This window comes from Lathamus discolor, unplaced genomic scaffold (genome assembly GCF_037157495.1).
Source record: "Lathamus discolor isolate bLatDis1 unplaced genomic scaffold, bLatDis1.hap1 Scaffold_83, whole genome shotgun sequence".
Taxonomy (NCBI): Eukaryota; Metazoa; Chordata; class Aves; order Psittaciformes; family Psittacidae; genus Lathamus; species Lathamus discolor.
Genome location: NW_027069393.1, coordinates 298,382 through 409,130, shown reverse-complemented (window position 1 = coordinate 409,130; position 110,749 = coordinate 298,382). Strand labels below are relative to the sequence as shown.

Below are 110,749 nucleotides of genomic sequence, written 5' to 3'. Positions count from 1 at the left end.
TGAAACACTAAGGTCTGCATTGAAACACTAAGGTCTGCATTGAAACAAAAAGTTCTGTGTTGAAATGGTAAGTTCTGCATTTAAGCGCTAAGTTCTGCTTTGAAACGATACATTCTGCATTGAAACGGTAAGTTCTGCATTGAAATGCTAATGTATGCATTAAGATGTGAAAGTTGCAGATTAAAAAACTAAGGTCTGCGTTGAAACAAGTTCTGCATTGAAATAATAAGTTCTGCTTTGAAACGCGACGTTCTCCTTAGAAACGGTAAGGATCTGCATTGAAACTCAAAGTTGTGCATTGAAACGCTAAAGTTGTGCATTGAAACGCTAATGTCTGCATTGAAACAATAAGTTCTAAACCGAAACGATAAGTTCTGCATTGAAATGGTAAATTCTGCATTAAAACGGAAATTTCTGCTTTGAATGATCAGAGTTCTTCATTGAAATGCTAAGTTCTGCATTGCAAGAATAAGTTCTCCTCTGAAAAGCTATGTTCTCCATTGAAACGCTAATGTCTGCATTGAAAAGCTAAGCTCTGCATTGAATCGCTAAGTTCTGCATTGAATCGCTAAGTTCTGCATTGAAGCGCTAAGTTCTGCATTGAATCGCTAAGTTCTGCATTGAAACTAAAACTTGTGCATTCAAATGCTAAAGTTCTACATTGAAACACTAAGGTCTGCATTGAAAAAATAAGTAAGTTCTCCTTTGAAATGCTAAGTTCTTCATTGAAACGCTAATGTCTGCATTGAAACAATAAGTTCTAATTCGAAACACTAAGTTATGCACTGAAACAGTAAGTTCTGCATTGCAAGGCTTAGTTCTGCATTGAAATGCTTAATTCTGCTTTGAAACTCAAACTTTTGCATTGAAATAATAAATTTCTACATTGAAATGCTAAGGTCTGCATTGAAAGAATAAGTTCTATTTTGAAACGCTAAGTCCTGCATTGAAACTCTAATATCTGCATTGAAACAATAAGTTCTCATTGAAACCCTAAGTTCTCACTTGAAATGCTAAGCTCTACATTGAAACACTAAGTTCTGCTTTGAAATGATACATTCTGCATTGAAACGCTAAGTTCTGCATTGAAACTCAAAGTTGTGCATTGAAACGCTAAAGTTCTACATTGAAAGGTTAAGATCTGCGTTGAAACAAGTTCTCCTTTGAAACACTAAGTTCTGCATTGAAAAGCTAATGTCTGCATTGAAATAATAAGTTCTAATTTGAAACGCTAAGTTCTGCACTGAAACAGTAAGTACAACATTGAAAGGCTAAGTTTGGCATTGAAACGCTAATTTCTGCCTTGAAACACTTAGTTCTGCTTTTAAAATCAAAGTTGTGCTTTGGAACTATAAAGTTCTACATTGAAACGCTAAGGTCTGCATTGAAACAAAAAGTTCTCCTTTGAAACCCTAAGTTCTTCATTGAAACGCTAAGTTCTGCATTGGAACGCTAAGTTCTGCTTTTAAACGCTAATTTCTGCATTGAAACTCTAATGAATGCTTTGAAACAATAAGTTCTAATTTGATCTATATAGGAACAGCAACTTTCATTGATTATGGAACAAGCCCCTCCTTGTGAAGCCAGTATCATATCTAGAGCCATTTAGTTTCATAACATCACTATCTCTTTTTCTTCCACTTGGATTACATCTATGTTTTTACTTTCAATTTTCTCTATGGTTGCTGAGGTATTTACGATTGCCTTCTTTAATTCACTGTCGTGGTTTAAACCCAACCACAAACCTCTTTTACTCACTCCCCCCTTTCTTGCCCTCCCCCTGCTCCTGGAGGGACGGAGAGGAGAATCAAAAAGAATGCAACTCCCACGGGTTGAGATAAGAACAGTTTAGTAACTAAGGTATAACACAAATCACTACTGCTACCACCAATAATAATAGTGCTAAAGGAAATAACAAGAGGAAAGAATACAACACCTCAACACCAGCCGACCAATAACTCACCCCACTCCCCCCAGCCAAGCACCGACCGATACCTTCTCCAACCCTCCAGTCCCAACCCTTCCGGGTCACTCCAAGTTACATCCCTGGGCATGACGTGCTGTGGTATGGAATACCTCTTTGGTCAGTTTGGGTCAGGTGTCCTGTCTCTGCTTCCTCCCAGCCTCCCCTCCTCCCTGGCAGAGCATGAGGCTCACAAAGTCCTTGGCCAGACCAAACATTCGAGCAGCAACTGAAAACATCCACGTTATCAGCACTGTTCCCAGGCGAAAAGATCAAAACACAGCACTGTACTAGCTCCTAAGAAGGAGAAAACTGACTGCTGCTGCTCAAACCAGGACATTATCCACCCCTTATTCCATACCATTCACGTCATGCTCAGATCCCACATCTTCAATATGCCATCACTCTTACATATATATATACATCTACATATACACAGAGAAAAAGATCATTTCTTAGTGCATGGACCTATAAAGCTGCTGAGTCCATCTGGTCCATGATGTCAGGCTCCATCTCTTGTTACAGTCTCTTAGAGCAGGAGAGTCTGTGTGCAGTGTTCACACTCATGAATAACCTGGGCAATAGTGTCCATTGCTAAGTCCACCCCTCGATCATGAGTCCATCTCTATGTCGCATCTCTGCCCTGATGGCCTGAAGTGTCATGGCCCACCAGGCTCGAAATAATTCACTGTCCCCTTCAGCAGTTTCTGCAGCTTGTTGCTGGGGACTCCATACAGCTGCCTTCCATCTCCAATGCTTCCAAAGCACTGGAGGGGCCCAGTGGACCAGGTACTCGCTCATACTGTCCCACACACCCTGCCACTCACGGCTGTTCAGCCTTGGGGAAGATCTCTTGGTCCTCCCATATTGTTGTCTAACCCCAGACAAGAAGCAAACCTGACTCTGCTTAACTTCTGAGATCAGACAAAATGGCCGTGGGTTGAACACGCTCTGTGTATGTGCCAGCATGCTGATCCCCATCACAATCAGCAGGCAGGTCCCAAGGGTACCCACAGGCCATTCAAACCCTTCAGAACTCTCCAGTGATGCTGCTGTACTTGTCCCTGGGGCTGGTGCAGCTGCTGTGCCTGCCGGCTGTCCCACCACCAGCTTCTCTTTCCCTGGGTGCAGCTCTTCCTCCTCTGCCGTGCTGGGAAATGCTGCCGGGGCTCCTGCATCCTCCTGCGGCTCTGCGGGCGGCTGCCGAGGGACGCTCTCGGCCGCCACGAGGCTCGGCTCCTCCGCTGGGCTCGGCTCCTCCGCGGGGCTCGGCTCCTCCGCGGGGCTCGGCTCCTCGGCCGCCTCCTCCCGCTGCTCAGCAGCCGCCTTCCTCCCGGGCTCGGGCCCCGCTCCCGCTGCCGCCTGGTCCCCGGCGCCGCTCTCCCGGGCCGCTTCGGCCGCCGCCGGCTCCCGGGGCCGCTCCCCCTCGGCTACCCGCAGCCTCACGAAGACGGAGGCGAGGACAAGGGCCAGGGCGGTGAAGAGCAGCGGGACGGCCGGGTACAAGTCCACGGCCACGTCCATCTCTCCCTGCTGCTGGAGCCCAACCGTATTACAAGCCATTGCCATAAAGTACAGTGAAACAAAAACCTTAGCCCAAGCCCCACACTTGATAAACACGAACACAGGGAATACCGGCTCTATATAATGTACTACATTCTGAAGCGCTGAGAGCAAGAGAAACAACTTTGAGAGCCAATAAATCAGCACTGTGACGACTATTAATCTGATCATCTCCGACGTTATCTCAACCCTTCGTGCCCCACGTTGGGCGCCAAAAAGAACTGTCGTGGTTTAAACCCAACCACAAACCTCTTTTACTCACTCCCCCCCTTCTTGCCCTCCCCCTGCTCCTGGAGGGACGGAGAGGAGAATCAAAAAGAATGCAACTCCCACGGGTTGAGATAAGAACAGTTTAGTAACTAAGGTATAACACAAATCACTACTGCTACCACCAATAATAATAGTGCTAAAGGAAATAACAAGAGGAAAGAATACAACACCTCAACACCAGCCGACCAATAACTCACCCCACTCCCCCCAGCCAAGCACCGACCGATACCTTCTCCAACCCTCCAGTCCCAACCCTTCCGGGTCACTCCAAGTTACATCCCTGGGCATGACGTGCTGTGGTATGGAATACCTCTTTGGTCAGTTTGGGTCAGGTGTCCTGTCTCTGCTTCCTCCCAGCCTCCCCTCCTCCCTGGCAGAGCATGAGGCTCACAAAGTCCTTGGCCAGACCAAACATTCGAGCAGCAACTGAAAACATCCACGTTATCAGCACTGTTCCCAGGCGAAAAGATCAAAACACAGCACTGTACTAGCTCCTAAGAAGGAGAAAACTGACTGCTGCTGCTCAAACCAGGACATTCACTTACTCCCAAAAATGGAATTAGCCGTCTTACAAAACTATGAAATGCGGTGTTTCACTCAGCAATAGGGTTAAACCCTCGCTTAATCTGTTTAGCAAAACTTCTAATCCAGGTCCCAGAAGGATACATGTCAATAATAGTAAGATTGGGTGTCAGAGCACCTAAGGTGCATGTCACCTTCCAGTTGCGGGGTAGAGTCTAAGAAACATTTTCTCCACATAACCAATACCATTTTTTTAGGAACAGGCCACCACTGAACTGAACATTATATTGGGGGAGCTACCATGTGCCGAAAACAAGGGGTACCTGTGTCCCAGGGCACCCTGAGTCGCTCTTGGTTGAGCAACTTTCCCTCAGGGTGGAGATGTGTTGAGGAGAAGAGTTTGGGGACTCAGAGGGGATTTGGCCATTGGGTGGGATCCCCAAAGCTCCCCAGGGTGGTGCAGGTATCTGGGGAACACCCAGTGTCCTAAAACCAGGGGTTACATTTGTCCCAGGGTACCCTGACTCTTCAGTGTCCCTGTTGGCCCATGGCAATAAAAAGGGGGGGGGGGATTTGGGGTTCAGAAGAGAACTGGAGGTTTGGGGGTATTTGGAGGTTCATGGGAACGTGCCCAAGCTCTGCAGGGGGCAGAGTAATATGGAGGACCAATGGAGCCCTCAAAAAGGGGCTACAGCCACCAGAGACCACCCCAGAGATAATTGGGGAGGGGAGAACTGGGGGACCTGACAGGTTTTGGGGGTGCAGCTGGGGGGTTCTCCCTAAACCTTACCAGTGAGGATGCTGGCGATGAGATCATCCCTCTGCCCGGGGGGGGTGAAACTAAGGGGGTTTCCTGGGAGCTGGGGTGGCCCTTGCACTCCCACAGGCTCTGACAGGGAGATACAAGTTCTCCTGCCCTGCCACCTTCTCAGCACCTCTGGCACAAGCAGCTCCTGCACACAGAAGTCTCCTACTTTGCCCCCAGCACCTCTGCACGCAGAGGTGAGCTCCAAGCACATGAACAAGCCCAGTGCCTCCTCCTCACCCATCTCCTGCTCCTACAGCTGCGATGGCACCAGCGCATCTCCTGACAGCTTCTCCTCCTTTCACAGCACACACCAAAAATGTGTTTCAAGCCAACGGGAAAACAGCATTGCAAACTCAAAGAACACGTACCGGGATGTGCAGGGCAGCCATGGGAGATGCAGCTTCCCGAGGGAAGGGGGCTCCTCTGCACTGGTTACTGCAGGTCTCTCACTAATTAAGTTGGCCACGCTCATTGTGGGGCCCCGTCACAATGGGCAAATCCACAGCTACCACCACGGCTTTGTGATGGCGGCAGCATCATGCCCATGGCCACTGGGCACCCAGGGATGCTCCGGCAATCTCTGCGGGAGGACCGGCCTCTGCCCAGCTGGCTCAGGGAGGTCCCTCACAGGCTGCTCTTCCTCTGTGCCTTTGGTCCAGAGGTGGAGCATGCGAGGGGTCACAGCTCAACCTGGGCAATGGAACAGGGCGTCACGGCTACCTACAAGAAGTGGGGAGTGACCGACATTCGCACAGCAGAGAATCCTGGAATCGCAGACTGGGCTGCTCATCCAGCTCCAGCCCCTGCCACATGCAGGGACACCTTCCACTAGAGCAGTTTGCTCCAAGCCCTTGTGTCCAACCTGGCCTTGTGCACTGCCGCAGATGGGGCAGCCACAGCTTCTCTGGGCAAAAGTCTACCACTGTCTCACTACCCTCAATGTCAGTCATATTTTCTTAATATTAAATGAAATCAATGAAATTAAATCCTGTTTCTACTTGGAACCATTTTGTGTCCTTAGAAATGATTATAGATCTGAAAAAAACATCTGACATTTCAGGCAAATAACAGGCTCATCATTATTTTGATTAATGGTCAGTGCAGAGATTAAAATGGAATAGCACAGTACGCCATAGGATAGCTCAGCACAGCACAGCATAGCTATGGAGAGCCTATTGCTCTGATAGCACACTATCCGCAGGTGAACTCACCCCCAGCCTGCAGTGCGGATCACTGGGGCACAGGTTCTACAGAGACGCTGGCTCAGGCAGTCGGCAGTGTCCCATCTGCCTTGACAAACTGCCACAAGTGGCCTGTGCCCACTGCGCCCAGAGGCTGGGATGCAAAGCAGAGAATTAAAAGGTTGTCCCAGACACACTGGGGAACCCCAAATGTGGTTTTACACAGGGGTCTCACACCCTTCAAACAATCACGTACCACACACTTGGACCAAGCATTAGCACCCTTACTACCAATTACTAGTCCTAGTCAAACTGCCAGGCGCTCATGCTACTTCTGCTGCAGTCCTGCTCTTGTCTATTGATGCAGATGTCCCTGGAGCCACTCCTGCAAGAGACACTGATTAATGGTGTGTGGGACAGTGAGAGGGTTTCAAAGACATGCTGGAGAGGGGTGGGATTCTGCCATTATTTCTACTGTGCTGCAATACGCCCTCTCCTTCACAGACAGCTTTAAGATGCCCTCAAGAAAAGTCCTAGTTCTAGGGCTGGGCTGAAGCTTCCAGGAAAAATCTACGACCTCATCACATTACAGTGTACATCTAAATATATAGAGACACATATATAAATAAAAGACCTATTAATACTTTACAGACTGGTGGATCTAGTAGCTAGGGGGAAGAGAATTTTCCGAACATGCCTTGTGGGTCCCACCAACCAGGGCCCCAAATGCCAGTGACAGGGTGACGAGAGTCAGCAAAGATGCAGTCCCAGGGGGATGAGTCTCCTGAGACAGGGGAGGAAAAAACAACCCAAAAGTGAAACAGCCTGCAGCAAGCACTGATGTTCCCTCCCTCAGCTGGCAGACACACAACCTTCCTGCAGTGTCATTTCTCTGATGAGAGACAGAGGTAAGGCTAAAAATCAACTTAGAATCACAGAAACATTTCTTTTGAAAAGACCCTTGAGAACATCGACTCCAGCCATTAACCTGTCCCTAACACGTCCACATGCTGACAATGACAACATCCCTGTGGGATACCCTGTCTGGATGGCCACCAACAGCAACTGGAACCAAGTCAAATTTTACATCCTATCATAATTTCACTCATTTCTATTCAATTCTGCTTGCTGTTAAACTTTCTGCTCTACATTGCTGACCAAGTTACGTTATTGCAGAAACCTCCTCGCATAGATCATGGCACTTAAACATATTTTAAAAACTCTTTACAACTGAGTAAACCAGCCAGCCTTTTCCCTCAATTTATAACTGGAATTCAGCACTACTCTGTTTGGAGGCACAGAGACAAGAGGTGACCACACCACTCTGTGAGAAGGATGGATTGAGGGAGACCGTTGTTGCTGTTTCTCTAAGAACAAAGGGCAGTAGAAAATGAAATATTATTTTTAAGAACTAAAATACATTCCAATTACCATTGAAAATATGGAACAAGATGTTAAAGCCCACCAGGTTTTACCAGGAAGAACAATTAACTAAGAAATCCCTCCTGTGCTCTTTCCTTTCCCAGCCCGTGGAGAGTTTCCTCAGTAACTGGCAAGTGCACATGACACAGCAAGTGATGTGTGTGTCTACTGCACATGAAGGTGAACAGTTCCTTTTGGTGTTAGATCTGTAGAGTCAGGTTTATCTCCAAAGCAACTCAACTATGTACCAAGCGAAACAGGCAGGGAATTTTCAGCTGTACCTGCAGTGCCGTTCTAGGAACCGCACAGCTGGGGACTCCAGAAATAGCTGGGATTGGTTCTCCCAAGAAATCCACCAGTGACACGAAGGAAGCACACACTATGTGACACCAGGATTCGCTGATTCAGCTGACCTCTAATCCCTTTTCAGAATCACACTAACCAACTGTGCATTCAGCACACCAGTAGCTTTTACCAAAACCTGACCTCCCTGTAACACTTCGGTTGTAGAGGCACTAAATATTTATGTACAGGGGAGGAAGGGACATTAAAGCTCATCCAGCTCTAACTCCTGCCACAGACAGGGACACCTTCCACTGGAGCAGCTTGCTCCAAGCCCCTGTGTCCGACCTGGCCTTGAGCACTGCCAGGGATGGGGCAGCCACAGCTTCTCTGGGCACCCTGTGCCAGCACCTCAGCACCCTTACAGAGAAGGGCTTCCTCCTGAGATCTCATCTCAGTCTCCCATCTGGCAGGTTAAAGCCATCCCCCTTGTCCTGTCTCTACAGGCTCTTGTAAAAAACCCATCTCTAGATTTCTTGTACGCCCTGTTTAGGTATCGGCATAGTAAGGCCTCCCTGGAGCCTCCTCTTCTCCAGGCTGAACACCCCCAGCTCAAATACAGTGACAGAACCCCACTGACACTAAATCTGTGTGTCAGACAAGGTGGGCAGATACTGGAGGAGCAGGGGATGAAAACTGACATGCCTTTGAAGACAGCAACATCACAAGTGGAAAAAAAACAGACATCATCTCAAATTGAAACAAGAAAACAAATGTAAAGCAGCGAAGACAGACGTGGCCTGTCATGACCTACACTGGGAGCCCTTTGCAGAGGAAAGCAGGCAGTGTATAACTGCTGAAACACAGCCAGTCACCAACTTCCTCAGAGCATCCTTGGGCTCATTGGGGCTCCAGGGGAACCCCATGGGAAACAGCCTGAAGCAAGCACTGATGTTCCCTCCCTCGATTGGCAGACACACTGCCTTCCTGCAGTGTCATTTTTCTGATGAGACAGAGTTTGGTCTGAACAACAAGATTTTGTAGAATCATGGCATCGTTTAGGTTGGAAAAGACCCTTAAGAACATTGAGTCCACCATTAACGGAATACTGGCACGTCAACAATTTAACCATGTCCCTTAGAACTTGTCTTTTATATAACTCCAGTGACAGTGACACAACCCCTTCTTCGGGCAGCGTGTTTCTTGTCCCATCATCAGACAGGTCAGCCAGGGAAGGACAAGATGGGATCTCCTTTACCCCTGCTGAAGGACAGGACTCAGCCTGGTCAGTTGATACATCTCCTCCTGGGATTGCAGCCCTGGGGCTGGAGGGGACTCTGCTCCCTTCCATGAATACCACAAACCCACACGAGGTCTCACTTCCTCCAAAGGTGAAAATGTACCATTATAAAGACGATGTCTCAGTCAGAGGAGATTCCCCTGACAGAGGTAGCGGAAGCAGCACCAGCAGCGTGGGAAGCACTACATGATGTCAAAGTTCCACATGAGCAATGTCAGAAACCAAGTAGAAACCAACAGAACAGGGCAGCCACGGGAGATGCAGCCTCCCGAGGGAGGGGTCTCCCCTGCACTGGTTACTGCAGGGCTCTCGCTCCTTAAACAGCCCACGCTCACCGTGGGGGCCCGGTCACAATGGGCAAATCCACAGAGACCGCCACGGCTTTGTCAGGGCAGCAGCACCGTGCCCATGGCCACTGGGCACCCAGGGGTACTGCAGGAGTCGCCGCGTGGGGAACCAGCCTCTGACCCTGCTGCTAGAGCCCCAGGCAGTCTCAGTGGGAGACGAACCTCCACGACCAGCAGCAGCCGCGCTGTGCTCCCCTCCACCTCACACTCTCGCAGCATCCTTCATCCCGCAACCCCGCAATAAATGTATGGCTCCATTCCATCAAGTGCTTCCTTCTATTTCAGTCCTCATGGAAAACAAAACAGATTCCTGCGCTCCCTACACTGTGCACTATTAACTGTGAGCACAAATCCCACCAACTCATCATGCTGTCCAACGACCAGACCCGACAGCGCAGACCGCCGGGGCCAGCTTCCCCCCCCCGCCCCAGCCCCAGACAAGATAGCCGTGAGGAAAAGAAACCCTCAGCTGTAGACTGAGAATCTGCCCGTGGCAGGGAAACGGCAGCGACCACAACTACGGCAACAGGGAACTGGGGAGCATCAGACGCTCCGCACCCCAGCCAGGCTGCTGACGGGAACGCGACGGACCCGGGGCGTGCACGGGACACACACGGAGAGAAGGACCCACATGGAAAACCTGGCAATCAATACCTGAAGGAGCAAGGCGCGCGTCGGAAACACACAGCAATTATAAAGAGAGAAATCACTCACCCACCAGCCAGAGCTCTTCAAAAAAGCAAGAACTAAGTCATGAAAAGAAGTGAAAAACCAAACCTGGAGCAACAACAGAAAAGGTAATATCTTCTATCACGAAAATCACTCTTAAGAGCTGCACAGCAAACTTTTCTCCTGTAGAACTGTTGTGGTTTAAAAGGGACAGAGTATAGAACTAGACAGGGGAAAGGAAACTGCTAACCAGCAGTGATGACCAATGCGCAGTACCCACAGAGCCATACCGTGCCTGACCCAATGATATCCCTTGAGAGTGACTCCCTGTAGTTTCTGTACTGGACATGATATGCTGTGGGATGGAATACCCCTTTGGCTAGTTTGGGTCAGGTGTCCTGTCTGCTTCCTCCCGGCTTCTTGTGCCCCTCCTCAAATGCAGAGCACTGGAACGGGGACTCCCAGGCAGAGGTTGGAAGCTCCCCACGAACCCTTGGACCATCGTGCTGGATTGATGCACCTGGGTGAAGCTGGCGCTGCAAATGCTGAAGTTCCCTCCTCTTGGGTGCTGCCCCATGATGCTGCAGGTGCTGCCCTGGGAAGTTCTCTGTCATCTCCCCAGAGTGACTGCCGTGGGCACTTGCTGCATGCAATATAAGCGGTGGGAGCACTGATGTCATAGTCCATGGTAGGTGATGTCACTCCCAGTGTGTCACAGCAGCCCCGCTGCCTGGCCAGGCACCCAGATACCGAGACGGGAACCACCAGAGGATCTGCTCTTCCCTCCTCCACCGGTAGCTTGCTTTCCGTGGGGCAGCTGTTGTCTCCCAGTGCCTCCGCTGAAGGGTTCCATGGGATTCCATGGCCTTACACAGCTGAACATGGGGTGTTCCACAATCAGCCACCCCTGTGGTCCCCGGGTCCCCATGGTCATTGTGATATCTGTGTCCCCATGTTTCCCATATGACCCACCATGTCATTATGTTCACCACGTCCCCGTGTCCCCAGCGCGTCCCTGTGGTCACTGTGGTGGAACCTTAAACTAGCAGCAGTGGACCGAGACTGGAGCAGAGCAGAAGCAAGGAAATACCAACTGCTCCACGCTGGGCGCCACTCTGCTGTCTTGAAGGCTGGCATCCTTGCTCTTATTTACTGTCTCCTTAGCTCTTATCAGTCCCATGATGTTCCTTCCCCCATCAGCCAAACGTTCCTTTCTCTCTACACGTTAGTCAGTTAGAACAGTAGCATAACTTTAGCATAGTAGAATAGGCAGGCAGTTCTGGGTCTGGGATTAACTTGGGCTTCGCTTGGGGTTCACTTAGGGGACAGTTGTGGTGTGGGGCTTCAATTGGGCGTCACTTGGGGGGCAGTTCTGGGTCCGGAGAGTCACTTGCGGGTCAGTTGGGGGGCATTTGTGGGTCTGGAGCTTCACTTGTGGGGCAGTTTTTTGTCTAGGAAGTTACTTGGGGGTCACTTGGGAGGCAGTTCTGGGTTTGGGGGTCAGTTGGGGACCACCTGACACTCAGTTGTGGGTCTCGGGTGTCAGTGTGGGTTCACTTGTGGGGCAGTTGTGGGACTGAAGAGTCATTTGGTGGTCACTTGGGGAGCAGTTCTGCATCTGGGGATCACTTGAGGGTCACTTGGAGGGCGATTGTGGGCCTTGGGTCATTTGTGGGGCATCTGTGATTGTGGAGTAACTGGAGAGTAACTTGGGGGGCAGTTTTCGCTCTGTGGAGAACACATTGGCAAGTGTGGGTCTGGGTGGTCACATGAAGGTCACCTGGGGGGGCAGATGTGGGGCTGGGGGTCACTTGGGTGTCACTTGGGGGGTCAGTAATGGGTGTGGGGGTTTCACTTGTGGGCATTTGGGGGCAGTTCTGCTTCCGTTCAGGTCACTTTGGAGGCAGTTCTGGGACTGGGGGTGACTGGGGGGCAGTTGTAGGTGTCCGGTGTCATTTGGGCGGCAGTTCTGTCTCTATGGGTGTCACTTGGGGTGTAGATTTGGGTCACTTTGGGGGCACTTGTGGGTCTGTGGAGTCACTCGGGGGTCATTTGAGGGGGCAGTTGTTGGTCTGGGGTGTCACATGGGGTCACTGTGGGGCAGTTGTGGATTTGCGGAGTCATTGGGGTTGATTCGGAGAAAATTCCAGGAACAAACTCGCCAACAAAGTTGGAATTGGCAAGCAGCTATTCTTTATTGCCGTGCTGGGAGACAGTGCTGCCTGTGGGCATGGAGCCTGTTCAAAGAAGGAAAGGGCAGGGAAAAATTATGACAGGCTCCTCCGAGGATATCCACTGCATTTCTCATAGAAATCCCCCCAGCTGAAATGCATTTCCTTTCTCTGGTTTGTGCTGGCTGAGTGTGCTGTGAAGAGCAGGACCTCTGTCCATGTGCTGCCCTGGCGTCAGCTTTGCTCTGAAGCAGTGCTTTGCCCAGCTCTGATGGTCAGAAGGGACGTCAGATGAAATCCCACTTGATCGTAAAGTTCAGTACTGGCGCTCATGACTCGGATGAGTCTGGGCGGCACAAGACATGCTCAGTATGGCCTCAGAATCATTTTGACTGTGTTATTTATTTACCGGCATAACACTGCTGAGGGTTTTTATTTGGGGTGTAAACAATTCTTTGTATGACCGAAAACCTGAAGAGTATAGAGGCAGGGAGAAGTTCTCAGCTCTTTGTAGCTCAGGGCAGAGCCAGGAGAGCTGCAGCGTCCATCGGTCCTTCCCCATGTGCCCTGTGCTTACCCTTGCGCTTGATATGAACGACCCCCTTTGAAGATTGAGGAATGTGGCATGAGCATGTATAAAGCCTCTCAGACTTTGAGGAGTGTGACCTTTTGTCTTTTGTACATGATCTTCTGGTTGGCTATTTATATGTTTTGCTATTCGGGGATGATGACTTTAGATACATTTGATTAAAGAAAGAAATTAAAATTTAGTAACCTCCTCAGTGTCAGTGCACCTCTGCTGAAGACTCTCTTACATTGCTAGAATTACTGTAAGGCTAAGCTGGCAGTTTTGTTTTACTGTGTTTTGGCTGTGGTTCCTAGCTCTGGAACTGGGCCAAACTACGCTGATTACTGCCTTTTTCTTATCTGTCTAGGTTTCACCCTTCACAGCAGGGAGTATAGATGCTCATTCAGAAAAGCTTATCCAATAGGTGCCAGCATAATTAATAAATCTTTTCTGCTTTTCACTAAGAACTGTAATCATGCTTTCATGCCTTAAAAAGCACCGATGTTCCATCCTTCAGCTAGGAGACACACTGCCTTCCTGCAGCGTCATTTCTCAGCTGAGAGACAGAGTTTGATCTAAAAATCGAGATTTTGTAGAATCATGATGACCTCGAAAGGAGGATTGAAAGGGGACTCTCAGGCTTTCCCAGAGCACACAGAGCATTTCCCAGTCTGGAATATAGGAAACGCTGGACTGAGTCCCTGCAGCAAAAGAGAAGGCAGAGCAGCACTGCTGGGCTGCAGCTAAGGCCTGTCCTAGGCAGAAGTTGGAAAGGAGCAGAGAACAACACAACCTCCTTGGACAGGGGATGCCCTGCTTTGCAAGGACAGCAGTGGCAAAGCCCCAGTCCATGCCCACAGGGTTCCCGGGGGGGAAACCCAAGTCCCAGCGTGACCATGTCACCTCAGTCAGCACAGAGCCTCTTCCCACATCCCTCCTCGCATTCAGCACTCACTGCAGTGACCAAAAAGCCAGGGCAAGAGCCAGGCCAAACACTCACCTGCCAGAGAGCCCACGGCAATGCTTGTCAGCATCATGTGCAGCACCACATTTGCTGCATCTCTGCAGAAAAGAATCCACAGTGTCTGCACCCAGACTGAATTTAACTCCCCCAAACACCCTCCAAGCAAAAAGCTACCTTCACGGAGGAGTTGCACTCAGTTTTTTGGCTTGGAAAGTGGTTCTGGGAGACATGGAGTTCAAAGCGTTCAAAGCTCCCCAGGTGTCAGACCAAGAGCACCTTCAAGCTCTCTGGCTGTGGAGGAGGAAGGTTTCTATCTCATCACTCACCCACAACGTGCATCTTGGTGGCTCCAAGACACCAAGATGGGAACCACCAGAGGATCTGCTCTTGCCTCTTCCACCGGTAGCTTGTGCTCCATGGGACAGCTATCTTCTCCCAGTGCCTCTGCTAAAGGGTTCCATGGGGTTCTGTGGCCATGCACGCCTGAACACGGAGCGTTCCAGAATCAGCCACCCCTGTGGTCCCATGTCTCCAAGGTCATTGTGATGCATGAGCTCTGACTGGGTCCGTCGGGTGCTCTGGAGATGCTGCAGGCTTTTTCTGGGATTCTCTAGGGGTATCCCCAGGATGCTCCGGGGCTCCTAAGGATGTTCTGGGGGTGCTTTAGGGGTCATAGCAGCCAAACTGGGGTTATGCCCCAACAGAAAGCAGGGAGGGTGGTAGAACTGAAAGGAAAAACAGATGGAAAACAGAAAGGCTGGTAGTTGCAAAGCAGAGGAGGATAGGTGGGCAGGCTGACTTACCTTTCCTGGGCGCTAGTCTGCTGGCCCTGGCTTCCCTGTTTTGTCTACTCCAAGGCTGCTTTTGGTTCCACCCTGTACATGGGAGCTCCTTTATTGCATACGTCCAGTTCCACCTTGGGGAATGCAGCAGGACCTGTTGTCTGTAAGAGTCCCAGGGAACTTGCTGGGTACACAAGAGTTCAGCTGACAGGCAGGCTACTCCACAAAATGATCACACATGTGGTTTAAACAAAGTCACCCATAAATCATACAGTCGCTCTCTCACTCCCCCCTCTTCTTGCCCTCCCCCTGCTCCCAGAGGGACAGAGAGGAGAATAGAAAAGAATGCAGCTCCCACGGGTTGAGATAAGAACAGTTTAGTAACTAAGTTATAACACAAATCACTACTGCTACCACCAATAATAATAATGATAAAGGAAATAACAAGAAGAAAGAATACAACACCTCAACAGCAGCCAACCAATAACTCACCCCACTCCCCCCAGCCAAGCACCCACCGATAACTCCTCCAACCCTGCAGTCCAAGCCCTTCCAGGTAACTCCCCGTTACATCCTGGGCATGCCGTGCTGTGGTATGGAATACCTCTTTGGCTAGTTTGGGTAAGGTGTCCTGTCTCTGCTTCCTCCCAGCCTCCCCTCCTCCCTGGCAGAGCATGAGGCTCAGAAAGTCCTTGGCCAGACCAAACATTTGAGCAGCAACTAAAAACATGGGCGTTATCAACAACGTTCCCAGTCCAAAACATCAAAACACAGTGCTTCACTAGCTACTAAGAAGGAGAAAAATGACTGCTACAGCTGAACTCAGGACATTAGGCCATAGTGCTTGCCCATCACAAATCCATGGATATTGGTGCCAATTAATTTTCAACTATGGTACACCTCCCTCAGCAGATCCAGCATCAATACCTGCAGATGCTTCTATAGACTAGCGTCAGTTTGCTTACTCACTGCACTCACACAAAAATGCAAGTCAGGTATCAGCAAGGAAAATGGTTCTCATTGCCCTGAATGTGCCCGAGCACAGTCACTGTAACTCACAAGCGAGATCCCACCACAGCTGAGAATCACGAGTCTGCTCTTTTGATGTTTGCCACCAAATAATTCAGGGCTGCCTTTGCACCAGCTTCAGGAATGCCAGGAAACACCCAGTTCGGGGCAGTGTCTGTAATCTTCCAACTGTGGACATGCAGTGTCAGTTCGCACCTTCTCACACCTCTTCCCCTGATTGGAAGGGTGGAGGACAGCCCCTATGTGATTCCCCATGCCCTTAAGTAGGGAGTATTCTGGAGGGTAGATTTTGGCTACTTAAGCCCACCAGCTCTTTTGGATCGCTGACTAATGCTGTGTTTGAGCATTCTGTGCATCTCCCCACTGCCCCAGTCTTGCCAGCCCATCTATGCGAAGCACGCACAATCAACGGAGGGAAGCAGAGTAATGAGGACCTATTTAATAAACCTATAATGCTCAATAATTGTAAGACCATAATGATAAAATCACAGAATACCTGCATACTGAATACAAGTGCATGTCCTGCCTTTCAGACTGCTACCTCCTGTGATTTTCAAGATGCCTTCCTGAGCTTATGTGGTTTACCTTTAATGCTTATTTCTAGTCAACGTGGTTTGAATTCTACTAACCCTTAAAGCTCTCACAATGTAATCAGAGAAACACAAGCTGGATCAAACTAGTTTTAACGAAGTCACTTTTTAGAAACATGCATGCCAGGAGGTAAACTGCTCTTTTGTTAGATTTATTCTCAATTACCTTTAAGCAGATGTTGGTTTGGGGATGCATCTGTGCAGCTGTTGGTGACTGCATCCACTGCAATGGGTGTATTTACTGGTAGCAGATGTCTGCATTCAAGACATGGTGCCATCTGAAGAAAAAGCCACATCACACCATGTCATTAAGGCTAACAAGAGGTTTTCAGTATTTTCCTGGTTAGAGTCTGCAGCAGCAAAGTCACAAAACTGAGACACAGCAGCTGATAGTTGTAGCTGCTGGTACTGATCCTTACAGCTCAAAGGTCATTGAGAAAATAGGAAAACAACTGGGAAGAGTGACTTTACTGACAACTAAACTAGGCCAGAAAGGTACTAAATTAGTTTTCAGGAAAATGAAAAAGCCAGAGAGAAGACAGTTACAGGCATCACTGGAAAAACTTGGAGCTCTTACATATATGCCCACACCTGTCACCGTGCAAGGTTTGAGGCATGATGGACCTTCTACACCTATGACACAAGCAGTAGCTCCTAACTGCACTAATTAGCACTGGAACAAGATGCGTGCGCAGATCCTAAACATGCAGTGGTTGTTTTTGCAGGTCAAAGAGGGACCTGAATTTGGTCATGTTTCCTGACACTGGAGAAGAAAACACAACTCAGTTTTCCAGTCTTACCCTTACTAACATATATGGCAGCTGAAGGGTTCTTTGGTTCATTTTGCCCATCATTTAAGAATTACATTCAGTGCTAAAGGTATTGAAAAAAATCACAGAATCCCAGACTAGTTTGTGTTGGAAAGGACCTTAAAGCTTATCCAGTTCCAACCCTTGCCACGGGCAGGGACACCTTCCACTAGAGCAGCTTGCTCCAAGCCCCTGTGTCCAAACTGGCTTTCAACACTGCTAGGGATGGGGCAGCCACAGCTTCTCTGGGTTCCCTGTGCCAGCGCCTCAGCATCCTCAAATGGAAGAACTTCTGCCTAAGAGCTCATCTCAATCTCCCCTCTCATAGATTAAAGACATTCCCTTTGTCCTGTCCCTACAGGCCCTTGTCCAAAGACCCTCTCCAGGTTTCTCATCGCATCTCTAGGCCCTGGGAGCTGCTCTAAGCTCTCCCCTTAAGAAGCCTTCTCTTCTCCAGCCTGAACAAGCTCAGCTCGCTCAGCCTCAGATGTTTATCTCCTGGACTGGGGGTGAAGGTCAATGATCCACAGAGGATGTGAATGAGAAATTAATAAAATATACTACACTTACACTGCTTTTTGCAGTCTCGAGGCTTAATATTCCACATGAACACATAAGTGAAGTTTTCACCTGGATTCAATGCTCTTACTCAGACCTGCGTTCATTTCTATAAGAGTATTTGTGGCTGCTTCATGCTTATCCTTGCCTGGAAGAGGGATTCCAAAGGGGATCGATCACCTGAGCAACTGGGACAGAGCCAGCCAACACTTTCTCCACTGTGCTCTGGAAAGAAGAAAAGCAAAAATGTTTCTGAACAGAAGAATGCATTGAGACGTAAGGTCTTTGAATGGTATTCCTGTCTTCATTTGTTTCTCTTACAAGAGAGAACACCAGATTCTTTAAAGTGTTATTCGTCATGGCATGGTTTTCACATTGGAAATGATCAAGATCCTAACAACCATCCCAATTCCAACTTATGCTCCTGTTGCACAACTGTGAACAAAGCTTGAGATGAGCACTGCTGCTTTCATAACACTTTGACCTTCCTCACTTACCTCTGGCTCCCATGTTCTCCACGGAAACAGCTTTAGCATCACACATCAATGCTTCGTGGTACGAGGCAGTCGCAGGAAAGCCTCTCCACCCGAATGGCACATTGGAGCCAGCCTCTTGTTTCATTGCAGCCATCGGAATAGATGCAAGATGTCCTGCAAAGGCCTAAAGCAAGACAGCCATCGCTTAAACTTGACTTTCCATCATTTCCATAGTCATTTTCGTGTCACACAATTCAAGAATGACGACTTGCATTTGGATACAACATTTTACAACGCACAAAGATGTACTCCACAACTCGGGAACGGAACCTCTGGGCCAGGAAACTAGTCTGCACCGCAACTGTTTCCTTCTGTCACCAACCCTTTAATCCTCCACGCACATCTTTTACACTGCTCACCTCCGCAGACAGCCCTGCTCCAGGACGACGGGGGCTCCTTAGCCCAGCCTTGCTGGGACACAATGGGCCCGCCGCCATCCCCAGCATGCGCAGCGTGGGCTCTAGCCCTTCCTGCACTTCCCCTGCTGGGTCAGGCCCCGCTTCCCGTGCGCCCTTGGCACAACCCAGCCCACCTCACCCCACTGCACCCCTGCTGTGCCCCCTGCCCACCCCGCTCCACGCCGCCCCACTGCCCTGACCCCCCCACTGCATTCCTGCTCCCCACCCCCTGCCCCCCGGCTGCAGCCCAGCCCAACCCCTGCCTTTCCCACTCAATCCCTGCCACAGCCCTGCTCGTCCCGCTCACCCCGCTCCATCCCGGCTCCATCCCGGCTCCACCCCGCCCTTTCCTTTTCTCGAAGGCGAAGGTTCCCGCCCCGAAACCCCAAGCGCTGGAGCTCACCCACGTCTACCCCGGGAGCAGGGTCAGGCCCCACAGCTCTGCCCCTGCCAGCGCTGCCGAGCCCTGCACTCACTTGATGGTGCCATCAGAGCGCCCCACAAGCCGCAGCACGGGCTGGGCCATTGCTCTGGCACAAGTGCCTTTGGAAGCTGCCAGCGAAAAACAGGAGCTGAGAAGCGGCTGCAGAAGGGCTCTGCTGTGGGGCTGAAAGCCAAGGGTGGTGCAGGGGAAAGGAGAGACTGCAGAGCCTCAGCCCTTGAAAGATCTCTCTCACCATCTTCAGTAATCTTTGCAAGGGTGACACACACTGCTGTCTCTCCTCACTTTCCTACATCAAAGTGCATTTGAATCCAACATCTCAGGTGCCTGGTCTCGGCTGAGCGCAGCAGAGTAAAGAACGAATGTTTGAACTCTGCTCCCACAGGGAAAGAGCAAGGTTTGAAAGTTGTTGGTGTGTATCTTCAGCACACAGTGAGCTTTGCAAGGGTGACACACACATTGCTGTCTCTCCTCACTTTCCTACCTCAAAGTGCATTTGAATCCAAATATTCCTGTGCCTGCTCTCGGCTGAGCAGAGCAGAGTAAAACACGAACATTTGAATTCTGCTCCTACAGGAAAAGAGCCAGGAGTGAAAGATCTCTCTCGCCATCTTCAGCACAAAGTAATCTTTGCAAAGGTGACAGACACTGCTGTCTCTCCTCACTTTCCTACCTCAAGGTGCATTTCAATCCAACATCTCCGGTGCATCGTGCCGGCTGAGCACAGCAGAGTAAACCACGAGCGTTTGAACTCCGCTCCCAGAGCCAAAGAGACAGGAGTGTGTTGCAGCAGGGAGGAATCAACACGACCATTCTGATCGATAACCACGATTCGTTTATTGGGCTTCTACCTTCGGTTAATATAACACTGAATATGAAAATATTAGGCACTTCATTGGTTCTGGCACAAGTAAGGTATTGCGTATGCTTATTATTTTTACAGTTAAACTGTGTACTCTTATCGTCTGTATTTTTACATGCTTATCTTGTTTAGTATTTAGTGTCCTTGTCTATAATTGGCGCTTCCCTCCAGATGTCCCTCAGTTCTTCATTAATTGGTGCTAGTAAGTCTGCATCATCCTCTAAACAAATGTTCTATTTCAGCTCGTTGATGGGAACGTGACCTTTCTGTGTTAGCCACTTCTCCACAATTCCCCCTTTTTCTTTATGAAGGAATAAGGACTGAGTCAGTAGTCATTGTAAACAAGCAGAACATCATTGCAAAGCACAACAAAGCTACAAGCTCCCTATAATTATGAGCCCTCTAATGGCGAAGAATCTTGTAAAGCAAACGTATATGCAACTCTATGAAGTGAACCTCGATTTTCAAATAACTCGAGTAATTCAAAATCTGTACTTCTAAAATTAGCTAAATATTTCAGAAGCGCTATAAGCGGGTTACATAAAAGTTATTTTGACAGACTATACAAAAAGTCTTTGTTTCAGCCAACTCTGGAGAAGATGCCTTATAGACTGGCAACCACCACAATATAATTCTACTGTAGGGTCACGCTGATGACAAAAACTACAGAGTTACCGAAGCACTTGTTGTATCACCAATCTCAGTTGTACCACTATATGCCTGTGGCCATGGACCGGATCTAGGAGGGCGACCGTGCTCAACGAAATCTCTGTGTTGATTAAGGAGTTAAGTTCTTCTATTAGTGGCTGTAGCGCTCAGCGCAAGCAACGCTCCTCCCGGGCCTGCGAGTCAGGGTCCATACACTAGCTCGGAGACGCCATCACTGGAGTTTCTGCAGCAGCCGTTCTTAGTCACTTGGATGGTAACCACAAGGGTCCTGCGGGAGCAGAAACACAGGCGTAACCACGGCCCAGACATATTATATCTGCCGGTCCGTGCCACAAACCTGTGTCAGGTTCTCGATAGTACGCCTTAAAAGAAGGCTTTATCTTCTGCGCTTCTGTTTGTACAAAGTGCTTAACAACCGCTGGAGTTTGTTCATCACCAAAGATGCATAAATAATTTAACGTAATTTCACCCATATAATCAGCATCGATGACACCTGGAAAAATGAATAGTCCTTTCAACGCAGATGATGATCTCACCAGTAGCAAGGCTCCTATGGGCTTATTATTTAAAGTCAGAGGACCATACATTCCGGTAGAGAGCAATGACACGGTCTTATCATATAAGGTAGTATCTGCTGCGGTTGCCAAGTCCATTCCGAGGCTGCCGGTGGTGGCTGGTTGCAGGGCAATGGAGTTTGATTTGCTGCGTACACACGTTGAGGCGCGGGGGCTGTAGGACCCATACTTGGAATCATCGTGCGACGGGTCTTAGCGCTCCACTGCCTGTTTCCCAACCGGTTCTGTTTGCGTCGACAGGTAGCAGCACAATGGTTATCCATTTGACAATTAGGGCACCAAACCGAGTGGTGGCAATCTTTTCTCATGTGCCCATTTTGACCACATCTAAAACATCGAGGATCCTTGACCATACCGGTGGCTTGCAAAGTTGCCAAGGCCGCTAATACTTGCGACTGACTTTCTTCTTTTTTTTTTTTTGCCTGATGCCCCATAGGTACCCATGTCATATGTTCTAACATCTCTTCTACAGTGGCATTTGCAAGTAACTGAACAAGTATCTGCCTTACAGCATCATTACAGTTCTGTATTGCACACTGACGCAGTAAAATACCATGCATTTATTCTGGAGTACCTAACTTCTTTATAGCATCAGCTACCCTATCCACAAAGGTACTGAAGGGCTCGTCCTTTTTCTGTGTCACTTTCTTGTAGGCAGGAGCTGCAGTAGTATCTTTAATCTGTGATAGAGCTCGCAAGGCTAGTCTCATAGATTCTTTTAACAATTCTGAATCTAGCTGGATTTGAGCCTCCTTAGTGGAGAACTGCCCAATTCCCATCAGGTGTTGTAATTGCACCCCAACCAGGGGATCTCGCTGGCCTCGCTGAACTGCAACTGCCTCTTGACAAGGTACCTACGGATACATGTTCCATAACAACAACTGCGAAGGGGTGAGGATTAATTTCACAATACTTTCAATATCCTCGGTTAACAGCAAATCTGTTCCCCAAATATATGACAACATTTGCCTAGTGGGTTCAGACTGAATGCCTGTAGAAGAAACCGTTTGCCTTAACTGAGATAGCAATTTCCAATTTAAGGGATATATTTCAGCATTTACTGCCTGACCTTGAGGGTTAAACTGGTACTTAACAGGAAAGGGGAGAATCTTTTCCTGCAACGCCTGCAAACAATCAAAATCATTGTTTGACAGAGCCTCTCTCTGAATAGATTTCCAGTCTATCACCTGGATTCACATTTGTCTACCCATGCTCGGCAACTTTACCTTTTTTTTTCTTTTTTTTTCTGTTGTTCACCCTGCTTTGCACGGCTACAAACAGCAGCCTGCTCAGCAGTAGCTACAGCTGCCGGCCTGCTTCAGCAGCAACCATAAATACCTTCCAGCAGCCTCACTTTTGCATTAACCCTTTCTTGCCTGAAATGTTAAACCGCTACCTGTTAAAAACTTCTACATGAACACAATAACAAAAAAAATACATAGAACACCATCTGCCCTCATCTCACACACACACATACGTATGCATACGGGATCCCACAAGCACACTTCACACATCTTTTGGAACAATATTTGAAACACAAAATCCAGACAATCATTACTCGCACTACAAAGTCCCACGTACAGAACGTGGCACAAGGACTCTGTGAAGGTTATCAGCTCCAACAAGCATCATCGCAGTGTGAGGTGGCAGGCTCAGCCCTAGCAAGCGTCCCCGCAGAGTCTCTGCCTCCCTCACATCGCATGAGGCTTGGGCTTTTATACTGATCAAAATGCACACTCATTCTGACACAGGTGGCCAGCCTACGTCAGAAGAAGTGGCCAGCAATATCTACAAAGGTTTCCAAGCATCAATAGAATCATAGACATATTTGCCAACTTCTAGTACATGAGTATCACAGGCAGACTGTATCAAATGAGTTGTATATGGGACCCCAAGTCCACTGTCAGCCACAGTCCCCCCGATACCCCTGATAAGGGCATACGAGAGACCTTCCCACAGCGGGTCTTGATCCAGCACATACATCATAGGGAAAGCACACAATACATCTGCATCCCATACCCATCTCGCTTCTCCCTTTACAGCTGCCCATTTATCATGAGGATCTGGAGGATATAAATTAGGCTTCTTTTCCGGCTCCATGTCAAAAGGATCATCCAGGTCAGCATCAGAATTAACAGGGGTCAGAACGTCAGGAGCAGCAACAGCAGCCTGATGAGCTCACACAGGCTCCTTCTTGGGGTCAATAGGGCCCAGGTCAAAAAGACTGTCTTCATCTCTGTCCTCAGGCTTTGCAGCTGCGGCGGCAACTGACAGAGGCTCAGGGGTGGCCAGGGGTGAGGGGGGACACTGGGTTCTACGATCTCACTTTTTTACTTTAACGTCTCTAAAATAGTTCTCCAAATGACTAACGAATGTTTCACAGTGTCACTGCCTTTTGTGGCTGCATCCCACAACTTAACTCGTGCACCATTCCACAAAGAGACCTCAGATACAGTAGACTCATCAGCCTCTGGATAATGTGTCTTCGACCATTTCAACATTAAATTTAAATCTGTCTCTTTAAAGGTTGCTCCCTTCACCTTAAGAACTGAAAACATCCAAAAAACAAAGACTTGTACCTTAGCGATTTTTCCAAAGTATCAAGCTCAAAGGCTTCTCCAACCCACAGGATTAAGTCCTTCTCCTTAATCCAGAGCAACAATCTTTTCAGCATAGCTTCATCATACGATATCCTTCTTGCAGAGAGGATATGTCGGAAGAGTTGAAGTACTGCATAATTATGTAGGCAATTAATAACTGTCCTCCAGGCTTTAGCACATTTCCCCCCCCCCTTGCTTTTTATCATCAATCACTCTATTCCAAAGCTCATCCCCAAACTTCCTCCTTTCGTTTAGATCAAATACATCGTTAGGATCTCGGAAACAACCTAACTCTCTCGCGTATTCTGTCAGAGCCTTTATTCCCTTTGTTAAGTCCAATTCCTTATTATTCCTTAATTATTCCAATTCCTTTGAGAAGGCTGCGTGGGGACCTCATAGCAGCCTTCCAGTATCTGAAGGGGGCCTATAGGGATGCTGGGGATGGACTCTTCGTCAGGGACTGTAGTGACAGGTCAAGGGGTAACGGGTTAAAACTTAAACGGGGGAAGATTAAATTGGATATAAGGAAGAAAGTCTTTCCTGTTAGGGTGGTGAAACACTGGAATCGGTTGCCCAGGCAGGTTGTGAGTGCTCCATCACTGGCGGTGTTCAAGGCCAGGTTGGATGAAGCCTTGGGTGGGATGGTGTTATGTGAGATGTCCCTGCCCATGGCAGGGGGGTTGGAACTAGATGATCTTGAGGTCCTTTCCAACACTAACTCTTCTATGATTCTATGATTCTATGATTATCCACTCCCTGCTTCTCTAAGAAGCATATAAATAAATCATAGGCTTTCTCTCTACCCATTATTACTGAATTATTACTCAACTTTTTCTCAACTCATAAGACGTTGGCGCCAGTGCAGCTCACCAGGAGGCAGAAGAAATGCGGGCGGCGAGCCAAGTAAAATGTTGCTCAGGCTCTCGAAACCGACGCTGCCAGCAGCGAAGCGTTCTTTGCCTTCCGAAGGCTGCATTCTTTGGAGCTTTCCCAATCCCTGCTGTCTTCCCAGCCTTTAAAGGTACCTGGGTTCCTGTTCCAATCGGTCCACTCCGCTCCTATTCCAGCTGTCTTCTTCGCTCAGTCAAGCAACAGCAAGAGGGTCCCTGTTCGGGCGCCAATTTGTTGCAGCAGGGAGGAATCAACACGACCATTGTGATCAATAAGCACGATTCGTTTATTGGGCTTCTACCTTCTGTTAATATAACAGTGAATATGCAAATACTAGGCACTTGATTAGTTCTGGCACAAATAAGGCATTGCGTATGCTCATTATTTTTACAGTTAAACTGTGTACTCTTATATTCTTTATTTTTATGTGCTTATCTTGTTTATTATTTAGTGTCCTTGTCTGTAATTGGCCAGACCATGGCGCTTCCCTCCAGATGTCCCTCAGTTCCTCATTATCTGGTGCTAGTAAGTCTGCACCATTCTCTAAACAAAGGTTCTATTTCAGCTCCTTGATGGGAACGTGACCTTTAACTGTTAGCCACTTCTCCACAGGAGTGAAAGATGCTGCTGGGCATCCTCAGCAGAGAGTGAGATTTGCAACGGTGACAAACACATTGCTATCTCTCCTCACTTTCCTACCTCAGAGTGCATTTGAATCCAAATTCTCCCGTGCCTGCTCTCGGCTGAGCACAGCAGAGTAAATCACGAACGTCTGAACTCTGCTCCAAGAGCCAAAGAGTCTGGAGTGAAAGATATCTCTCGCAATCTACAGCACCCAGTGAGCTTTGCAAGGGTGATACTCACATTGCTATCTCTCCTCACTTTCCTACAACAAAGTGCATTTGAATCCAACATCTACGGTGCCTGGCGCCGGCTAAGCACAGCAGAGTAAAGCACGAACTTTTGAACTCTGCTCCCAGAGCCAAAGAGGCAGGAGTAAAAGATGCTTCTGGGCATGCTCAGCAGAGAGTGAGATTTGCAACGGTGACACACACATTGCTGTCTCTCCTCACTTTCTTACCTCAATGCGCATTTGAATCCAGAATCTCCGCTGCCTGCTCTCGGCTGAGCACAGCAGAGTAAAGCATGAACATTTGAACTCTGCTCCCACAGGAAAAGAGCCAGGAGTGAAAGATCTCTCTCGCCATCTTCAGCACACAGTGAGCTTTGCAAGGGTGACTCACACAGTGCTGTCGCTCCTCACTTTCCTACCTCAAAGAACATTTTAACCCAACATCTCCGGTGCCTGGTGCTGGCTGAGCACAGCAGAGTAGATCACGAAGGTTTGAACTCTGCTCCCACAGGAAAAGAGACAGGTTTGAAAGTTGTTCCTGGGCATCTTCAGCACCCAGTGAGCTTTGCAAGGGTGACACACACATTGCTGTCTCTCCTCACTTTCCTACCTCAAAGTGCATTAGCATACAACATCTCCGGTGCCTGGTCTCTGCTGAGCGCAGCAGAATAAAGCACGAACGTTTCTGTTCTGCTTCCACAGGAAAAGAGCCAGGAGTGAAAGATATCTCTTGCCCACTTCAACACCCAGTGAACTTTGCAAGGGTGACACACACAGTGCTGTCTCTCCTCACTATCCTACCTCAAAGTACATTTGAATGCAGCATCTCCGGTGCCTGCTCTCGGCTGAGCACAGCAGAGTAAAGCACGAACGTCTGAACTCTGATCCCACAGGCAAAGAGCCAGATTTGAAAGTTGTTGCTGGGCATCTTCAGCACACAGTGAGCTTTGCAAGGGTGACGCACACATTGCTGTCGCTCCTCACTTTCCTACCTCAAAGTGCATTTGAATCCACCATATCCGGTGCCTGGTGCTGGCTGAGAACAGCAGAGTAAAGCACGAACATTTGAACTCTGCTCCCACAGGAAAAGAGCCGGATTTGAAAGTTGATGCTGGTCATCTTCAGCACGCATTGAGCTTTGCAAGGGTGGCACACTCACTGCTGTCTCACTTCACTTTCCTACCTCAAAGTGCATTTGAATCCGACATCTCCGGTGTCTGCTCTCTGCTGAGCACAGCAGAGTAGATTACAAAAGTTTGGACTCTACTCCCAGAGCTGAAGATTCAGGAGTGAATGATGTTCTGTATGTCTTCAGCACACAGTGAGCTTTGCAACCGTGACACACTCAGTGCTTTCCCTCCTCAGTTTCCTACCTCAAAGTGCATTAGAATTCATCATTGCTGGTTCCTGCTCTCGCCTGAGCACAGCAAAGTACGAACGTTTGAACTCTGATCCCACAGGAAAAGAGCCAGGTTTGAATGTTGTTCCTGGGCATGGTGAACACACAGTGAGCTTTGCAAGGGTGACACACACAGTACTGTCTCTCCTCAATTTCCTACCTCAAAATACATTTGAATCCATCATCTCCGGTGCCTGCTCTCTGCTGAGCAGACTTAATTCTGCCATGGTTTCCGCCTTCATAGATGGTGTTTTTGGGGGAGATGATATGCTCCCGTTCGATATAAAACAAAATTGTCGAAAGATTTTTGACGGGGCAGGGATGATTGTTTTTAAAAAAGAATGGGAATATAATTGTATAGGGCAATTAGCTCAAGTAACTTGGGTGGATCATCCGCTACAGGGCTCTAGCCTGCAGCGATTAATGGGTACATATCCAGCAATGATGACCCTTCAGGTGCAGGCCCCGGGCCTGCGGCCTTATGAAGTAATGACAACTACCCGTGCAGCTGGAAAAGCTACTCGTGAAGCTTCTAGAGTCATTGTCAAGCCATTGTCATGGTCTACAATAAAACAAAATGAAAGTGAGTGTTTTACACAATTTGTAGATGGCGTCCAGGCGACAATCGAGTCTTCGTCCCTGCCTGTGGAAGCGAAAGGTGTGGTTGTTGCAGAATGCTTAGGTCAGCAATGTAATTCGACAACCAAAGAAATTTTACGATCATTGCCAGTGGGATCAAGTATTGCGGATATGATTAAGCATGTCACAAAAGAAGAGCAACTTGCCCCGATTCAGGTGGCTGTCAGCACTGCCATAGTTAATATGATGACATGTTTTAAGTGTGGCCAGGTGGGCTACATTGCATCAAGCTGTCCTCAGTTGGAAAAGTCACTAGTAATGCCTCCCCTGCCTCGGAACCAACCCAGAGGACCGTGTTGGACCTGCGGGAATGCAGATCTAAAATCCAGGGAAACGGGGGGGGGGGGGGGAAGAGGACACTTGGGCCGCACACATTCCTCTCCCTTTTGGGAAATGAGGCGGCCCAACTATGCCAACCCCAGATGGGGCGAGGCACTCTTAAACTCACTACCCCCTCGAGAAGCGACAAGTTTTATGGTCCAACCGATGATTCAGTCGAATCTGTCCCTGTCTCAGGGTCAGCAAGGACCAACCCCTGGGGGCGGTACCCCAGGGTGGCCCTGGCCGTGAATTGTGATAACCTGCCAGTGGTGTGGGGGATTTGATCCCTCCATAATGACTTACATGGTATTACCATTATTGTTCCTTTTTTGATCGATACTGGAGCAGATGTTACCGTTAACCTTGAGACGAATTGGCCCCCGTGTTGGAAATTGAAAGATGCCCCTAGGGTGGGTGGAGTGGGGGGATTATCTCGAGCTCGGAAGAGTGTCCAACTGGTAGCAATTACGCTTCATACTGAAAAAGGACCGGAGAAAACAATTACCCTTTTTCCATATGTTATGTCATGAGTCCCACCCCTGCTGGGGAGGGACGCTTTAGCCCTATTAAAAGCTAAGGTGACAAATTTATAGTAAGGGCCACTGCCACACACCCGTTTCCACCAATTAAATTGTCATGGAAATCGTCTGATCCAGTGTGGGTTGAGCAGTGGCCCATATCTAAGCCTCGAATTGATGCTGTTCTTGAGCTAGTTGACCGCGAAATACAACAAGGTCATAATAAACCTTCCACGAGCCTATGGAACACTCCGGTTTTTGTTACACCCAAGCGAAATGGTAAGGGATTTCGTCTTCTCCATGATTTGCGTGAAGTAAATAAGAGAATTGAGCCAATGGGTCCTGTTCAAATGTTGTTGCCTATGAACTCTATGATACCAGAAGGACAACCTTGTGCTGTCCTTGGTATTAAGGACTGTGTCTTTTCAATACCTCTGCATGAGGAAGACAAAGACCGGTTTGCTTTTTCTGTTGTATTTCCAAATAGCCAGCATCCTAACTTACGTTTTCAATGGAAAGTGCTACCTCAAGGAATGATCAACTCACCCACTATTTGCCAGATTACAGTGGATTGGGTGTTGACACCGGTTCGGCGTAGTGACCTGACCGCGACCATCATTTAATATATGGACGACATCCTGATTGCTGCACCATGAGGAAATCAGGTGGACCAGTTAGTATCAATGGTCTCGGAGACTTTGAAAACAAACGGGTTCGAAATTGCGAGCACGAAAATTAAAAGAGGACCATGTGTGAGTTTTTTGGGAGTGGGGATTACAGGTTCTTACATAACCCCTCCCCTAGTAAAAATTCATCGGCATATTAAAACACTCCATGATGTACAACAGTTAGTAGGGTCCTTTCAATGGCTCCGCAATATTTTTTGGTCCCTCCTGAAACCATGGCCCCTTTGCATGGTCTTTTAAAAGGGAAGAATCCATGGGAACCATGCTGGAGAAGTCCGGTACGCTACAAAGCCCCCCTGGACTCAAATGTTGGCACTTGTCGATATTGACCTCCCATGGAAGGTCATGGATCGACCTCAACAGGGACCAACAGTTTTTACAGATGCATCTTTGGTGACTTCAACCGTAGCGGCTGTATGGCAATCGGAAGGAGAATGGCACTGCATTAAAACGACTGACCACACGCTTTCAGTCCAACTGCTGGAAGCGATGGCAGTGGTACTGGCGTGTGGACTGTTCCCAATGGAACATCTTAACTTAGTGACCGATTTGATGTTTGTGGCCAAGCTTTGCTTGGCCATGTCAGGTCTCGGTGTGTCAACATCTGCAGTAGCTTTGATGCTAGAAGAAGCACTATTTTCCCAAAAGGGTACTATATCGGTCATCCATGTTAACAGTTGTGATCCAATCAAAGGTTTCTTCCAAGTTGGCAATAACAAAGCAGACGCTGCCGCAAAAGGACTGTGGACGCTAAGAGATGCCCGTCAGCTACATGAGTCTCTTCACATTGGAGCCAAAGCGCTAGCAAAAAAATTTGGGATTTCAGTTGCTGACACGAAGCATGTAGTTGCCACGTGTCCCCACTGTCAGAAAACACCGTTGTGGTCCAGTGGAGTCAACCCCAGAGGTCTTAAGGCCTCTGAAGTGTGGCAGACGGATTTTACGCTTTGTCAGCTGTTGAAACCTCGAGCGTGGTTGGCGGTGACTGTAGATACATATAGTGGAGTGATTATGGCTACGCCACATCTCAGAATCGATTCTAAAGTGACTATTCAACACTGGCTGACAGCTATGGCATGGCTTGGCGTCCCTAATCAGATTTAAACAGATAACGGTCTGAATTTTGTCTCCAAATCAGTACAGGCATTTGCTTCTAAATGGAGTATTACTCTAACACATGGGATTCCGTATAATAGTACAGGGCAAGCCATAGTTGAACGAGCGAAACAAACTTTGAAATCCAAGTTAGAGGTGTTGGCAAAAGCAGAAGGTTTTGTCAACACCATTCCCTCGGGAGACCAAGCACGCTTGCTAGTGACTGCCTGGTTAGAATTAAATCAATTTCCCAGGGGAGACGAGGTAAATAGTCCCTCACAAAAACATTGGTCCACTCGAGTACTAGATGAGAGCCCATTAGTTATAATTAGAAATGAGTTGGGAGAATGGGAACAAGAATGAAGGCTAGTCCTCACAGGGCGAGGGTATGCTGCAGTTAAAAAAGATGGCAGGGTTAAGTGGTGTCCACTTAAGTCTATTAAACCAGACCTTCAAAATAAAACTAACGAAAACTGTGAGTTTTTATCTGCAGGATCTCATCATCGGTCGTTCCCCTAACCCCTATTCTTTGTTGGCAAGAAAGAATGACAGCTTGACAGAATCCAGAGAAGGGAAATGTGCCAGGATACGGGATGATTTGGGGACCTCTTGGTTGAAACGACTTCAAGGTTCTGGACAGAAAATAAGTACAAACCAGGTTGCCTTGGGAAAGGGAAGGAAGTTGTACCCTTTCCGGTGTATCCTGATTATTTTGTTCTTGGTGCCATCACGAACAGGGGGCGAGTCATCAGGCTCACCAGCCATTTAAAGGGACATTATATCAAGGAGAAAGTGTTAAGGTTGTACAAACTATCATGACTCCAGGGGCTCCCAGTTTTACAGCCACTTTGTGCCAGCTAGCACCTATAGAGCCATGTTTAGACTTAATAGGCTACTATATGTGCCCTGCTTCCAACCCTGGAAAAGGATCTTGCAATCATCCAAATCACTACTATTGTGCTTATTGGGGTTGTGAAACAATTGCCTCCTCATGCTCTCCTTTGATGAAAGATAAGTTCCTAAAAACAAGTTGGGGACCTGATGGATGTAAGCTGCCTAAACATGATTCTTTTGGAGGCGTCCTGAATAGTAATTGTCGGCATATAAGACTGTCGCCATTTTGCAGCCTGAGGATCCAGGATGGTTAATAGGTAGAGTTTGGGGCCTTAGGTATTGGGAACCCGGAGTGGATAGAGGTGGATTATTTCTTATTAAAAAGGAAATGGTTCCAAATGATCCGTTACCAGTAGGCCCCAACCTAGTATTGACTTATGATTTAGTCGAAGAAATATCGGATGATGTAACAATAGTTTCTGAAATGACTGATACCAAAAATATCCCCACCCCCACTCAAAACGAATATCTTGGGGGTAATTCCCTTTGGAAATTGATGCAAGCCAGTTATCTGGTATTGAATAGAACTAACCCAAATTTTACTGAACATTGCTGGTTGTGTCATGGAATAAGACCGCCCTTTTATGAGGCTGTAGGAGTCATTTAAAAACCCAGACTCTCAAATGCCACTAATCCAGCGCAGTGTACATGGGGTTTAGAAAAACAAGGAATTAAATTAACTCAAGTGACAGGAAGAGGTATGTGTGTAGGGAAAGTTCCTGAACACAAAAGACGTTTTGTGTGTCAATAAGGAAAAGAGACCATTGTCATCTAAAAGACCAGCAAGATGGTTATTACCGGCTAGTGATACCAAGTGGGTTTGTTCCACCATAGGAGTCACATCTTGTTATTGAAACTTTTTAATGAATCTTCAAATTATTATGTACAAGTGGCAATAGTTCCTAGAATTTTCTATCATTCTGAAGTTTTTTTACCACTCACAGATTACTTCAGAACATCATTTATCCAAACGAGAACCTTTTGCAGCACTAACAGTAGCTACGTTAATGATCTTAGGAGGTGTGGGAGTAGGTACAGGAGTAACCTCGTTAGTGCAACAGAGCAAAGAATTTAAAGCACTAAGGACAGCTGTAGATGAGGATCTGGTAAGAATTGAGCAATCAGTAACTGCTTTAGAAAAATCCGTCAGATCACTGTCCGAAGTAGTGCTGCAAAACTGGAGAGGATTAGATTTAATGTATTTACAGCAAGGAGGGGTGTGTGTAGCGCTTAGAGAGGAATGTTGCATATATGCAGATCACACTGGATTCATCAGAGATACCATGACTAAACTTAGAGAAGGTCTAGAAAAAAGAAAAAGGGATGGAGAAGCCGAACAAGGGTGGTATGAAACATGGTTTAATCAGTCACCATGGTTGAACACCCTGATATCTACCCTGGAGAGGCTTATTGTAACGATCGTGATGACACTGCTTTTTGGACCCTGTGTCTTGAACAAGCTTATGTCGTTTGTCAAGAGCCGGCTAGAACGAGTCGACATTGTGTTGATAGAACGCCGACAACTGCTTTAAAAGTGTTCTTATTTGAAGGTTTTTTTCATCATCTTCAATTATACCTCACTGATTCTAGTTACCCTCAGGGAACTTTTTGCTCTACGTGCCTTGTTTTATATTTAAGTTTCTCTGTGATACATACCTCAAGATAAGTAGATAATGATATACCTCCTCTAGAACTTATTAGATTTTAGTTAATTTTGTTGTTATTATGAGATTATGGTGCATGCTTTTATACTTTTATATTTTGGCTTATTTAGTTGAGCATAGGGTGGGGGAAAATGTGGTAGTTAGGGTTTGGCAGTCGGAAGATGTCGTGCTGTACGGAAAGATAAGAAGATAAGGCCCTTCTCCCTAGAGCCAATAATACTTGGTTTGTGATGTAAGTAGATGGAAGTGACGTTGTAAATTCAGGGTATATAATGCTGTGTCACCTATCAATAAACACCATTTGCCGTCCACCACATTGGTGTCTGTGAGCAGATGGACAGAGCGGCCTGGGGTTGGTCGCCGTGCCGTTCCTTAGATAGGTTGCTACACCACCCAAAGGCAACACACTGTGTGCTGAAGATGCCCAACAACAGCTTTGAAACCTGGCTCTTTTCCTCTGGGAATCAGAGTTCAAACATTCGTGATCTACTCTGCTGTGCTCAGCCGAGAGCAGGCATCAGAGATGTTGTATTCAAATGCACATTGAGGTAGGAAAGTGAGGAGAGACAGCAATGTGTGTGTCACCCTTGCAAAGCTCACTGGGTGCTGAAGATGCCCAGGAACAACTTTCAAACCTGTCTCTTTTCCTGTGGGAGCAGAGTTCAAACCTTCGTGATCTACTCTGCTGTGCTCAGCCAGCACCAGGCACCGGAGATGTTGGGTTAAAATGTTCTTTGAGGTAGGAAAGTGAGGAGCGACAGCACTGTGTGAGTCACCCTTGCAAAGCTCACTGTGTGCTGAAGATGCCCAGCAACAACTTTCAAACCTGGCTCTTTTCCTGTGGGAGCAGAGTTCAAAAGTTCGTGGTTTACTCTGCTGTGCTCAGCCGAGAGCAGGCATCGGCGATGAATTCAAATGCACTTTGAGGTAGGAAAGTGAGGAGAGACAGCACTGTGTGTGTCCCCCTTGCCCACAGGAAAAGAGCCAGGTTTGAAAGTTGTTCCTGGGCATCTTCAGCACACAGTGAGCTTTGCAAGGGTGACACACACATTGCTGTCTCTCCTCACTTTCCTATCTCAAAGTGCATTTGGATCCAACATCTCTGGTGCCTGGTGCAGGCTCAGCACAGCAGAACAGATCACGAAGGTTTGAACATTGCTCCCACAGGAAAAGAGCCAGGTTTGAAAGTTGTTGCTGGGCATCTTCAGCACACAGTAAGGTTTGAAGTGTGACACACACAGTGCTGTCTCACCTCACTTTCCTACCTCAAATTCCATTCTAATGGACACCTAACGTTGCCCGCCTGTCACCCTCCATTTCTTCCCATTACCCTCCATAACTGCCCTCGATTCGGCATTGCTCAGCACGGCCCGCACAGCTCGGCTCGTCTCGGCAGTGCCCGGCTCAGCAAAGCTCGGCTCTGCCAGGGGGAGAACTGAAGAACTGCAGCACCGAGGGGTCTGAAGCAGCAGGGCAGTGGCAGGGGATTAGTCACGGCCGGGTGGGGCTGCTGTCACGGAGGGAACCGAGCGGAGCCGAAGTAGCCCAAAGGGAGGGAGCCACCCGAAGGGAGCCGAGAGGAGCTGACGCCACCCGAAGGGGGCAGGGCCGCCCGAAGGGACCCGAGTGGCTCCGAGAAGGTCCCAGAGGAGCCGACACCTAACATTGCCCGCCTGTCACCCTCCATTTCCTCCCATTACCATCCATAACTGCGTACAACTCGGCATGACACGGCTCGGCAAGGCAAGGCTTGGTTCCGCAAAGCTCTACTCTGCTAGTGGGAGAACCGAAGAACCGCGGCATCAAGGGGGTCTGAAGCAGCCCGACAGCGGCAGGGGTGTAGTTGCGGCCGAGCGGGGCTGCTGTCACGAAGGGAACCGAATGGAGCCGAAGCCAACCGAAGGTGGCGGTGCCGCACAAGGGACACAAGGGGAGCTGAAGCCCCCCGAAGGGGGCGGAGCCTCCCGTAGGGACCCGAGCGGAGCCGAAGATTTCCGAAGGGACCTGAGTGGAGGCAAAGCCCCTCGAAGGTGGCGGATCCGCCCGAAGGGACCCGAGCGGAGCCAAAGCCTCCCGTAGGGACCCGAGCGGAGCCGAAGCCTTCCGAAGGGTGATAGGTGGGCAATGTTAGGTGTTGGCTCCTCTGGGACCCCCTTGGAGCCATTCGGGTCCCTTTGGGCGCCCCCCCCCCCTTCGGGTGGCGTCGGCTCCGCTCGGTTCCCTTCGGGCGGCTCCCTCCCTTTGGGCTTCTTCGGGTCTGCTTGGTTCTCTTCGTGACAGCATCCCCGCCCGGCCGCGACTACCTACTGCCGCTGCCGGGCTGCCCCAGACCCCTTCGGTGCCACGCTTCTTCTTTTCCCCCTTTGGCAGAGACGAGCCTTGCCGTGCCGAGTTGTACGCAGTTATGGAGGGTAATGGGAGGAAATGGAGGGTGATAGGCGGGCAATGTTAGGTGTCGGCTCCTCTGGGACCTTCTCGGAGCCACTCGGGCCCTTCGGAGGACCCGCCCCCTTCGGCTAGTTTCGGCTCCGCTGAGCTCCATTCCGACTGCACAGCCCCCCTCGGGAGGCTCCGGCTCCGCTCGGGTCCCAGCGGTCGGCTCCGCCCGTTTGGGCTGCTTCGGCTCTGCTCTGTTCCCTTCGTGGCAGCAGCCCCTCCTCGCCGCGACTTCCGCCCCTCCCGCTGCCGGGCTGCTCCAGACCCCCTCGGTGACCCAGTTCCTCGGTTCTCCCCCATGCGCATCCAAGGTTTGCCAAGCCAAGCTGAGTCGTGCCGTGCCGAGCCGAACCGTGCCGAGTTGTGCCCAGTTGTGCAGGGAAATGGGAGGAAATGGAGGGTGATAGGTGGACAATGTTAGGTGTTGGCTCCTCTGGCACCCCCTCGGAGCCACATGGGTCCCTTCGGGCGGCCCCGCCCCCATAGGGTGGCTTCGGCTCCGATCGGCTCCATTCCAGAGACTCTTCCTCCTTTGGGAGGCTTCGGTTCCCCTCAGGTCCCTTCAGAAGGCTTCAGCTCCGCTTGGGTCCCTTTACAAGGCTTCGGCTCTGCTCGGGTCCCTTCGGGAGGCTTCGGCTCCGCACCGGTACCTTCGGGCGCATCAGACCCCTTCGGAAGGCTTCAGCTCCCCTCGGGTTCCTTCGGGAGGCTTCGGCTCCCCTCGGGTTCCTTCGTGTGGCTCCACTCCCTTCGGGAGGCTTCGGCTCCGCTCATGTCCCTTCTGGCGGCTACGCCCTCTTCGGGACGCTTTGGCTCCACTCGGGTCACTTCGGGAGGCTTCAGCTACCCTCCGGTCCCTTCGTGCGGCTCCGCCCCCTTCCGGAGGCTTTGGCTCCCCTCGGATCCGTTCGGAAAGTTTCGGCTCCGCTCGGGTCCTTACGGGAGGCTCCGCCCCCTTCGGGCGGCTTCTGCTCCCCTCGTGTCCTTTCGGGCGGCTCCGCCCTCTTCAGGAGGCTTTGGTTCCACTCGGGTCCCTTCGGGAGGCTTTGGCTCCACTCGGGTCCCTTCGGAAGGCTTCTGCTCCCGTTGGCTCCCTTCAGGAGGCTTTGGTTCCAATCGGGTCCCTTTGGAAGGCTTCGGCTCCGCTCGGGTCCCTACGGGAGGCTCTGCCCCCTTCGGGAGACTTCGGCTCCCCTCGGGTCCCTTCGGAAGGCTTCGGCGCCCCATGGGTCCCTTCGTGCTGCCCCACCACCTTCGGCTGGCTTCGGCTCCGCTCGGTTCCCTTCAGGCAGCTCCCTCCCTTCGGGCTGCTTTGGCTCCGCTCGGTTCCTTTCGTGGCAGCAGCCCCGCCCGGCCGTGACTACCCCCCTGCCGCTGCCGGACTGCCCCAGACCCCTTCGGTGCCACGGTTCTTCTTTTCCCCCTTTGGCAGAGCCGAGCTTTGCCTAGCCGAACTGAGCCTTGCCATGCCGACTTGTGCGCAGTTATGGAGGGTAATGGGAGGAAATGGAAGGTGATAAGCGGGCACTGTTAGGTGTGGGCTCCCCTGGGACCCCCTCGGAGCCACACGGGTCCCTTCGGGGGACCCGCCCCCTTCGGGTGTGTCCTGGGTTCAGCAGTAGCACTTATTTTTCTCCTTTTTAGTAGCTAGTGCAGTGCTATCTTTTCATTTTTTAGCCTGGGAAGAGAGCTGATAACACCGATGTTTTCAGTTGCTGCTCAAATGTTTGGTCTGGCGAAGGACTTTGTGAGTCTTATGCTCTGCCTGGTAGGAGGGGAGGCTGGGAGAAAGCAGAGACAGGACACCTGACCTAGGCTGGCCGGGGAGGTATTCCATGCCACAGCGCGTCGTGCCCAGGATGTAACTGGGAGTTACCCGGAAGGGCTGGTTCACTGCAGGGTTGGACGAGGAGTCGGTCGGTGCTTGGCTGGGGTAGTGGGGTGAGTTATTGGTCGGCTGGTGTTGAGGTGTTGTATTCTCTTCGCTTGTTATTTCCTTTAACATTATTATTATTGGTGGTAGCAGTAGTGATTTGTGTTATACCTTAGTTACTAAACCATTCTTATCTCAACCTGTGGGAGTTGCATTCCTTTCGATTCTCCTCTCCGTCCCTCCAGGAGCAGGGGGTGGGCAAGAAGGGGGGGAGTGAGTGGACGAGCTGTGTGGATCGGTTTAAACCACGACAGGATGGCGTCAGCTCCGCTCAGTTCCCTTCGGGCAGCTCCCTCCATTTTGGGCTGCTTCGGCTCTGCTCGGTTCCCTTCGTGACAGGAGCTCCGCCCGGCCGCGACTCCCCCGTGCTGCTGCCGGGCTGCCCCAGACCCCCTCGGTGACCCGGTTCTTTGGTTCTCCCCCTGGCAGAGCCAAGCTTTGCCGAGCCAAGTCGTGCCAACCTGATGAAGTTCAACCATGCCAAGTGCAAGGTCCTACACCTGGGTCGGAGCAATCCCAGGCACAGCTACAGACTGGGCAAAGAAGAGATTCAGAGCGGCCCTGCAGAGAAGGACTTGGGGGTGCTGGTCGATGAGAAAATGAACATGAGCCGGCAGTGTGCGCTCGCAGCCCAGAAAGCCAACTGTATCCTGGGCTGCATCAAAAGGAGCGTGACCAGCTGGTCGAAGGAGGTGATCCTGCCCCTCTACTCTGCTCTTGTGAGACCTCACCTGGAGCATTGTGTGCAGTTCTGGTGTCCTCAACATAAAAAGGACATGGAACTGCTGGAACAAGTCCAGAGAAGGGCCACGAGGATGATCAGGGGACTGGAGCACCTCCTGTATGAAGACAGGCTGAGGAAGTTGGGGCTGTTCAGCCTGGGGAAGAGAAGACTGCGTGGGGACCTCATAGCAGCCTTCCAGTACCTGAAGGGGGCCTATAGGGCTGCTGGGGAGGGACTCTTTGTCAGGGACTGTAGTGACAGGACAAGGGGTAACGGGTTCAAACTTAAACAGGGGAAGTTTAGATTGGATCTAAGGAGGAAATTCTTTCCTGTTAGGGTGGTGAGGCACTGGAATCGGTTGCCCAGGGAGGTTGTGAGTGCTCCATCCCTGGCAGTGTTCAAGGCCAGGCTGGATGAAGCCTTGGGTGGGATGGTTTAGTGTGAGGTGTCCCTGTCCATGGCAGGGGGGTTGGAACTAGATGATCTTGAGGTCCTTTCCAACCCTAGCTATTCTATGATTCTATGATTGGCTGGCTGATCTTCTCAAGCAACATCTCAGGAGAAACTCTGAGCTTACTGAAATCAGGTACAAGCTTTCTAAATTCTCTGTATGAGTAGAGGAGGCTGTGGAAAAATAGGGAGCTAAATAGTGAAGGTAAAAATACTGAAAACATCTTTTGGGATCTTGCTTTTGCCCATCATTTCTTTCCTTCTGTCTCTCTTGACCCTGTATAGATACGGTTCATTAATTGCTGTGTGTTGTCAGAAATTCCCTTGCAAAGAATTGCAGGTGAACGTGTTGGCAAGTCTGTCCATACAGCTAAAAATACTCTGGTCAAGGTGAAGGGAAGGGGAAAGAGAAACTCCAGTAGAAGGTGCCTCTTCTCCTCAAAGCAACTGCACTTTGAAGGGTCCTGGAAACACTGACAGCACAAGAGCCCATTGATAGTTGCTCCCATTGGTTTATTCTGCTCAGCTGTGTATTTCCCCATCACAAATAGGGGACAGCAAGAAGCTGCTGTGTGTTAGGCTTTTCTCTTAATGTTATGCAAGATTCTGGTACCCAGAAATTATCTTGAACTGCTTCCTGGCAGAAGCATCTTTCTGTTTTCATCCAGAGCACGTTGCTTGGTGTTCACATGAGCTGTTACTAGGGCTGTGATAAGTGAAAAGTGGTAAAAGCTGGCGCTTCTTGAGAAACACAGCTCCTGCTTCAGAATAAGTGGGCAAGTGCTGATGCATTGTGTTGGGAAAGTGATGCCAATGTATCTGGAAACAAAATACAAGTCCCATGTTTTCACCCTGCCTGACAAACCATCCAGATGTATTCTGTTGTCCTGAGACAAGCACAAGTTGTACTTTGCTGGGCTTGCCTTTGTGGTGGTTGGGAAGTGCTGGTCCTGCACTTGGAGGCTTGCCTGTGTGTCTCCTGGGGTTTCAGGCTTGGTGGTTAAAGATAGGTTCTGCTGCAAAATGTTGATAATAGAGACAGACAAGTGGGAAAAAAGAAGAGGAGAGGACACACTCTTAGGTGAGAAAAGAATAAGGCTGTCCTCCTTGGACATCTTCCTGCCACCCAAAAGCAGGTTGATACTTGTTAGGAATAGAAATGGAAGGACCTAGGCAAAGAGATAAGGTTCATATCTCCTGCCTTAGTGAAGTAGTTAAACTGATAATGGATTTCAGGGTTTTAACTGAAGTTCTGCCCAAAGTTCTTGAGCCTTTAGTAAAGGAGTGAATTTAATAATGATTTGTTCCCAGTGTGATTTGATGGCATCATGTGGCACATTGGTGATGAGTTGCTGCAGCATTTTCAAAGGAAGTTCAGGAATAAAAGATAATTTTTTTGTGCTATTTCTTTCTGCAGTAAGAGACAAAGAGTCCTCTTTGTCCACTACTATTAGGAGCAAGGTTTAGACTTCCTGTTGTGGTTCTAACAGCTCTTCCCTGTGAGGCTGCTGAGGCGCTTGCACAGGTTGCCCAGAGAAGCTGTGGCTGCCCCATCCCTGGCACCTTCCACCTGAGCAGGTTGCTCCGAGCCCCTGCGTCCAACCTGGCCTTGAACACTGCCAAGGATGGGGCCCTACAGGCCCTTGTCCCAAGCCCCTCTCCACGTTTCCTGCAGCCCCTTTAGGCACTGGAGCTGCTCTCAGGTCTCCCCTTCAGGAGCCTTCTCTTCTCCAGGCTGACCCAGCCCAGCTCTCTCAGCCTGGCTCCAGAGCAGAGCTGCTCCAGCCCTCGCAGCATCTCCGTGGCCTCTTCTGGACTTGTTACAACAGCTCCATGTCCCTCTTGTGCTGTTGCCCCAGAGCTGGATGCAGGACTGTGGCGAGGGGCGGGGGATGTCTCCCCAGAGTGCAGCAGAGGCTGTGAACACACCGGATCCCCCCACCACAGACCGGAGCCGCACCCGGCCCTGCCAGCGCCGGCCGGCCCTCACGCTGCGCTGCGCTGCGCTGCGCTGCCCCTGCCCCTGCCCCTGCCCAGGGCTTTGCTGCGGTAGCGGCGATCTCGAAGCGCTTCCCCCGCACCACGGCCCCATGCGGGGGGCGGACCCCATGCGGGCGGGCAGGATGGGACGCGGCCGCGGCTGCCCCACGGGCGGGCGGCTGCGCTCCGGCCCGCCCCGCGCCGTTTGCCCATTGGCCGGGGCCGCCCAGCGCTGTGCTGTCATTGGCTGGCTCCGCTTTGCCGTGGTTCCTCTGTGGCCGTCCCTGCGCTTTCCCCGCCTCCCTGTGGCTCCGCAGGCTCTATCCGCGGGGAGAGGGTGCGCGGCGGCCGCAGGCGGGAGCTGTGTGGCGGTGAGGGCCGCGGGAGCGGAGCGGAGCGGAGGGAGGCGGGTGTCCGTGCGAGGGCCGGGCGGGGGCCGGGCGGGGGCCGGGAGGGAGCGGGAATGGCGGAGCCGGGCTTGGCCGTGCCGGAGCTCGGGGGTGTGTGGCAGGGAGCTGCAGCGGGGAGGGTGTTCTGGTGGGGAAGGGCCGGGTGTGGGGTAACAGCCGTGAGGTGGTTTCGGGGCAAGGGGACGAGAGGTCTGCGTGAGGATCTGCCGTGGTGCCCTGTGCTGGGCGAGCTCGGGGCAGGAGGCAATGGTGCGTGCGGAGGGGCAGGTGTGGGGCAGGCAGAGGGGTGAGGGCCGGGGGCACAGCTCCATCGGCGGTGAGGCACGGGGGAGGGGGGGGTGTTCCGTGGGGAGCTGCAGGGGTTGCGCGGGGGGGGAGCGGGGTTCCCGGGGTGCTGCCGGTGCCCGGAGCGCCCCTCGAGGGGTTCGCGGGGGGAGCCGCAGCGCTCCCAGCTCTGCTCCTTGGGAGGTTCAGTGCTGCTGGGGAAGGGCTTCCCGTCAGGGCTGCGGCCTGAATCGAGGTTTTGGGCTGGCCACGAAAGCGCGTCAAAGCTCTCGTAAGCAGCGTGGCACCTCAGGTGTCCGAGCAAGGGTTGTGCTCAGCAGCGAGCACTTGGAAGTGATTTGCCCCTTGCCATGGAGCTTTGTAGCTCGAGACCTGCAGGCGTTGGATCTGTGCAAAACTAAGGCCAGGATGATACCCTGGATGTTTCCCAGGGACTGTTTCCTTTCAGACACTTGCACAGATCAAGTGTTTTCTGCCTTTGCCTGTAGCAAAACTGGTGCTCTCTGAGGAGAAGCCAGAGATTCCCCAGGACAGTGTAAGCAGAGGTGGAGCTCAGCTGGTGCACCTCTGAGGAGGTGAAGGCTCCTTGTAGTGCCTTGCTTTTAGACAAAGGCTGTTTTTTGCAGCGCCTGGCATCAGGCCGCTGGCCTGAGCCTGCAGGTGTGGGATGGCTGGGTTTGTTGTGTTCATTCTCAGTTTGTGCTGGTAGAATCCACTCTTGCTAAATGCGTGATCTGTTTTAGATTTAGATGTCTCAATGGACATGTGGAGCTTCTTCTCTACTTGCCTGGAGTCCTTACGGCTGCACAGGCTTTACGTCTATTCTGCGGTTGCTCTTGGGATCAGCATTTGGATTGTCATTCAGTTCTCCACCTCCAAACCCCAGAAGAAGGTGACAGAGCATGTAAGTGCTTTGAGAAGAGTCAAAAAAATCCGTGTGTGGAAGTGAGCAGTTGCTGGGGAAAGGCACCCCCTGGTGCAGTGAAATGTGCTACTTCACTGTGGGCCCACCTGGGTTGTTGCACGTGCCAGCTGTAGTTCAGTGTGTCTGGTGGTTGTAATCCTCAGTCTGGGTTGTTTTATGTCTGTGGGTAGCTGAACGCCCTCTTTGCTCTGCTGTTACAGCAGAGCTCAGCTGAACGCTTCCCATTTGTTACTGAGGGAGTGTGTCAGCCTGGGTTGCTCTGTCACTTCAGGCAAATCACTCTGCTTCTGCACGGTGTTCTTACTTTGCCTGTGATGTTAATGATAAGGTTGTGCTGGTTTGGGGAGCAGAGTAGGATTAGGCCACTCGGGAATTTAAATCCTTCTCCTTCAGGTGAGTGAAGTTCTGCTGCATGAGTTGGGAAGTTCTTGGCTTCAGCTGGAGCTTGTTATGTCAGCAGTGTGTGAGATGAGCGTGTTGTAGCGTGGCCTAGTTCGGAGATAGCTACTTGTGTGTTTGTGTAGGGTGAGAGACACTCAAATGCTTTGTTCCATTTGCATGGTGCTGAGAGTCTGGTCAGAGGACTGGAATTTTCAATGCTTTTGGGAAAAATGGGGTTGCCATCGCTTTGAAAAGGGATGGAACGCGACACAGTGCTTGTTCCACAGGGTGAAAAACCCACTGGGAATCCTGCTTCTTCTAAAGGGATAGAAGACAAGCTAGTCAATGGGCGTGCCACCCCACAGAGAAAGGAGGTGTATGTTGCGGGGGTAAAGGTTTTCTATGGGTCTCAGACTGGCACGGCAAAGGTATAAGGTGCTTTTTTCCATGTGCGTGATGTTGAGTTGAAATGTTGAGCTTCGAGTATGTTGCTTGCCTTAGAAACACTACAGTGTGTAAAAATCAGAGTTCCTTAGGTCATAAGAAGTTGTTGCCCAACAGGAAAGATAAGTGAAAAGTATATAAAAATAAGAGCTTTACTACTGCCTTCATGTGGGGTATGCATGTGGGGAAGCTTAAAGTTTATTCTTTATTATTTTATTATTTTATTTTATTTATTTTAATTTATTATTTATTTATTTTATTTTTATTTATTTATTTTATTTTTATTTATTATTTATTTATTTTATTTATTATTTATTATTTTATTATTTTAAGAGTATTATAGAAGCCCAGCCTGGTTTGTGTTGAAAGGGACCTGAAAGCTCATCCAGTTCCAACCCCCTGCTACAGGCAGGGACACCTTCCACTAGAGCAAGTTGCTCCAAGCCCCATCCACCCTGGCCTCAAATATACTCTTAATTTGCTAGCTGGTCTCCTTAGAGAGAAGTGCTCTTTCAGGTGCTTCTTCAAAAAGAAATTTCGTTTGTGTGTGTAAATATAAACTCATTAATCATAAAATTCATGTGATTCTCTTCTTCCAGCCAGTATATTCTTGCTGTGCTGGGAGAAGTCTTGTCTCTGGGCACAGCAGGGCTGTTTGACCTTTGAGGTACCTGGGTTGTAGCACTTGGTCACAGTCTCTGTTTCTTTTTTCAGAGATTTGCCAGAGCTCTTGCTGAAGCAGTTATTTCCTTTAATGTGCCAGTGGAAGTCATTAGCATGGGAGACTATGATCCAGACGATTGTTTGTTAGGGGAGGTAGGTATGTTGTAAATGGCAATAATAAATGCAAGCTTTCCCTGGGGTTGTGAAGGCTGTTGTCTTGTATTTCTCTCCAGTTCTCCTGGAAATCCCCAAAGCTGTGTGTTGAAATTTGCTTTCCTTTCATGGAAGCAAGTGCAGTCCATTAGTCCCTGGCAACAAATAGCTAAATGCTGAAAGTAGTGAGGAAAGGCTCGTGTAGGACGTGTTATGCTGAGCATGGCTTTGTACAAGCCAGTTCTGTAACTCAGCTGTGAGTAGTGGACAGTGTCTGCACCAGGGCCCCTGTTCTGTCTGTGACAGTGTCCGCCTGGGAAGGGTTCAAACCTGGAGTAAGTAGATGGTGATTCTTCTGCAGCTTTTAGACTTAGAAACTTCTTGTGAGCAGTATTTGAGCTGGGGAATCCTTGGTGGCTTTTTCTTCTGTCAATATTGATAATTGCTTTTTCAATGTATGGGGGGCGTTATGGTTGCAAGAGCATGTTTTGGAAGCTGTTGATTGGGGTGGTTAAGGTAGGTGTCCCGTTCTGTTTTACCACTCCATTAAGCAGGGGAAAGAGAGCTTGTTTTCTTTTGGTTAATTTAAGATGGCTTTGCAGGGAGGATGGCCATCCACCACTGTTGGGATTATCACCTGCAGCTTCCCGCACCAAAAACTATTCAACCAGTCAGGAAAAATCTCATCTTTTGACTTCTTTCGGGTGCCCGCATGTTCCAGCTCTCTTCCTAAAGTGCTCAGAAAAACGGAGTGATCTTTTCTCTTGTGTTCTGTTTCTGTTCTTAGACAACCAGCCGGAACATCTGTGTGTTCTTGGTGGCTACCTACACAGATGAGCAGCCAACCGAGAGTGCAGCCTGGTTCTGGAGGTGGTTAGAAGAGGCTGCAAGTGACTTTCGCTTAGGGAAAGCCTATCTGAAGGGCCCGAGATATGCTGTGCTTGGCTTGGGAAACTCTGTGTATGTTGATCATTACAACACAGTAAGTATCTCCTGTGCACCATTCTTTGACTTCTGCTCCTCTGAAAGGCTGAGCTATCATAAATGCTACATACCTGCCCGTTACTGGTAGTTTGTGTGAGAATTGGCCCAGAAAGCTAATGGCATTCTGGGCTGCACCAAAAAGAGTGTGGCCAGCAGGTTGAGGGAGGTGGTTCCCCTCATCTACTCTGTTTTGGTGAGACCCTCCCTCTGTTGCATCCAGCTCTGGGGCAACAACACGTGGGATGTGGAGCTGTTGGATCAAGCCACAAAGATGCTGCCTGGGCTGGAGCAGCTCTGCTCTGGAGTCAGGCTGGGAGAGCTGCTCTGGTTCAGGCTGGAGAAGAGAAGGCTCTGCAGAGACATTAGAGCAGCTCCCAGTGCCTAAAGGGTCTGATGAGAAACCTGGAGAGGGGCTTTGCATAACGGGCTGCAGGGATCGGACAAGGGGGAATGGCTTTAACCTGATGGACGGGAGGCTGAGAATGGCCAATAGGGAAAAAAATCTTCCCTGTGATTTTGGTGAGCCGCTGGCACAGGTTGCCCATAGAAGTGGGCATGCAGCAGTATCTGAGCCTTGTAGTGAGTTTCGTCTTGGTCAGAAAAATGGCACGACTTGTCACGTGGTTGTTATGTTTGTGTAACTGGAGCCACAGGAAATGTGTTAGGCATGTGGCCATTTTGACCAAGCATAGCATAACGGAGCTTGTTTCCAGAGCTCACTTCCTACCACATGGGTTTTGATAGCAGAGGTGTTTTCAATCATAGAATGCTTTGGTTTTGAAGTGACCTTAAAGCTCATCCAGTTCCAACCCACAGCCATGGGCAGGGACACCTTCCACTGGAGCAGGTTGGTCCAAGCCCCTGTGTCCAACCTGGCCTTGAACACTGCCAGGGATGGGGCAGCCACAGCTTCTCTGGGCACCCTGTGCCAGCGCCTCGGCACCCTCACAGGGAAGCATTATTTTTGTAATGTCTAATCCAGGTGTGGTGGTGTTCAGACTGTGTGTGCTCTGAGCCGGCAGGTGAGGGAGAGTCCAGAAGTGCCAGTCCTGCAGTCCTGTGCAGCCCTCTTTCCAGGCTTGGTCCTTGCTTTCTTAGTTGCCTGCTTTGTTTAACTTGGCCTTCATTTAATTTCCCTCTAACTTTGATCTTATCCCAGGTTGAAAGAAATACTGACAGGTGGCTGTGGATGCTCAGCGCCAGCCAGATCATGACTCGTGCTGAGGGGGACTGTAACGTGGCCCAGAGCAAGCATGGCACCATTGAGACTGACTTCGAAGCTTGGAAAGCCAAGTTCCTCAGTCAGCTTCAGGCCCTCTGCAGAGGGGAGAAGAAGCCCTGCATTGGGAAGTGCAAGAAAGGGAAGTGCAAATCTCCAGGGAAGCAGAGCAGGGAGAGTTCAGATCATGAACAGGGGGCATCAGAATATGAGAATACCGAGGTAAAGCCCAAATCAGTGGGACCTTATTTCTGGTTTAGTACCCCTTGTAGCACTGTTTCACTTCCCTCCTTTCTCCTACAGTCCAGAGGGTTTCCTTGGGAGCTTGATACCTCTTTTTTCTGGAGCAGAGGGGGAAGAGGGATGAGATCCCATGGCAGATAGCAATTAGAATAAGCCACCCAAGAAGGACCGAAGAATTAATGATGGCTGATGGACCTAGGCTAGATGGCATGTATGGCATGTATGATGAGGGAGTCTTCCTCTTGAGTGGGGGGGGGGGTATATGTTGTGATGCGTGCTGCAGGGAACCAGCCTGGGCTCTTTTCAGAGCATTTGCTTTGTCTCATGGCCAAGTTTACGTTTAGTTCTCTGTGAGCAGTTAACCCACTTCCATTTCAGCTTGGGGAAATTTAGGTGCTTTGCCTGAATCCCAAGGTTTTTCCAAAGGCAGCTGGGGGAGTGTTATCTGAGCAAGTCCTGTATTTGCTCTGAATGTGTGTCTGTAATCATCTGTGTGTCTTCTGGAGTGTTTGTTGATTGCAGGCTTAAATAAGAAATCCTCTTTCTTGCTCTATAATGCAAGACCCAGAAGTGCTGTGGCACTTGAATCCTGCCAGCAAGGCGTTTGCTTCGAGTTGGAAATGACTATGATGGCCATGTTGAATTTTGTAGGAAAACAAGGTCTCTTCTGTCTGAGTGGGTTTGAGGGTGCTGCTTGCTGCAGGAACAAGAGGAATAAGCATTGCTGTTCCACCAGTGCTCTTCTGTTGTACGTTGCCTGCATACAAAAAGGGAGACGATGTTTCTGCTGTGTGAAGAGTTTCACTTGGAAAGCAGATCTTTGACTCCCTGTTCATCAGATGCCAAGGGGCACTTGGGGGAGTTGAAGGGCTTTATCCTTCCGGATGATCACAGTACACAGTGGGAGTCTGACTTCTCCAATTGCCTGTCATGGGATCAGATGGGCGCATGAGGTAAAGGGAATAATCTGGAGGCAAGAAAGCTGGGCTGAGCTTCAGGCAGTCTGTTGCTACTGAACTCTTGCATTTAAACCTGGGGCTTTCTTTGGTGTCTATTCATCTTGTACACATTATACAGGTTATTGGTAGACTGTTCCTTGTTTTTCACTATCTTTTCCGAGTGTGAGAGCTGATTTCACTGTTTAGCATAGATGAAGATCTAATGTTTAACATTCAAATACATTCCATTTGGATTTTTGTCCGATCTCTTACACAGGCAGAAGAGTTGTTTGAAAGCAGTAGTGAGGAGGAGGCTGATGCTGAGGAAGCTGGAGGGGCAAGTTCTGTCCTTGATGTTGAAGATCCTGGCAATATCATGAGGCACATGAAGGGAGCAAAGGTACCGCTGTTACAGCGAGTGTGGAACTATCGGGTCTTTGTCAGTTGAATTGATTAAAATACGCTTGCTGGATTTGAATTGGTTGGATTTAGTTAAAGGGAGAGTAAAGTAGGAGCTGTTGGAGAACCTGTCCCCAGACAAGATTAAACTTGGAGGTGTGTTGGATATACTTCCTGGCTAACTGGGACGTGTTCACTGAGCAAATACTGCAGTGGTAACCATGAGGGTTATGACTTCCACTGTTCAGATCTGAATATCCATCTCTGTTGCTGTGATTCACAGTCCAGTGTCTAAACACAAATCTGCCTGTGGGAGCTTGATGTGACCTGTGCTGAGCCTGGCAGACAACCATAATGCTGCTTTATGCCAGGGTGTTGCTGTCTCCCTTCCTGTGTGGGTCTGTTCATGTTTCATTTTCTGTGTGCAGTCTGCCAACAGAATACATCAGACTCCTTTATCTGGTTAGCACAGAGGAAGGAGTGAGAATACGCATCGGTACTAGGCTAAACCTTCCTGTGTTCCCAGCACTTTTTGCTAGCTGAGCAGCTGGCAGTTGGGATGGGAAGGGTGTGACCAGGAGGGACCTGGGATGACTGTTGCCAGCTGCTGACTATTTCCCCCTTAGCAATCTTTCTGTGGTGGGTCTTTCCCTGTGCATCCTTGAGCTGCTCTCCACCCCTTCCTCAACAAACCTACCTCTGTCTGTAACTGCACCTTCCTTGTCTTGCATTGCTCTACACTGTGGACTTCTCACAGCTTTTTCTGCGAAGTCCAGGCCTTAGATCACAGGAGGCTGCGTGCTCTGGAAGAGAGCACGGGATCTCTGTTCCTGACCTTAGGGAGGGGAAAGGAGGTAAAATCCTCCCCACTGCTTGTAACAAGCTCTGTGAGGAGAGTTGCCCCAGTGATGTGGGGCAAGGCAGGCTGCTGTGTGAGAGCTCCTGCGCCTGAGCTTGTATGGACCTGGTGCACTGCAGCTTGCACAAGAAGATGAACCGATTGGAGGGAGAAGGGCTCAATCTCTCCCTGTGTGGCTGCGCTGTAGTCCTTTCTCCTCTCCTGCCTGTGTGTACTCGTCACCAGCGGTCAGTGACAAGTGCTGCCACGCAAAGACACTCGTGTGCAGCTGGATGCTGCCCTCTTGCTTCTGCAAATGGTGAAATCCTGAGAGTGCAGGTGTTGAGGGACCGGAAGTACACTCTTGTGCATGGAAGTGTCCTGGCCCTTTTGTATATGCCCTGTGATCAGCTGGTGAGACAGGAGGCCCTAAAGCCATGGATCGTCCTTTCTGTGTCACTGATGCCACTGCTCTAGTCATGTCTAGAACTTTGGGTTAGTTTTGAAGCTTTAAAGGATGTATTTCTCATTCCTGGCTCCTCTATTCCTGTTCTGCATGGCTGATGAGCCTAGCTGTAATCTACATTTCTAGTTTCATACTTTTGTAACCAGAGTAAGTAGAGGTGAAAGGGCTTCCAGCAGTGACTTCATGTAAGTCCTCAGTTCTCTTGAGTGGGGCAATGACAGGAGTTAGGTCTGTAGGTATATCCCAAGGAGCCCAAGCTGCCGGCCGTCCTTCATTAGCTGGAGGAGGAATGACCGTGTCTGGGCGTCGAATCTCCCAGGGAATGTGCGTGTTGACCTGCACCAGGTTTATGCAAACACTTGAACTGTAAAATGGCCCCATAGGTGCAGTTATTTACTATAATTAAAATAAATGAAGACTTGACATGAAAGAGCAGGATGATCTGCATTTATGAAAGTAATTTATCATGATCAGGCTCTCGTGCTCCCAGGCAAGGAGATTTAGTTGTTTAAATCTCAGTTTAAGTCACGTCCTCACTTTAGTGGCATGAGTTTGTGCAACAAGAACTTTTCCACATGAGCTGCCCTGTCCCTTCAGCCGTTTTTCCTCCTGCAGAATGCTGAACTATGTAAAATGAGTCTGACACCATCTGTTGTCTTGCAGTAATCCCTCCCAGCACAGGCAATGCTTTGGGTTTTTGTAGCTGAACTATCCACACACAAGCTAACAAGTCTCAAGAGAACCGGTGCACTTCAGGGTTGTATCAGGTGCTTCTTCATACACCAAGTTACTTGGGTTTGAAATGTTCCTAAACAGTTTTGAGCAGAGATTCTGTGGATGTCAGTGGTATTTGTTAACTCCTCTGCAAATAGGAGATGGAATAGCAGGTTCTGCCTGTGCAATATGGTTAGTTTGCAGCAGTTTAGGGTCCAGCTTTGATCTCTTCTGCAGGCAAGTAGTGCCTCTAGTGAAAATCACTCGTGGATAAGACAGATGTACAGTCACAGATGGTCAGAATTCCTTGTTGTCCTGCTTTTTATGGGCTGGCAGAGTGAAGCTGTGGAGTTTTATGTAATAAACGTTTCCTCACATCTCTGCAGGTGATCTTAATTTAATTTTGCATTCATCTCCTGTTGCCTGACCTGATGGTAGTCAAGGCTGAGTTCTGTTCTCCTGCTTTTTTCCCTGTGCTTCCCTGCACTTCATGAAGTATCATCAAAGGGCTTGAGACAGATGCTGGGTTCTTGCAGTCGTTTGGGTGAGGCAGATGACTTCAATAGTTCAAGGTGAATGCCAGAAGCTCTTTTCCTGTCAGTCGTAGCTATTCTACTTAGGAACTACTCTCGGGGAGCTACTCTCCCTTGGGAAAGAGGTGGAGTTTCAAAGAGCTCCTGAAGGTGCAGGCGCACAGTTGAAGGTGCTGGTGCCTTTTGCACACTGAGTCTGAGCACAAAAATTGGCAGGAGGTTGGGTGGCAACAGGAAATCATTCAAATACATAAAATGGTGGCTGATACAAAAGTAAATCCCACCCTCGGTTTACCAAATCACGTACTGTGTGGTGGGGACTGCTTCAGAGCTGCTAAAAGCCAGCCCTTTGTTTGCCAACTAATTCAACTTTTGGAACTTGCTGCAGGGGATATAGTGGCAGATGATGCTGGTCAGGTTTCTGAGCTGGACCCAGACTTTGATGTGAGTGCAGATAATGCCTATGGTTTCATGAAGGGGAATAGCTGGGGGTGGAAGTTCACCAGTGGGTGATAGGACTGCGGCCTGGAGGAGGCCTGGGGAGGTCTGAAGCTGCTTCTGTTGGATGCCTGGTGAGCCAAGGCTGTGGTGCCAAGCAGAGATGGATGATGCAGAAGTAGGTGGGTGAAGGTCTGGGCTTTCTCTGCATTTACCACCCTTCCAGCTGCTTATTTCTAGGCCTAGTACCTATTCTCCAAATGGCTTTTATGCACCAGGAGAAGGCAATGGTGGTTCTTAGTGAATTTAGTAACTAAGTGGACTTCTACAGTTGTGGCACGTTTTCCCTGTCCTCCAAAGTTACTCCCCTGAAATGTATTTATCAGACCAAATATGAAATCTAATGGGTGTGTCTGTGGCCTGCAGGACTGCTGTTAATCACAGGGATACCGTTTCTTCAGGTGGATTGTCTCCCACAGCTGGGAGACTGATGGACTGGAAAGACAGATCAATCTAGACTTGTTCCCAGGGAATGAAATGGCTTTATTAACCTTTGTATTTCTAAACTGCAGGCATGAGTAATAGTGATGATAATACCCTAATTTTCTGTTGATGGGCTGGGAAGCAATCAAATGGGCATGTTCTCTTGACACAGTTTTGAGATTAATGTTCTTGGTTTCCCAAACAAGAAGTTTAGTGATGCTGAGAGTCACATTTGCAATGTAAATAAAAAAGGGGGGGTGGGGGGGGTGGGGGTTGTGTGTCTGTGTGTGAGAGAGAGTGTTGTGGTTTAAACCAATCCACACAGGTCGTCCACTCACCCCCCCCCCCCCCGACCCTCCCCATTCCCGGAGGGATGGGGAGGAGAATCAGGAGAATGTAACTCCCACAGGTTGAGATAAGAACAGCCCAGTAACTAAGGTATAACACAAATCACTGCTGCTACCGCCAATGATAATATTGATAAGAGAAAATAACAAGAGAATACGATACCACCGCCAAACGAGTTCGACCCCCCCAAAGAGAGAGAGCGTGCCCTTCCGGGTAACTCCCAGTTACCTCTCCGGGCATGACGTGCTGTTGTATGGAACACCTCCCCGGCCAGCCTGGGTCAGGTGCCCTGCCTCCGCCTTCCCCCGGCCCCCCTCGTCCCCAGCAGAGCATGAGACTCGCAGAGTCCTTGGCCAGAATAAACATTACTTAGCAACAACTAAAAACAATCGGTGTTATCAGCTCTCTGCCCAGGCTGGAAGTCAAAACACAGAGCTTGCACCAGTTACTAAGAAGGAGCAAAACGACTCCTGGTAAACCCAGGACAGAGAGCAAGAATGAGATGGGGTTTACAGGAAACAATATATGGTCAAGAGGTTTGTTTCCTTTTGTGTGCATTTGCCACGGGGGATGTTTCCTGATCCCCTTTGGCTCTCTTGCCTGAAAAGCCATTGAATGGGAAACTGTTCACCAGCACTGGGAGTGTCCATCACCCCCTTTGTGAGCATGTGAGGGCTGTGGAAGATCAAACCTTGCTGACACTGGATGACGAAACTTCTGGTGAAGTTCTATTTGAAATGAGGCAGTGAGTGTTAAGATATAAGGTGCTTAAGGTATAAGGCTTACAGAAAAAGGGTTGTCTGCAACTTTGAGTTGCAGGCAGAAACTTCTTGGAGTCTCCAAGAATTGTTAGCTGTATTTTAAGCTACCTGCATGAGGCTGGGGTACTTAACCGTCAGATTTAAAATCAACTAAAACTGATATAGAGGTTTAGAGCTCTCCAAAAACTTCCTGGAACTTTTAATGTGTGAAAGATTCCTATAGGAACACTGCTTTCATCTGCAAGAGCTCATTTGGCTGTGCTGGGCTTTGATCTCTGCTGCTGTGGCTCAGAATTCAGTGTGAGCCTACATTTTAAAACAAGCTTTGATAAATATCCTTTAACTGCTTGGCAACTAGTTCTAGCATTAAAATCTGGATTTGTCACAGGGACACTTCACCCTTTCCTTCAAATCTTTCTTCTCTAAATCTTGTCTATTGAAAAGGATTATAATTCATAAATAATATTACAAGAGCTCTTGAGACTTGTCTTATCTGGGTAGGACTTGGGAATCCCTGATAAATAAGGGTGGAAAAAGGAAAAGTTACTTTAAAAGTAAGCCCAGGTTGGACCTTGTGTTTGGCTGCACTCGTGTTCTGTGGGACAAGCCGCACAGGCTGGGCCTGCAGCTGCAGCAGCTCTCCAGGTTCTTGCTTGCAGTGGTCAGTGCAGTTTGTAGGTGGCTCTCAAGTGCCAACACATCCTCACCTTGTCCAGTGTCCCCCTGCTCTGTGTGAAGAGCAGCTTTGGACAGTGGGAGCTGCTGTTTCTTTCCTGTTACAAGGTGAGCCACAATTTTGCTTCCTTTGCTGATACTTGCGTTGCCAAAGCAGGCACAGTATTCCCCTGTCCTTGTTCATGTGTCAGAGGTGCTCTTCTGACATCCCTCTCTTGCTGTTGGGTTGCAGAGGCTTGGCATGAGATGGGAATTGGATTTTGGTAGGTGCTGTGGATGTGCAGATGAGATGCAATCTTTCCAAAAAGCTTTCTCAACAGAAGAGAGTGGCACTAAGAGAATAGAAGTAGCATTCTCTCAGCTCTGCAGAAGGAGGTGGATGCTATAACACGGCATTGAACTGTTTCTGTGTTGCATGGAGTACTAACATGTGTTCCAAACCATCTGGGTTTTTTTCAATGTAATTGTGAAAAACATTTTCTTGTAATAATGCAGTGAAGCTGTTGCACAAGGAAATGATGTTCCTCTTTGCCACTGGCAGAGCCTTTGCCAGTGTCTGGTGGCAGCCTGGGGCTGGATCTGTGCTCCCTGTGTAGGGGTCAGTCTGACCCAGCTCAGCTGGGCTGGTCCCAGTGACCCATCAGCAGTGCCCAAACAAGGATGGGTTGGTAGGTTTTAAAGGAAGAGAAGTGTTATGTATCATCTGCTGTGAACAAACATGCAGGAGAAGCCTAGGTGTGAAGCACAAGGCTTTGCTGGCAAAGCAGCTGGTGTGGTTGTGTGCATGGAACTGGGCTGTGTCCCCCTAATTACTTCAGACTTTCTGGCCTGTGATTTTGGCAAGTGGGGCTTTGGTTTGCTGCTTAAATCACATTTACCTGAATTTTAGTTCTGGTTACTGTAGCACAGAAGAAAGGAGTAAAAGTGTGACTGTATGGCCCAATTTTCAACTCTAAGGGGGTGACTTTTGGCTGGAGACAGGCACATTGTTAGTTTTCTTTTGTTTCCTTTGGGAATCAATCTTTATGGTGAATTGAAGGAAGTTTCCCAAATCAAACAAACGTTGGCAGAACTGTGCAGCAGATGGAGTTGTGGTTTAATGAGCTGCTGTAAAGCTTTCCCTCCAGCACAACAGGGATGTTATAGCTCAGGGAAGCAACCTTCAAGCCCTCTGGAGCCCTGCAGATGTATTTTTAGAGTTGTGATCTGGGAGTTGTTTTATCCATGAGGATTCTGGCTGATGTTGAACTACAGGAAAATGGGATGTTGGTAGGATCATTTAGCCACTTGTATTTCACAGATGTGCAGTACCCTCGCAGACTGAGGTGGCTGGATAGCAGCAGAAGTCTTCCCTTATTACGTGTCTGCATGCATTTGGGTTTTCAGATGCTGTTATATATGTCCAAATCCCTCCGCATTGACTTTTCAAAGGAAAGACAGTGCAAGATTCGCCCTGTGGAGGCTGAGCTGCAGGTCTGCTTGAATAGCATCCTTCCTTTGGCTGGCAGCTAGTACCTGCTGCCTCAGCATAACGTGAGGGACCTTCTGTTACTCTGCCGCGTGGGGAGATACGTGTGGATGGAGACTTCCTTTCATCTGGTTATGGCATAGTCACAAAGGTTTCTGTTCCAGGAATAAAAGTCTCACTTCTGAGAGAGCTTCTCCGGGGCCTTCCCCATTTCAGGGCCACTTCCTGAAAATACATGCCATGAGATTTGCTCTTGATCAGGACACTTCCTCTGGCAGTCCTGAGGGGTAATGGATTCCCAAGATCCCCATCTCTCAGCTGTCGTGATTCAACTGTTGTCTGCTTTTTGCTTCAGGCTTTTGTGCTTAACTGGAGTGGGTATGGAGCTTGTGTTTCTGTTGACTCTAGCAGCTACTTCTAACGAGGTTTTCTTGCTGTTGGGGTGTTTGCTTGTTCACAGATTACTCAGTTGAAGGTTCCAGTATTCATCTTTGTGCTCACTTGCAAATGCTCAAAGCCGTTCTTGCTGTGGCTGAGGGTGTACTCTTACTGTGGAGTAAGTACTCTTGCTTAGTGAAGCTATGCTGGCTTGTCATCAAGCACCCTGTTGTTTTTCATGTGCCTTAGCGTGCTTTCCAGGAGAATCTGCTCCAATATTTTGCCAGGCACAGAGGGGAGACTGACTGGTCTGTAATGCCCTGGGTCATCCATTTTCCCATTCTTGAAAATGGGAGTTATATTACCCTTTTTGCAGTTGTCAGGAACTTCACTTGACTGCCATGATTTTTCAAACAAGTCCTCCTTTATTTTGTTTTGGTCAGGAACAATGTATAAGAATGGAAAACCTGGATTGAATATTCATGTTCACTTCTTAATATTGGACTTTCTTCATCGAGGAGTACCCTCAAGGTACCCCTTACATTCAAAAGGTAAAACAGAGGTCCTCATGTCTTGAAGATGGTCTAAAGAAAAAATACCAGAGTTAGAGAAAGAGTCTTAGCCCTTAATTAAACATTCGGAACATATTGGTTTGTTTCTTCTGTTCATTGCTTGTTGTAGACCTCTTTGGTAGCTCAGATATTATATGATAGTTTTTCAAGATGAAATAATTTGTTCAGAAGGTCACAGGAAGTAGAAGGGGAAAGGGGGACTGTGAGTTTACTGGAAAGACAAACCCTGTCTTCCCTTGCGTGTCTTATATTGGGATCAAAGACTCCTGACCTAACCTGGTTATTCACCTAACCTGATATTCACCTAACCTGGTTCTTAAAGAGGTTTTAAGATATATTTTCTGCTAATATCTTTGGCAAATTATTCCAAAGTTTGGCTGTATTTACTGCTACATCTCACCTTAATTGTTAAACTAAGGGCTGTTGGTAGATTTGCCTCAGCAGACAAAATCAAATAGGTGAAGCTGTTAAAATGCTGAATTGTTTGTCTCTTCCTCTGTCTGTTAATGTAGGGATGCGTGATACCACAAGTGATCAACCTCTGTCTTACCACAGCATTCCGTCCACTATATTAAGGTAAATGGAAATAAGATGTCTGATTTTAATCTTATGCCATGAACCTGTCAGACTTCTAAATACCGTTTGCTGCAAAGCAAATAAGACTGTTGCTTTTTCTGTTGGTGTCCTCAACATAAAAAGCACATGGAACTGCTGGAACAAGAACAGAGGAGGGCCACGAGGACGATCAGGGGACTGGAGTACCTCCTGTATGAAGATAGGCTGAGGAAGTTGGGGCTGTTCAGCCTGGAGAAGAGAAGGCTGCGTGGAGACCTCATAGCAGCCTTCCAGTACCTGAAGGGGGCCTATAGGGATGCTGGGGAGGGTCTCTTCGTCAGGGACTGTAGTGACAGGACAAGGGGTAACGGGTTCAAACTTAAACAGGGGAAGTTTAGATTGGATCTAAGGAGGAAACTCTTTCCTGTTAGGGTGGTGAGGCACTGGAATCGGTTGCCCAGGGAGGTTGTGAGTGCTCCATCCCTGGCGGTGTTCAAGGTCAGGTTGGATGAAGCCTTGAGTGGGATGGTTTAGTGTGAGGTGTCCCTGTCCATGGCAGGGGGGTTGCAACTAGATGATCTTGAGGTCCTTTCCAACCCTAACTATTCTGTGATTCTATGATTCTGTGATTCTTGTCCTGTGTTCAGTGAGCATGGGGAACACTCTAGTTCTGTTATGCCGCTTTTCCTACGTACTTGGAAGACTAAGAAGGATGCAGAGTTTCAAAGTGTAGATTTGTCTGACTGCCGACAAGGAACTGTATGTCAATACATCAAGAAAATCTGGGAAAAAGAAAACTTGGAATTAAGTCAAGCCATAGAGTCGATGAGCCCTCTGGGAGGGTTGGGTGTGGAGTGTTCTACCAGCAATGAAAGGGAAGGAGTTTCGTGTCTCTTGTCATTTGTAGAGTGCACTGAGAGGCAGATGCGACAGACAGCTGACACTTTTTTTGTGTGTGTGTAAAAATGTGTCTTTGGGTTAGACAATTTTAGCATAGATGGTGGATTTTTCCTCACACGATTATCATGAGCCCCTTTAACACAACACCAGATTGCATGATTTGACTTAGCGATACAACGCTTCTTGAATGAGTCATCTTAGTGCCAGATTTGAAGATATCTTTACTTGGTGCTTTTATTACGTCTAACTAGGACACAAGAGAGGCTGGAATATTTATCTAAGGCACAAAGGAGTGCAGTGAGCAAAGCTAGAAATAGAAAAGCCTGAGAATAAGGGATGCAGCAATGCTTGTTTAGGTGTCCTTCCTTAAAAAGTAAAACTACTGAGGAAGAAAGAAAATTATGACAATATATCAGAAACAGAGCTAAATTAGTAAAGGGAAATCAGAGTGGATGTCCATGCCATTTACCTGCTGCACAGCAGCAGGAGGCCATACCAAAGATCTGAGAGAATCTCTTTCACAATTAAGCATAGCATTTGTCACCTCATAAGTTTGATTTCTCTGTGTTGGCTTTTTCTCGCTGTTAATCAGAATGTACTGTTCACTTGGCTACCTCTGTTTTCTAGATTGTTAAGGAAAAGTTTGTTTCAAGAACGTGTTACTGAAAGGCATTCACCATGGATATCAGCCTGAGTGAGAGGTGTTGTTTAACTATAATTCACAGGAGGACTGTGCAAGCAGAAGCAATGAGTGGGCAGTGTTTGGGGTTTTATAAATTCAGAAAAATATACCGTCTTCTGGTAACTGCTATGATATCAATCATAAATACATGTGTTTTGCCTTTTTTAGTTATTGCTGTACATTAGGGATAGAACTAAACCAAGTGTATTTCGCAACTGCATGTTGTTTTGTTTGCTGTGCAGCCAGATAGGATGGTTTGTGAAGTTACAAAGGCTCATCATAAATTTGTGGAAGACATTGCGGTCTATGTATGCCTGCAGAGAATAGAAGAAATTCAAAACATCAACCACAAGGAAACAAATGGTCCATCTCTCCAGAGAACTGAAGGTTACAAACCCATCACAACCAACCACCAGACAAGTCAACGACTAACGAGATCACTGATATCAAAATATGTCTTACAATTACTTCTGTAAACTAAGGAGGCGATGAGATGGCTTTCCCATTATCAGCCAACTTGCAAGGATACATGCTTAACCTGAGAGTTGAATGGAAGAAAAGTTCTTCAGGATTTCAGCCAGCCACCATCACAGCTCATCCGAACTTTGAGCCTTCTTCAAGCAGTGGGAAATGGACTAGACCAGAACAGCTCACATCAGTTGCTGTGGGCATATTGTTATGGCTGCTGAGGAGGCCCTGGCTCAGGGTAAGTGGTTGAGCAGGAGGTGGAAATCTGCTGAACAAGACACCAGAAACTTCTGAACATAACAAGTAGCTGCGTGGGAAGCCAGCAAAAGTTATAGTTGTGAGGGGTGGCTGAATCTCACAGGTGGTTAAGCGGGAGGTGTTTGAGAAAACATCAGACTCCACAGATAATTGGAGGGGAGTATTGTGAACCTTTGGGGGAATAGAATATTGTAAGGCAAACAACACCCAGGTAACCATCAGTAATACCATATAATGGCAAAATTGCTTAGGTAAGAGGATCAGAAATCACATATTTGGGAATGGATGAAGCAAAACTAGGAGCAGGTGGGAAAAAAAGTTATGGTTTGAGTTGTTTACATGGGGGGAAATTGGGAGGAGAAAGGTTGATACAAAGATGGTGGGAAAAAGGAAGGCTAAGAAAGGGGAAAAGAATGCTAAGGTATGGAAATGCTGTGAGGACAGTGTATGGGGGTGCCTACCAGAAGCTCTGTTTTTGCTCAGAGCAGCTGGAGCAGGATAAGGAACAAAACCCTCTCATCTGACCCTGAAGCAAGGACTGAACTAATGACTGCAGTCCATGGGTCTTGGATGAGCACAGGGTAGGTGGTTTCTCTCTCCATTAAGGGTACACACAGATAGATGGGTAGGGCATCCCAGTATCACTGTGCCAGTGCCTGTTCCAGGCCTCATGGCATTAGCAGCCACCTCTTCATAATGCAAGTGTTTTTTTCCCTTACATTACTTAAAAGGCTATCATCACTTGATTTCAAGGTATCAGCAGTGCACAGACTTATCATTTGCAAGCACCTCTTATTTGATCTCAGTTCGCTCTTTGGTCTGTGCCTTTCACTAGCCTGTCTCATTCATTGGGATAGCAGAGAGATGCTGTGGGAACCCTTTCAGCTGACAGGTTTTGTCCCCACAGTTCTCTTGAGTGAAGCTCTTCAGTTCACCCTTATGCTCTGTATTTGCCACCCATTTGCATGGTACCAGTTTATAAGCTATGCCTCTACTTTAGCGTGAACCAGACTCTTTGGTCAAGTCTTAAAGCTGCCCTTTCAGCAGTGTCAATTAGTCTGTGAAAGAGAACAATCTATTAAAACAAATCATTTTGTTTAAAACAAAAACAAACAAAAAATACCACCAACAAAACCCCACCTAGAAGTTTAATATGCATGTTATTATCTCACCTGAGTTTCAGGCTGTATTTGTAAGTGTCTTCAGAAACACTAAATCCTGATTGCATCCTTCCAGGAGAGCAGGTAGAGAAACAGCTACACACCTAGGCTATGTCTGAATTTATCTCATTGTAATCATCACTGAAAATTCCCTGCAGAAGTTCACAGATTGTCATTTTATCATCTTCAGAGGAACCCTGATGCCCCACCCCCCACAGCCCCCCCACCCCCACCCCCCAGCCCCAAACTGGTTGCTTCTCCCAGTTTTTTCAGCAAAGTCAGCAGCAGGTTTTTTTCTATACTGTCTACTAATATTCAGTAGCAGAATTACAGTAATTGCCTGATTTCTGCAAAGGCAAGTCAGGCTTCAGAACAATTTAAACTGTAATATTCTGTATAAAAAAACTACTGCTCTTCAAGCTAACAGATTGTTACACACTATTCATAAAAATAGTATGTTACTGGTAGACTCCACAGTGACAAGAAATCCATCCTATTTCCTCAGGAAAATATAACTCACTTCAGATCAGATGGGTTTTAGCTGTAAAGAAACATGAAAGTTTCACACAGCAAAGAAAATTATACTGTAATAAAGGGGAAATTAGTCAAATTAAACAATTCTCTATGCAGACTCTGAATAAGATCTTGGACAACTACTGCAGATACAGCACAGCCCTGTTTAAATCACCCCTGCATAGCTGGGCGCTCACTTGGCTGCTGTATTTGATTATTGCTACTCTAGACATGTGTTCCCATGCTTCCTTTGGTCTGGGAGGTTCCTTGGCACAGTCACAGCACATATCCTTTTGTTAACTCACCACAGAAGGATGATTATGTGGACCAGGTGGCATCAACCCACAGAACACGTGCTGATGTCTATCTCACCTCTCCATCTTTTAACTACATCACACTTTGGGTACTCCAGGTTTGCAGGGATAAAAAATTAATAAGTAGAGAAGGCTGTTGAGGACTTTTAGGTGCCTTTTTCTCTCTTCAGTTAATGAGTGAGACATACAGATCTATATAAAGCCATATGCATAACCCAAGATACCCATTTCACTGCCTCAGTGCACACAGCACGTAACTGCTGCAAACACTGTAACTTGAAACTCCTTAGAAGTCTTTTTCTCTTGCAAATAGTGTCTGGAGCTTGAGTTTCTGTCTTTCTCAATCATGTATTGCTATTTGCTCATTTCCTCTGCAGTGGTCATACAGATTTGATTCCAAATATATCTTTTCCCCCACCCCATTCATCAACACCGTTGTGTTGCTTGTGAAGGTCTGTGTTTTCAATATGAGCAGAAACAGCCCCAAAAATTACCTAGTTGTCCCTTTTTGAGAATATTTCATTCACTTGCCCAAGCCCTCTACAGAAAATTTATATTCAGCATCACCGTCACTTCAGTCATCTCACAAGTGTTTCCCAAGCCTCGCTGTTCCAGATTTAGTCAGCAGTAAACAGCCCTTCTCAAATACTTTCTACTAATGTAGTTTTTTAGGTGGCTTTCCTTTACTTCCTGGTGTAAAGAGATTGCAGCAGGTAGCAAAATACAATCAAAAAAAAAGGCTCTAAATTAACTCAGAACCATGCAGCCCCTCACTCACTCCCCCCTTCTTCCTCACCCCACTGCAGGAGGGATGGGGAGGAGAATTGAAAGAATGTAACTCCCACAGATTCAGATAAGAACAGTCCAGTAACTAAGGTATAATGCAAAGCCACTACTGCTACCACCAATAATAATAATGATAAGGGAAATAACAAGGGAAGAAAATACAACTACTCACCACTCGCTGACCGATACGCAGCCTGACTCCAGCAGTGATCTAGCCCTTCCGGGTAACTGCCCCCAGTTTATGTACTGGGCATGATATGCTGTGGTATGGAATACCTCTTTGATTAGTTTGGGTCAGGTGTCCTGTCTGTGCTTCCTCGTGGCTTCCCCTCCTGCCTGGCAGAGCATGAGCCCTTGGTCAAAGTAAACATTACTGAGCAACAAAAACATCGGTGTTATCAGCGCTGTTCCCAGGCTGAAAGTCAAAACCACAGCACTGCACCAGCTACTAAGAAGGAGAAAAGTGGCTGCTACTGATGGACTCAGGAAAGTATCCACCCCTTATTCCATATAATTCACACCATGCTCAGATCCCACATTTTTCAATATACTATCACTTTTATCTCGTATATTTATATATGTATACACACCCCCACACAAACGGAGATATATCATTCCTTAGTGCATGGACCAATCCCTAAAAACTGCTGAATTAATCTAGTCCATGATGTCAGGCTCCATTTCTTGTAACAGTCTTTCAGAGCAGGAGAGATGGTGTGCAGTGTTAGACTGTTGCCTGCTGATGACAACGTGGGACTTGTCTAGTCACTGCTGAGCTCTTCTGATTTCGTCCAAGTTCATTCTTTATGGGGATGATTGTTGCAGGGAAGTCAGGGCCAGTCCCTGGTGACCTGAGGACATCTAGTTGGTGGGCTATAAAAGTGCTACATAGCAGGCAACAACACAGAATTGAGTTCATTGGCTGTTTTCCCCTAAAATCAAATCCCCTTGAGGTACACATCAGACTTCCCCATTTTCCTGCATTATACACCAAGTAAGAACAGAATGAACTTTAGAGTTCCAAATTTATAATTAGTACCAAAATACCTTGTATAAGAGTTAGGTTTGTCTCCTTAGGAAACATACTGAGTTGTAAGGGATACATGTGTTTTCTACATGTTCAGTACTGTGTACAAAGGATTACAATAGCTGTGGATGAATTAGTACGGAAATGAGTGGAGTTAAATTAGCCTGACCTGTCTTAGGTTATTTAACTTTTACAATTATGCAACTTGGTCATCCGTAACCTCTGTTGCACTACGACATAAAGTCTTAACCTATATTCTGAACAACCTACTACTAGAAACTGCTTTGTAAATAACAAAAAATGGCAAGCATTTAGTCACAAAGCCATGTACTGGCTAAATACTGTAGGTAAGTGTTGTTTCATTGAAGTCACTATGCTATGAAAATTCTGGAGAAAACTGCACTTTGTGCAGTTTATGAAGATCAAAGTTAATTTGAGTTTATGCAGCTTAGGATACTGCACTACATAGTGTAGTATCCAAGCAAATTCTAGTCAAGCATTCTGTAGCATGACTTCTATCTATGTAATGAATAGACAATTTTTCTTCAAGATCAAATAGTTAAACATAGTAGAGATGCATAAGTTTGGAAAAGTGGATATGTTAAATGTGAACTTCAAAGGGGAAAAATTCCTTTACTTGAGCCCTTTACTGATTCTGTATATTTTGTAAAGAAAACCCAGTGGCTTATTTAGTTATGTACTCCTCATATGAGGTGGTGTTGATTCTATATCATTTATTCTTAACTGTGAGAACTGTAAGTTCCAGGCCTTTTTTTTTTCCTTAATGGGAAAATTTCAGTTTTCCTTTGTAGTTGTCAGTACTTTTAGATTCATTGTCCTTCATTGTAATGTCAAGAAAATTACTTTTTTTCCAACATATGTACACTAATAAATAATAATTAATAATTTCTTTTTTTTTTTTTTTTTTTACTACTCACTAAATTCACACTTCTGTAAGACTGTATTCTCAGTGTTTCTCATCTAAATTCATCAGAACAAGTGGTAGGTCTAGTACCCAGAACGTCCATGCAGCTTGCCCTTTTTATCCTTTATATGCAACATTCACATTTTTCAGATTACCTAAATCAAAGAGAGAAACTCCATCTGGAACACTATAAGTCAGTCCTCACAGCAGACTTAATTATGTAAGACTCAAAACACTGACGAGTCAATGGGGATATGAGTTCTATGAAAGTAGGGTTTGCTAATTAATTATTTCAACAGGAAAAAAAAATGTAGGAGAAAAACACAGACTCATGCATTCTAGAGTTTCACTTTCAGAAAACTTTTTGACTCTGTCCATGGACAATAACTTTAGTGCTCCTTGTGGATATTAAAAAGTTAAAGAGCAGACTCACAGATAATATTTGCTCTTGAGCAAGGTTTGGGGATCAGAATCTGCTGGTACATTATTTGTGGTTTGCCTTATCTCATAAGAAATTTATGAGTAAAGAAGTGCCATTGTAAAAATTTCAGTCTTCGTTCTAGCTAAGGCTGCACTAAACGATACAGATTTTACATGATACTTCTAAACAGGTTACGATATTTTCTCCACATGCAGCTTTCCACTTCTTCAAGCAACTGATCCGCTCTTCGTTTGCAGTGGCTGAGTTGTCCTATTAGTTAACAATCTGTTACTTGATGATGTTGCAAAAAGACAAAAATACCCTTCAATATAGTCTCTTGTTCTTTTTCAGCTACTTACCAAGCACATTTTGAAACCTCTAATAGTCTCAATTTAATTAGCCTCCTATTGGCTTAATTTTTCTTTGCCCATTTAAATACAGCATTACAAACACATTTGTAAATCACATTGTTTTTAGGCCAAAACATTTTGTTCAATGAGTGATTGCTTATATACTCTATCAATTACTCCAGCAAATTAATGTCTGATGCGCTTACTGATGCTTTAGTTTTTAAATTCTTGCATTCATGCTCTAAACAGGATCTGTCACTGCATTGTACTAATAACAGATTAACTCCTACACTATGAAGAAATAACATATCATCAGTGTTCTTCTTCCCCCATAATTTAGCTCCAAAACAAATGACCTTCTTGGATAGCTTGTTAATAGAAGAATTATTTGGTTAAGATTTTAGGGAAGCAAAAAAAGGTAAAAAGGGAAATGATAACACTGATCCTAACACTAGGGCATTGCCACTTCCTGTGGCAAAGATACATAAAGTCAGAGTTACATTTTCTTCAGAGTCTTCAAAACCTGTATTTCATTCATGCTGCACAATTACTGCAGAAGTGAGTTATGTGAATATCTCTACTTGGCCACAATAGGATTACCAGGACAAGCACACAACCTTGTGTAAGTCCAATTTATGTGAGGGAACATTATATTTTCCATAAGGGTAGTCATGGAGAATACGTCATTGTAGTAAATCCTGTAAGAATTACACTCAGTGTTCCCTGGCTCCAGGGCAGATGGTGAGGCAAGCTTTTGAGAAACATGGTTGTCCTGGGTTTAAACCGCGGCAATGGCACACATCAGTGAGATGTGGCTAAAGAAGGAATGCATGCCTCTGCGTTCTTTGTCTTTTAAAAAGGAGACATGCTAGGATAAATAATTCAGCATTTTTAATTAACACCACTAGGATCCAAACCATGTGATTCTTGTACAGAGAAGTTGCATGCTAACACTCATTCTTCTTAACACTTTACAGACCTGACCCAAAACTCTGAAGATACTACACAACTTTCTGAAAATAATTAAAAGGGGGAATAGGGATCATCTTTGCGAAAATCAGTCTTCATGGGCATTCCTGTGATATTCTACAGGGTGGTCATAATAGCTGTTAATAAGTTGAGAGCTACAATTAAAAGAGGGAATGGGAAATATAATATTAAGGACCCAAACAAACAAACAAAAAGGTTATTTATGTAGTAATATGTGTCTAGATTGTGGCCGTACTTTCTGAAAATAAAAAATTTTAAGCTTAGGACTGAGCAAAACGAAGCAGAGGCACCAATGACAGTCGCGATATTATCAATCACCATTTCAAACAATATAAGGCATTACAGAATTTGGTCTTCTGTTGTACAGTACAGCACAGATACCCTCTTGCTTAAAATGCTGAGAGCACCATGACACAGTTTGCATTTTAACAGTTCAGAATTGTTTATGTTTGGGTTGAATACAGAAGTTGCCATACTTGACTGCTATGCTTATAAATTTAAAGTTATAAAATTAAGATTAAATAATCCTTTTTTTTTTTTTTGCAGTTCAGTAACAGATCAGCTTCAAGTGATGTGCATGCTACAAAGCATCTTTACACAGAAAATAGTAAAAATGTTTGTACTAAAATTTCTTCTCTATGCCACTCATGAAAAGCAGCTTTAATTGTAAGTCTTCATCTCACCAATCAACATTTTTAATTAACTTTTAGATCTCTGTACGTAATTTATGTGGTGCAAATTAAAGTGTCTGTTTAATGATTTCTGTTTATTTACTGTGTTTATCCATTTGTGTTGTTTTTATGCTTGTGTAACTTGTGTTCCATGATAGTCCATAATTTGATCTCAAAAGTGCAAATCAATCAAGAAAAGACCAAACAGAGTAAACAGAATAAGTTGCTAGAAAGTGCATGGTAAAGACATAGTAATGAAATTTAATTGTAAAAAAAAAAAAAAAAAAAGGCAAATATATACATGAAAAAGTTAAAATAAAGGTGTATTTATAGATAAGATTAAATGATTTTTATCCGCTTAGTCTAATCCTTGTACAAGCATGTTTTGAATTCAATCCTCTACTGGTACAAGTGAATTAGATTGATCTATGCTTGTTAAGTTTTTGACACTGCAATTTTAAAGGAGTGGATGAGTGGCTGCGCATTATTCAGAGCGTGTATCTTCTTAAAGTATAGCTTATGGAAAGCTTCTCAGTGCCATCTTGGCAGAAGGGACGCAGCAATCTGACTTTATTGCAGATATTAAAACAAAACTTTTATGGGATTAAAATTGGTGCCAAATGATGTTCAAACTGTTAAATATCTTACCAATCAAGAAAAAAACCTGTTAAACCAAATTATGAACCTAATAGCCATGACAATCCTGAAACTCCATTTTAGGGTTTTGAGTTTTGGATTGCTGCTTATAATCCAGTTGTGCTGCCACATCAAGTTAATTTCACTGGCCTGTAGTGCATGAAAAAATACTGTACTGAGCTGTTTACTGATTGCTTACAAGAACAGTAATAACAGTACAACAGCTTTAACAATCAGTACAAAAGAGTGGTCAGTATAGACAGCAATACAGTCTTATTTTTCTTTTCTCAGATAACAAGGATTTTTAATGAAAGCATGTGCTAACAGGTGTTAAAATAATTTATTGCAAAACAGAAACAGCTTTGTTCGAAATCTTATAGTGACACTGCCAGGGAATTGGAGTGTTGAGGAGTTATTAGAACGTGCCGCGAAAGTCCCTACCGGTAATCAGGCTATGTTAGTGAATGACATCAAAGAATTAGGAGAGGGATTGAAAGAACAAGCAGAAACATCTCAAACCCAAGTGTTCGCAGCCTTCGCTCCTCTCCGCTCGCCCAGCCAAGCAGTACCAGCAAAAAGCTCTGAGAGTCCGCTGTTTCCGATGCGGCCAGCAGGGCCACCTCCGGCGAAACTGCCCCGCCGGAGCAATCTGGTGTCCTCAATGCCAATCTGCTGCACACTGCCCTGCCGCTTGCCGAAGACTACAGGGAAACGGAGGACAGAATGCGAGGGGGACCCGCGTGATGACACAAGTAGCCCCCCACATTGCTTCCCCCCACCCTTGGCCACCCCTGAGCCTCTGCCAGTTGCTGCCGCGTCTGCAAAGACTGAGGACAGAGATGAAGACAGTCTTTTGACCCGGACCCTACTGACCCCAAGAAAGAGCCTGTGTGTGCTCATCAGGCTGCTGTTGCTGCTTCTGAAGTTCTGACGCCTGTTAATTCTGATGCTGACCTGGATGATCCTTTTGACATGGAGCCGGAAAAGAAGCCTAATTTATATCCTCCAGATCCTCATGATAAATGGGCAGCTGTAAAGAGAGAAGCGAGATGGGTGTGGGATGCAGATGTATTGTGTGCTTTCCCTATGATGTATGTGCTGGATCAAGACCCGCGGTGGGAAGGTCACTTGTATGCCCTTATCAGGGGTATCGGGCGGACTGTGCCGGACTGTGACAGACCGTGGACTTGGGGCCCCATATACAACTCATTTGATACAGTCTGTCTGTGATACTCATGTACTAGAAGTTGGCAAATATGTCTATGATTCTATTGATGCTTGGAAACCTTTATAGATATTGCTGGACACTTCTTCTGACACAGGCTGGCCACCTGTGTCAGAATGAGTGTGCATTTTGATCAGTATAAAAGCCCAAGCCTCATGCGATGTGAGGGAGGCAGATCCTCTGCGGGGACGCTTGCTAGGGCTGAGCCTGCCACCTCACACTGCGATGATGCTTGTTGGAGCTGGTTTCCTGATAGTCTTCACAGGGTCCTTGTGCCACGTTCTGTACGTGGGACTGTGTAGTGCGAGTAATGATTGTCTGGATTTTGTGTTTCAAATATTGTAGTTGTGTGAAATGTGCTTGCGGGATCCCATATGCATACATGTGTGTGTGATGAGGGCAGATGGTGTTCTATGTATTTTTTTTTTGTTATCGTGTTCATGTAAAAGTTTTTAACAGGTAGTGGTTTAACATTTCAGGCAAGAAAGGGTTAATGCAAAAGTGTGGTAGCTGACAGGTATTTATGGTTGCTGCTGAAGCAGGCAGGCAGCTGTAGCTGCTGCCGAGCAGGCTGCTGTTTGTAGCCGTGCAAAGCAGGGTGAACAAATTAAAAAAAAAAAAAAAAAGGAGAGAAGAAAAAAAAGGTAAAGTTGCAGAGCACAGGTAAACAAATGCGTATCCAGGTGATAGACTGAAAATCTATTCAGAGAGAGTCTCTGTCAAGCAATGATTTTGATTGTTTGCAGGCGTTGCAGGAAAATATTCTCGCCTTTCCTGTTAAGTACCAGATTAATGCTCAAGGTCAGGCAGTAAATGCTGAAATGTCTCCCTTAAATTGGAAATTGCTATCTCAGTTAAGGCAAACTGTTATTTCTACAGTCATTCAGTTTGAACCCACTAGGCAAATGTTGTCATATATTTGGGGAACAGATTTGCTGTTATATTAAAAGTATTGTGAAATTGATCCTCACCCCTTCGCAGTTGTTGTTATGGAACACGTATTGGCAGAAAGCCTGTCAAGAGGTGGCTGCAGTTCAGCGAGTCCAGGGAGATCCCCTGATTGGGGTGCAATTACAACACCTGATGGGAACTGGACAGTTCTCCACTAAGGAGGCTCAAGTCCAGCTAGGTCCAGAATTGTTAAAAGAATCTATGAGACTAGCCTTGCTACTGGGGAGATCATCATCTGCGTTGAAAGGACCATTAATTGTTCCAGGTGTCATCGATGCTGATTATATGGGTGAAATTACGTTAAATTATTTATGCATCTTTGGTGATGAACAAACTCCAGCGGTTGTTAAGCACTTTGTACAAACAGAAGCGCAGAATATAAAGCCTTCTTTTAAGGCGTACTATCGAGATCCTAATACAGATTTGTGGCAGGGACCGGCAGAAGTAATATATCTGGGCGTGGTTACGCCTGTGATTCTGCTCCTGCAGGACCCTTGTGGGTACCATCCAAGTGACTAAGACCGGCTGCTGCAGAAGCTCCAGTGACGGCGTCTCCGAGCTAGTGTATGGACCCTGACTCGCAGGCCCGGGAGGAGCGTTGCTTGCGCCGAGCGCTACAGCCACTAATAGAAGAACTTAACTCCTTAATCAACACAGAGCTTTCGTTGAGCACGGTCGCCCTCCTAGATCCGGTCCATGGCCACAGGCATATAGTGGTACAACTGAGATTGGTGATACAACAAGTGCTTTGATAACTCTTATCGTTTTTGTCATCAGTGTGACCCTACAGTAGAATTGTATTGTGGTGGTTGTCAGTCTATAAGTCATCTTCACCAGAGTTAGTTGAAACAAAGACTTTTTGTATAGTCTGTCAAATTATCTTTTATGTAACCCGCTTATAGCGCTTCAGAAATATTTAGCTGATTTTAGAAGTACAGATTTTGAATTACTCGAGTTATTTGAAAATCGAGGTTCGCTTCATAGAGCTGCATATACGTTTGCTTTACAAGCTGCTTCGCCGTTATAGGTCTCATAATTATAAGGGGTCTGTTACTTTGTTATGCTTTGCAATGTTGTTCTACTTGTTTACAACGACTCCTGACTCAGTCCTTATCCCTTTATAAAGAAAAAGGGGGAATTGTGGAGGATTGGCTTGTCGAAAAAGGTCAAAAGGTCACGTTCCCATCAACGAGCTGAAACAAGACATCTGTGTAGAACATGGTGCAGACTTCTCACACCAGATAATGAGGAACTGAAGGACACCAGCAAACAGCAACATATTATGACCAATCACAGCCAAGGACACTAAGCGATAAGCGCGTGAGAAGGAGGATGGTGGGGGGGTGCACGGTGTAGCTGCAAAAATATAGAGCTTACACAATGCCTTATTTGTGCCAGAACCAATCAAGTGCCTAGTATTTGCATATTCACTGTTATATTAACCGAAGGTAGAAGCCCAATAAACGAAGCTTGCTGGTAACTCATATTGAGTCGTCCAAGTCTTCCTTTCACGACAGATGATCAATTATGGTCTTAGATTTCCAAGGTTAATTAAAGGTGCAGAGCCTGAGTTCACTGTGAACTGAGTTCTGCAACTGAATTATAGTGAGTATAAACCACCAGATTTGCCAAGGCATGTGTAATCTAATGGATGTAACTGACAGATGTAGTTCCTTGCAGAGGTAACTGTTGGATCAGAATCTAGAAGTAAAGGAAAGAAGTTGTTTTTCTATATGATATTGGGGAATTCTGCTCCAGTGCTTTGATTCTGTTGACAGATGTTGCAAAGAAACAACACCGTAGAAATTGGCTATGATTGATATTAAGCTGCTGTTTATTATCGTTAAGGTAATTCATTAATACATGCAAAACACATAGTCACCATAATAGGTAGCATCTTGTATGGTCAGAAGCCCTTTACGAGTCACAAAAGGAAATTTTATGCTTTTTTTTTTTATAAGCATCATACTGATCAGTTAAAGAACGAGGGGCTCAGCGAGGCAGTCTGCGCTTGCAGGAAACCGGGATAGCTGCCTGATCAAGAGGACTCGCCTGAAGCGCAGGAGGAGGAAGGACTTCTTGCTTGTGCAGATAGACGTAGACGGACCGATCGACCAGATCATAGAATCATAGAATCATAGAATAGTTAGGGTTGGAAAGGACCTCAAGATCATCTAGTTGCAACCCCCCTGCCATGGGCAGGGACACCTCACACTAAACCATCTCACCCAAGGCTTCATCCAACATGGCCTTGAACACTGCCAGGGATGGAGCACTCACAACCTCCCTGGGCAACCGATTCCAGTGCCTCACCACCCTAACAGGAAAGAATTTTCTCCTTAGATCCAATCTAAACTTCCCCTGTTTAAGTTTGAACCCATTACCCCTTGTCCTGTCACTACAGTCCCTGACAAAGAGTCCCTCCCCAGCATCCCTATAGGCCCCCTTCAGGTACTGGAAGGCTGCTATGAGGTCTCCATGCAGCCTTCTCTTCTCCAGGCTGAACAGCCCCAACTTCCTCAGCCTATCTTCATACGGGAGGTGCTCCAGTCCCCTGATCATCCTCGTGGCCCTTCTCTGGACTTGTTCCAGCAGTTCCATGTCCTTTTTATGTTGAGGACACCAGAACTGCACACAATACTCCAGGTGAGGTCTCACAAGAGCAGAGGGGCAGGATCACCTCCTTCGACCTGTTGGTCACGCTCCTTTTGATGCAGCCCAGGATATGGTTGGCTTTCTGGGCTGCGAGCGCACACTGAAGCCGGCTCATGTTCATTTTCTCATCGACCAGCACCCCAAAGTCCTTCTCTGCAGGGCCGCTCTGAATCTCTTCTTTGCCCAATCTGTAGCTGTGCCTGGGATTGCTCCGACCCAGGTGTAGGACCTTGCACTTGTTATGGTTGAACTTCATGAGGCTGGTATCAGCCCACCTCACAAGCGTATCATGGTCCCTCTGGATGGCATCCCTTCCATCCAGCATATCAACCGGACCACACAGCTTGGCAGCATCGGCAAACTTGCTGAGGGCGCACTCAATCCCACTGTCCATGTCAGCGATGAAGATGTTAAACAAGACCGGTCCCAACATCCATCCCTGAGGGACACCACTCGTTACTGGTCTCCAACCAGACATCGAGCCATTGACCACAACTCTTTGTGTGCAGCCACCCAGCCAATTCTTTATCCACCGAGTGGTCCATCCATCAAATTGATATCTCTCCAATTTAGAGACAAGGATGTTGTGTGGGACAGTGTCAAACGCTTGGCACAAGTCCAGGTAGATGACATCAACTGCTTTACCCTTGTCCATCAGTTCTGTAGCCCCATCATAGAAGGCCACCATATTGGTCAGGCAGGAATTCCCCTTAGTGAAGCCATGGTGGCTGTCACCAATGTTTTTCATGTGCCTTAGCATGCCTTCCAGGAGAATGTGCTCCAAGATTTTGCCAGGCACAGAGGTGAGACTGACTGGTCTGTAATTCCCCGGGTCTTCCATTTTCCCCTTCTTGAAAATGGGGGTTATATTTCCCTTTTTCCAGTCGTCGGGAACTTCATCTGACTGCCATGATTTTTCAAATACGATGGCCAGTGGCTTAGCAACTTCATTTGCCAGCTCCTTCAGGACCCGCGGATGGATTTCATCAGGTCCCATGGACTTGTGCACATTCAGATTTTTAAGATGGTGGTAAACCAGATCCTCTCCTACAATGGGCCCAAGGTCTTCATTCTCACATTCCCTGTGTCTACCTTCTAAGACCTGGGTGGTGCAGTCAGAGCCTTTGCCAGTGAAGACCGAGGCACGGAAGTCATTCAGAACCTCAGCCTTCTCCAAATCCTGTGTAGCCAGTTCTCCCGAGAGCTTCCTCAGGGGGCCTATGTTGTCCTTAGTCTATTTTTTGTTTGCTATGTACCTGTAGAATCCCTTCCTGTTATCCTTAACATCTCTAGCCAAGTTAAATTCTAAGCGCACGCAGGCACCTTGGTAAAGCTACTCAGCATTTGCAGGAGAAAGTGTCCCCACAATTACACCGAGCCTCCTGGGTCTGCTAACGTGGATTTGGCAGAAAATGGTTCACCACTGTCATCTCAGAAGGCAGAAAATCTCATTATTCAAATGAAACAGTCTCTCTTGTCTGTTCATCTCAGCAGGTAACATGTCACCTTCTGCCAAATCACTAAATAGAAGTACTTGCTTCCATCAGAGCACAGTATCAGTAAGACAGACATGGAAGACATCTTCATGAAGCACTTGGCAAATAATGTGATGCTGGGACCACGAGTGCTTCATTAATCACTACAAAGCTTGTTAAATGGTAGACTGTGTTCTGAGCTGACAGCAGCAGTCATGATCCCTTGGGCCTTCAGGTCAATGCTCAGCTGTGACTGAAAACTTTCATCAGAGATCATGAAAATGTTTGGAGTGTTGTAGCTCAAATGCACCCAAGAGGGAAGTTAAAAACTACTGATCCCACTTTGGCAGAAGAGTACCTGCTTTTCACCTTTTCTTATCCTGCACTCCAGGTTTTGCTGGAGATAGATCTTTGGCTTGAGCTGTTACAGCTGGTCTTAAAATTATAGAATGGTTTGGGCTGGAAGGGACCTTAAAGCTCAGCCAGTTCCAACCCCCTGCCATCGGCAGGGACACTTTCCACAAAAACACCAGGTTGCTACAAGCCCCATCCAAACTGTCTTCTGGAGTTAGAACAAAGATCAATCTGCAAGAGAAGCTCACAAATTAAAAAGGCAATTTACAAGCTCAGTCTCCTGCTCTGGCTGTCAGAAACATTTGCACTAGTTATTACCCATATCCCCAACACGCAGCTCACTCGCTCTTCTTCCACTGCATGTGCAGGAGGTTCTGTATTATATCCTCTTCCTTTTCAGAAGTAATCCCACTCTAAGAGATACAGAAAGGAAAAATCTAACTGTAGAAAAAGATATGAGAAAGAGCATGGGGAGATGACGGTTAAAATCAAATAGATGCCAAGTGGGCTTTTTCATTGTCAGCACAGAACTGATTGATGAGCCATAAAATGCAATTAAAACACAAGTCTGCACTCAAATGTTTTAGTAGGGAGGTATTTTGTCCAACTCTTACCCTAATCTCATCTGGGAACTGTGCATTTGTAACCAGGAAAGTAGAGATGCTGTGCTGGTGCAGGAGCCTCTCAAACCGGTTGATCTCCAGGTACTTGATGGGCTCTCCTATCAGTGACAGTGTTCAGTGCTTTGCAGTCATTTCTTCATCAAAGCGAGCTGCTTGTACTCCTGAGAAGCCTGCAAATACAAGGAAAACCAGGCTTAAATCAAGAGCAAAGGGAAAACACCAGGAGCTCAACTGCAGCATCTGTGTGAAAATGCTGTCTGCAGGTTTAACTGACCTGAGCCACATGTGTTGCACCCATCAGAGGGCAGGGGAGAGGCAACTGCTCCTCCTCGAGTCCTCAGTACAGGAAAGACATGAACCTGTTGGAGAGGGTCCAGAAGAGAGCCACAAAAATTATCAGAGGGCTGGAGCAGCTCTGCTCTGGAGACAGGCTGAGAGAGTTGGGCTCCAGGGAAACCTTATTGCAGCCTTTCAGTTCCTAAAAGGGGCCTGTAAGAAAGATGGGCAGAGACATTTTAGCAGGGCCTGCTGCCATAGGATGAGGGGTGATGGGTTCAAGCTAAACGAGGGAGATTCAGGCTAGATGTGAGGAAGAAATTTTGTACAATGAGGGTGGGAAAACTCTGGCACAGATTGCCCAGAGAGGTGCCAGATGCTCCATCCCTGGAGACATTCAAGGCCAGGTGGGATGTGGTTCTGCCAACCCGATCTACTTGAAGATGTTGCTGCTCATTGCAGGGTGATTGGACAAGATGAGTTTTGAAGGTTCCTTCAAACACAAACCATTTTGTGATTCTATACCAGGCCGCATGTTCAGATATGAAATCAGCTGACTACAGGAAAATTTTTGTTCCAAATATGTCCCTGCACATTTCTTAGACGTGCCTCGATGCACTCACATAATATCAGTGGGCTTAGATTGGGGATTGGTCTGTTTTAAAGAAACCAAAGCCTTGATTTTGAAGCCAGGTCCTCAGCTCACCTTGTATTGCCTAGAAGCTGGAGCTCATGCAGTACAGAAAATTACAGGCTATTTTGCAAAGCCGAGATAAAAAGAGGTGTTGGTGGATGTTGCTTCAGCCTCACATAGAAAAGCTGCTCTATGATCAGAGCAGAGCTCGGTGCATGATAATGCAACCAGGCTCAGCCCTGAAGAAGTGACAGGACTAATGGTTAATGATGCAGAAACCTGACAGTACTAAATGAGAACATCATTTGTAAAGAAAGCAGCATCTCAACCACACACTGAGATTAAGGGATAACTTTCCTTTTCCTGAAGTTACTCTGAGCTGGCTTTGAATTTAATTACTCTCCCTTAGCATCTTGCCACTGGACTGTGACAATCACCATGTACCAGCTTTCGAAGCAGACAGAAAGTAATTCCAACACCATGTAGAGTTTGAGGGTCACTTTCTCAAAGCAGCTGACATCAAATGTAGCATATGGGACATACACTGCAGAGAAGGCAGAGGTTTTGTAGGAATCATTTGACTACACAAATCAGAAGATAGACAGATAAGCTCAGATCTCAGAGCATGCAGCCAAGCCTCCTTTGATCAGCACAGCTCCTCTGCAGAGCTGATTCCACCTGCTCTCCTACTGCTGTGTTTTCATTTGGGGAAAAGAAAGCAGCATCTGGCACATCTGCCTAGAGAGGCTGGTGGGTGACTTCAGGTACCAGCCATCACAAGTGCCTAGGTGACTGGGGAGACAAGGAATTGGTTTTACCTTCTCTTACAGCAACACACAGAGGTAGCCTTAGGATTTCCTAGGTCAGGTCACGCATTTTTGTTCGGGTTTAGCTTTTCCCAAGCGGAACCAGGGCTGTATTATCACACACTGCCCATCTCACAACTTTGAATTATGTTTCCACTCTGTGTGTGCCCTTCACGAGGGCACAGAGATTTACCAGCCACTACAAAATGCATCCATCAAATAAACTACTTCCCACCTTTCCACCCTAGCACCCTATCAGCAAGATGTCTCCCCAGCCATTAGCTTAAGAGAATGATGTGATGTTAACCACCACCTTCAAAAATAGTGCGCAATTTGGCAACAAGAAAAGAGAAGATGACAGCTCTAAAAGCATGCACGAAAGTTTTTACAGCCCCCAGACACTGTGCTCTGTGCTTTTTGCTTCAGCAGGTACAGCCAAGCTGCAGTGATCAACAGGACATGTGCATCTGTTCAGTGCTGGAAACAGCCCCTCTGACTTGCCCCAGCACTACCTAAAATGCCTCTTGAATTTGACTGGTTTTTGTTTCCTGTTCAGTGGTCAAAGTTTAGAGTTGCCAACTTGTAACTGCCTCTCTGCTTCTTTAAAGCAGAGTGCAGGAACCCCAACTCACTCTGAGGAAAAGGGAGTGGGTTTAGAAAGAAAAAAGGTTTAGGAAGAAGGTGGGCTTTGGGTGGGCTTTTAATCCCTAGATCCCTCAGGCAGCACCAGTCTCACCTCCTTTCTAAGAGATCTGTGGTGTTAATGAGGAAGAAGAGTTTCAAAGTGGGTATTTCTCTGCAGAAACCCAGAGGGGTTTTCCAGCTAAATGAAAATGGCTGATAAATTCTGCACCTCAAGAGCTGAGACTTCGTGTGTGTGAGGAGGACCTGTGAGGATGTTTGGTTCTACTAACAAGGCAAAGTACTTTGCGCTGTTGTGATCTCCCAAATTCTTTGCTAATGGTTTGTCATCTCTGTGGGAGGGAGTGGAATAATGACCCTTTCCTGCACTTTGATATGTCAGACTCTGGTTTTGTAAATTCCAATAGTGCAAGCAAAGCTAGCATTATCTGAAGACCCTGTACTTCCTTGGACTCTGCTTCTTTTCCATACTGGGAACAACCAAGATGGCTTTGGGAAGAGAAGGCACCTTGCTTCAGATTCTCCCCCGCCTTGTAGCATGCAGTCACTGCCAGACATGGGAGAGTGCCCATTGGGCTGGCAGAAGAAACTGGGTTTGCTCCTGTTTTGCACGTCTTGGAATGACTGCCTGCGATGGAGAAGCCAGAAACTAGGTATTCCTAGCCCTTCCGTTCAGGCCGTTAGTCCAAACTGCTTTTAGCTCTTGTGAGTTCAGCATCACATGCTGCTGGCCAAAAACCTCTAAATTCAGTTCCACAGCATTGTGACAAACAAAATGTGCTGTACAACTCAATATGGTCAAAATAAAATCTATTAGTGCTGCTGTGTTTGAGACCCATTCTTTTGTTTGTGCTGAATTCCTCTCACGGTGCTCCCCAGGCTGCTGGTGTTAGAAAAGGGCGAAATTTTTATGATAACTATATAAATAGTAGAAATGATTATATTTGAGAAATTTATAAATCAATAGTGTGGTTTTGGAAATACTGTAATTTTGCAGTATTGTTTGTAGTTTCATACCATGGTTATTCAGTAACCAATGTTACAATGGTAGGCTTGGTGGCAAGAGCTAACATAACCATATATGGTGAAGGGTATATGGGTGGATTTAAGAAAGTATTGTGAAAGTCTATCAAAGCAGAAATTATGGACACACCAAGGGTAGTCAAGTGAGAATAAGAGAATGCTGGCGTCCACATAATGTTTGGGATATGTCTAAAGAACGGAAAGGTGAAAAGTACAGTGAGGAAGACTCCTTACTTCATCCGAGGAAGACTCCTTACTTCACCAATGCGACCACCAGAGGGGGCAGCGCAAGCGCAGAAGAGGCTGATGTCGTAATAGACTGATGTGCTAATCCTTGATGCATATGTATTAGTTAATGATGTAATCCGTGTTGCATATGTATTACCGACCAAATTTTTAGTGTATAAATTGCGAACGCGATGTGACGAGGTCAAAGCCAGATTTGGGCGCGTGCCCCTGGTTTCCCAGTGCTGCAATAAAGCACCTCATATAACCATTCTGGTGGTTAATGTTTATTCTTATGCTAACAACCCGAAGGGGGCGGGGCCGCCCGAAGATACCTGAGTAGCTCTGAGGGGGTGCCAGAGGAGCCGACACCTAACATTGCCCACCTATCACCCTCCATTTCCACCCATTACCCTGCATAACTGGGCAGAACTGCGCACAGCTCGGCACGGCACGGCATGGCTCGGTTCGGCTGGGCTCGGCTGGGCTCGGCAAAACTCGGCTCCATCAGGGGAGGAACCAAAAAACCGGGGCACTGAGGCACCGAGGGGGTCTGGGGCAGCCCGGCAGCGGCACAGGGGTAGTCACAGCGAGGCGGGGCTACTGTCACAAAGGTAATGGGGCGAAGCTGAAGCCACCCGAAGGGGGCGGGGCCGCCCGAGGGGAACCGGGTTTCTACGAGGGGCTCCCAGAGGAGCCGACACCTGACATTGCCCGCCTATCACCCTCCATTTCCTCCCATTACCATACATAACTGCGGACAACTCGGCACGGCTCAGCTGGGCACGGCAAGACTCGGCTGGGCTTGGCAAATCTCGGCTCCGCCAGGGGGGGAACCGAAGAACCGTGGCACCGAAGGGGTCTAGGTCAGCCCAGCAGCGGCACGGGGGTAGTCGCGGCCGGGCAGGGCTGCTGTCACGAAGGTAACCGGGCAGAGCCGAAACAGCTCATAGTGGGAGAGCCGCCCGAAGAGAACCGAGCGGAGCCGAAGCCACCCGAAGAGGGCGGGGCAGCCCGAATAGACTCGAGTGGCTCCGAGGGGGTCCCAGAGGAGCCGACACCTAACATTGCCCACTTATCACCCTCCATTTCCTCCCATTACCCTCCATAACTGCGCACAACTCGGCACGGCAAGTCTCTGCTCCACAAAGCTTGGCTCTGTCAAGGGGGGGTAACCGAGGAACACCACCACCGAGGGCATCTGGGGCAGCCCGGCAGCGGCAGGGGGGTAGTTACAGCCGGACGGGGCTTCTGTCACGAAGGGAACCGAGCAGAGCTGAAGCAGCCGAAAGGGAGGGAGCCGTGCAAAGGGAACCGAGCGGAGCTGAAGCCACCCGAAGGGGGCGGGTCCCCTGAAGGGACCCGAGTGGCTCCGAGGGGGTCCCAGAAGAGCCGACACCTAACATTGCCCGCCTATCACCCTCCATTTCCTCTCATTACCCTGCATAACTGGGCACAACTCGGCATGGTTCGGCTCCGCATGAGACAGCACGACTCGGCTCGGTTGGGAAAACCTCAGATTTGCACAGGGGAGAACCGAAGAACCGGGTTACCGAGGGGGTCTGGAGCAGCCCGGCATTGGGAGAGGGGGAGTCGCGGCGAAGAGGGGCTGCTGCCACGAAGGGAACCGAGTGGAGCTGAAGCAGCCCAAAGGGGCAGAGCCGGAGACTCCCGAAGGGGGCGGAGGCACCCAAAGCTACCGGTTCGGAGCTGAGGCCTCCGGAAGGGACCCGAGCAGAGGCGAAGCCTTCCGCAGGGACCAGAGGGGAGCCGAAGCCTCCCGAAGGAGGAAGCGTCTCCAGAATGGAGCCAATTGGAGTCGAAGCCACCCGAAAGGGGCGGGACCGCCCGAAGGGACCCGAGTGGCTCCAAGGGGGTCCCAGAGGAGCTGACACCTAACATTGCCCGCCTATCACCCTCCATTTCCTCCCCTTACCCTCCATAACTTCGGACAACTCAGCACGGCTCGACTCAGCTCGGCTCTGCCAGGGAAGAACCGAAGAACCGCGTCACCAAGGGGGTCTCGGGCAGCCCGGCAGGGGCAGGGGGGTAGTCGCAGCCGGGCGGGGCTGCTGTCACGAAGGGTACCGAGAGGAGCCGAAGCAGCCTAAAGAGAGGGAGCTGCCTGAAGGGAACTGAGTGGAGCCGAAGCCACCCGAAGGGTGCGGGGCCGCCCGAATGGACTCGAGTGGCTCCGAGGGGGTCCCAGAGGAGCCCTCACCTAACATTGCCTGGTTATCACCCTCCATTTCCTCCCATTACCCTCCGTAATTGCGCCCACCTCGGCACGGCTCGGCAGGGCTCGGCTCGGCAAAGCTTGGCTCGGCAAAGCTCGGCTCAGCAAAGCTCGGCTCTGCCAGGGGGAGAACCGAAGAACCCCGTCACCGAGGGGGTCTGGGGCAGCCCGGCAGCGGCAGGGGGGTAGTCACGGCTGGGCGGGGCTGCTGTCACGAAGGGAACCCAGCGGAGCCGAAGCCACCTGAAGGGGGCGTGGCCGCCCGAAGGTTCCCGAATGGCTCCGAGGGGGTCCCAGAGGAGCTGACACCTAACGTTGCTCGCGAATCACCCTCCATTTCTTCCCATTGCCCTCCACAACTGCGCACAACTCAGCACGGCTCGGCCCAGCAATGTTCGGCTCTGCCAGGGGGAGAATCGAAAAATCGGGGCACCGAGGGAGTCTGGGGCAGCCCAGCAGCGGCACGGGGGTAGTCGCGGCCGGTGGGGCTGCTGTCACGAAGGGAACCGAGCGGAGCCGAAGCAACCCAAAGGGAGGGTGCCGCCCGAAGGGAACCGAGCGGATCCGAAGCCACCCGAAGGGTGCGGGGCCACCCGAATGGATTCGAGTGGCTCCGAGGGGGTCCCAGAAGAGCCGACACCTAACATTGCCCGCTTATCACCCTCCATTTCCTCCCATTACCCTGCATAACTGGGCTCAACTAGGCACGGTTCGGCTCTGCATGGCACGAGTCGGCTCAGCACGGCATGACTCGGCTCGGTTGGGAAAACCTCGGATCCACAGAGGGGAGAACCAAGGAACCGGGTTACCGAGGGGGTCTGGAGCAGCCCGGCATCGGGAGAGGGGGAGTCGCGGTGCGGAGGGGCTGCTGCCACGAAGGGAACCAAGTGGAGCCGAAGCAGCCCAAAGGGGTGGAGCCGGAGCCTCCCGAAGCTACCGGTGAGGAGCCGAAGACTCCGGAAGGGACCCGAGCAGAGCCGAAGACTTATAAGGGGCCCAAGTGGAGCCGAAGCCTCCCGAAGGAGGAAAAGTCTCCAGAATGGAGCTGATCGGAGTCGAAGCTACCCGAAGGGGGCGGGTCCCCCGAAGGATCCCGAGTGGCTCCGAGGGTGTCCCAGAGGAGCCGACACCTAACATAGCCCGCCTATCACCCTCCATTTCCTCCCCTTACCCTGCATAACTGGGCACAACTCGGCACGGTTTGGCTCCGCACGAGACGGCACGGCTCGGCTCGGCACGGCACGACTCGGCTCGGCACAGCATGACTCGGCTCGGCTCGGCATGACTCGGCTTGGCTCGGCAAACCTCGGATCCGCACGGCGGAGAACAGAGGAACCAGGACACCGAGGGGGTCTGGAGCAGCCCGGCAGTGGGAGGGGGGGAGTTGCAGCGAGGAGGGGCTGCTGCCACGAAGGGAACCGAGCGGAGCCGACACCACCCGAAGGGGGCTGGTCCCCCGAAGGGCCCGAGTGGCTCCGAGAGGGTCTCAGAGGAGTCGACATCTAACATTGCCCGCCTGTCACCCTCCATTTCCTCCCATTACCCTCCATAACTTCGGACAACTCGGCACGGCAAGACTTGGCTCGGCTTGGCACGGCTCAGGTCGGCAAAGCTCGGCTCTGCCAGGGGTAGAACCGAAGAACCGCGGCACTGAGGGCATCAGGGGCAGCCGGCAGCGGCAGGGGGGTAGTCGCGGCCTGGTGGGGCTGCTGTTCACAATGGGAATCGAGAGGAGCCAAAGCAGCCCAAAGGGAGGGAGCCGCCCGAAGGGAACCGAGCGGAGCCGACACCACCCGAAGAGGGCAGGGCCACCCGAATGGACTCGAGTGGCTCCGAGGGGGTCCCAGAGGAGCCGACACCTAACATTGCCCGCCTATCACCCTCCATTTCCTCTCATTACCCTGCATAACTGGGCACAACTCGGTATGTTTCGGCTCCACATAAGACGGCTTGGCTCGGCACGGCACGGCTCGGCTCGGCTCAGTTCGGAGAACTGAGAAACCGGGTTACCGAGGGTGTCTGGAGCAGCCCGGCATCGGGAGAGGGGGAGTCGCGGCGCGGAGGGGCTGCTGCCACGAAGGGAACTGAGCGGAGCTGAAGCAGCCCAAAGGGGCGGAGCCGGAGCCTCCCGAATGGGGCCGTGCCAGCGGAATGGAGCCCAGCGGAGCCGAAGCTAGCCGAAGGAGGCGGCTCCCCCGAAGGGCCCGAGTGGCTTCGAGAGGGTCACAGAGGAGCCGACACCTAACATTGCCCGCTTATCACCCTCCATTTCCTCCCATTGCCCTCCGTAATTGCGCCCACCTCGGCACGGCTCGTCACGGCTCGGCAGGGCTCGGCTCGGCAAAGTTTGGCTCGGCAAGCCGAAGCAGCCTAAAGGGAGGGAGCCGCCCGAAGGGAACCGAGCGGAGCCGAAGCCACCTGAAGGGGGGGCGTGGCCACCCGAAGGGACCTGAGTGGCTCCGAGGGGGTCCAAGAGAAGCCGACACCTAACATTGCCAGCCTATCACTCTCCATTTCCTCCCTTTACCATCCATAACTGCGCACAACTCAGCACGGCACGGCAGGGCTCGGCTCGGCAATGTTCGGCTCTGCCAGGGGGAGAACCGTAAAACCCCGTCACCGAGGGAGTCTGGGGCAACCCAGCAGCGGCAGGGGGGTAGTCGCGGCTGGGCGGGGCTGCTGTCACGAAGGGAACCAAGCAGAGCCAAAGCAGCCCAAAGGGAGGGGGCCGCCCGAAGGGAACCTAGCGGAGCCGAAGCCACCGGAAGGATGCGGGTACCCCGAAGGGACCCGAGTGGCTCCGAGGGGGTCCCAGAGGAACAGACACCTAACTGTCCGCGAATCACCCTCCATTTCTTCCCATTACCCTCCACAACTGCGCACAACTCGGCAAAGCTCTGCTCCGCACGGGGGAGAACCGAGGAATCGGGGCACAGAGGGGGTCTGGGGCAGCCTGGCAGCAGGAGGGGGGGAGTCGCGGCGGGGAGGGTTCTGCTGTCACGAAGGGAACCGAGCGGAGCTGAAGCAGCCCAAAGGGGCGGAGCCGACCGATGGGACCCGAGAGGAGCCGAAGCCTTCCGAAGGGTCAGAGCTGCCGGAATGGAGCCGAGTGATGCCGAATCCACAGGATGGAAGCAGAGCCGCCCAAAGGGACCCTAGTGGCTCTGAGGGGGTCCCAGAGTAGTCGACACCTAACATTGCCCGGCTATCACCATCCATGTCCTCCCCTTACCCTCCATAACTGGGCACAACTCCGCACTGCTCGGCACAGCACGGCTCTTTACGGCACGGCATGGCTCCGCTAGGGCAGTAACCGAAGAACCGGGCACCTAGGGGGTCAGGTGCAGCCTGGCAGCGGCAGAGGGGTAGTCCCGTTGGGGCGGGGCTGCTGTTACAAAGGGAACCAGAGGAGCCGGAGGATCCCAAAGGGGCGGCCCTGCCTGAAGGGAACCGAGCAGAGCCGAAGCCATCTGAAGGGGGTGGGTCCCCCATAGGGACACGAGTGGCTCTGAGGGGGTCCCAGAGGAGCCGATACCTAACATTGGTCGCCTATCACTCTCCACCATTTCCTCCCATTATCAGAGTGAGTCTGAGCCAGGGAGTCTGCGTTAGATCTCAGTCTGAGGTTTGCGTGGATGTGTGAGTCAGTCAATACCAGATTGAGCCTAAGTAAATATGAGCCTAAGTCTGAGCTTTAGTGTCTGTGCAGTTTAAATACATGAATCTGAGCCAGTCTGTGTGGAAGTAAGCCTTTGTAAGTCTGAGCCCCAGAATCTGAGACAGAAAAACCCTACATGGTCTGAAACCAAATGTAATTCTGAGTCTAGCTGCTTTAGAGTGAAGCTGTGCAGTGTGTGACTTTTGAATGTAAATCTAAGCCCGAAAAAGAAAGCCAAAAAGTTAAAGCCAGAGAGCAGCCACGAAACCAAACCCAGAAAAAAAAAAAGACACAGGTGTACCTTGTCAGGCTGTTTTTATCTCAGCTGCTGGTTTGTCCCACCCCTGAGCCAGGGCATTGAGGGAGGGGTTGTGGGTAGGGCCTGGGGTATATAAGGCACAGCTTCCTAACAAGGTGCATCTTTAGGGTTTGTCTCTTTTGAAGGTAAGGTGTTTGGTGTGTTTTGTGATTTTGATTCTTTGTGTTTTGTTTCTGCTTTTGTTCTTTGAAATGTTTTTTTTTGAGCTAAGTGTTGTAAGCTACTTTAGTATTTATATGTGCATGTACCAATAAACTTTTTTGTGTTGTGGTTTTCTTTGAGGTGCTGTTTTTATTGGTGGTGTTGAACTAAGCAGATTTTTTTAGTTGTTCTCAGTCAGAGAAGTTATGGCCAAGATTGTTTTTAGTGTATGTTCTCATTGCTTGTTTTTTGTTTCTGTTTAATTTCGTATATAATGGTCATGGTTGGGGTTACTGCAAAAACATACCAGTTAGGTGGCTAGGAGTTTTTCTTAAGGATGCCTTTGTGTCTGTGCTCTTTTAAAAACTAAGTTGTATGCTTGGATTTGAAGAAGACCAAAGCATAATTTCAGTGTTGTTTTGGGATGCAAAAGCTGTTAAAAAACTGGTGGTTTTTTTGGCAGGGAGAGGTTAAAGAGTACTTTTCAGCTTGTGTATTTCTCATTTTAAAAGTTTAAAATGTAGAAGGAGTTTGTTCCTTATAGTCTGCAGGTAACTAATACTTCAGGGCATTTTCCTCTATTTCTCTGTCTATAGACTGTTGTTTAGCTGCATTTTTGGTTTTTCTTTTTTTCTTTCTCTTCTTACCACTGTTATTGCAGATAATGAAAAGTAATTGGGTGGATGCAGTAAGTACCCAAGTGTCTAGTATGGGAGTTGACCAATAGCTCAGGTTTGAGACCTATAGCACTACAGAAAACAAAGCAAAAAGGCAAGTTTTGGGCAGTAGAGGTGTGGGGAACAACATCAGGTTAGCAGGAATGGGTTCAGAATGTACCATGGGGAGGAAGAAAAAAAAGTGGGCTATTTTATAACCTTATTTTACAGTGGGCAGGTTAGTACAACTTAACTGTTTTATTGCATGCATTGCCTTGTGATATGCATTGGAGCTTCCACATCACTGCTTGAAGTAAAGGTACGAAGTCTGCTTTTCGGATCGTATCTTTTATATCCTGACTGCTTCTGTTGGTTGTTTAAAAAATGTATCAGGCATTTCTTTTCACTATTTATAAGCATAAACAGAGTAGAGCTTCTGTTTCAGTCGCCTCATCAGTAGTCTTCTGGGGTGTTGCTCCAGGTTGCTTTTCCAGCTATGAGGAGGTAAGAAGCTTGTGCGTGAGTGCGGCAGCTCAGTGTTGAGAAGAGCATGGCAAAGGGGTTCAGTATTTGTGTTTGGTATTGCAGGTCTTGCCCTCGACCTTTGGAGCTGAATGAATGCTTGAGGTGAGTCAGGGAGATAAGAAGGATTGTGGAGTCATTCACTTTTGCGAGAACCATAGTCACTTGCATCTGTTGCACTCCTAGGTCATGGAAGGCAGGAGAGGCCAGGTGTCAGACACAGGAATCTCTTTGGGACATACGAGGACAGTGTTCAGGAGCTTTGAAGGAGGCTGAGGGTTGGTAAGAAACAGGCAGAGCTCAATGGCTGGGTGGTGGAAATGACAACCAGCGCGGCATGTTCCCCTTTGTTTCTGGTAGATGAAGAGGAACTTGGCAACGGCTGCAACACTGCAGGAGTCTGCTGTGGGAGTTCTGAGCAGTGAGGCTGCCTCAAGATGCATGGCAATATGCATGCTAAGTAGAGGGGCTCCTGCAGGAGGCGAGGGTGGGGGACAGTGTCAGAATGGCAGGAAGAGGTTTGAAACGTGGTGTTGCTATGTAGTATCTGAGCCAGAATGTCTGAATGTCTGAGAACACACTTAGAGGTGCCTGGGAGGGGAGTGGTCAGCTTTAGTGAAAGTAGTGGCTCAGAGTTAAATTCCAGGATGAAAAGGTGCCATTTGTGGGGCTTAAGTCTGGGGTGTTGTGTCAGGGAAAATAGGTAATGTTCCGTGGTGAAACACACAAGGGTGGGCAAGTGCTGTTGTTGTCTTTGGCCCCTCGTAGAGAGTGGTGTTTTGGCTGTTTCAAGACAAGTCCAGCTTTGTTTCCTACCCAGGAAGTTGTGCTTTCGAACTGCCTGGGAAAGTCCTGAGCCTTGCAGACCTTCCTAGATATTGTTGGCCACTTCTTGCGACGTGGGCTGGGCCCCTGTGTCGCAATGAGCATGCATTTTGGTGAGCATGAAAGCCCAAGCCTCATGCTATGTGAGGGAGGCAGCAGTTCATCCCACCCAGGTGAACAATGCCTGCGTGGGGACGCTCGCTAAGGTTGAGCGTGCCACCTCGCATGGCCATGATGATTCTTGGAGCTGGTTTGCTGGTGGTCTTCACGGGGTCCTTGGGGTTGGTAAGATAAGCAGCCATGAGAAGTATCCTTGACGATCTCTATAGTTTCCTATATTAATAAAGTAGTTGGGAGTTCTGTTTGTCTCTGGTTTTCTCTGACCTGGAGTTCTTGAGTGTGGAGGATTGGCTTGTCGAAAAAGGTCAAAAGGTCACGTTCCCGTCAACGAGCTGAAACAAGACATCTGTGTAGAACGTGGTGCAAACCTCTCATGCCAGATAATGAGGAACTGAAGGACACCGGCAAATAGCAACATACTATGACCAATCACAGCCAAGGCCACTAAGTGATAAGTGCATGAGAAGGAGGATGGTGGGGGGGTGCATGGTGTAGCTGCAAAAATATAGAGCTTTCACAATGCCTTATTTGTGCCAGAACCAATCAAGTGCCTAGTATTTGCATATTCAGTTATATTAACCGAAGGTAGAAGCCCAAACGAAGCTTGCTGGTAACTCATATCGAGTCGTCCAAGTCTTCCTTTCACGACAAATGGTGACCCCGACGTGATTTGAACATGGAGCGGAGGGTACCGACACCACGGCCGTGAAAAAGTGGCACTTGGCTCCGATCTTGGCCCGGAGGGTCAAAGCGGCACATCACGCGAAAGGACTACCATATAGATCTGGGCACCGCCGGACTTGCAGTGGCTGCATTGGCAGCGTTGCACCAAGGAGGAGGAGCAGCCGAAGCCCCGTAGGGCAACGGAGCACGAGTACCTTAAAAGGGGGTATGGAGAGGCAAGCTGCCCTGAATTTATTAAATTGCTTTTTAGAAAAGCGTGGTATTAAGGAGAAGGAGTTAAAGAGGGAATTAGCAGGAGTGATAACTTATGGAGTAGCGAAAGGTTGTTTCCTCGACCCAAATACGATCTTTGACCATGACGAGTGGCAGAAACTAGGAGATAAGCTGTGGGTAGCCACCCTTGACGGTGATAAAACGGCAAAACATTTGGGAAAAACCTGGCGGGTAGTTGCTAACGCGTTAGATCAGCACCGTGCCGAGCAGAAGGCGGCGAAAGCTGTCACTGAGCAGTTAGGCGCTGTCTCCTCTAACACCTCGGGGTGGGGGGGGGTGGGTGACCCGTGGCCCTTGCTGCCCCTCACCAATACGGTTTATATACCGCCCACCGCCCCCCCGGTCCTTGTTTCCTGGGGTCCGGCTGAAAAACCGCCCACCGGCTCTCCCTCCTCCTCGGTCCTTGCTTCCCGGGGTCTGGCTGAAAAGCTGCCCCCCGGGAGCGCAGAATCTGGGGATGTGGGTGAGCTGGTGGAGGAGGGAAACCTGCAAGTTGGCAACAAGGGCATGGGTATTGATCATGAACGTACATGGAAAAAGATAGCAGCACAGGCTGCCCAGGAGGGGGATCTTGAGGCTGCCGCTGATATGTTACAGGCATTCCCGGTGACCTATCAGCAGGGGCCTCAGGGTGGCCTTACAGCTAGTATCACACCGTTAGATTGGAAATTGCTGTCGCAGCTGCGAGCGACAGTGAGCGAATGTGGTATTCAGGGGGAGCCTGCTAAACAAATGTTGGATTATATCTGGGGGGGGGTTGTTACTCCCCAATGATGTCAAGAGTCTCACCCGCCTCATATTAACCCCACATCAGCAGTTGTTATTTAACGCACACTGGTAAGTATTTTGCCAAGAATCAGTGGCCGAACAACGCCACCCCGGGAATCCTTTATACGGGCTGACCAGCCCCGAGCTGATGGGGTTGGGTCCTTTTCTACGTACAGAGGTGCAGGCCCTCTTAGGGCCTGATAAAATCAGGGAGAAAATGGCCATGGCCTGGCGCGCCATAGATCGAATTAAGGCCCCTGGTGGATTGCCCTCCGATATGTCCCTGAGGCAGGGCCAGGACGAGTTACTAGGTTCCTTTGTAGACAGAGTAGCCGCAGTCATAAAATCAGCTGGGGTGCCGGAATATATGCAAGGAGCTACCTTAAAGCAGTATGTCTTGCAAAACGGGAACAGCGTTGTTCAAAATCTTATAGTGACACTGCCAGGGAATTGGAGTGTTGAGGAGTTAATAGAACGTGCTGCGCAAGTCCCTACCGGTAATCAGGCTATGTTAGTGAATGCCATCAAAGAATTAGGAGAGGGATTGAAAGCACAAGCAGAAACATCCCAAACCCAAGTGTTCGCAGCCCTCGCTCCTCTCAACTCACCCAGCCAACCAGTACCAGCAAAAAGCTCTGAGAGTCTGCTGCTTCTGATGCAGCCAGCAGGGCCACCTCCGGCGAAACTGCCCCGCCGGAGCAATCTGGTGTCCTCAATGCCAATCTGCTGCACACTGCCCTGCCGCTTGCCGAAGACTACAGGGAAACGGAGGACAGAACACGAGGGGGACCCACGTGATGACACAAGTAGCCCCCCATATTGCTTCCCCCCACCCCTGGCCACCCCTGAGCCTCTGCCAGTTGCTGCCGCGTCTGCAAAGACTGAGGACAGAGATGAAGACAGTCTTTTGACCCGGACCCTACTGACCCCAAGAAAGAACCTGTGTGTGCTCATCAGGCTGCTGTTACTGCTCCTGAAGTTCTGACGCCTGTTAATTCTGATGCTGACCTGGATGATCCTTTTGACATGGAGCTGGAAAAGAAGCCTAACTTATATTCCCCAGATCCTCATGATAAATGAACAGCTGTAAAGGGAGAAGCGAGATGGGTGTGGGATGCAGATGTATTGTGCGCTTTCCCTATGATGTATGTGCAGGATCAAGACCCGCGGTGGGAAGGTCTCTCGTATGCCCTTATCAGGGGTATCGGGCGGACTGTGGCGAACTGTGACAGACCGTGGATTTGGGGTCCCATATACAACTCATTTGATACAGTCTGCCTGTGATACTCATGTACTAGAAGTTAGCAAATATGTCTATGATTCTATTGATGCTTGGAAACCTTTATAGATATTGCTGGACACTTCTTCTGACATGGACTGGCCACCTGTGTCAGAATGAGTGTGCATTTTGGTCAGTATAAAAGCCCAAGCCTCATGCGATGTGAGGGAGGCAGATCCTCTGCGGGGACGCTCACTAGTGCTGAGCCTGCCACCTCACACTGCGATGATGCTTGTTGGAGCTGGTTTCCTGTTAGTCTTCACAGGGTCCTTGTGCCACGTTCTGTACGTGGGACTGTGTAGTGCGAGTAATGATTGAATTTTGTGTTTCAAATATTGTAGTTGTGTGAAATGTGCTTGTGGGATCCCATATGCATATGTATGTGTGTGTGTGTGATGAGGGCAGATGGTATTCTATGTATTTTTTTTTGTGTTATTGTGTTCATGCTAAAGTTTTTAACAGGTAGTGGTTTAACATTTCAGGCAAGAAAGGGTTAATGCAAAAGTGTGGTTGCTGACAGGTATTTATGGCTGCTGCTGAAGCAGGCAGGCAGCTGTAGCTGCTGCCGAGCAGGCTACTGTGTGTAGCAGTGCAAAGCAGAGTGAACAACTTCAAAAAAAAAAAAAAAAGGGGGGGGGAGAGAAGAAAGGAAGGTCAAGTTGCAGAGCACAGGTAAACAAATGCGAATCCAGGTGATAGACTGGAAATCTATTCAGAGAGAGGCTCTCTCAACAATGATTTTGATGCAGGAAAAGATTCTCGCCTTTCCTGTTAAGTACCAGATTAATGCTCAAGGTCAGGCAGTAAATGCTGAAATGTCTCCCTTAAATTGGAAATTGCTATCTCAGTTAAGGCAAACTGTTATTTCTACAGTCATTCAGTTTGAACCCACTAGGCAAATGTTGTCATATATTTGGGGAACAGATTTGCTGTTATATTAAAAGTATTGTGAAATTGATCCTCACCCCTTCGCAGTTGTTGTTGTGGAACATGTATTGGCAGAAAACCTGTCGAGAGGCAGTTGCAGTTCAGCGAGGCCAGGGAGATCCCCTGATTGGGGTGCAATTACAACACCTGATGGGAACTGGACAGTTCTCCACTAAGGAGGCTCAAGTCCAGCTAGGTCCAGAATTGTTAAAAGAATCTATGAGACTAGCCTTGCTACTGGGGAGATCATCATCTGCGTTGAAAGGACCATTAATTGTTCCAGGTGTCATCGATGCTGATTATATGGGTGAAATTACGTTAAATTATTTATGCATCTTTGGTGATGAACAAACTCCAGCGGTTATTAAGCACTTTGTACAAACAGAAGATAAAGCCTTCTTTTAAGGCGTACTATCGAGATCCTAATACAGATTTGTGGCAGGGACCGGCAGAAGTAATATATCTGGGCGTGGTTACGCCTGTGATTCTGCTCCTGCAGGACCCTTGTGGGTACCATCCAAGTGACTAAGACCGGCTGTTGCAGAAGCTCCAGTGACGGCGTCTCCGAGCTAGTGTATGGACCCTGACTCGCAGGCCCGGGAGGAGCGTTGCTTGCGCCGAGCGCTACAGCCACTAATAGAAGAACTTAACTCCTTAATCAACACAGAGCTTTCGTTGAGCACAGTCGCCCTCCTAGATCCGGTCCATGGCCACAGGCATATAGTGGTACAACTGAGATTGGTGATACAACAAGTGCTTCAATAACTCTGTAGTTTTTGTCATCAGTGTGACCCTACAGTAGAATTGTATTGTGGTGGTTGTCAGTCTATAAGTCATCTTCGCCAGAGTTAGCTGAAACAAAGACTTTTTGTATAGTCTGTCAAATTATCTTTTATGTAACCCGCTTATAGCGCTTCAGAAATATTTAGCTGATTTTAGAAGTTTCAGTTCATAGAGCTGGATATACATTTACTTTACAAGCTGCTTCACTGTTATAGGTCTCATAATTATGGGGGGTTTGTTACTTTGTTATGCTTTGCAATGTTGTTCTGCTTGTTTACAACGACTCCTGACTCAGTCCTTATCCCTTTATAAAGAAAAAGGGGGAATTGTGGAGGATTGGCTTGTCGAAAAAGGTCAAAAGGTCACGTTCCCATCAATGAGCTGAAACAAGACATCTGTGTAGAACATGGTGCAGACTTCTCACACCAGATAATGAGGAACTGAAGGACACGGGCAAACAACAACATACTATGACCAATCACAGCCAAGGCCACTAAGTGATAAGTGCATGAGAAGGAGGATGGTGGGGGGGTGCACTGTGTAGCTGCAAAAATACAGAGCTTACACAATGACTTATTTGTGCCAGAACCAATCAAGTGCCTAGTATTTGCATATTCACTGTTACATTAACCGAAGGTAGAAGCCCAATGAACGAAGCTTGCTGGTAACTCATATTGAGTCGTCCAAGTCTTCCTTTCACGACACTTGAGCTCTGGAACGTAGGTGGTTGGTTTTTATAATAGCAGTGTAGCTGAATACTCTTGATGATCTTTGTGACTGGACAGAAGAGCTCTGGGAGTAAGCTTGTAATGAATGAGTCAGGGTGAGAGAGTCTGCTTGGGAGTGGGTGTGGTAGTATTACGTGGAGTTAGTGTCTGAGCCAGAGGGTGTGAGGGTCTGTGTTGAGAGTGTCTGAATGTCAGTCTGTGCATGCATGTCAACCTAAGTGTCGGTGTGAGTCTGGCCTGAGACTTAGAGGCAGACTGAGGTTTTGCTTAGCGTTGCGGTGAATGATGCCAGGTTGTTCTTGCAGATGGCGAGATGGACAGCCACGTGTGAGAGGCTGATGTAGGAGGGTTGAGCGGAGTGATGGTACCAGGTGGGTAACATCATGGTGTCAGAAGGAAGTTCCAGCTTACTCTCCTGGCTGGCTTATGACTTGCTGTGCGTTTTCTAATTTGGAGGTGTGGAGCGAGGAGCGCAGCGAGGTCTGTGCCCCAGAGCTGACTTGGACTAGTTGAGCTATGCTTAGCAGAGTGAAGCAGCACCTGATGGAGTGCCTTGTAGTTTTTGTGAAATTAAAACCAGCTGTTAATGTTGTGTTCTGCAGGGGGTGCATGGGCTCGAAGAAGAGAACGGAAGACGTGCAAAGGCCAGCGGACGAGCAGCAGAGTGACAGGAGAGGGAGATGGGACTTGCTGAGGGAAGGGTGCATCTTTGAACCCTCTCTCGGCGTTTGTCTCTTTCCGTTTGTGTTTCAGGTGCCGCAGGTAACTCGGGAGAGGTGAAGGTGCCAACAGAGGAGGGCTGTGAGGAGTTAAGGGGTTTGTGTGTGTGTGTGTGTGTGTTAGCTTCGAGTCGAGAAGAACGTGGGAAAGGGGTTCAGTATTTGTGTTTGGTAATGCAGGTCTTGCCCTCTAGGTTGGGAGTCGCATGAGTGCTTGAGGCGAGTCGGGGAGGTAAGCGGAAGGATTGTGGAGTCAGTCACTTTTGCAAGAACCATGGTCATTGGCTCCTGTTGCCCTCCTAGGGCACGTAGGTGAGGAGAGGCCTGGTGTCAGAGTCTGGAATCGCTTTGGGACAGGTGAGCACAGTGTTGAGGAGCTTGGGCGGAAGCAGACGGTTGGTAAGGAAGAGGCTGGGCTGGATGGCTGGGATGCTGGAGATGATGGCCAGCACAACGTGTTCCCCTTTCTTTGTTTGTTTCTGGCAGATGATGAAGAGGAACTTGGCAATGGCAGCAACATTGCAGGAGTCTGCTGTGGGAGTTCTGAGCAGTGAGGCCGCCTTGAGACGCATGGCACTACGCACGCTAAGTAGAGGGCCTCTCGCAGGAGGCGAGGGCGTGGGATACAAGGTCAGAATGGCAGGAAGGGGTTTGAGATGTAGCATTCCAATGTAGTATTTGAGCCAGAATGTCTGAGGACACAGTTGGAGGTGGCTGGGAGGTAAATGGTCAGCTCTAGTGCAGGTAGTGCCTCGGAGTTAAATGCCAGGATGAAAAGGTGCCATTTGTGGGGCTTAAGTCTGGGGTGTTGCGTCCGGGACAATAGGTAATGGTCCGTGGTGAAACACACAAGGGTGGGCAAGTGCTGTTGTTGTCTTTGGCCCCTCGTAGAGAGTGGTGTTTTGGCTGTTTCAAGACAAGTCCAGCTTTGTTTCCTACCCAGGAAGTTGTGCTTTCGAACTGCCTGGGAAAGTCCTGAGCCTTGCAGACCTTCCTAGATATTGTTGGCCACTTCTTGCGACGTGGGCTGGCCCCCCTGCGTCGCAATGAGTGTGCCTGTTTGTGAGTACGGAAGCCCAAGCCTCATGCTATGTGAGGGAGGCAGCAGCTCATCCCACCCAGGTGAACATTGCCTGCGCGGGGACGCCCGCTGAGGTTGAGCCTGCCACCTTGCATGGCCATGATGATTCTTGGAGCTGGTTTGCTGGTGGTCTTCACGGGGTCCTTGGGGTTGGTAAGATAAGCAGCCATGAGAAGTATCCTTGACGATCTCAATAGTTTCCTATGTTAATAAAGTAGTTGGCAGTTCTGTTTGTCTCTGGTTTTCTCTCATCTGTGATTATTGAACTTTTGAACCTATGTGGTGGGTTTTTATAATCACAGTGTAGCTGTTTACCTGTCATGATCTCTGTGAATGGACAGTTAACCTTTGTCATAGCCTATGTTTGAGTAGCGGTCGGTGAAGGGATCTGGTTTTTCGCAGCAGGGTGTTTAGGATGTTCCTTGAAACCTTGTTCCCACAGATGTATTCCCGCGAGGCTGGGGTAGGTGTGTCAGGAACAAGCGGAGCTGGAGTTTATGCTTGTGAGGCAGGCGGCAGGGTGATGCATTTGGCATGCCTGCGAGTATGTGTAGATGCATGGAAGCGTGTGTGGGCATTTCTAGTCTTAGGAGTTATCTCTATGCATGGGACGTGGGTTGTAGATTTCAAGTATTTTTTCCTTTCAGGTCTTGAGATGCTTAGAAGCAACAGTCACAGACAGGGGACTCTTTTATTCTTTTACTCCCCCAGGGTGGCTTTTTTTAGTGCTTTCAGCCAGTCCATGAGGCAATGTGCATCACTGCCTATGTTTGAGTGGTGGTTGATCAAAGGTATGGGGTTTTCTGACACAGTAATTTTGAGGCTTCAGCTAATTTAGTTGCTGAGAATTCATGATGGCAGGCTGTGAGGGTGTTGTTTTGTATTGGGAAAGAACATGTGAGAGTTAGTGTGGCAGCCCTTAAGTTGCTGTCTCATATATGGGTGCAGGTGGTTGTTAAGCATGTTTAGGTGCAGTGAGTGTCGTCTCGGTGGAGAGGCCCGCGTCTCGGTGGAGAGGCCCGCGTCTCGGTGGAGAGGCCCGCGTCTCGGTGGAGAGGCCCGCGTCTCGGTGGAGAGGCCCGCGTCTCGGTGGAGAGGCCCGCGTCTCGGTGGAGAGGCCCGCGTCTCGGTGGAGAGGCCCGCGTCTCGGCGGAGAGGCCCGCGTCTCGGCGGAGAGGCCCGCGTCTCGGCGGAGAGCCCCGCGTCTCGGTGGAGAGGCCCGCGTCTCGGTCGAGAGCCCGTCTTTTACTGCTGAACTTTGTTTTTCGGCGGAGAGCCCCGCGTCTCGGCGGAGAGCCCCGCGTCTCGGCGGAGAGCCCCGCGTCTCGGCGGAGAGCCCCGCGTCTCGGCGGAGAGCCCCGCGTCTCGGCGGAGAGCCCCGCGTCTCGGCGGAGAGCCCCGCGTCTCGGCGGAGAGCCCCGCGTCTCGGCGGAGAGCCCGTCTTTTACTGCTGAACTTTGTTTTTCGGTGGAGAGCCCCGCGTCTCGGTGGAGAGCCCCGCGTCTCGGTGGAGAGCCCCGCGTCTCGGTGGAGAGCCCCGCGTCTCGGTGGAGAGCCCCGCGTCTCGGTGGAGAGCCCGCGTCTCGGTGGAGAGCCCCGCGTCTCGGTCGAGAGCCCGTCTTTTACTGCTGAACTTTGTTTTTCGGTGGAGAGACCCGCGTCTTGGTGGAGAGCCCAGCGTCTTGGTCGAGAGCCCGTCTTTTACTGCTGAACTTTGTTTTTCGGTGGAGAGCCCCGCGTCTCGGTGGAGAGCCCCGCGTCTCGGTGGAGAGCCCCGCGTCTCGGTGGAGAGCCCCGCGTCTCGGTGGAGAGCCCCGCGTCTCGGTGGAGAGCCCCGCGTCTCGGTGGAGAGCCCCGCGTCTCGGTGGAGAGCCCCGCGTCTCGGTGGAGAGCCCCGCGTCTCGGTCGAGAGCCCCGCGTCTCGGTCGAGAGCCCCGCGTCTCGGTGGAGAGCCCCGCGTCTCGGTGGAGAGCCCCGCGTCTCGGTGGAGAGCCCCGCGTCTCGGTCGAGAGCCCCGCGTCTCGGTGGAGAGCCCCGCGTCTCGGTGGAGAGCCCCGCGTCTCGGTGGAGAGCCCCGCGTCTCGGTGGAGAGCCCCGCGTCTCGGTGGAGAGCCCCGCGTCTCGGTGGAGAGCCCCGCGTCTCGGTCGAGAGCCGTCTTTTACTGCTGAAATTTGTTTTTCGGTGGAGAGCCCCGCGTCTCGGTGGAGAGCCCCGCGTCTCGGTGGAGAGCCCCGCGTCTCGGTGGAGAGCCCCGCGTCTCGGTGGAGAGCCCCGCGTCTCGGTGGAGAGCCCCGCGTCTCGGTGGAGAGCCCCGCGTCTCGGTGGAGAGCCCCGCGTCTCGGTGGAGAGCCCCGCGTCTCGGTGGAGAGCCCCGCGTCTCGGTGGAGAGCCCCGCGTCTCGGTGGAGAGCCCCGCGTCTCGGTGGAGAGCCCGTCTTTTACTGCTGAACTTTGTTTTTCGGTGGAGAGCCCCGCGTCTCGGTGGAGAGCCCCGCGTCTCGGTGGAGAGCCCCGCGTCTCGGTGGAGAGCCCCGCGTCTCGGTGGAGAGCCCCGCGTCTCGGTGGAGAGCCCCGCGTCTCGGTGGAGAGCCCCGCGTCTCGGTGGAGAGCCCCGCGTCTCGGTGGAGAGCCCCGCGTCTCGGTGGAGAGCCCCGCGTCTCGGTGGAGAGCCCCGCGTCTCGGTCGAGAGCCCGTCTTTTACTGCTGAACTTTGTTTTTCGGTGGAGAGCCCCGCGTCTCGGTGGAGAGCCCCGCGTCTCGGTGGAGAGCCCCGCGTCTCGGTGGAGAGCCCAGCGTCTCGGTCGAGGGCCCCGCGTCTCGGTCGAGGGCCCCGCGTCTCGGTCGAGGGCCCCGCGTCTCGGTCGAGGGCCCCGCGTCTCGGTCGAGGGCCCCGCGTCTCGGTCGAGGGCCCCGCGTCTCGGTCGAGGGCCCCGCGTCTCGGTCGAGGGCCCCGCGTCTCGGTCGAGGGCCCCGCGTCTCGGTCGAGGGCCCCGCGTCTCGGTCGAGGGCCCCGCGTCTCGGTCGAGGGCCCCGCGTCTCGGTCGAGGGCCCCGCGTCTCGGTCGAGGGCCCCGCGTCTCGGTGGAGAGCCCCGCGTCTCGGTGGAGAGCCCAGCGTCTCGGTCGAGAGCCCGCCTTTTACTGCTGAACTTTGTTTTTTGGTGGAGAGCCCCGCGTCTCGGTGGAGAGCCCCGCGTCTCGGTGGAGAGCCCCGCGTCTCGGTGGAGAGCCCCGCGTCTCGGTGGAGAGCCCCGCGTCTCGGTGGAGAGCCCCGCGTCTCGGTGGAGAGCCCCGCGTCTCGGTGGAGAGCCCCGCGTCTCGGTGGAGAGCCCCGCGTCTCGGTGGAGAGCCCCGCGTCTCGGTCGAGAGCCCCGCGTCTCGGTCGAGAGCCCGTCTTTTACTGCTGAACTTTGTTTTTCGGTGGAGAGCCCCGCGTCTCGGTGGAGAGCCCCGCGTCTCGGTGGAGAGCCCCGCGTCTCGGTGGAGAGCCCCGCGTCTCGGTGGAGAGCCCCGCGTCTCGGTGGAGAGCCCCGCGTCTCGGTGGAGAGCCCCGCGTCTCGGTGGAGAGCCCGTCTTTTACTGCTGAACTTTGTTTTTCGGTGGAGAGCCCCGCGTCTCGGTGGAGAGCCCCGCGTCTCGGTGGAGAGCCCCGCGTCTCGGTGGAGAGCCCCGCGTCTCGGTGGAGAGCCCCGCGTCTCGGTCGAGAGCCCCGCGTCTCGGTCGAGAGCCCCGCGTCTCGGTCGAGAGCCCCGCGTCTCGGTGGAGAGGCCCGCGTCTCGGTGGAGAGCCCCGCGTCTCGGTCGAGAGCCCGTCTTTTACTGCTGAACTTTGTTTTTCGGTGGAGAGCCCCGCGTCTCGGTGGAGAGCCCCGCGTCTCGGTGGAGAGCCCCGCGTCTCGGTGGAAAGCCCCGCGTCTCGGTGGAGAGCCCCACGTCTCGGTGGAGAGCCCCGCGTCTCGGTGGAGAGCCCCGCGTCTCGGTCGAGAGCCGTCTTTTACTGCTGAAATTTGTTTTTCGGTGGAGAGCCCCGCGTCTCGGTGGAGAGCCCCGCGTCTCGGTGGAGAGCCCCGCGTCTCGGTGGAGAGCCCCGCGTCTCGGTGGAGAGCCCCGCGTCTCGGTGGAGAGCCCCGCGTCTCGGTGGAGAGCCCCGCGTCTCGGTGGAGAGCCCCGCGTCTCGGTGGAGAGCCCCGCGTCTCGGTGGAGAGCCCGTCTTTTACTGCTGAACTTTGTTTTTCGGTGGAGAGCCCCGCGTCTCGGTGGAGAGCCCCGCGTCTCGGTGGAGAGCCCCGCGTCTCGGTGGAGAGCCCCGCGTCTCGGTGGAGAGCCCCGCGTCTCGGTGGAGAGCCCCGCGTCTCGGTGGAGAGCCCCGCGTCTCGGTGGAGAGCCCCGCGTCTCGGTGGAGAGCCCCGCGTCTCGGTGGAGAGCCCCGCGTCTCGGTCGAGAGCCCCGCGTCTCGGTCGAGAGCCCCGCGTCTCGGTCGAGAGCCCCGCGTCTCGGTCGAGAGCCCCGCGTCTCGGTCGAGAGCCCGTCTTTTACTGCTGAACTATGTTTTTCGGTGGAGAGCCCCGCGTCTCGGTGGAGAGCCCCGCGTCTCGGTGGAGAGCCCCGCGTCTCGGTGGAGAGCCCCGCGTCTCGGTGGAGATCCCGCGTCTCGGTGGAGAGCCCCGCGTCTCGGTGGAGAGCCCCGCGTCTCGGTGGAGAGCCCCGCGTCTCGGTGGAGAGCCCCGCGTCTCGGTGGTGAGCACGCGTCTCGCTGGAGAGCCCCGCGTCTCGGTGGAGAGCCCGTCTTTTACTGCTGAACTTTGTTTTTCGGTCGAGAGCCCCGCGTCTCGGTCGAGAGCCCCGCGTCTCGGTCGAGAGCCCCGCGTCTCGGTCGAGAGCCCCGCGTCTCGGTCGAGAGCCCCGCGTCTCGGTGGAGAGCCCCGCGTCTCGGTCGAGAGCCCCGCGTCTCGGTCGAGAGCCCCGCGTCTCGGTCGAGAGCCCCGCGTCTCGGTCGAGAGCCCCGCGTCTCGGTCGAGAGCCCCGCGTCTCGGTCGAGAGCCCCGCGTCTCGGTCGAGAGCCCCGCGTCTCGGTCGAGAGCCCCGCGTCTCGGTCGAGAGCCCGTCTTTTACTGCTGAACTTTGTTTTTCGGTGGAGAGCCCCGCGTCTCGGTGGAGAGCCCCGCGTCTCGGTGGAGAGCCCCGCGTCTCGGTGGAGAGCCCCGCGTCTCGGTGGAGAGCCCCGCGTCTCGGTGGAGAGCCCCGCGTCTCGGTCGAGAGCCCCGCGTCTCGGTCGAGAGCCCCGCGTCTCGGTCGAGAGCCCCGCGTCTCGGTCGAGAGCCCCGCGTCTCGGTCGAGAGCCCCGCGTCTCGGTCGAGAGCCCCGCGTCTCGGTCGAGTGCCCGTCTTTTACTGCTAAACTTTGTTTTTCGGTGGAGAGCCCCGCGTCTCGGTGGAGAGCCCCGCGTCTCGGTGGAGAGCCCCGCGTCACGGTGGAGAGCCCCGCGTCTCGGTGGAGAGCCCCGCGTCTCGGTGGAGAGCCCCGCGTCTCGGTCGAGAGCCCCGCGTCTCGGTCGAGAGCCCCGCGTCTCGGTCGAGAGCCCCGCGTCTCGGTCGAGAGCCCCGCGTCTCGGTCGAGAGCCCCGCGTCTCGGTCGAGAGCCCCGCGTCTCGGTCGAGAGCCCCGCGTCTCGGTCGAGAGCCCCGCGTCTCGGTCGAGAGCCCCGCGTCTCGGTCGAGAGCCCCGCGTCTCGGTCGAGAGCCCCGCGTCTCGGTCGAGAGCCCGTCTTTTACTGCTGAACTTTGTTTTTCGGTGGAGAGCCCCGCGTCTCGGTGGAGAGCCCCGCGTCTCGGTGGAGAGCCCCGCGTCTCGGTGGAAAGCCCCGCGTCTCGGTGGAGAGCCCCGCGTCTCGGTGGTGAGCCCGCGTCTCGGTGGAGAGCCCCGCGTCTCGGTCGGGAGCCCGTCTTTTACTGCTGAAATTTGTTTTTTGGTGGAGAGCCCCGCGTCTCGGTGGAGAGCCCCGCGTCTCGGTGGAGAGCCCCGCGTCTCGGTCGAGGGCCCCGCGTCTCGGTCGAGGGCCCCGCGTCTCGGTCGAGGGCCCCGCGTCTCGGTCGAGGGCCCCGCGTCTCGGTCGAGGGCCCCGCGTCTCGGTCGAGGGCCCCGCGTCTCGGTCGAGGGCCCCGCGTCTCGGTCGAGGGCCCCGCGTCTCGGTCGAGGGCCCCGCGTCTCGGTCGAGGGCCCCGCGTCTCGGTCGAGGGCCCCGCGTCTCGGTCGAGGGCCCCGCGTCTCGGTCGAGGGCCCCGCGTCTCGGTCGAGGGCCCGTCTTTTACTGCTGAACTTTGTTTTTCGGTGGAGAGCCCCGCGTCTCGGTGGAGAGCCCCGCGTCTCGGTGGAGAGCCCCGCGTCTCGGTGGAGAGCCCCGCGTCTCGGTGGAGAGCCCCGCGTCTCGGTGGAGAGCCCCGCGTCTCGGTGGAGAGCCCCGCGTCTCGGTGGAGAGCCCAGCGTCTCGGTCGAGGGCCCCGCGTCTCGGTCGAGGGCCCCGCGTCTCGGTCGAGGGCCCCGCGTCTCGTTCGAGGGCCCCGCGTCTCGGTCGAGGGCCCCGCGTCTCGGTCGAGGGCCCCGCGTCTCGGTCGAGGGCCCCGCGTCTCGGTCGAGGGCCCCGCGTCTCGGTCGAGGGCCCCGCGTCTCGGTCGAGAGCCCGTCTTTTACTGCTGAACTTTGTTTTTCGGTGGAGAGCCCCGCGTCTCGGTGGAGAGCCCCGCGTCTCGGTGGAGAGCCCCGCGTCTCGGTGGAGAGCCCCGCGTCTCGGTGGAGAGCCCCGCGTCTCGGTGGAGAGCCCCGCGTCTCGGTGGAGAGCCCAGCGTCTCGGTCGAGAGCCCGCCTTTTACTGCTGAACTTTGTTTTTTGGTGGAGAGCCCCGCGTCTCGGTGGAGAGCCCCGCGTCTCGGTGGAGAGCCCCGCGTCTCGGTGGAGAGCCCCGCGTCTCGGTGGAGAGCCCCGCGTCTCGGTGGAGAGCCCCGTGTCTCGGTCGAGAGCCCCGTGTCTTGGTGGAGAGCCCCGCGTCTCGGTCGAGAGCCCCGCGTCTCGGTCGAGAGCCCCGCGTCTCGGTCGAGAGCCCCGCGTCTCGGTGGAGAGCCCCGCGTCTCGGTCGAGAGCCCCGCGTCTCGGTCGAGAGCCCCGCGTCTCGGTCGAGAGCCCCGCGTCTCGGTCGAGAGCCCCGCGTCTCGGTCGAGAGCCCCGCGTCTCGGTCGAGAGCCCCGCGTCTCGGTCGAGAGCCCGTCTTTTACTGCTGAACTTTGTTTTTCGGTGGAGAGCCCCGCGTCTCGGTGGAGAGCCCCGCGTCTCGGTGGAGAGCCCCGCGTCTCGGTGGAGAGCCCCGCGTCTCGGTGGAGAGCCCCGCGTCTCGGTGGAGAGCCCCGCGTCTCGGTGGAGAGCCCCGCGTCTCGGTGGAGAGCCCCGCGTCTCGGTGGAGAGCCCCGCGTCTCGGTGGAGAGCCCCGCGTCTCGGTGGAGAGCCCCGCGTCTCGGTCGAGAGCCCCGCGTCTCGGTCGAGAGCCCCGCGTCTCGGTCGAGAGCCCGTCTTTTACTGCTGAACTTTGTTTTTCGGTGGAGAGCCCCGCGTCTCGGTGGAGAGCCCCGCGTCTCGGTGGAGAGCCCCGCGTCTCGGTGGAGAGCCCCGCGTCTCGGTGGAGAGCCCCGCGTCTCGGTGGAGAGCCCCGCGTCTCGGTGGAGAGCCCCGCGTCTCGGTGGAGAGCCCCGCGTCTCGGTCGAGAGCCCCGCGTCTCGGTCGAGAGCCCCGCGTCTCGGTCGAGAGCCCCGCGTCTCGGTCGAGAGCCCCGCGTCTCGGTCGAGAGCCCCGCGTCTCGGTCGAGAGCCCCGCGTCTCGGTCGAGTGCCCGACTTTTACTGCTAAACTTTGTTTTTCGGTGGAGAGCCCCGCGTCTCGGTGGAGAGCCCCGCGTCTCGGTGGAGAGCCCCGCGTCTCGGTGGAGAGCCCCGCGTCTCGGTCGAGAGCCCCGCGTCTCGGTCGAGAGCCCCGCGTCTCGGTCGAGAGCCCCGCGTCTCGGTCGAGAGCCCCGCGTCTCGGTCGAGAGCCCCGCGTCTCGGTCGAGAGCCCCGCGTCTCGGTCGAGAGCCCCGCGTCTCGGTCGAGAGCCCCGCGTCTCGGTCGAGAGCCCCGCGTCTCGGTCGAGAGCCCCGCGTCTCGGTCGAGAGCCCGTCTTTTACTGCTGAACTTTGTTTTTCGGTGGAGAGCCCCGCGTCTCCGTGGAGAGCCCCGCGTCTCGGTGGAGAGCCCCGCGTCTCGGTGGAGAGCCCCGCGTCTCGGTGGAGAGCCCCGCGTCTCGGTGGAGAGCCCCGCGTCTCGGTGGAGAGCCCCGCGTCTCGGTCGAGATCCCGTCTTTACTGCTGAACTTTGTTTTTCGGTGGAGAGCCCCGCGTCTCGGTGGAGAGCCCCGCGTCTCGGTGGAGAGCCCAGCGTCTCGGTCGAGAGCCCGTCTTTTACTGCTAAACTTTGTTTTTCGGTGGACAGCCCCGGGTCTCGGTGGAGAGCCCCGCGTCTCGGTGGAGAGCCCCGCGTCTCGGTGGAGAGCCCCGCGTCTCGGTGGAGAGCCCCGCGTCTCGGTGGAGAGCCCCGCGTCTCGGTGGAGAGCCCCGCGTCTCGGTGGAGAGCCCCGCGTCTCGGTGGAGAGCCCCGCGTCTCGGTGGAGAGCCCCGCGTCTCGGTGGAGAGCCCCGCGTCTCGGTGGAGAGCCCCGCGTCTCGGTCGAGAGCCCCGCGTCTCGGTCGAGAGCCCGTCTTTTACTGCTGAACTTTGTTTTTCGGTGGAGAGCCCCGCGTCTCGGTGGAGAGCCCCGCGTCTCGGTGGAGAGCCCCGCGTCTCGGTGGAGAGCCCCGCGTCTCGGTGGAGAGCCCCGCGTCTCGGTGGAGAGCCCCGCGTCTCGGTGGAGAGCCCCGCGTCTCGGTGGAGAGCCCCGCGTCTCGGTGGAGAGCCCCGCGTCTCGGTGGAGAGCCCCGCGTCTCGGTGGAGAGCCCCGCGTCTCGGTGGAGAGCCCCGCGTCTCGGTGGAGAGCCCCGCGTCTCGGTCGAGAGCCCCGCGTCTCGGTCGAGAGCCCCGCGTCTCGGTCGAGAGCCCCGCGTCTCGGTCGAGAGCCCCGCGTCTCGGTCGAGAGCCCCGCGTCTCGGTCGAGAGCCCCGCGTCTCGGTCGAGAGCCCCGCGTCTCGGTCGAGAGCCCGTCTTTTACTGCTGAACTTTGTTTTTCGGTGGAGAGCCCCGCGTCTCGGTGGAGAGCCCCGCGTCTCGGTGGAGAGCCCCGCGTCTCGGTGGAGAGCCCCGCGTCTCGGTGGAGAGCCCCGCGTCTCGGTCGAGAGCCCCGCGTCTCGGTGGAGAGCCCCGCGTCTCGGTGGAGAGCCCCGCGTCTCGGTCGAGAGCCCCGCGTCTCGGTCGAGAGCCCCGCGTCTCGGTCGAGAGCCCCGCGTCTCGGTCGAGAGCCCCGCGTCTCGGTCGAGTGCCCGTCTTTTACTGCTAAACTTTGTTTTTCGGTGGAGAGCCCCGCGTCTCGGTGGAGAGCCCCGCGTCTCGGTGGAGAGCCCCGCGTCTCGGTGGAGAGCCCCGCGTCTCGGTGGAGAGCCCCGCGTCTCGGTGGAGAGCCCCGCGTCTCGGTGGAGAGCCCCGCGTCTCGGTGGAGAGCCCCGCGTCTCGGTGGAGAGCCCCGCGTCTCGGTCGAGAGCCCCGCGTCTCGGTCGAGACCCCCGCGTCTCGGTCGAGAGCCCCGCGTCTCGGTCGAGAGCCCCGCGTCTCGGTCGAGAGCCCCGCGTCTCGGTCGAGAGCCCCGCGTCTCGGTCGAGAGCCCCGCGTCTCGGTCGAGAGCCCGTCTTTTACTGCTGAACTTTGTTTTTCGGTGGAGAGCCCCGCGTCTCGGTGGAGAGCCCCGCCTCTCAATCGAGAGCCCCGCGTCTCGGTGGAGAGCCCCGCGTCTCGGTGGAGAGCCCCGCGTCTCGGTGGAGAGCCCCGCGTCTCGGTGGAGAGCCCCGCGTCTCGGTGGAGAGCCCCGCGTCTCGGTCGAGAGCCCGTCTTTTACTGCTGAACTTTGTTTTTCGGTGGAGAGCCCCGCGTCTCGGTGGAGAGCCCCGCGTCTCGGTGGAGAGCCCAGCGTCTCGGTCGAGAGCCCGTCTTTTACTGCTAAACTTTGTTTTTCGGTGGAGAGCCCCGCGTCTCGGTGGAGAGCCCCGCTTCTCGGTGGAGAGCCCCGCGTCTCGGTGGAGAGCCCCGCGTCTCGGTGGAGAGCCCCGCGTCTCGGTGGAGAGCCCCGCGTCTCGGTGGAGAGCCCCGCGTCTCGGTGGAGAGCCCCGCGTCTCGGTGGAGAGCCCCGCGTCTCGGTGGAGAGCCCCGCGTCTCGGTGGAGAGCCCCGCGTCTCGGTGGAGAGCCCCGCGTCTCGGTGGAGAGCCCCGCGTCTCGGTCGAGACCCCCGCGTCTCGGTCGAGACCCCCGCGTCTCGGTCGAGACCCCCGCGTCTCGGTCGAGACCCCCGCGTCTCGGTCGAGAGCCCCGCGTCTCGGTCGAGAGCCCCGCGTCTCGGTCGAGAGCCCGTCTTTTACTGCTAAACTTTGTTTTTCGGTGGAGAGCCCCGCGTCTCGGTGGAGAGCCCCGCCTCTCGGTGGAGAGCCCCGTGTCTCGGTGGAGAGCCCCGCGTCTCGGTGGAGAGCCCCGCGTCTCGGTCGAGGGCCCCGCGTCTCGGTCGAGGGCCCCGCGTATCGGTCGAGGGCCCCGCGTCTCGGTCGAGGGCCCCGCGTCTCGGTCGAGGGCCCCGCGTCTCGGTCGAGGGCCCCGCGTCTCGGTCGAGAGCCTGTCTTTTACTGCTGAACTTTGTTTTTCGGTGGAGAGCCCCGCGTCTCGGTGGAGAGCCCCGCGTCTCGGTGGAGAGCCCCGCGTCTCGGTGGAGAGCCCCGCGTCTCGGTGGAGAGCCCCGCGTCTCGGTGGAGAGCCCCGCGTCTCGGTGGAGAGCCCCGCGTCTCGGTGGAGAGCCCCGCGTCTCGGTGGAGAGCCCCGCGTCTCCGTCGAGAGCCCCGCGTCTCGGTCGAGAGCCCCGCGTCTCGGTCGAGAGCCCGTCTTTTACTGCTGAACTTTGTTTTTCGGTGGAGAGCCCCGCGTCTCGGTGGAGAGCCCCGCGTCTCGGTGGAGAGCCCCGCGTCTCGGTGGAGAGCCCCGCGTCTCGGTGGAGAGCCCCGCGTCTCGGTGGAGAGCCCCGCGTCTCGGTCGAGAGCCCCGCGTCTCGGTCGAGAGCCCCGCGTCTCGGTCGAGAGCCCCGCGTCTCGGTCGAGAGCCCCGCGTCTCGGTCGAGTGCCCGTCTTTTACTGCTAAACTTTGTTTTTCGGTGGAGAGCCCCGCGTCTCGGTGGAGAGCCCCGCGTCTCGGTGGAGAGCCCCGCGTCTCGGTGGAGAGCCCCGCGTCTCGGTGGAGAGCCCCGCGTCTCGGTCGAGAGCCCCGCGTCTCGGTCGAGAGCCCCGCGTCTCGGTGGAGAGCCCCGCGTCTCGGTCGAGAGCCCCGCGTCTCGGTCGAGACCCCCGCGTCTCGGTCGAGAGCCCCGCGTCTCGGTCGAGAGCCCCGCGTCTCGGTCGAGAGCCCCGCGTCTCGGTCGAGAGCCCGTCTTTTACTGCTGAACTTTGTTTTTCGGTGGAGAGCCCCGCGTCTCGGTGGAGAGCCCCGCGTCTCGGTGGAGAGCCCCGCGTCTCGGTGGAGAGCCCCGCGTCTCGGTGGAGAGCCCCGCGTCTCGGTGGAGAGCCCCGCGTCTCGGTCGAGATCCCGTCTTTACTGCTGAACTTTGTTTTTCGGTGGAGAGCCCCGCGTCTCGGTGGAGAGCCCCGCGTCTCGGTGGAGAGCCCAGCGTCTCGGTCGAGAGCCCGTCTTTTACTGCTAAACTTTGTTTTTCGGTGGACAGCCCCGCGTCTCGGTGGAGAGCCCCGCGTCTCGGTGGAGAGCCCCGCGTCTCGGTGGAGAGCCCCGCGTCTCGGTGGAGAGCCCCGCGTCTCGGTGGAGAGCCCCGCGTCTCGGTGGAGAGCCCCGCGTCTCGGTCGAGAGCCCCGCGTCTCGGTGGAGAGCCCCGCGTCTCGGTGGAGAGCCCCGCGTCTCGGTCGAGAGCCCCGCGTCTCGGTCGAGAGCCCCGCGTCTCGGTCGAGAGCCCCGCGTCTCGGTCGAGAGCCCGTCTTTTACTGCTGAACTTTGTTTTTCGGTGGAGAGCACCGCGTCTCGGTGGAGAGCCCCGCGTCTCGGTGGAGAGCCCCGCGTCTCGGTGGAGAGCCCCGCGTCTCGGTGGAGAGCCCAACGTCTCGGTGGAGAGCCCCGCGTCTCGGTGGAGAGCCCCGCGTCTCGGTCGAGAGCCCCGCGTCTCGGTGGAGAGCCCCGCGTCTCGGTCGAGAGCCCCGCGTCTCGGTCGAGAGCCCCGCGTCTCGGTCGAGAGCCCCGCGTCTCGGTCGAGAGCCCCGCGTCTCGGTCGAGAGCCCCGCGTCTCGGTCGAGAGCCCCGCGTCTCGGTCGAGAGCCCGTCTTTTACTGCTGAACTTTGTTTTTCGGTGGAGAGCCCCGCGTCTCGGTGGAGAGCCCCGCGTCTCGGTGGAGAGCCCCGCGTCTCGGTGGAGAGCCCCGCGTCTCGGTGGAGAGCCCCGCGTCTCGGTGGAGAGCCCCGCGTCTCGGTGGAGAGCCCCGCGTCTCGGTGGAGAGCCCCGCGTCTCGGTGGAGAGCCCCGCGTCTCGGTCGAGAGCCCCGCGTCTCGGTCGAGAGCCCCGCGTCTCGGTCGAGAGCCCCGCGTCTCGGTCGAGTGCCCGTCTTTTACTGCTAAACTTTGTTTTTCGGTGGAGAGCCCCGCGTCTCGGTGGAGAGCCCCGCGTCTCGGTGGAGAGCCCCGCGTCTCGGTGGAGAGCCCCGCGTCTCGGTGGAGAGCCCCGCGTCTCGGTGGAGAGCCCCGCGTCTCGGTGGAGAGCCCCGCGTCTCGGTGGAGAGCCCCGCGTCTCGGTCGAGAGCCCCGCGTCTCGGTCGAGAGCCCCGCGTCTCGGTCGAGAGCCCCGCGTCTCGGTCGAGAGCCCCGCGTCTCGGTCGAGAGCCCCGCGTCTCGGTCGAGAGCCCCGCGTCTCGGTCGAGAGCCCCGCGTCTCGGTCGAGAGCCCCGCGTCTCGGTCGAGAGCCCCGCGTCTCGGTCGAGAGCCCCGCGTCTCGGTCGAGAGCCCCGCGTCTCGGTCGAGAGCCCCGCGTCTCGGTCGAGAGCCCGTCTTTTACTGCTGAACTTTGTTTTTCGGTGGAGAGCCCCGCGTCTCGGTGGAGAGCCCCGCCTCTCAATCAAGAGCCCCGCGTCTCGGTGGAGAGCCCCGCGTCTCGGTGGAGAGCCCCGCGTCTCGGTGGAGAGCCCCGCGTCTCGGTGGAGAGCCCCGCGTCTCGGTGGAGAGCCCCGCGTCTCGGTCGAGAGCCCGTCTTTTACTGCTGAACTTTGTTTTTCGGTGGAGAGCCCCGCGTCTCGGTGGAGAGCCCCGCGTCTCGGTGGAGAGCCCAGCGTCTCGGTCGAGAGCCCGTCTTTTACTGCTAAACTTTGTTTTTCGGTGGAGAGCTCCGCGTCTCGGTGGAGAGCCCCGCGTCTCGGTGGAGAGCCCCGCGTCTCGGTGGAGAGCCCCGCGTCTCGGTGGAGAGCCCCGCGTCTCGGTGGAGAGCCCCGCGTCTCGGTGGAGAGCCCCGCGTCTCGGTGGAGAGCCCCGCGTCTCGGTGGAGAGCCCCGCGTCTCGGTCGAGACCCCCGCGTCTCGGTCGAGACCCCCGCGTCTCGGTCGAGAGCCCCGCGTCTCGGTCGAGAGCCCCGCGTCTCGGTCGAGAGCCCCGCGTCTCGGTCGAGAGCCCCGCGTCTCGGTCGAGAGCCCGTCTTTTACTGCTAAACTTTGTTTTTCGGTGGAGAGCCCCGCGTCTCGGTGGAGAGCCCCGCCTCTCGGTGGAGAGCCCCGTGTCTCGGTGGAGAGCCCCGCGTCTCGGTGGAGAGCCCCGCGTCTCGGTCGAGGGCCCCGCGTCTCGGTCGAGGGCCCCGCGTCTCGGTCGAGGGCCCCGCGTCTCGGTCGAGGGCCCCGCGTCTCGGTCGAGAGCCTGTCTTTTACTGCTGAACTTTGTTTTTCGGTGGAGAGCCCCGCGTCTCGGTGGAGAGCCCCGCGTCTCGGTGGAGAGCCCCGCGTCTCGGTGGAGAGCCCCGCGTCTCGGTGGAGAGCCCGTCTTTTACTGCTGAACTTTGTTTTTCGGTGGAGAGCCCCGCGTCTCGGTGGAGAGCCCCGCGTCTCGGTGGAGAGCCCCGCGTCTCGGTGGAGAGCCCGTCTTTTACTGCTGAACTTTGTTTTTCGGTGGAGAGCCCCGCGTCTCGGTGGAGAGCCCCGCGTCTCGGTGGAGAGCCCCGCGTCTCGGTGGAGAGCCCGCGTCTCGGTGGAGAGCCCCGCGTCTCGTTCGAGAGCCCGTCTTTTACTGCTGAACTTTGTTTTTCGGTGGAAAGCCCCGCGTCTCGGTGGAGAGCCCAGCGTCTCGGTCGAGAGCCCGTCTTTTACTGCTGAACTTTTTTTTTCGGTGGAGAGCCCCGCGTCTCGGTGGAGATCCCCGCGTCTCGGTCGAGAGCCCAGCGTCTCGGTCGAGAGCCCGTCTTTTACTGCTGAACTCTGTTTTTCGGTGGAGAGCCCCGCGTCTCGGTGGAGAGCCCCGCGTCCCGGTGGAGAGCCCCGCGTCTCGGTCGAGAGACCGTCTTTTACTGCTGAACTTTGTTTTTCGGTGGAGAGGCCCGCGTCTCGGTGGAGAGGCCCGCGTCTCGGTGGAGAGGCCCGCGTCTCGGTGGAGAGGCCCGCGTCTCGGTGGAGAGGCCCGCGTCTCGGTGGAGAGCCCCGCGTCTCGGTGGAGAGCCCCGCGTCTCGGTGGAGAGCCCCGCGTCTCGGTGGAGAGCCCCGCGTCTCGGTGGAGAGCCCCGCGTCTCGGTCGAGAGACCGTCTTTTACTGCTGAACTTTGTTTTTCGGTGGAGAGCCCCGCGTCTCGGTGGAGAGCCCCGCGTCTCGGTGGAGAGCCCCGCGTCTCGGTGGAGAGCCCCGCGTCTCGGTCGAGAGCCCAGCGTCTCGGTCGAGAGCCCGTCTTTTACTGCTGAACTCTGTTTTTCGGTGGAGAGCCCCGCGTCTCGGTGGAGAGCCCCGCGTCTCGGTGGAGAGCCCCGCGTCTCGGTGGAGAGCCCCGTGTCTCGGTGGTGAGCCCGCGTCTCGGTGGAGAGCCCCGCGTCTCGGTCGAGAGCCCGTCTTTTACTGCTGAACTTTGTTTTTCGGTGGAGAGCCCCGCGTCTCTGTCGAGAGCCCCGCGTCTCGGTCGAGAGCCCCGCGTCTCGGTCGAGAGCCCCGCGTCTCGGTCGAGAGCCCCGCGTCTCGGTCGAGAGCCCCGCGTCTCGGTCGAGAGCCCGTCTTTTACTGCTGAACTTTGTTTTTCGGTGGAGAGCCCCGCGTCTCGGTGGAGAGCCCCGCGTCTCGGTGGAGAGCCCCGCGTCTCGGTGGAGAGCCCCGCGTCTCGGTGGAGAGCCCCGCGTCTCGGTGGAGAGCCCCGCGTTTCGGTGGAAAGCCCCGCGTTTCGGTGGAGAGCCCCTCGTCTCGGTCGAGAGCCCCGCGTCTCGGTGGAGAGCCCCGCGTCTCGGTGGAGAGCCCGCGTCTCGGTGGAGAGCCCCGCGTCTCGGTCGAGAGCCCGTATTTTACTGTTGAACTTTGTTTTTCGGTGGAGAGCCCCGCGTCTCGGTGGAGAGCCCCGCGTCTCGATGGAGAGCCCCGCGTCTCGGTGGAGAGCCCCTCGTCTCGGTGGAGAGCCCCGCGTCTCGGTGGAGATCCCAGCGTCTCGGTCGAGAGCCCGTCTTTTACTGCTGAACTTTGTTTTTCGGTGGAGAGCCCCGCGTCTCGGTGGAGCCCGTCTTTTACTGCTGAACTTTGTTTTTCGGTGGAGAGCCCCGCGTCTCGGTGGAGAGCCCTGCGTCTCGGTGGAGAGCCCCGCGTCTCGGTGGAGATCCCCGCGTCTCGGTGGAGAGCCCCGCGTCTCGGTGGAGAGCCCGCGTCTCGGTGGAGAGCCCCGCGTCTCGGTCGAGAGCCCGTCTTTTACTGCTGAACTTTGTTTTTCGGTGGAGAGCCCCGCGTCTCGGTGGAGAGCCCCGCGTCTCGGTGGAGAGCCCCGCGTCTCGGTGGAGAGCCCCGCGTCTCGGTGGAGAGCCCCGCGTCTCGGTGGAGAGCCCCGCGTCTCGGTGGAGAGCCCCGTGTCTCGGTGGTGAGCCCGCGTCTCGGTGGAGAGCCCCGCGTCTCGGTCGAGAGCCCGTCTTCTGCTGCTTAACTTTGTTTTTCGGTGGAGAGCCCCGCGTCTCGGTCGAGAGCCCCGCGTCTCGGTCGAGAGCCCCGCGTCTCGGTCGAGAGCCCCGCGTCTCGGTCGAGAGCCCCGCGTCTCGGTCGAGAGCCCGTCTTTTACTGCTGAACTTTGTTTTTCGGTGGAGAGCCCCGCGTCTCGGTGGAGAGCCCCGCGTCTCGGTGGAGAGCCCCGCGTCTCGGTGGAGAGCCCCGCGTCTCGGTGGAGAGCCCAGCGTCTTGGTCGAGAGCCCGTATTTTACTGCTGAACTTTGTTTTTCGGTGGAGAGCCCCGCGTCTCGGTGGAGAGCCCCGCGTCTCGGTGGAGAGCCCAGCGTCTCGGTGGAGAGCCCCGCGTCTCGGTGGAGAGCCCCGCGTTTCGGTGGAGAGCCCCGCGTTTCGGTGGAGAGCCATTCGTCTCGGTCGAGAGCCCCGCGTCTCGGTCGAGAGCCCCGCGTCTCGGTCGAGAGCCCCGCGTCTCGGTCGAGAGCCCCGCGTCTCGGTGGAGAGCCCCGCGTCTCGGTGGAGAGCCCCGCGTCTCGGTGGAGAGCCCCGCGTCTCGGTGGAGAGCCCCACGTCTCGGTCGAGAGCCCCGCGTCTCGGTCGAGAGCCCGTCTTTTACTGCTGAACTTTGTTTTTCGGTGGAGAGCCCCGCGTCTCGGTGGAGAGCCCCGCGTCTCGGTGGAGAGCCCGTCTTTTACTGCTGAACTTTGTTTTTCGGTGGAGAGCCCCGTGTCTCGGTGGAGCCCGTCTTTTACTGCTGAACTTTGTTTTTCGGTGGAGAGCCCCGCGTCTCGGTGGAGAGCCCCGCGTCTCGGTGGAGAGCCCCGCGTCTCGGTGGAGAGCCCGCGTCTCGGTGGAGAGCCCCGCGTCTCGGTCGAGAGCCCGTCTTTTACTGCTGAAATTTGTTTTTCGGTGGAGAGCCCCGCGTCTCGGTGGAGAGCCCCGCGTCTCGGTCGAGAGCCCCGCGTCTCGGTCGAGAGCCCCGCGTCTCGGTCGAGAGCCCCGCGTCTCGGTCGAGAGCCCGTCTTTTACTGCTGAACTTTGTTTTTCGGTGGAGAGCCCCGCGTCTCGGTGGAGAGCCACGCGTCTCGGTCGAGAGCCCGTCTTTTACTGCTGAACTTTGTTTTTCGGTGGAGAGCCCTGCGTCTCGGTGGAGCCCGTCTTTTACTGCTGAACTTTGTTTTTCGGTGGAGAGCCCCGCGTCTCGGTGGAGAGCCCCGCGTCTCGGACGAGAGCCCGTCTTTTACTGCTGAACTTTGTTTTTCGGTGGAGAGCCCAGCGTCTCGGTGGAGAGCCCCGCGTCCCGGTGGAGAGCCCCGCGTCCCGGTGGAGAGCCCCTCGTCCCGGTGGAGAGCCCCGTGTCCCGGTGGAGAGCCCCGCGTCCCGGTGGAGAGCCCCGCGTCTCGGTGGAGAGCCCCGCGTCTCGGTGGAGAGGCCCGCGTCTCGGTGGAGAGCCCCGCGTCTCGGTGGAGAGCCCCGCGTCTCGGTGGAGAGCCCAGCGTCTCGGTCCACAGCCCATCTTTTACTGCTGAACTTTGTTTTTCGGTGGAGAGCCCCGCGTGTCGGTGGAGAGCCCCGCGTGTCGGTGGAGAGCCCCGCGTCTCGGCGGATAGCCCTGCGTCTCGGCGGAGAGCCCAGCGTTTCGGCGGTGAGCCCAGCGTCTCGGTGGAGAGCCCCGCGTCTCGGTGGAGATCCCCGCGTCTCGGTGGAGAGCCCCGCGTCTCGGTGGAGAGCCCCTCGTCTCTGTGGAGAGCCCAGCGTCTCGGTCGAGAGCCCAGCGTCTCGGTCGAGAGCCCAGCGTCTCGGTCGAGAGCCCAGCGTCTCGGTCGAGAGCCCAGCGTCTCGGTCGAGAGCCCAGCGTCTCGGTCGAGAGCCCAGCGTCTCGGTGGAGAGCCCGTCTTTTACTGCTGAACTTTGTTTTTAGGTGGAGAGCCCAGCGTCTCGGTGGAGAGCCCCGCGTCTCAGTGCAGAGCTCAGCGTCTCGGTTGAGAGCCCAGCGTCTCGGTGGAGAGCCCGTCTTTTACTTCTGAACTTTGTTTTTCCGTGGAGAGCCCAGCGTCTCGGTGGGGAGCCCC

General features: G+C 51.7%; 2 protein-coding genes and 3 long non-coding RNA genes across 5 annotated transcripts; 2 read left to right on the top strand and 3 right to left on the bottom strand.

Annotated features, from left to right (window-relative positions):
• Positions 1–13,200: 13,200 nt before the first annotated feature.
• LOC136007020 (uncharacterized) lies at positions 13,201–14,593 on the bottom strand. The gene is made up of 3 exons (XR_010609432.1): positions 14,422–14,593; positions 14,205–14,321; positions 13,201–14,128 (listed from the first exon to the last, which is right to left on the bottom strand). It is a non-coding gene; the product is annotated as an uncharacterized LOC136007020 (long non-coding RNA).
• Positions 14,594–14,622: 29 nt separating this feature from the next.
• Positions 14,623–18,451, bottom strand: LOC136007019 (uncharacterized). The gene is made up of 5 exons (XR_010609431.1): positions 18,296–18,451; positions 17,811–18,023; positions 16,598–16,709; positions 14,834–14,973; positions 14,623–14,755 (listed from the first exon to the last, which is right to left on the bottom strand). It is a non-coding gene; the product is annotated as an uncharacterized LOC136007019 (long non-coding RNA).
• A 2,434-nt stretch (positions 18,452–20,885) lies between these two features.
• LOC136007007 (proline-rich protein 2-like) lies at positions 20,886–41,084 on the bottom strand. The gene is made up of 3 exons (XM_065664962.1): positions 40,313–41,084; positions 23,463–23,535; positions 20,886–20,973 (listed from the first exon to the last, which is right to left on the bottom strand). The coding sequence occupies exons 1-3, from the start codon at positions 41,082–41,084 to the stop codon at positions 20,886–20,888; spliced, it is 933 nt and encodes a 310-aa protein (XP_065521034.1).
• Positions 40,653–59,092, top strand: LOC136007021 (S-adenosyl-L-methionine-dependent tRNA 4-demethylwyosine synthase TYW1-like). Its single transcript, XM_065664965.1, has 8 exons — positions 40,653–40,734; positions 41,802–41,962; positions 42,652–42,792; positions 43,523–43,624; positions 44,412–44,606; positions 45,768–46,049; positions 47,286–47,408; positions 57,461–59,092. The coding sequence occupies exons 2-8, from the start codon at positions 41,816–41,818 to the stop codon at positions 57,692–57,694; spliced, it is 1,224 nt and encodes a 407-aa protein (XP_065521037.1). The 5' UTR covers positions 40,653–40,734; positions 41,802–41,815; the 3' UTR covers positions 57,695–59,092.
• Positions 59,093–85,822: 26,730 nt separating this feature from the next.
• Positions 85,823–91,493, top strand: LOC136007022 (uncharacterized). The gene is made up of 4 exons (XR_010609433.1): positions 85,823–85,992; positions 90,851–90,916; positions 91,148–91,307; positions 91,459–91,493. It is a non-coding gene; the product is annotated as an uncharacterized LOC136007022 (long non-coding RNA).
• Positions 91,494–110,749: the final 19,256 nt, after the last annotated feature.

Excerpts from the sequence above, each read along its gene's own strand:
- LOC136007021 (XM_065664965.1), top strand. The coding sequence starts at position 41,816 with ATGGACATGTGGAGCTTCTTCTCTACTTGCCTGGAGTCCTTACGGCTG. Across the intron at positions 41,963-42,651 it reads AGAAGAAGGTGACAGAGCAT|GGTGAAAAACCCACTGGGAA; the intron begins GTAAGTGCTTTG and ends CTTGTTCCACAG. Across the intron at positions 43,625-44,411 it reads ACGATTGTTTGTTAGGGGAG|ACAACCAGCCGGAACATCTG; the intron begins GTAGGTATGTTG and ends TTCTGTTCTTAG.
- LOC136007007 (XM_065664962.1), bottom strand. The coding sequence starts at position 41,084 with ATGGAGCTGTGCCCCCGGCCCTCACCCCTCTGCCTGCCCCACACCTGC. Across the intron at positions 23,536-40,312 it reads GTCTGTGGTGGGGGGATCCG|CTGCAAAGCCTGAGGACAGA; the intron begins GTGTGTTCACAG and ends TTGCCGCCGCAG. Across the intron at positions 20,974-23,462 it reads GACCCCAAGAAGGAGCCTGT|GACCCTTGTGGTTACCATCC; the intron begins GTGAGCTCATCA and ends CTGCTCCCGCAG.